The sequence below is a fragment of the Microcaecilia unicolor genome, chromosome 10, assembly GCF_901765095.1.
Source record: "Microcaecilia unicolor chromosome 10, aMicUni1.1, whole genome shotgun sequence".
Lineage (NCBI taxonomy): Eukaryota > Metazoa > Chordata > Amphibia > Gymnophiona > Siphonopidae > Microcaecilia > Microcaecilia unicolor.
The window spans coordinates 127,662,170-127,806,348 of NC_044040.1; the positions used below are offsets into that span (position 1 = coordinate 127,662,170).

Sequence of the window (144,179 nt, forward strand, 5' to 3'; positions counted from 1 at the left end):
AGTGTCAAAGGGGGTGTATGTCTGTAGGCTTCAATTAGTCGCTCTAAAAAGGCCCCAGGGGATTCAGTTGCCCCTTGGAGAATTCAGAGACCTTTGCCAGATTAATGGGCCTCTTTATGCCTTTCCTCATACCTTCCAGCAAGTCCCGGCAATAGCCAGACAACAGTTCATAGTGCTGCCCATTATTTGGATCCCAAGCTGGAGCTGCGCGAGGGAACCGAGTTCTAACCCATTCCTCTAGGTCCTGTATCCCCTCGGGAACACGCGCTCGCGTGATGGCCTCGGCATTTTGTAAAATCTTCCGCCTCTCCTCAGTTGTGAAGAGGGTCAGGAGAAGTTGTTGACAATCAGTCCAGGTTGGGTTATGGGTGGCCATAATGCTAGCCACTAGGTCCACCACTGCCTGAGGCTTTTCAGTATAAGAGGAGTAATGCGTCTTCCAATTCAGGAGATCGGTGGTTGTGAAGGGTACATACTGGTAGGCCTGTGCCTGTATAACCTGACCCTGATTATTAGGATCCGGTCGAGTGGTGGTTACCTGACGCAGGGGCAGAACTCTCGAGGAGGTGGGAATGGAACCTGAGGTAGAGCTAGGAGCTACCCTCCTATCATGCTCAAAGGTGATTGCAACAGGTCTAACCATTCAGGGGAGGTGTGTTGAACCCCTGAGGGATGGGGAGGGGTACTCATAGACTGAGAGGTGATCACAGGAGATTCAGTCCATTGAAAGGGATGATGAGCCCATGATGAGTGGGAGGGGTTACTAGAGGGAGAGGCTGGGCTGTCGGGAGTTGAGGAGTCAGGGAGTGCAGCCCAAAGCGGGTCTTTGGAGGTAGCAGGGAATGGATGTGGCACAGAAGGGTAGAGGCTGGGTGAAAGTCCAACCTAGGATGTGGCGGGTTTTGCACAGAAGGGGAGGAACTATCCGGAGAAGCCTGTGCTGGAGAGGCTTGGGCTGGACGCCGTGGATCTCTGGGGGTAGCTTGGAACCCCAACAATGGACCATAAGGTGGTTGGCTCAAGATCGAGGGGTCATCAGAGAGTATGGGTTTCTCGGACAGGGTAGGGGCGGAAGCCACCGATTGGTTGGTAGGCTTCCTGGGCTCTTCCCTCTTCCAGTTTAGATTTTCTAATCTTTCTTTGAACCGCGGCCCAACATGAACTTTTACTGGGGATCCCATATAAGTTTTCAACCAAGAGGGAGGGTCAGTCACAAGGCTGTCCCAGGAATCTATATAAGGGAGTTGTTCAAGATATTCTGGTTCTCCTACAACTATGCTGTAGACCTTCCGGATTACTTCACTATCTAAGCTGCCACTAGGGGGCCACCCCACTCCCATAGATGGCCACTCAACTTCACACAAGGTTCTTAGAGTACTTAAGCTTAACGTCTGTCCATAATCATAATTAAAAATCCTTTCTTGAAATTCTTAAGCATACAATCTAGGGGAGTAGTAATTTGTCTAGATGATGTCCCTCCCATAATGCTTACAGTTACAAACACACAAAAAGGGAGGGAATGTTTGAAAAGTGTGGTAATGGGGTCCACACTCCCGAGACAAAAGTAAACAAACAACAATCGCTTCCTTCCGTCGCTGGCCAGTTGAACTCGCGTTAACTGGAAACGCAGCTATAAGAAGTCCGCACTCATTTAACTTTCATGCACACACATTTCTGCACAAAAATCCCCACCCAACAATTTCAGATTTCTCAGATACAGCTAAGCTCTGGCGGTTTCCCTACTAATCTCCACTAGACTAGAGGTACTAAGGCCTTCGCTGAGAGTTGATCAGAATCCCCTTCCCTCCATTTTTGAGGGGCTGGTTTTACAGTTTCCTAGCTAGGAGTACAATACAGAATACAGAATACAAAATACAATACCCCCGGCTAATGTTCCTCAGTCAGTGGGTGCCAGAAATTGATGCAGGTTCAGGATCCCACCGCTGCACCAAGAATTGTTGCAGGAATTACCACACTATTGTCAGCAGAATCTGTGGTACTTCAGAAGTCAAACAGCACACACCAGAATGAGGGAGAAACTTCTTTATTTGCCAGCAAACAAAGTAGGACATCAGCATTAAGTCTCTTCTTCTCTTTCTCGGCTCTCTGTGTCTTTGTGGCTTCTGTCTGTCCTCTTCAGTTCTCTTCTCCCTTCTCAGCTCCTTCTTCTGTCTGTACCAACGTAAGCTGCCTCTGCTCCCAGTTATATACAGTTTTAAACCTCCTCTCTAGCCCCCCCCTCTCACCCAGATGGCAAAGAATAGTATTAATTCCCCTGTCTGAACCAATCATCTCTATACATATATTCCAAAAATATCAGTTACATAGATTTAATATTTCCTAAACTGACCTATGACCTGGGGCCTCTCACGCTAGACAATATGGCACCAGAACTCTTGCATTTTATTATTATTCACATAATCAGTTTCCCAATCAACTCATTACTAACTTCATAACTTAGGTTCATTTATGGGCTAAGGGGCCAGTCTTGCTTAATGGCCTACATATCAGTTATTACTTTCAGGACCATTCTTACATTTACCTATAATAATCAAGACTTTTCTGACCTCTTTCATCTATTAGCTTCCTTCACAGAACTCGCTAGGACTGTGGATAATTCAAACCAGATGATGACCTTTTCAACTGCAGTCTTACTTGAAAGTAACACTGAATGAACAGATATTCTACATAGAAATATTAATTACACAGAATAAACATATTCTAAAATAAGCAGAAATCAAACTTCCTTATAAGACATATTTCTAAATACTTATAATGGTATCTATAATATCTAGAATATCTATATCTAACTGTTTCCTTCTAACCCAGCATTAAACTAATCTGTAAACCTACCAATATGTCTGCAACATGCCTTGTTCATAATGGTATTACAATATGTGGTAAAATACTATCTATGAACTAGCCTTAACCATTCCATCACTCACAAGGGGTCAAAGAAAGTTCTCTCTCTGACCTTTCTAACCTCCTAGCCCAGCAAAGTTAAACTCCTGAGCAATTAAAACCATCTGGCATTCCTCCATCTCTTGTAAGACTAAAAAGTTAAAATACCAAATTATTTCTATGCCCACGCTGTCTCACCTTCACATAACCTTTCTTGTGCTCCTGCTGGAGCCGAGTTTACTCATAACTTTGGTCATTTTCACACGCTTTCCCAAATCAACCAGGTTCTTTCTCCACACGTTTAATTCTTCGCACTGTACAGATCAAACTATGTGCCGGGTCCTCAGGGTCATAAGGAATATCTAGGAATTCCTCCTCTGAAGACCCACTCTCTTCACTTTCTGCTCATCAATGCAGGAAAAAATCTGAACTAACTTCCATAGCTTTCATCTTCCTTTCTCTGCTTAGGGTGCCCTTCCAGGCCCTTCCACCAGCTTTCTCCCCCCCCCCCCCCCACCCCGCACAAACTTCACTATCACCTCCCAGATGTTGCTGGAGCGTGGGGGGGTTACTGGGACTGGCTTCCACCCTTGGGCCTCCGCTCTCTGCGATCAAACAGGGACTCTCTCCCTCCTGTCAGAAGCTTGACCGGAAAAGAGAGCTGCTTCTCCCCTTTTTGCCCGCCTTCTGGTCCCTGGCCCCAGGAGGCCCCATGCCGTAGGCCTTTCCTGAGGACCGCTCCCCAGGGACCTCCACTCCTCAGGGAAGGAGCTAGGCCTCACTCCCTTCCCTGGAACCTGCAGAGCTTCCGGCTGCACCTCCTCCTCCTTCCAAGTCTGAACAGCAACTAACTGGAATGCCTCCCGCGGGAGGTGGTGGAGATGAAAACGGTAACGGGATTCAAACATGCGTGGGATGGTGCATAAAGGAATCCTGTGCAGTAGGAATGGATCCTCAGAAGCTTAGCCAAAATTGGGTGGCGGAGCAGGTGGGGAAGAGAGGTTGGTAGTTGGGAGGTGAGGATAGTGGAGGGCAGACTTATACGGTCTGCCAGAGCCGAAGATGGGAGGCGGGACCTGGTGCTTGGGAGGCGGGAAATACTGCTGGGCCGACTTGTACGGTCCTGTGCCCTGAAAAAGGCAGGTACAAATCAAGGTAAGGTATACACAAATGAGTTTATCTTGTTGGGCCGACTGGATGGACCATGCAGGTCTTTTTCTGCCTTCATCTACTACTACTACACAAGAAAACCGAAGCATGAATTAACACAATGCTACTCTCCCACCTTACGACTATTACTGTGACTTTACCATCTAAATTCATCTTATCACACATCACATTGTAATTGTTCACAGACGGAAACGGCAAAACACCTTCCGGTACTATCCTGCTTATTTTCGAAAGGAGAAAAACGCCCATATGTTGGGAGATGGGCGTCCGTTTCCCGTGGGCGGCCAAAATCGGTATAATCGAAGCTGATTGTTGGTCATCTTCAAACTGCACTCTCGTCGCGGGAATGAATTAAAGATGACGGGGGCATGTCGGAGGCGTGGTGAAGGCGGGATCTGGGGCGTGGTTATCGGCCGAACCGAGATGGGCGCGCTCGGACGATAATGAAAAAAAGAAAGGCGTTTGTTAGCGAGGAATTTAGGACACATTTTTTGGACCCCTTTTTTCACGAACAGGTCCCAAAAAGTGCTCTAAATGACCAGATGACCACCGGAGGGAATCGGGAATCACCTACCCTGACTCCCCCAGTGGTCACTAACCCCCTCCACAAAAAAAAACCCACTTCGCAAAACCTTATTTCCAAGCCTCTATGGCCACCCTCAAATTCTGTACCCACCTCCATGACAGCAGAATGTGTTCGATCCTCTCGCAGCCTTTCCCCTGGGTCAGATGTGGCTCTCGGGTGCACTGCAGGGTCACATCAGCATTGCATTGTGGGGGTTGTAGGGTATTGGGCTCGTGATTTCACTAGCTTGTGTTACAGTCTCACGATGTTGGTAGTTGGTAGGCTCTTCTCCCATGGTGCTTTTCCCTCTGTTTACTGGTAGAGTGTGCCCTGTTTTGTTTCCGGTAGTCCACGAGGTAGTGGCCATTTTGCAAGTTCGTTTTACATCCCCTTTCGTGTGTTAGCCACGTTACAGAACTTAGTTCTTACCTTGAATGTTGCTGAAAGAGGGCATTGTACACCCTTCTGCCAGCTCTGACCTACTGCTAATCTTAGTACCAGGGAGACTCATTGCCAGTGGGGCACAACCTCTGATCTGCAGTTAACTGTGCGTAACGCTGGTTATTGAAATAAAGGACGTTTTCAGCAAGATTAGTCTTACGGGTAAACTGCTGTGCCAAGGTTATACAGCAGCAACAAGTCCTGTCCCCGTGGAGTAGTTTAGTGGGTAATGCAGCTGCACTTCAGGCAGGTGGACCCAGGCCCCACCCCCCCCTACCTGTACCACTTGTGGTGTAAATGGGAGCCTCTAACCCCCCCCCCCCAAAAACCCACTGTACCCACATGTAGGTGTCCCCCTTCACCATTAAGTGCTATGGTAATGGTGTTTAGTTGTGGGGAGTGGGTTTTGGGGGGGGATTTGGGGGTCTCAGCACCCAAGGTAAAGGAGCTATGCACCTGGGAGGTAATTTAATGTTTTTTTTCTATTTTTTTAAACGTGCCCCCTAGGGTGCCCGGTTGGTGTCCTGGCATGTGAGGGGGACCAGTGCACTACGAATCCTGGCCCCTCCCCATGACCCAAAGCCTTGGATTGGTCGTTTTTGAGCTGGGACGCTTCAGTTTCGTTATCGCTGAAAAACGAAAACGCCTAGCTCAAACAAACACCCACATCCTCAAAAAACGCCTACATCCAATGCATTTGCCTGGCACAAACCGAATTTTCCAGACTAAAGATAAACGTCCATCTTTTTCGAAAATACGATTCGGCCCACCCCTTCACAACCCGTTCTCGGAGATGGACGTTCTTACACATGGGCGTTTGCGTTCGATTATGCCCTCCACGTAAGCCACAATTGAGCCTGCAAATAGGTGGGAAATGTGGGATACAAATATAACAAAAATAAATAAAAGGGATCAAGTGTTTTCTGGAAAGTGAGAGCTATGTTACATGGATTGTTGGTCACTACCCCATCCCCCTGTCGTATACTGGGAATAACCTAGAGGAACCCCTACCCCTCACGTCTCGCTAGAAGCTTCCATGATCTATTTACTTTCAAAAAATAGGTTGTGCTTGTGTACATAAGCAGTTTGTGGTTCATTTATGCAATATGCTATTCATGCTGCCCTAGTGGCCAACATTATCTCGTATAAAGCTAACTGATGTGAGCTAGGCATATTTTGCTGGAGCACACACAGTTTCTGCTCTAAATTCTACAATCCCTTGAGTAAGTCTTTTATTTTCGGGGCACTTATGTAAGCTATGATGTCCCCTCAAATGACCGCTTTAGCTGTCAGCCAAAATAATAGGGGGTCATCTTTATGTTTTTATTATCTTTGTACTATGTTTCCCATTTCATACAAAGATACTTTTAAAGTCATCTGAGTGAAAAAGATAGGATGGGAATCGCCAGTCCCTGTTGCTCTCTATATATGGTCTGGATCAATGTCTATCCAAACTGGGGCATGGTCTGAAATTTCCTCAGACCAATCCTCACCTGGACTATATGAGTGAAGAATGTCCTGTGTACTAAGATATAATCCAATCTGGACAGTGTGCAATGAGCCTGCAAAGTGTGGGTGTAATCTCTCTCTTCCGGGCTGCAGCGCCCGCCATACGTCAACCAATTGCAACATTGTACAAAAATGCTCCAAAACACCAGGAGGAGAGTGTCCCTCCACTGACAGAGGCCGAATGATCCATAAGGTGATCCAACAGCTGATTCATGTCTTCGGTCACTATCAGGGGGAGATCTGGGTAACGAGTGACACCTCTCCAACAAAGTAGAAAAAAAGGTCTTATCCCCATCTAATGGACCATAAACTGAAAGCACAATAAATTCCTTCCTTTGTACGTGCATGTGGTCCGCTAAATATCTCCCCTCTGAGTTGTGAAATAACAGCTTAGCGTGACAGTGGAGGGACTTCATCAATAAGATTGCTACTCCCCCTCTCTGACCTACTGAGGGGGAACAGAATACCTCCTCCAACCAGCGAGTACTCAACTTTAAATGCTCTGCCTGAGACACCCTTGTCTCTTGAAGACAGATATGTCTGCACGACTGGCGCTGAAGGGCCTGTAAAATTTTCGTATGCTTGATGGGGGACGAAATTCCCCCCACATTCCAATTAAAAGATGTATACTTTTATTGGGAGTCCATCCCGCATCAGGAGGCAAGAAATGGGCAGGACAAGTGTTGCTCCTGAAATCAAACCTCAGAGCGCCCAGCCTTCCGCCCCAAGGATTCATATATACACAAACAATTGCTAGAAAGGAGCACAACATTTGGTGTAAATTTCCCCTGCACATTCCTGCAGCAACATAGAGTAATCCTGAAAGATCTTAATCTGTGCCCCTGCATATTTCAAGATGTCTTTCTTTTGACGATATCCTCTCAGGATTTCCATTTTATGGATATAGTTATGGATCTTGATCACCACCATGCGGGCTTCTGTCTGCCATCTTGGATCCGGCCACTCTATGTGCTCGTTCTAGACAGAGGGAGCCTTGGCTATCTGAAAGCGCAAATTCCACGGACAGCCAGTGCTCAATTCTGTAGGCAACAGCTCTCCACCATGGTCTCTGGTATTCTAACTATGGCGTAGATTACTGCGATGTGATCTATTTTCCAGATCATCCAGATTGTTCCTGTAGCAGTTTCGTGAGTCGCTCTATGGTAGCTGTTGGCTGCGGGGGCTGAGACCTCCAGCATAGCTACCCGGTTCTCCAGTTCACCAGCCCGTCTCGTAGTTTGCAGCCAAAATCGCTAGCTGTAATTTAGGCTCGACACACCGCAGAAGTCATCTGGGAAAGCTGCTGCGTGGTGAATTCCGCGGCTGGCCTGCAGGCCATCCTCGATCTTGGCTTCCACCATTGTTTTCTGCCTCTCCCCCATCATTTCACCACCTACCAAGCGAATATATCTGTCCATACGAGTTTAGGTATCAGGTAAACGCAATTCAGTTGCTTTAATGTTGTCTGGAACACTGAAATTTTCTGTTAGGAGAAGCGGGGTCCCCAGAGAGGAAGAGAACGCGTCTTATTCCCCTCACTGCATCATGTGGATCCTCCCTCAGGATATATACTACAATAATCAAAATGCATACAAATCACAATTATATAAAATAGTATAAAATAAATAGACACATAGAATGTAAAGGAAACCAAAAAGTCCTGAAATGCCAATATATATGTGACCATGGATAAAAACGTCAAATCATAAAAACAAAACACAGACTGATCAGGTGTGTGTCGTTGCAGCTCTCAGTACAGTTTATTAGCTAGGTACATTACAGAGTGGTGTGAGCAATTTGCAGCACCCCAGTAGTCAGTACTAGCCCACAAAAAAGAAAAAGAAAAAAGTGTGCTCAAATACATTTATTTGGAGTCTATCTATAAGGAAAAGTAGCGTAAAAAGTCAAATATGCACCTACATTTTAGGCTTGAACACTTACACCTGCCATAGAGATGCTAGAAATGCACATGCCTAGAATGTAAAGTAATGTGCATAGATGTAGTATTTTGTATAGATTATAATATTTTATAATCTATCCCCTCGATATTCAAAAGCATTTAATGAGCCAGGATCAGCCCTGGCCGGTTAAATGCCCATAACTGGTTATTCGCAAATTTTCAGTGGGACATGGCTGGCCATAACCCCCTGAAAATTTATGGTTAGTGGCTATCCGCCAATTTTCAGTGCATTGCCAGCTAAATTGTGTGGTCATATTTGGCCACGTGGCATACCAGGCCTATCTTTGGCTGGTTCAAACTTAACCGGCCAGTGCCTGAATATTAGCTTGGCGGTTAAGTTTGAACCAGCAAAATAAAACGGACATTCATTGATGGGCACTGGAAATGCCCCAGCATTGAATATTTGGGCTCAGCGCCGACCGTGGGAGTTAGCTAACTCCCGTGATTTGAATATGGGGCCCTATGTGCATAACTGCACTCTGTTGATGTTGTTGCCAGGCTGCAAAGTACACCATCAACGTATTTACAGAACAGCACATAACCAGAAACTGCTCTTAGATGGAAATGTGTTCACATATGCAAGTAAATGACTAGAATACCAGCATTTATGTGTGTACTTGCTGCAGCTCCATGGCATAATTATCCCCCAGGAAGCATTTTCAGAAAGGCCCAGAAAGGTAAGTACTTTCTTTAATGCATGCACTTTATAGTTAATTTTCAAAGTGAAATTACCTTGGCAGTTGGTTGAAGTTAGGTAGTTCAATGATACAATGAAAATACCCATATATTTTTGCAACTTCTATTTTATTTTGGTGACTGGAGAAAGATACTCCAGCTTATTTTGAAAGAGAGATGCCCATATTTCGACCCAAATCGGGAGATGGGCGTCTTTCTTCTGTGGGCGAACAAATCGTATAATCGAAAGCCGATTTTGGTCATCTTCAACTGCACTCCGTTGCAGGAACGAACAAAGTGGATGGGGGTGTGTTGGAGGCGTGATGAAAGCGGGATTGGGGCGTGGTTATCGGCCGAGTAGAGGTGGGGAGTTTTAGCTGATAATCGAAACAAGAGGGCGTTTTTGACGAGAATTTGGTCCGCTTATTGTGGACCCTTTTTTTCAGGTCCAAGTCCCAAAAAAAGTGCCCCACTGACCAGATGACCACCGAGGGGGATCAGGGATCACCTCCCCTGACTCCCCAGTGGTCACTAACCCCCTCCCAACAAAAAAAACCCACTTTACAAACTTTTTTTCCCAGCCTGTATGCTAGCCTCAAATGCCGTACCCACCTCCATGACAGCAGAATGTGTTCTATCCTCTGACAGCCTTTCCCTGGTTCTGATGTGGGTCTCAGGTGAGTGTGACATCTTTTCTGTTATGCGCACTGCAGAGTCACATCAGTAATGCATTGTGGTGGGTGTAGGGTATTGGGCTCCGTGATTCAGTAGCTTGTGTTAAATGCTCACGTTGTTGGTAGTTGGTAGGCTCTACTCCCATGGTGCTTTTCCCTCTGCTTACTGGGTCAGAGTGTGCCCTGTTTTGTTTCCGGTAGTCCATGAGGTAGTGGCCATTTTTGTAAGCCAGTTTTAGCTCCCTTTCATGTGTTACCCACGTTACTGAAAGTGGGCATTGTACAGCATTCTGCCAGCTCTGACCTACTGCTAATCTCAGTACCAGGGAGACTCTTTGCCAGTGGGGCACAACCTCTGATCTGCAGTTAACTGTGAGTAAACGTGCTTATTCCAATAAAGGACATTTTCGGAGACATTAGTCTTCAGGTGTCAACTGGTTGTGCCAAGGTTCTACAGCAGCAACAAGGCCTGGAGCACTTTTAGTGGGTACCACAGTGCACTTCAGGCAGGCAGACCCAGGCCCATCCCCCCTACCTGTAACACTTGTGATGGTAAATGGGAGGCCTCCAAAACCCACTGTACCCACATGTAGGTGTCCCTTTCACCCCTAAGAGCTATGGGTAGTGTTGTACATTTGTGGGTAGTGGGTTTTGGGGGAGGGGGTTGGGGGCTCAGCCACCCGTGGTAAGGGAGCTATTGTAATATATGGTAACATATATTAAATGTTTTTTTTCCTGGGGCTCTGGGGGGGGGGGGGGGGGGCTGTTCCATGGTGTTGGTGGATGCTGCTGGCTGGAAAAGGTTTAAAGTTAGTTTGGAAATTATTAAGGGAGTTAGGTGAAGTGTGAGATGTTTCTTAAATATGGTTTTATTTTTCAAGGAATAAACCATGATTAAGTGGGGATTGTACTTTAAAATGTTCCTTTCTGTTTTGGGGTACAAGTCAGATTAAAATTCACTTTGAAATTCTCTGTGTAGGAAGTTTTGCAGTAACTTTTATGGGGGGAAGGGACAGCAAGATTCTAAACCATACATCTAAGAAAAAAACCAGTCTTTAGATGACAAGCTGATTGGTTGAGTGATGTCAGGTGTTCCTCTAGTGGGGTGAGTTGCCAGGGAGACTGCTGAGTGAACTGAAGACCAGAGCAGGGAATGACTGGGAGAGAAATGTATGTTGAGTGTGTGAAGTGTGGAAAATGAAGGTATATTTTATGAGTTTAAAGTGAAATAAGTGACATTGAAAAAGGGTACTTTGATATTGAAAGTGAGCTGAGGTGAGTGTGAATGTTCCAGTATAGCACTGAATTTCCAGAGATAAGTGATTTACCCATTTTAGGGTGAGAGAGGCTTTGATTTGTGGTGGGAATTGTACTTCATGAGAAAGCCTATAAGGGTGTCAGGAAAAAAAGTGGAAGGATTTTAAGTGTGACACAGGGGAAGGACTGAGAGGTGAATCTGTTTATTTGGAGAAAATTGCTAGCAGGCAGTGTCTCTGTGGAAGGTGTGTTTTGTGCATATGTTCTGAGTTAAGTACAAGGTTTGTCAGGTGGCAGATTAAGCCCTGCTTTTGGATGAGAGTGCTGTATTCTCCAGCTTGATCTGATAGCTGTACAGGGAAATGCTATGTTTTTATGTGAAGTCTGTGAGATGGAATGTTGAATCACCATTTGAATATGGAATGGGTTACTGTGTGAGATCTCTGAATGCAGTGTGAAGCCTGCTGGATTTTAGAACAGGGAATCAACAGAGAGAAATAGGTTTTGTAGTGAGAAAACCTTTAACTTGTTTTATTTCAATTACAGAGTGTGGCCACAGTATTGAGAACTGATTAATTGTCACCAGAGTGGAGTCAGTTCCTGGACAAGCAGGGAGTTTTAAGGGCTTTGCCTCCATTTATTTTCTGTATAAGTGAGGTTTTAGGAAGAAGAATTCTGGTAGATCATCCGCTGAAGGATTTCCAGATGAGCTTCAACGCAAGAAAGACATCATCTAAGTAAATTCAACTACAGCTAAGTGACATTGCCAAGGGTGTTGAACGGAATATATTATTTTTTTCACAAAATTTTAAGGGAAAACAAAGGAACAGACCATCAGATATTAAAAATCCATGAGATCCCTGCAAAAACACCAATAGTGCATACAAAGAGACCAATTTTTACATCAGGAAAGAGAATAACCACAAATATCTGATTTTGATAAAAGACAATTAAATACTTATCTGAAAAGGTTCTTTTTCTGCCTTTTTAGGTGAAACAGACAAAGTTAAGGGTATACACGTAGTTCTACATTTGAATGTTGAATATGTTATTGCAGTTCTATTAAGCCTCACACTAATTGTGAATTTGAGTTTATTTGAATGAAAATTTGCTTGCATTTGTATTCAATAAAGAAAAAGATAATTTGTAAATCTGAATGTGTGGTTCTTCCAGTTCAGGAACAAATCCTAAATTTAGCTTCTTTTCCTCCTTTATTCTTTGAGAGTAAAGGACGAGGTTAGTTTATTTGTTCCACTCCCTCGGCTGTGAGTGTGTGTTCCCTGGATATTTGCCACGACTACAACCATCAGGTATCTGGGAGCACATCACTACAGTCCAGCCGAGAGGGGTAGTAACAGATTTTGGCGTAGTCGGGCAGGATATTCCTGATTTGGGGGTACATGTTGGATAAATTTGGGGTTTTATTGAAGTGAACTTTAGTCCTGCAAGTCTGGTACAAGCTGCGGAAGATTTGGAAAGAATTCTGCCATTGGTAAAGTTGAAAAAAAATTTTTTTTTTGCAGTGGTTGTGTTATTATTTTGGGTACGTGTTCTGGGTTTTTGTTCTCCGGACATCTCTGTTTCTGAGGCAACCCCAGTCTTCATAGAAGAAAGAAGATGGAGGGCGAAGGAAGTTATGCTGTTCTCCAATTTTGACACATACAGTGGTTATCCCACAAGATCAAACAGTACCAGATTTCTATGGGTTTCCCACGAGGTCCTGAGATTTAAAAGTTGAAGACTGGATAGACAAAATGAAGTCTAGGTTGAGGATTTTACACATCCCTGTAGAAGACCAAGTGGAAGTGATCAGGGATCATTTACGAGGAATTGCCCTGGATACGGTCAAATACTCTCTCCCAAGAGATTGTTCAGTGGAAGATATCTATGACTTGCTGAGACAAGTATACAGAGACAAAGTGGCATTGGGTATCAGGATTCAGGAGTTTTATAACTATAGGCAAGGGGAGAAAGAGACCATTCGTGTTTTCGCCTATAAACTGCAAGAGAAATTGGAGGCAATTAAGAAGAGAGACCATAGAAGAGTGGGTAATTCTGAGGAAACGTTGAAAGAACAATTTATTATTGGTTTACGTGATGAGGTAGTTAAGAGAGAAGTGTCCAAGAGGAATGAAGATAATCCCGATGTTCATTTTCAGAGTTGATGCAGTCCGCAATCCGGTGGGCGGGCGAAGAAAGAGGACTTGCACCTTGGGAGTTCTCCCCCAAAAGAATTTTACAGAGAACCAGAGAGGAGACAGGGGGATTGTCCCCAGTCAGAGGAATCTGTTACAGTAGCAATGATGCAACAGATGACAAACATGTTTTCTAGAATGTGTGAAAGACAGAAAGAAGAGTGGAGTCAGCAAAGGAGAGAGAGAGAGAGAGAATATGAGATATTCTGGCTCCAGAGGTGGAGGTTCAGGAAACATCAAAACTGGAGGCCTTCCCGAACCAATTGAATTAATTTGCTTCAGGTGCCAAGAGCCAGGGCACATGGCATGCAATTGCTTAAATGAGATGATAAATTGGCCATATCCTGTGGTAAACAGGGCCAATGCAGAAGGTCCAAGTACCAGTGGAGCTTGTATGAAGAGTGGGAATGATAGAGGTGAAACGTCTGGACTTCAGAAGAGAAGTGATCCCAAATCTATTGTTCGTGTGCAGAAACACATTTGTAGTGAAGAGAAGAAAGAAGAGAAACTATTTGGAGAAAGGGCTATAGAATCCAGTCCATTGTTAAAAGTGAAAATTGATGGTATTGAAACACTCTGCACTGTGGATACAGGTTCTAGCGTGTCTACAATTTTGGCTAGCTTTTTCTATAAAAATTTCGCCAATACCGAGTGTTTGCAAGATGCAAGTAAACTGACTTTAGTGGCAGTAAATGGCACAGACCTTCCTGTCTTGGGATATATTGATGCAGATGTGCAGTGCCTGGGACAGCTAGTGCCTGAGAGATGTATTTTTGTGGTCAAAGATAACTTCTGTGACGGACAGGTGGAGAGTAACGCCATTCAAGGAATAGTCGGAATGAATGTGCTGCAACATCTGGAGGGGCTATTCAAGGATCTCTCCTGCTTCACCTTAGAACCCGGGAAGATTGCGGGGATTCTGTCCAATATATCTCAGAAGTGTTTCCACCAAGATTAAGGAATCTGATGAAGTGGTAAAGCTACAGGGAAACGTGGGTAAAATCATACCTGCAATATCGAAAAAATCCTGATTGGAAAGTGTCAACAAATACGGAAGAGTACAGGAGTGGTTCTGGTTTCTGCTTCTAGAAGAATGAACTTTCCCAATAAGATTGGGGTAGTTAATACCCTGGTTGCGCAGAAGCGGGGAGAAAAAACAAACAAACCAGAGAGTGGTAAACCCTCAAATGATAACTTTAGTGGGAAGAGTGAAGAAGAGGTGATGGCAGTTGTGCTGGAAATGAGTAAGAAGGAATGTTGCATTCTGGAAGCCACGAGAAGGAGGAGAAGCCAACAAGTAGCCCAGATACTGGATCTGGAGGGGAAGAGATGCAGAAAATGCTGTGTAATTCTGTGTCGATGGAAATAGTGAAACCTGTTGCACCCATCTGAGCAAGGTCCTTCTAACCTCATTGGCATGACCAAAGAAGTTGATGAGAACAAAGAAAACAAGACCTCTGAAGGTTCCCAGAGTGATATGGACTGCTGCAGCAGAATGAACTGGACCGTGAGAGGGATGAACAGGACCGGCAGCAGGCACTGGCACAGAGTCTCCGGGAACTTGAGGGGCAAGGTCTGAAAGAAGATGATGACCTTAAACGAGCTACAGAACCAAGTTTTCGAGACTTTAACTGTTCACTTCTAGATAGGACAGGTGATCTTCCCAATTCTGATAGCCTTGTCAGTGTGGTCAGACAGGGTCCAGCGTTTGAATCATCCCTAATCAAAGAGAAATTTAACCGGACTCTACACCAGATTGTACGTACCTTCCCCAAACACAAGAAAAAAGTTGGTCGATGTTCCTCCCTGAACTATATCAAATATCCGATAGCTCGACACATCATGTTACAGGTTTGACTGGAAACCTGGGAGATTGGATGAATTCACATCGGGAGAATTTGGAATGTGACAGAAGTTGGCCAGAGGAGACTGCAAGACTTCAAAATGAGAAATGAAACAGCAGTATGCTAAGAGATCCAGAGCTGAAGTTCTCCAAGAGGGGGATTGGGTGTTGCTCAGGAGACAGAGATTTACGGGGAGACACAAGATTGAGGACATTTGGGAAGCACAACCATATAAAGTCATTGCACTTGTGGGTGATGATTTGAATGTCATAAAGATACAAAATGAAAGTGGGGTACATTGTATTGCTTAAGAGGAGAGTTAAAACGAACAGAAGTGAAATTGAATGTAACAGATTTTTGATGATACTTGTTCAAAGTCTGAATCTTCTTAACTGTACACAATGTTATGAGGAATGGTTGATGAGAGAGTGGATGTAGTGGGACAATATTAATTTTAAGTATGGGCGAAATGTAATATATGGTAACATATATTAAATGTTTTTTCCTGGGGCTCTGGGGGGGCTGTTCCAGGGTGTTGGTGGATGCTGCTGGCTGGAAAAGGTTTAAAGTTAGTTTTGGAATTATTAAGGGAGTTAGGTGAAGTGTGAGATGTTTCTTAAATATGGTTTATTTTTCAAGGAATAAACCATGATTAAGTGGGGATTGTACTTTAAAATGTTCCTTTCTGTTTTGGGTACAAGTCAGGTTAAAATTCACTTTGAAATTCTCTGTGTAGGAAGTTTTGCTGTAACTTTTATGGGGGGAAGGGACAGCAAGATTCTAAACCATACATCTAAGAAAAAAAACAGTCTTTAGCTGACAAGCTGATTGGTTGAGTGATGTCAGGTGTTCCTCTAGTGGGGGTGAGTTGCCAGGGAGACTGCTGAGTGAACTGAAGACCCAGAGCAGGGAATGACTGGGAGAGAAACGTATGCTGAGTGTGTGAAGTGTGGGAAATGAAGGTATATTTTATGAGTTTAAGTGAAATAAGTGACATTGAAAAAGGGTACTTTGATATTGAAAGTGAGCTGAGGTGAGTATGAATGTTCCAGTATAGCACTGAATTTCCAGAGATAAGTGATTTACCATTTAGGGTGAGAGAGGCTTTGATTTGTGGTGGGAATTGTACTTCATGAGAAAGCCTATAAGGGTGTCAGGAAAAAGTGTGGAAGGATTTTAAGTGTGACACAGGGAAGGACTGAGAGGTGAATCTGTTATTTGGAGAAAATTGCTAGCAGGCAGTGTCTCTGTGGAAGGTGTGTTTTGTGCATATGTTCTGAGTTAAGTACAAGGTTTGTCAGGTGGCAGATTAAGCCCTGCTTTTGGATGAGAGTGCTGTATTCCTCCAGATTGATCTGATAGCTGTACAGGGAAATGCTATGTTTTTATGTGATGTCTGTGAGATGGAATGTTGAATCACCATTGGAATATGGAATGGGTTACTGTGTGAGATCTCTGAATGCAGTGTGAAGCCTGCTGGATTTTAGAACAAGGAATCAACAGTGAGAAATAGGTTTTGTAGTGAGAAAACCTTTAACTTATTTTATTTCAATTACAGAGTGTGGCCACAGTATTGAGAACTGATTAATTGTCACCAGAGTGGAGTCAGTTCCTGGACAAGCAGGCAGTTTAAGGGCTTTGCCTCCATTTATTTTCTTTATAAGTGAGGTTTAGGAAGAAGAATTCTGTAGATCATCCGCTGAAGGATTTCCAGATGAGCTCCAACGCAAGAAAGACATCATCTAAGTAAATTCAACTACAGCTAAGTGACATTGCCAAGGGTGTTGAACGGAATATATTATTTTTTTCACAACATTTTAAGGGAAAACAAAGGAACAGACCATCAGATATTAAAATCCATGAGATCCCTGCAAAAACACCAATAGTGCACACAAAGAGACTAATTTTTACATCAGGAAAGAGAATACCACAAATATCTGATTTTAATAAAAGACAATTTAAATACTTATCTGAAAAGGTCTTTTCTGCCTTTTTAGGTGAAACAGACAAAGTTAAGGGTATACATGTAGTTCTACATTTGAATGTTGAATATGTTATTGCAGTTCTATTAAGCCTCACACTAATTGTGAATTTGAGTTTATTTGAATGAAAATTTGCTGCATTTGTATTCAATAAAGAAAAAGATAATTTGTAAATCTGAATGTGCGGTTCTTCCAGTTCAGGAACAAATCCTAAATTTAGCTTCTTTTCCTCCTTTATTCTTTGAGAATAAAGGACGAGGTTAGTTTATTTGTTCCACTCCCTCGGCTGTGAGTGTGTGTTCCATGGATATTCGCCACGACTACAACCATCAGGTATCTGGGAGCACATCACTACAGTCCAGCCGAGAAGGGTGGTAACACTATGCATGGGGAGCTGTTTCTGAAGTCCACCGCACTGACCTCTAGGGTGCCCAGTTGGTGTCCTGACATGTCAGGGGGGCCAGTGTACTACGAATTGTGGCCCCTCCATGACCAAATGGTTCGGATTAGGACGTTTTTGAGCTGGCCGGTTTTTAGTTTCCATTATCGCTGAAAAAAAAATGCCCAGCTCAGAAACGAACAAATCCATGGCATTTCGTCCATACAAACCATATTTTCGAAACAAAACAAAGACGTCCATTTTTTTTCGAAAATACGGTCTGTCCCTCCTCTTTACGTACCCGTTTTTGGACATAGACGCCCATGGAGATAGGTATTCGCGTTTGATTATGCCCCTCTAAATAGCATACATTTGAAAATGGTATGCAAGCATTGCATTCCTTCTTCATTGTAACCATGCCCTAGGTCTGCCTCTTTTAAACCTAGCTAAAAGTATTTGTATTAGGAAGTCTTTGCAATTTGTAGCTGAACAGAGATGGACAATTTTCAATCAGACCAGTTTACCTGGATAAATCACTGTTTACTCAGGTGATGTTCTTTGAATATTGCCAACTAAAGGTTCGAAAGCATACTAATGTTGGAAGATGAGACAGCAGAAAGCTATTTTCAACCAGATAGAAAAGGGATAAGATCCATCTCTGGCCATAAACAGACCTTGTATAGGGAAAGATGAGACTAGAAGGGAAGGACTACTTAATAATGTGTTAAATCAGTGTATAGTATGTAGCATGTGTCTTGTAATAGGAGTTTCTTGCTAAGATTGCTTCCTGTGAACAACAATAATCTATCTCTCGTATCCCAAGTGAAAAGTATTCCTACAAACCTTTTATTGTTTTCATGGTAGACCCTAGTAAAGTTATGATTGCAACTTAGTAATGAAAACTCTCAAATTATTCTGTTATAAAGCATTGCAGATTTCCAATAGTTGCACACCATGCTGTGCTCACACTATGGCCATTTAGGGGCTGTTTTACTAAGCTGTGGTAAAAGGGCCCTGTGCTAGCGGCAGTGGCCATTTTTGCCGTGCGCTGAGGCCCTTTTTACTGCAGCAGGTAAAAAGGCTGAAAAAAATAAATGGACATGTGGTAAGATTGTACTTACTGCGTGGCCATGAGGGTGGGAGCACTTACCGCTACCCACTGAGGTAACCCCCTGCGGAAATATTTTTCAAATATTTCCGCTAGCACCGGAAATGCTGCGTGCTGGGGGTGGAACTACTGCTGGTGCCTGCGTTGGGGCCAATGTTAGTTCTGGATTGGCGCACGGTAAGCCTGTGTTGGGCTTACCGCCGCCTTAGTATACTCCTTGAATAATGGGTATGTATTAAGACCTTAGCATGTACACTAAATTGGGATTGGAGGAAGTGAAAGGTACAGTAAGCATGGGAGACTGATCCATCAAACTAGCCTTTGCAGTCACTAAGCTAAAACTTACTTTAGCCTTTTACCTGTGACTAATTCTGGCCATTTACTGACACTTCTGTTAGGATTTTTTTTTTAATAAGGAGCTTTACTATTTTTAAGAAAAAAAATCCACTGCTTCCTCTTCTCAGAGCACTCCCTCCCTCTTACAGTGGGGAATAGCAGGATTCAATTATCCAACCTACATCACAACATATACCACACTTATTCTGGAAGGCATTTTCCTTCAAACACACTTTTAATGTAAACAGGGGTTAAGCCAGCCTTTGCCAACCAATCTTCAGGATTTAGAACTAGTGCAGTAGAAGAATGCTCACCCAAAAATACAATACTTGATTACACCAGTTTCTATTTGCAGTTCTGAACTGTTACTGCTTTTTGATATTTCTTCCCAGGTTTTAGGTTTGGGTATACCATGATCAAGACATCTCAAAGTAGTGCATCCCAAGTCTCTATCAAAGGTAATTCTTATCAAGGCCAGAACCCCTCCTCAGTCTAGACCCTCCGATCAAGGAAAGGCTAAGCTCTCAACTCTTTCCCTACCTGTACAGAATAAATTTTCACCATTCCAGAGGGTCCCAGTTTTACTGGTAGGAAGAAAGTGAGAGTTGTTCTACTGGTATCCCAGTCCTCATCAGCAGAAAGTATGTGAGAACCTCGTCCGCAGGAGCTCTCACATACTTTCTGCTGATGAGGACTGGGATGCTCCAGAATGGTAATGAATCATTCTGGAAGGTTGGGCTGGGAATTTTGGCTGATATCATTATCATGGAGGGAAATCTGGCTTTAATAGTGGGTGTCTTGCGAGAAGTTCTGGCTTTGATGAAATGGGGAGGGCCATTATTTGATAGGGGATTGCCTTTAATTGGGAGTTAGCTTAGTGGAGGAATATCTTGATTGGAGGGGGGGGAGGTCAAAGTTATAAAATTTCCTATGTTAACTCAGCTTTTCACTTTGGACCATTAGCATTGGGGATGCCAAAATCCAAGTGTGAATTCATAATAGGATGTTGCATAATAGAGCCATGGCCATGTTTTATGTGCACATGTAAAATTTTAATGCATACATTAAAACAAAAGTATGAGTTTTAGTATATAGGTCCTCAGAGCAGCTCTCAACTCTGTTTTAACCTCTGAAAATAGGTTAGATTGTTTGAAAATCAACCCCTTAGCAGTTATGTGCTCCTGTAATTCACTTGTTTCTCGGGAAATTGCCTGATGTACAAGAATTTACTGTACTGGACTTCTGGGGTGATTAAAGTTTGACACAGTTTTTTGGTTACTTCATCCAGTCCTGTTCTGAGGTTATAGCCAAGGATGGGGGACTATTCCAAATTGCATTGGTGCTAGTGACAAATCTTTAATTTGCTTTGGACCCCACCATGCTCCCACCTTCTAGGCATATTCTAGCCAGCTCTTCCCGTCTCTTACGTAGTTTGTTCACTTCTTGTTGCATCTGTTCCCTTCCAAGAGTTTGGTCAATCCTCTCCCAGAAAGTCCTATTGAAGTGAATATAGAGTGCCCAATCTAGTCTGTTCCAGTTCTTGATCTTCTCTATACTGTTTTTTGAAAGAGGAACCTTGGTCTTTTTATCTCTGCTATTGAGAGGAAAGGACACCACATCATCCAATTTCCAGCACAAAGCCTCCTTCAACAGAATCATAGATTCATCAAAGTACTCTGCCATCAATACAAGGTCAAATGTAGCCTCAATTACCACAATGTTTTGGTGAACACGTTTGGCTGAGAATTTGACATTGTTGTTTAAAACCGAAGTCAAAAGTCATTATGTTCTTAGCAAAATTACTATATTGTCAGATATTTTATAGTATTTTAAAGGCTGGTCAAGAAACTCATCAAGAGTTTTTAGCTCTGAGGAAGGCTGGAATTCCTTTGTAGTAATCAAATGAAGACTCCATGAGGTGAACTGGATTGCGTAGGATGGAGAAATAGAATGTATTACTGGGCATTACCTTCTGGATCTGTGTAAAGAGAATAATAACATATTCTATACTAGCAGAAACATGCAAAGTATTTCCAGTCAACTATTACCTTTGTTGCAGCAAACCTTTAAATACAAGCAGGTCAATACAAGCAATGACAACACATCAATGCTTTTTCTTACATGGAAATTTGGGCCACTTATAAGGATAAATTTAGCCATTCAGGACTAGATTCTATGTATCATGCCTAAAAATTGGCACTGAAATGAAATATGCCTAGGCGTATTCTATAAAGTACGCCTAAATTTAGGCGTACTTTATAGAATAAGCCTAATTTTCCACACGGTTTATAGAATATGCAGAGCGCCCATCCGTGCAACTAAATGTAGTCACAGGCAGTTATGCCAAGTAAAACTTGGTGTACATGCTGATGCCTAAATTATGCATGAACAGGGTGTATTCTATAACAACGTGCATAGATTTTTGACATGCCCACCCATTCCGGATTTAATTTGTGATGTGCTAATCTCTCACTGTTACCAATAACCTACCCTTCAATTATGGGCTGCTCATGTCTTTGTCAGTGGGCAAACTTACAAAATCAGCAAGGGATCAAATACTTATTTCCACCACTGTATATAAGATGCCTCCAGTGCTCTACTATGAAAGACTGATACATAAGTTGGGACATTGGGGAAAGTTTAGAAACATCATTTAGAAACATATATTGTGACAAGGCAAGCCCCAGAGACTCCCCAGTGAAGCAGTTGAGCCCAGAACTATGGGTCCCAGAAGTCCTTGCAAGGATGAGTGAGGAGAGTAGTCCTAAAAAGATGGAATGGATTCCCAGTCCCCAGCAGGGGGAGCAATGGCTCGAGGCAGGGTGAGCCTGTTACTCCCTTCCCCACTAGAGGGTGAGGGAAGGATGAAGCTCAGTTTCCTTGGCTTCACATCAGTATATAATTCCCCCAGCTGTGAGAAGCAGATTTCCTGGAGGCTGTCAGTCACCAGGAGGGATGGGAAACGAATGAAGAGAGAGATTCCATGGAGTATGTGGAGGAGGGAAGGAGCCTGCCACTAGAGCTGCCCAAGGGAGAGGAGCCAGCTACCATGGAGTGGGAGAATTCAAAGGTTGCCCTGCCCAGCACATGAAGGCAGTGGAGGAGGCGTGGTGCTGAGAGGTGGGAGAAACCAGTAGCTAGGTGGGGCGCAGGGGGAGCAGTTGCTCCCCCAAAACAGGTTTGTAGAAAAAATGGCGCCTATGCGCCTCTTGCCAATATTTTTTTCTGCCCTCTCCCAAGCGAGGCTCCAATATTTTCCTGCCTCTTCTGCCCGCTCTCCCCATCCGCGTGTCTGGTTACTTTACTGCCCCGAAGTGCCGTTCTCCCTCCAGCACTGGCGATTCCCATAGTCAGCCTTCTGACAGCGTGCGTCGTCGGGGCCTCTCCTCAGGTGCGTTCTGCCTCTGCGGAAAACAAGAAGTTGCAGAGTAGGTGGGACGCGCCTGAGGAGAGGCCCCGACGATGTACGCTGTCAGAAGGCTGACTATGGGAATCGCCGGTGCTGGAGGGAGAACGGCGCTTCGGGGCAGTAAAAGTAACCAGACCATGCGGATGGGGAGAGTGGGCAGAAGAGATGGAGAAAGATGCAAAGCTCAGGAGGGGATGGAGAAGGGAGAAAGCGCTGCCCAAGACCAGAGTGGAAGTGAACCTATCTAGTCCACTGTAGGCAAGGTAAGGAAGGAAGCCAATTTGTAATCTGTTTCCACTTTCCACCCCCTCCTCTCCCACTCAAAACAAAGCAAGCAAACTTAAGAGGTGCTGCATCCACCTTGTCATTCTTTAATGTTGCTCCATCTTAAAATGTGGAGGAGAAAAGAAATAACAATTGACTATCACTAAAACAGCTTCAAAAATTATTGTAGCTGGTAGAAACTGCAATTATAACTCTATAGTTTGTGCAGTGAGGCTATCCTGTTTCCTGATGGTTTCATCTTAACTATAGTTGTAATCTGCCTTCGGAAGCCTGGTGTTATAAAGGTGATAGAATATACTGAAATTAAATGGAAGTAGAATTAAACTCTCCTTTCATTGTGGCACATGGAATCACATCTTCATCTGTTTTGTAGATGTTTACCTTTTAGATACACAAAGGGATTATTCTGTTTTGAACGTGTTTCAGGGGCAAGTAGTTTTATAAATCAAAATCAAAATAAATATTTTGTTTCATGCAGATCGCTTTTGTTTTGTTTTTTTGATTTATGGAAGTGTTTATTGAGAATTGTTTAACCAGTACAATAGTCATGCAGCTCAGTACATAGCAATATATGACACTTATACCGAATCACATCCATAAGTCTGAACATAACTAGACACCAGCAAACAAAAATGCTTAAACCAAAACTATTTCAACTTCAAATTTTTTCCATTTTAGTGTATAATAAATCCCCCCCCAAGTACACTTCCCCTCACCTACTATCTCGTCCCTCTCTCTCCCACATCCCCCACCGCCCTCCGTCACTTGTACACACCTTTCATCTCAAATTTCCCTTTAAAAATGGTTCCCAAATCCTTGCCCATGTAGTCTTAGTTTTTCGCTTTTCTGCAGTTAATCTCTCCATCTCACATATAGTGCAGTTTTGTTATCCATCGCACCAATGAGGGGACTATCGGTGACTTCCAGTGCTGTGCTAGGTTTAACCGAGCTGCATGCAAAGAGTCCCTTATCAATAGCCACTGATCAGATGTACAGCCATCCGGTCTCTGTCCCAGTACGAAAACTAAGGGATTGCCACTGTACAGAACGTCCCAGCCACACCTGCAAGCGATTCTGTACTCCTCTCCAATATGCCTGTGCCTTGCGGCATGACCACCATATGTGACCCATAGTTCCCACTTCCCCACAATTCCTCCAACACTCCCTTGACACGTTGGCATACATGTGATGTAACCGTACCGGTGTCAAGTACCATCGGTAGAAAACCTTAATAGCATTCTCTTGCAGCGCCACCGGCTAATGAGGATCTCAAGATCCTCTTTTCCAGAAACTGCCATTTTGTGTCTGATAGGGTAAACTGTAGCTCCTGCTCCCATCTCCTCCTGTGTAAAACAGAAGGTTTAGCATTTGCTACCTGATATCTATAAAGGAAGGAGATCAGTCCACGCGTACCCTTCAAAGCTACACACGCCTCCTCTAGTGGGTGTACTTCGCGACGCATGCAAGCTATATACTTTGGCCCTTTCAGAAATGTGACAACTGTAAATAGGCAAAGCGATCACTGGGCCGGAGCCCAAAATCTTCCATCAAGGTGTCAAAGGGTATGAGATTCTCGCCTATATGCACCTGCCCCAGCATATCCAATCCAGCCTCTGCCCACCTGCAAAAAATGTTGTTACCAATACCCAGCTCAAACAAGGGATTATCCACTATTGGGGCCAAGCCAGATACTGGAGGCTGACGTTCTGGGAACAGAAGGTCCCAATAGTAAAATGTGGCCTGAACTGTTGATGGGAACCTGTCTACCGTCCTCTATATTTACTCGCCAGCCACATCAAGTGCCCTAAGGACCTAGAACCCGTCAGTTCTTGCTCAAGATTAACCCACAATTTGAAATCTTCTGTTCTAAACCAATCTACAGCCGCTCTAGCCTGCGCCGCACAATAGTACAATACAAGTTGGGCACTCCTAGCCCTCCCTCCCGTTTAGACCTGTACAGACAAAGCCCGGGGCAGCCTCGGTCGTTTCCGATTCCAGACAAATCTAATCAGCATGTCCTGCAATCCAGACAAGAAAGACCGAGGCAGCCGCAATGGGAGGACTTGAAATAGGTATAAAAAACGCGGCAGAATGTTCATTTTAATCGCGGCGATCCGCCTGAACCAGGATAGACCCATAGACTGCCATCTGTCCAAATCTCCTTGAACCTCTCTCTTAAGAACCGGGTAATTAACGGTAAACAGCTCCGACAAATCCCCTGGAATCTTCACCCCCAGGTAGCTTAAAGCACTGCTTGCCCACTTAAAGGTGAAGGTCGTCTGCAAGGAGTCCATCACATCCTGTGGTACATCTACAGCTAATCCCACTGACTTGCTAGCATTGAGTTTATAACCTGAGATCCTGGTATAGTCCTCAAGCTCCTTCATTAAGGAAGGGAAATCAAAGGATTTGTGAGGGACAAGAGCACATCGTCCGCAAACAAGGCGATTTTGTATTCATGAGTTCCCACCATCACTCCAGAGATGTCATCATTTTCCCTAATAGCTGCCGCCAAGGGCTCCATTGCCAGATCAAATAATAAAGGGGACAGTGGGCATCCCTGTCTAGTTCCTCGTCCAAGCATGAAGGAGCCGAGGTTCCACCGTTTACTCTCACACACGCCTGAGGCGAAGAGTACAGTGCTCGGATCCATGTTCTGAAAATCTGACCTATCCCCACCCTGTGTAGAACCTTATCCAAGTACCCCCAGTGTACCCGGTCAAATGCTTTTTCCGCGTCCAACCCAAGCAACACCAAGGGCCGGTGTTTTGTCTGAGCTGCATACACTAGGTCCATCGTACGGCGTACATTATCCGTTGCCTGCCTCTTTGCTACGAAGCCCACCTGATCCGGGTGAACTAAGCCGGGGAGCATATGCCCCAACCGGTTTGCCAATATCTTTGCCAATATTTTAACATCTGTATTGAGTATCGATATGGGTCTATAAGAGGCACAATCAGTATTATCCTTACCAGGCTTTGGTATGACCGCCACCCAGGCCTCCATCATAGTCTTGGGAAAGGGAGCCCCTTCTCTCACTGAGTTAATGATCATCGTCAAATAAGGCGCTAATTCAAACACATATGCCTTGTAAAACTCATTTGTAAACCCGTCTAAACCCGGCACCCTTACCCGTCGGTAATGCTTTGATAACCCTAATGTCCTCATCCACCCGCACAGGCGCTTCAAGTTCTCCCCGCTGTAAATCGGACAGAGTCGGCAAGTTCCTGTTCGCCAGATAGTCATCAATGTCCCCAATCTGTACAGCAGCATCCGCTTTATATAATAACTCATAATATTTGGCAAAACGGTCTCTGATCTGTGCTGATTTGTGTATCATGGCTCCTTTGGCATCCCTTACCCTCAAAATGTGTCGGTCAGATCTCATTTTTCTTAATTTGGAGGCCAGCAACCTTCCAGGTTTATTGGTACACTCGTAGTAAACCTGATTCAACCTTGCATGCACAAATTTCAGACTTGCCTCATGTAAGGCTGCAATTTCCAACCGCATCGCTTGTAGCTTTCGATAATCAGACACAGAGCCAGACGCCCTGTATCTAACCTCCAAAGCACCCACCTGCTCCATACATTGCTTCAAGCGTGTTCTGTGAGCTCGGGCGTTTATACTTGCATGTTTTATAAAATGCCCTCTCGAGACAGCTTTAAAGGCATCCCACACTATATCAACTGGCGGTCCAGAGTCCCAATTAAGTTCAAAATATTCTTTCAAGACTGGAAGAAAGCTGGCCCGAACCTCTGGGTCATGTAATAAGTTATTATTAAAAGTCCATCTCTTTTCTCTAGCCTCCTCCCTCAAAGAGGGGACAGTCGTCCAGACTGGAGCATGATCCGAGATAGTAATACACCCTATGGAGGAATCTCCCCCCCCTCTGACAATGATTTATCAAGGAAAATATAATCCAATCTGGAATACGTGAGATGTACCTGGGAGTAATAAGTATAATCTCTCCCTCTAGGGTTGCCCAACCTCCACACATCGTACAAACCCACCCCATCCACGAGATTTTTCAAAACCTGAGAAAGCTTATGATCTACCGGAGCAGGAGGAGATGACCGGTCCAAACCAGGTTGCATAGTGGCATTGAAATCTCCCGCCACCAGCACTCTACCCCTGACAAAGGTCTGCATCTCCCTTTGAAGTCGCAAGAAAAAACGCTCCTGCTTCTCATTGGGTGCATATACACAAACCAATGTAAATTCCTCCTGCTCCAGCATTACATGCAAAAGTAGAAATCTCCCTTCTTTGTCCCTTCTCTGGTGTAATATTTGCACATTAACATCTTTATGAAACAGGATAGCAACCCCTCTTTTTTTAGCTCCTGTTGTATCAGAAGCACAGGCCACCTTTGGGTATTGCTTTGAGACTATTAGCCCCTCATGCTTTCGTAAAAGATGGGTTTCTTGCAGAAAAAACACATGTGGTTTCGCCAGGCACAACTCACGCAGTAAAGCATGTCGTTTGTATGGAGAATTTAGCCCTTTTATATTGTAACTGAAAATTTATAATCTGCCATTTAGGATTCACATGCTAGGCCATATATTCGTAGAAAGGTACGTGACAAGTGTAGGGTCCCATCCCCCTTACCTAACTCCCCTCCTCCCCTTAGCCCACCCCCTCCCTCCTCTCTACCCCCACTCCCTCCCCCCTCTGGTTCTTCCACCAAGCAGCGCCCGTAAGCGCCACATGGGATACTAGAGAAAAGCAACCCCCAGAGCAAATACCACCCAGGCTTCTCCCCACCATATAAACACACACCTACCCCTTATTACTACACAATTACTAATCACCCCCACCCACCATTTAAACTATATTCTGCATAGAAGTTCTAAGCCATCAACACAACAGCACCATGCAATGAAAGAGAGGAACATGTAATTAAGCAACATAGTCTTGTTAATACAGTCACGTTATGGTTCTTGATGTTTTCGCTTTCTGCGGGACCCTCTTCCACTTCTGTAAGCGTGCCTTGGTCGTGGGAGCCACCCCCGTAGGCACCGTTTCCACCGCAGTCAGGCCCGCCTCGTATAGGCTCCTCCACGCATCTGCCACCTTCCGACTTCTACAATGCTTGCCCTTGATTTTCAAAGCAGATAGCAAATGGAAAGGCCCATTAGTAAGCAATTTTTTCCTTATCAGGATCTCAATCACTGGCTTCATAGCACGCCGCTGTGTCAACGTGAACAGTGAGAGATTCTGAAACACCGAGACCTGTGCGTCATTGAAGACCAGTGCTGGAAGCCGCCTTGCTTTCTGCCATATCATTTCCTTGTATGCCCTGCACTCTATGTGCTCGATCCATGGTCGCCTCAGCCGGATCCCAGGTCTCTCCCATTATCTTTTCACATAAGGCTCGCACCATGGTCTGGACATTTTCCACATTGCCATCCTCTGGGACCCCACGAAACCTCAAATTGTGCCTCCTTCCCCTGTTTTCCAGGTCGTCCAGCTTGTATTTAAAGTCCTCAGCTTGTTTCCTGCAGCTGAGTAATCTGCATTCCCCAGTGCGCCATGTTGTTCCTCTTGCTCATCCACGCGTTCTTCTAGGGTTTCAACTCGCCCTCCTAGCTCTTAAGGTCCAAACTTATGGCGTCCACATGCTCCAAAATTTCCACTTTGGAAGCTTTTATTTCCTCGCGGAGTGCATCCAAACAGCGAGCTAGTTCTTTCGACGGGCTGTTCTTCGACGCGGGACGGCGCAGCGCCACGTGGGAAGCAGCTGAATCAGAGTCTGACATCGTGCTGCGACCTCCAGGTAAGTTCTGAATCAAACTTCAGTCGGACTTAAGCTGCTCCAATCCCCCTAAGCTCACAGTCTCCACAAGTCTTACACAAGATGAGAAAGAACAGGACTGACACTCTGTCCCACTCTCTCCAGTAAACCTCTTTATTTGCAAACCTGTCTCCTTTTTTTTTTTTTTGTTAAGGTTGTTGTGCTGGAAAAGGAAAGCTCTATAGGAAACAGGGGAGAGGCGAAGGGAGAGGAAGAAGTAAATTTGCAGGGCACCAGAGACAAGGATCTATAGATCTACAGATATAACTGCAGACTCAAGTCACTCTCAAAGCTTAACTGAGGACCAGCTGACCAACTGGACCAGGAGCAAGTCACTCAGAGCCAGAGGCTGAAAGTGTGTCCATTCACCTGCTGGCGATAAATATTAAAGAGCTTGACTAGATGCTAAGAGAGATATGTCTCAGCTCATTTTCAGTTCTCTACCTCCACCTGCTGCTTGATGGACACAACTACCTCACAAGTTATGGAATAGTGGGAAGCTACATAATGGAATAGTATTTTTGATAGCAATTCTGACATACAGCAGAAACTAAAGTCCAATAAACTCTATGGAAAATGGTAGTAGGTAGAGTATATTGGACTTTAGTTTCTGCTGTAGGTGTAGGATAAAGGATTTTTTTAACAATAAAGAGTGACAACGTAGATGCAGCAGCTCATAGGTTTGCTTGCTTTGTTTTGAGAGTACAGCAGTGACAGCTGCGTGGGGAAGGGGAAAGTGAGATTGGCCTAATTGGTTTCAACATTTTGATGCCACTTGGCCTCCTGTCTATTAAACCTCCTTGGAGCTGCCAGAGGATGGACCATGGGAGCAGGCCAGGGAGATTTGTGGCCCCAAGGAGGATGGGGAGCACTGAAAGAGACGGGGAAGAAGGTTAACATGGGGAGAGAGAAGGGTAAATGCTGGAGCAGGGAGGGAAAAAGGACACAGGGTCAATACTGGACAGGGAGAGGAGAGGAACATTGGAACTCAAAGAGGCAGTGCTGGAAAATTAAGAAATGGGGACACAGGGGCACTACTGAAAAGAGGGGGGGGGGGATAGGGATACAGAGGGGCACCACTGGAAGGAGGAATGGAGATATGGGGACAATGGTGAAAAAGAGGTGAGATGTGGACAAAGAAGTAATGCTGGAAAAGGGAGAAGATGGTAACATAGGGGTAGTGCTGGAAAAAGGGGGAAGATGGGGACACAGGGCAATGCTAGAAAAGGGTGAGATGGGGACACCTGGATGGCAGATGCTAGAAAAGGGGGAGATGAGGAGACCAGGTAGGCTTGTGCTGAAAAAGGGGGGAGATGGGGAAACAGAAATGGCAGATGCTGAAGTTGAGGTAGGATAGGGACAAGGGACACAGAAGGGAGATGCTGGACAGGACAAATAGTGGTGCAGAGGAAAGAAGGTGGTGCACTTGGAGACAGAAGAAATCAGATGGGCAAAAGACCCTGTAATAGCAGAAGAAACAGAGGAAAAAACAGAAACGAGACAGCAGGACCAAAGCAAATGAGAAAATAAATGTTCAAACAACAGTAGAGGGATCCAAGTGCATTTTCTTAAGTCATTTTGGATGTACTGCAGCACAGATTTTGATGGATAGAATCAGGGACTGCAAATCCCATATGAATTTGGGATGTGAGTTCACACTAGCACTGGTTGAAGAATCTCTCTTCTGGAACTGGATCACGTGGCAGCTCTATACACAGCTATTGATAGTGGGGTCGTAAAATGCAAGTTCAGTGCCAAACAGATGTAGAGAAGAAAAGGAAGAAGAGAAGAGGTGAGAGAAGAAATGGAAAGGCCGGCCTGGAAAATAATTTGTAAGGCTGACTCATGGAATATGGAAAAAAGACTGGGACCAGCCAAATTCCCAGACAACAAAGGTAGAAAATTTTATTTAATACTTTGTAAGGACTGAGATGTACCTGCTTTGTAAAATGTACAAGAGGAAATGCATTTCTGTCTCTTTTCTACTAGCATTGCATTGTTTATAGTCTGGCTTCCTTAGACAGAGAGTGTGTGTGTGTGTGTGTGTGTGGGGGGGGGGGGGGGGGTCTCTATTTCAATTTTGTTGTTGGTGGGTTTTTTTTTGTGGCTCCCTATTCTGTATTAGATTGGTAGAGTGGAATATTGTCACAATTTGGGTTTCTGCTAGGTGCTTGTGACCTGGGTTGGCCACTGTTGGAACAGGATACTGGGATAGATGCTGAACCGGCACAACATGCTCTAGGTCCCTACTTCCCGCCCTCCTCTCCCCGACAGCCCTCTTCTCCATTCCTTCCTGCCTCCCCCCGCGCGTTTAAATCTTTTATTTTCAGCAGCAACGACAGTGAAGAGCAGAACAGCAAGCAGGCTTGCCTCCAGATTTTCCCTTCCCTCACAGTCAGTGTCCCGCCCTTGCAGAAACAGGAAATACATCATCAAGGAAGGCGGGATACTGTCTGTGAGGGAAGGGAAAGGCTGGAGGTGACGCGAGCCTGCTTGCTGTCTTCTCTCATCGCTGGAAGGGAAGGGGACAGAAATTGCTGGACATGGAGGGGAAGGCAGAGGAGTGAGGAGAATTGCTGGACAGATGGAATGGAGGGGGCAGGGGAGAGGACATTTGCTCTCATGGATGGAGGAGAGAGCAGGGGAGAATAGAGAGTTGCTGGACACTGATGGAGAGGAGGAATGTATATATGGTAACATATATTAAATGTTTTTTTCCTGGGGCTCTGGGGGTGGGGTGGGGGGGGGGGGGTTGTTCCAGGGTTTTGGTGGATGCTGCTGGCTGGAAAAGGTTTAAAGTTAGTTTGGGAATTTTTAATGGAGTTAGCTGAAGAAAGTGTGAGATGTTTCTTAAATATGGCTTTATTTTTCAAGAAATAAACCATGATTAAGTGGGGATTGTACTATAAAATGTTCCTTGCTCTTTTAGGTACAAGTCAGGTTAATATTCACTTTGAAACTCTCTATATAAGAAGTTTTGCAGTAACTTTTATGGGGGGAAGGGACAGCCAAGATTCTAAAACAGATCAGAGAAAAAAACCAGTCTTTAGCTGACAAGCTGATTGGTTGAGTGATGTCAGATGTTCCTCTAGGGGGGGTGAGTTGCCAGAGAGACTGCTGAGTGAACTGAAGACGAGAGCAGGGAATGACTGGGAGAGAAACGTATGCTGTGTGTGTGAAATGTAAGAAATAAAAGTATATTTATGAGTTTAAAGTAAAATGTGACATTGAAAAAGGGGTACTTTGATATTAAAAGTGAGCTGTGGTGAGTGTGAAGGGTGTTTCAGAGATAGAACTGGGTTCCAAGAGATAAAAAGTGAGTTATAATTTTGTGGAATGAGAGTCTGTATGCTAAGGTATTAAGTGGACACATGGCTGCCTACTCTTTTTTAGAATAGGGAAAAACACAGGAGTGTGGGAGACTGTGATTTCTGTTAGTAATTATACTAAGTGAGAGAAACTATAAGGGTGTCAGGGAAAGAAATGTGCTAGAATTTAAAGGGGGATTAAGGGGAAATTGAAGGTGAATCTGTTATTTGGAGAAAGAAGCTATTAGGCTGTGTCTGTGGGGAAAGGTGTGTTGTTTGTGAGTGCTCTGAGTTCAGTGCAAAGTTTGTCAGGTGGTAGATTAAGCACTGCTTTTGTATGAGTGTGCTGTATTCTCCAGATTGATCTGATAGCTGTGCAGGGAAATGTTATGTTTTTATGTGAAGTCTGTGAGATGGAATGTTGTATTACTATTTGAATATGGAATGGGTTACTGTGTGAGATCCCTGAATGCAGTGCAAAAGCCTTCTTCTGCAACAGTTTATAATAGGGAATTAACAGTGAGAAATAGGCTGTGAAGTGAGTACTCCTTTAACTTATTTTATTTCAATTAGAGAGTTTGGCCACAGTATTGAGAACTGATTAATTGTCACCAGAGTGGAGTCAGAGGTTTTGCTTCCCTGATTATTTTCTTTATAAGTGAGGTTTAGGGAGAAGAGATGGGTGAATTATCCTCTGAAGGGTTCCGGCTGAGCTCCAACGCAAGAAAGACCTCACTTAAATAAATTCAAGCACAGCTAAGTGACATTGCAAAAGGTGTTGAAGGACATGTGTAGGGGCATAATCGAACGCAAACGCCTATCTCCATGGGCGTTTATCTCCGAGAACGGGTCCGTGAAAGGGGCGGGCCAAACCGTATTTTCGAAAAAAATGTACATTTTTGAGCTGGGCGTTTTTTTTTTTAGCGATAATGGAAACTAAAAACGCCCAGCTCAAAAACTTCCTAATCCGAGCCATTTGGTCGTGGGACGGGCCACGATTCATAGTACACTGGCCCCCCTGATATGCCAGGACACTAACTGGGCACCCTAGGTCAGTGCGGTGGACTTCAGAAAAAGCTCCCACATGCATAGCTCCCTTACCACTGGTGCTGAGCTCCCAACCCCCTCCCCCAGAACCCACTACCCACAAATGTACAACACTACCATAGCTCTTAGGGGTGAAGGGGGCACCTACATGTGGGTACAGTGGGTTTTGAAGGCCTCCCATTTACCAGCACAAGTGTTGTAGGTGGGGGGGGGGGAATGGGCCTGGGTCCACCTGGCTGAAGTGCACTGCGGTACCCACTAAAAGTGCTCCAGGGACCTGCATACATGCAGGCCTCTAGGACTTGTTGCTGCTGTATAACATTGGCACACCAGTTGACACCTGAAGACTAATCTCTCCGAAAACGTCCTTTATTGAATAAGCACGTTTACTCACAGTTAACTGCAGAGGTTGTGCCCCACTGGCAACGAGTCTCCCTGGTACTGAGATTAGCAGTAGGTCAGAGGTGGCAGAATGCTGTACAATGCCCTCTTTCAGCCACATTCAAAGTAAGAACTAAGTTGTCTAACGTGGCTAACACAGGAAAGGGAACTAAAACTGGCTTACAAAAATGGCCACTACCGCATGGACTACAACAGAAAACACAACAGGGCACACTCTGACCCAGTAGGCAGGGGAAAAGCACCATGGGAGAAGAGCCTACCAACTACCAACATCGTGAGACTGCAACACAAGCTAATGAAATCACAGAGCCCAATACCCTACACTCACCAAAATGCAATGCTGATGTGACCCTGTAGTGCACCCGAGAGCCACATCTGACCCAGGGAAAGGCTGTGAGAGGATCGAACACATTCTGCTGTCATGGAGGTGGGTACGGCATTTGAGGCTGGCATACAGGCTGGGAAAAAAGTTTTTAAAGTGGGGTTTTTTTTTGGTGGGAGGGGGTTAGTGACAACTGGGAGAGTCCGGGGACGTCATCCCCGATTCCCTCCAATGGTCATCTGGGCAGTTGGGGCACTTTTTGGGACTTGTTCGTGAAAAAAAAGGGTCCAAAAAGTGACCCCAAAATCGCGGTAAAAACGCCTTTTTTTTCGATTATCAGCTACAGACGCCCATCTCTCCTCGGTTGATAACCACGCCCCAGTCCCGCCTCTGACACGCCTCCAACACGCCCCCATCAACTTTATTAGTTTCCGTGATGGAGTGCAGTTGGAAATGCCCAAATCGGCTTTCGATTATACCGATTTGGGCGCCTTTGCGAGAAAAACGCCCATCTCCCGATTTGGGTTGAAATATAGGCGTTTTCTCTTTCGATTATAAGCTGGATAGTGTTTTTTTTGGTTTACAACATTTTAAGGGAAAACTAAAGAACAGAACAACATCAAATATAAAAAAAATCCATGTTTTTCTGACTTGCCTAAGTGTTCTGGGTTCAAGTGAGATCCCTGCAGAAACATCCATAATACCCATAAAGACTCAAATTCTGACATCAATAGCAAGGAAAGAGTATTAAAACAAATATCTGATTTTGATTAAAAGACAATTTAAATATTTATCTGAAAAGGTTCTTTTCTGCCTTTTTAGGTGATTTTGTTGCAAAAAACAGAAAAAGTTAAGGGTATACATGTAAAAGTACAATTGAATGTTGAATATGTTATTGCAGTTCTATTAAGCCACACATTAATTGTGAATTAGAGTTTATTTGAATGAAAATTTGCTTGCATTTGTATTCAATAAAGCAGTGGCGTAGCCAGACAGCCAGTTTTGGGTTGGCCTGAGCCCAAGTGGGTGGGCACAAAATTTTCTCTGCTCCGCCCTCCACCATTTCTCCCTCCTCTCCACCCCTATTGCCTACCATTTCTCCCCCTCCCCACCTATCCCCTCTGTATGCAGCATGTGTTCCTCCCCTCCACCTCATACACAGCCAAGACTTCTCCCTTCCTCACCCCTCCACCCCTTTGCTGCATCTCCCTCACTCACCAACCAAGCCTCATCTTTCCATCTTACCTTCCCCCTGTGCAGCTGCTGTGTCCTCCCGTCTTCCCTCCCCCATGCAACATCTTCTCCCCCCCCCCCCCCCCCCCGTGCAGCTGCAGCATCTCACCCTCCTTGCAGGCCCGCCCAGCAGCAAAGCTCCTGATGGCGATTCCAGTCGCAGCGATTCCCACATGCCGGCTGCCGCTCAACAATCTCCTCGCGCTACTAAGCGCTAACCCGGAAGTCTCTCCTGCAGAGGAGAGACTTCCGGGTTAGCGCTTAGTAGCGCAAGGAGATTGAGCGGCAGCCAGCACTGGCAGGCAGCGTGTGGGAATCGCTGGCAACTGGAATCGCCGTCAGGAACTTTGCTGCTGGGCGGGCCTGACCTGAAATTGGGTGGGCCCAGGCCACCCGGGCCCGCCCGTGGCTACGCCCCTGCAATAAAGAAAAGAGAATTTGCAAATCTGAAGGTTGCGGTTATTCCAGTTCAGGACAAATCCTAAATTTAGCTTCTTTCCTCCTTTATTGTTTGAGAGGTAAAGGACGAGGTTAGTTTATTTGTTCCACTCCCTCGGCTGTGAGTGTGTGTTCCCTGGATGTTCGTCCTGACTACAAACATCAGGTATCTGGGAGCACATCACTACAGTCCAGCTGAGAGGGGTGGTAACAGGAACGAACTCAGGGACTGAAAAGGGGGAGCTGGGAAGGGGGAGCTGGGGAAGTCACTGGACATGGATGGGGGGAGGGTGGGGGTCAAAGGAGAATTATTGGACATAGGGGGAGGGCAGAGGAGAATCTCTGGACAGGGAGAGGAGGGGAGAGAAGAGAAATCGCTGGACATGGAGAGGAGGGGAGGGCAGGGGAGAGAGGATAATTGCTGGACATGGATGGATGGAGGAAAAAGGGCAGGGGAGAGAGGAGAGTTGCTGGACATGGATGGAGGGGAGGGAAGAGGAAGGAGATGTACATGGATGGAGGGGAGGGCAGGGGAGAGAAGAGAAATCGCTAGACATGGAGGAGAGGGCAGGGGAGAGAGGAGAATTGCTGGACATGGATGGATGGATGGATGGATGGATGGATGGATGGATGGATGGAGGGAGCAGGGGGAGAGAGAAAATTTGTTGTATATGGATGGATGGAGGAGAGGGCAGGGGAGTTGCGGGACATGGGTGGATGGAGGGGAGGAAGTCAGGAAGGAGATGCACATGGATGGAGGGGAGGGAAGAGAGGAGAAATGCTGGACATGGTTGGGGTAGAGGGCAGGGAAGAGAGGAGAAATGTTGGACAAGGATGGAGGGAAGGAAAGACAAAAGAGATGCACATGGATGGAGGGGAAGGGAGAGAGGAGAAATGCTGGACATGGATGGAGGGGAGGGGAGTGAGGAGAAATGCTGGATATGGATGGAGGAGAAACTGCTGAATTTAAGGGCTGGATCGGAACACTTTGAGGGTAGATACTGAAACTTGAGGAAGGATAGGGACAGGGCTACAGATGGTAGACAGGACACATAAGGACACAGGAGGATGGTGGACATGGTGAGAGAAAAAATATCAAATGGAAAAAAACACACTGCATAAAACAGAAGACACTGGGACCAAAGCGAATAGAAAAACTAAATGATCAGACAACAAAGGTAGAAAAAATATTTTATTCAGAATTTATTAATTGGAATATGTCGACTATTGGAAATGTGCATCTGTGATATTTTGCATGTAAGTTTCAATTTTTATAGTATTGTTGCATGCCGAGTCTAACTTCTTTCCAGTTCAGTATTTTGCCTTCATATTTTTTTTATTTCTAGTTCCTTGTGTCATATCTGTTGTGTCGTGTGTTTTCATGTGTGATCAAGGTGCAATATTTTGCTAGCTTGTAGTATTTGCAGCCTTTTTTGTTTTTTTCACTAGGTAGTGTACTGGTGTTTTAGAGCCCGGTGTAATTACAGTGGTGCCTTTCCACGCATAAGGTTGTTGCTCATTCTGTCCTTGGAATTAGTGTTGTTATGGTTTGGTAAGGTTATGAGTGTGTTTTTGCACAAGTTTGTGTATAGTGTTTTGCAGTGGAGAGAATGTGTGTTGGTCTTACTGAGGTGGCACCAAAACATCAGAAAGGGTTTTAGAGCCCAAATCATGACACACTACCTCTTGAAGGATCTACATATAGAGCTTACACATTTCTAAGGTCTACACTGGCATGGTATGGTATGGGAAAGGGGGTGGGGAAATACTAACAAGTCCCTTAACCCTCCATTGCCCCATGTAAGCCGTATTGAGCCTGCCATGAGTGGGAAAGCGCGGGGTACAAATGTAACAAAACAAAACTAACCTATAAATGTACTCACTCTGCTGCTCCCCAGTATCTCTCCACACTCATCCTTCCCTACACCCCTTCCCGTGCACTCCGTTCCATGGATAAATCCTTCTTATCTGTTCCCTTCTCTGCTACTGCCTACTCCAGACTTCGCTCCTTCTGTCGCTGCGCCCTATGCCTGGAATAGACTTCCTGAGCCCTTGCGTCTTGCCCCATCCTTGACCATCTTTAAATCTAGATTGAAAGCCCACCTCTTTAACATTGCTTTTGACTCGTAACCACTTGTATCCACTCGCCTCCACCTACCCTCCTCTCCTCTTTCCTCTACACATTAATTGATTTGTTTGCTTTATTTTTTGTCTACTAGATTGTAAGCTCTTTGAGCAGGGACTGTCTTTCTTCTATGTTTGTGCAGCGCTGTGTACGCTTTGTAGCGCTATAGAAATGATAAATAGTAGTAGTAGTAGAAGGAAAAGGGAGTGCTGGGTAAGGAGGAAAGAAGGAAGGAAGGAAGGAAGGATGGGAGAAAGAGCTGATCTTTTTGGGAATAACCATAATGTATATAAGTACATAAGTAATGCCATACTGGGAAAAGACCAAGGGTCCATTGAGCCCAGCATCCTATCCACGACAGCGGCCAATCCAGGCCAAGGGCACCTGGCAAGCTTCCCAAACGTACAAACATTCTATACATGTTATTCCTGGAATTGTGGATTTTTCCCAAGTCCATTTAGTAGCGGTTTATGGACTTGACCTTTAGGAAACCGTCTAACCCCTTTTTAAACTCTGCCAAGCTAACCGCCTTCACCACGTTCTCCGGCAACGAATTCCAGAGTTTAATTACGCGTTGGGTGAAGAAACCTTTTCTCCGATTTGTTTTAAATTTACTACACTGTAGTTTCATCGCATGCCCCCTAGTCCTAGTATTTTTGGAAAGCGTGAACAGACGCTTCACATCCACTGTTCCACTCCACTCATTATTTTATATACCTCTATCATGTCTCCCCTCAGCCGTCTCTTCTCCAAGCTGAAAAGCCCTAGCCTCCTTAGTCTTTCTTCATAGGGAAGTCGTCCCATCCCCGCTATCATTTTAGTCATCCTTCGCTGCACCTTTTCCAGTTCCACTATATCTTTCTTGAGATGCGGCGACTAGAATTGAACACAAGATGCGGCGACAAGAATTGAACACAATATGTATGAGATCGCATACATATTCATTATGGTTATTCCCAAAAAAGCCAGCTGTTTCTCCCTTCCTTCCTTCTTCCGTATTAGCATATTTATTTGCATATATATATACACAAATGAATATTCTAATATGCCCCACCCCATCTTTCCCCTCCACCCCCCCAAATGGAAAAGTTAACTACGCCCATGGCTAGATTGGCCATTGGTCTGACCCAGTACGGCTAATCTTATGTTTATATAGATGAGGGTCTGTCCATGTTCTGCATGTGTGACTGAGGTGAAGGATTCTGCTAGCATGTAGTGTCTGTGTAGGAATGTGTAACAGTGCAGTTTGTTCCAGTTTGCCAATAGTAGGTATATTGGTGCTCCCACAGTCCAGTGTAATATATATAGCACTCTCTTCTGATAGGTGGGTTAGGGCTGTTATGGTGTGGTAAGTTTTGTGTTCTAGGGCAGTCCTGGAGTACCCCCTTGCTAGTCACCACACAAACAAAAGTCCATCTGATTTAAACAAGGTGTTTAGCAGTGGAAGGAATGTGTGTGCTACTCCTGAATATTTTTACTTTGTAGTTAAGAAGACAGGTTGCCTGCTCTGGCCAGTCCAGGGACCTCTTCTGCGTCCTGCCTCCTGATGTAACTTACTGTTTCCTTGTAGGCAGGACGCAACAGAGACAGCCTGTATTAATCATTGCCCGCCATAGCACCTGAGTAACAACACAGACACTGCTGTCTAGCTGACACCAACCGGCGCCTATTTTATAAAAGTCTGCTCCCCCTGAGATCAGAACCTGGCTACGCCTCTGGGAGAAACTGCCAACCCTGCTCCTTACAGGGTTCCCTCTGTGCTGTGAAAAGGCAGGTGATTTGTGGTATTGGTTGATGTGCAAAGACTGTCCATGATGATTTGGTCTGAACTATTGTGCTATATTGGAAGTGTGCTGAACTCTTACTAAACCCGCCTGAAGGAGGGGGAAGGGAAAGCTAATGTCCTAATAGAAGACCTGAGGTCTTGAGGAGCTGAGCGTTTGCTGAGGGATTTTGGGACCTGGACTGTACCTTTTTCTTTTGAAGATTATCTAATGAGGACTGTACCTTTTTCTTTGAAGACTATATTAAGAGGGCTGTATCTTTTGTTTTGAAGAATATATTATGATTTTTGGTATGAAATTGCCTTGATAATAAATACTTTGGCCCTGAGTCCCAGTATCGGCAGTATTCTGTCCTGGAACCCCTGGGAGCCCCCGCAGGCTTGCCGGCTCCACCCAAGAGGAGGAAGAGGACCCCTTTACTATATATATATATATACATACATACATACAGTGCAATCCGCTTAAGTGCAAGGGTCTGGGACCAAAGAAATACATGCAGTTAACCGGAGCATGCACTTATCCGTTGTGACCCAAAGAAGCCTGACATCTGATAAACATATGTACAGTACTGTTTATTATACGTACAGTATAGAGTATCTGTTAACTGACGTTATACAGTCTCTGTTAACTGACGTTAGGCTTACTTGAAGTAATCAGTCATAGTCCTCTGTACACTATTATGTCTGTGAGTTCCATAGACTACGTCTGCCAGACGTTAACTGTCATAGCACTGACATCCAGTGGCCTCCAGATAGGCCCACACGGTGTTGAGACTTTCCAGTGCTCTTGCAAAAGTAACAGGAGGTTGTTGAATTTCGTCAGCATGTGCATTGCTGTGCATTTCATCATCAGCTGTTGCCTGCGTGTAGACGCATATCTCGACATCAGTGCTGTCGCCTGCTGTTTGTAGATCATAATCAACAGCTACGTAGTGATGAAACTCCTCTTCAGTAACACCGGCTGGGATGTCAATAGCCTGTTCATCTGATGCGTTTGCAACAGCTGTATCTGTCCTCCCCCCCCCCCACATCCTTAACAAAGCTTGCCCGCTTGTAGCAGTTCACAATGGTTGCCTGTGTAGCATGATTCCAGGCTTCTTTCTGCATATGTAGGGAATCCAACAGTGATAGATTACGATCCAGTTCAACAGCACGTTTATCCTTGCCAGTCTGGTCATCCATAACGCTCATCAGAGACGTAGCACAAGAGCCCGATAATGTTGTTTGAAATTGGCTATTATGCCCAAATCCATAAGTTGGATCAGAGAGGTAGTGTTTGGTGGCAGGAAGACCACCTTGACGTTAGACAGCCTGACATCATCACTGTGTACAGCACAATTATCACAAAACAACAAATCTGACACTTTTGTGCCTGCATTCTAGTGTCTAACTTCTTTAGCCACTGCTTCCAAATTTCACCAGCCATCCATGAATTTGCATTAGGCTCGTATGACACAGGAAGTCACTTAACATTCTTGAAGCAATGGAGCTGTTTGCTCTTTCCAATGACAAGGGGTTCCAATTTCTCACTCCCAACCATATTGCAGCAAAGGAGGATCGTCAGTTGGTCCTTCGCCGTTTTACTTCCTGTAGTTTTGGCTTGTTTGAATGCAAGTGTTCCATCAGGAATCGCTCGCCAGTAGAGACCGTTTTCGTCAGTATTGAAAATGTCATGAGGTGCAAACTCGTTCAAGATGGTAGGAAGAACCAAAACAACCCAATTTTCAGCACCAAAATCATCAGCATCTTGTTTTTAACCATGCTGTTTCTTGAATTTTATGTTGTTTCTCTCCTTCCATCTTTCTAACCATCCAACAGTGGCTTTGAATTCAGTTAGTCCAAGACTTTCAGCTAGCTGATTAGCTTTCTCCATAAGCAGTGGACCACTGACAGGAAACTGTCTGCTCCTGACTTGAGAAAACCACCGAAGAAGAGCATCTTCTACATCCTCAGCTTTTCTCGCCCATTTACGTTTCCTATGTGGATTTTGCCAGTCTTCCAGAAGCTGATCTTTCTGCTTCAAGATACGTGAAATTTGACTGGGATTGACACCATATTCTTTAGCAATAGATGCTTGACTTTGTTTTCTAATTTTTTAAGAACTTCTATTCGTTCAGCCAGTGTTAAAGTCTTACAGTTGCGTGATGACGACTCCGACTCCAGTGTACACTCTAACAACTTTCTTTCGCTTATTCTGCCTGTGGCAGTTAACCAATGAGATTTCAAATTTATTGCCCCTTTGTCACGTGCCAATTGGCTTCCATATTCCATGCATGCGCTTATGCGGAACCTTTCCTGCAGAGGAGTGGTCTTAAACCATGCATATATGCGAATCTTGCATTAATCAGTGGTGCGCTAAACCGAAGTTTGTCCCCATAGAAATTGATGGTGCCAAAAATGGGACCGACGTACAGCATGCAGTTAAACAGAGCATGTGCTTATCCAACGTGCACTTAAATGGAGTGCACTGTATATATATATATATATATAATATATATATATATATATATATATATATATATATATTGAAGACAACCGTTTCTTATTGAATCTAAAACAAACTTTATTGTCTCAAAAATTTTTTATATTTATATATCACAAATCCAATAAAATGAATCACTTGCACACTCAATCTTTCATTCATCCACATCAATTTGATATACTTCTCTAATAAATCATTAAAACATCTTATTATTACACATATAGATCATCACACATCAGCTGGACCTTCTTATATAACTATCTTGACATGTCTTATCGTATTTATTGACCCATATTGATCTTAAATAGTGTCGATATTGTCCATCATTGCTGATTTTCCACCAGATGTCATGTGGATTATCTTTCACTATATTGGGACACCAGAAACCCTTCTGACTTCGTCAAACTTGTTATAGGTCCAGTGGAAGTGTCCATAAAGTTTTCTTTGATCTGAAACTTTTCCAGGCTATAGAATGAAGCATAAAACCCAACACAATTGTGTTTCGCCAACAGTGGCATCTTCAAGGGTTATTCATTCGTCCGGCTTCTGATAGCAGCTGGGAACACACCTCCGCTAGCAGCATGGAAGGCACTAAAAAAATGCCCGCACATGCCTTAGTGCCTTCCATGCTGCTAGCGGAGGTGTGTTCCCAGCTGCTATCAGAAGCCGGACGAATGAATAACCCTTGAAGACGCCACTGTTGGCGAAACACAATTGTGTCGGGTTTTATGCTTCATTCTATAGCCTGGAAAAGTTTCAGATCAAAGAAAACTTTATGGACACTTCCACTGGACCTATAACAAGATTTGACGAAGTCAGAAGGGTTCTGGTGTCCCAATATAGTGAAAGATAATACACATGACATCTGGTGGAAAATCAGCAATGATGGACAATATCGACACTATTTAAGATTAATATGGGACAATAAATACGATATACGATAAGACATGTCAAGATAGTTATATAAGAAGGTCCAGCTGATGTGTGATGATCTATATGTGTAATAATAAGATGTTTTAATGATTTATTAGAGAAGTATATCAAATTGATGTGGATGAATGAAAGATTGAGTGTGCAAGTGATTCATTTTATTGGATTTGTGATATATAAATATAAAAAATTTTTGAGACAAAGTTTGTTTTAGATTCAATAAGAAAACGGTTTGTCTTCAATATTTATGTATTTGTAATGCAACCAATTTAAGATTTAAACCTATAAGTTAATATTGTGTATATATATATATATATATATATATATATATATATATATTCTCACTAAAAGCAAGCTTGGCTGATTCATATATAGCCTATATTGAATCATCTCCTATACTTTCCTTGCTTTCAAATTTAGCTGCTTCTTACCATTTGATATTTAGTACTATAAATGGTGACATAACAAACCCCAAGTTGCCCATAGCCACACCTTGTACTCTACTCAGCCTCTCACTACCTATACCCAAATGAGCTTGAACTCCTCCCTGTTATTGCTATCCATATGCCCTCTCATTGTCACAACACTAGCTTCCATACGCATGGCTAGATAATTTTTCCCCCTACCCTCCTACCTCTCATTCGTTTTCCTGTCCATCTTTGTAGTTCTTTTCCTTTCTCACCCTGATTTTATAATTTTGGTTGTTAACTACTTTGATTGTCTGTGAAAGGCAGTGTATCAAGTACTCAATAAGCATAAACAAACACAGAACCATGCTTTCCAAACCCCTCCATCTGTTCCTTTCTAGGAATGTACTTATGTAATTTTCTGTCATTTCAATCATTTTGTTTGCCAAATTATTTCATTTCCAGTGTGGCATATAAAGAAACAACATGTGCCACGCTATGTTTTTCATACATTTGTTTTCCAATTTAGGGGGTCTTTTACTAAAGCTTAGCTTGAGTTATCTGCAGCAGGCCCACTTTATTCCTATGGGCCCTGCTGCAGATAACTCGAGCTAAGCTTTAGTAACAGACCCCTTAATAAACAAAGGTGAACAGGAAAGGGGGGGGGGGGGGGGGGGAGAGGGCAACAATTCTTCCAGTGCTTAATTCAAACACTAGGGTTGTCCATCCAAATTACATGAAATTTGCAGGCAGGCATCAGCAGCAGATGAAACAGTACCCTAGAAGCATGAGTGAGATATAATAGTATGGAGAATGGCATGAACATCCTGTCAGGGTCAAAGTGGCTAAACAGTGGCAGGAATAATCCATGGCACAAGAGGGAAAAGTCAGCACAAAAAGTTGTATGAACACCCCAGGCACTGTGAACAGCCTTTACAGTGGCAACACCAATGATGGCATGAAGACCCAAGGTACATTAGGAAAGGCAAAACATTACAGCAATAGCAGAAAAACCACAGGGCACTGAGCGAATGGCAAACAGCACCATTAATGGCAGCAAGACCAGAAGCCACCACGAGAGGCAAAGAAGCACTAATGTTAAGTAGTAATGTTAAGTAGTAGTAATTGCAAGAAAACCATAGGTACCAAAAATTGTGGCAAAGCAGTACCCTAAAGTGGTACAAAGTCCACAATACATCAAGAAAGGGGCAGGGCTTCAGGAGCAGTGGCATGTACTACCATGCTGTTTGATTCACTCTCTCCAAGGTTCTGTTTTGTATACTCTATGAAAAGAAGCGACTGGGTGGAGGAAAAATGACATACAGAAAACTGCCTTATCAGTGCCATTCATGGCAGGGGCTCAAACCATTTAGACTGAAGTTCATACATTGTCTCACTGAGATCAGGACTTCTCATAGATAAGTTGTGGGGAAAAACATCCTAAAATAGGTGGAATAATCCATTGAAGGCTAACTGTTGGACAAGACTAATAGCTGTTAATTACCACAATGGAGGGATTAAAGCAGAAGACAAGAAGAGGTGGAAGAAAGCAATAGGAATACTAACATAAACAACTTAATGCACCATGAGAGGAGTGGAGGAAGATTTTTTTTCTTCTTTTGTGGAAGTGGGGGGCAAAACACCCCAGTGGCACAAAGAATAGTAGAGCATATGTGCATAAGTACATAAGCACCGCCATACTGGGAAAAGACCAAGGGTCCATCAAGCCCAGCATCCTGTCTCCGACAGTGGCCAATCCAGACTTCAAGAACCCGGCAACCCCCCCTCCAAAAAAAAAATTAATAATGTTAAATGGACCTTTCCCTCAGGAATCTGTCCAAACCCCCTTTAAATTCCGTAAGGCCAGCTGCTGTCACTACATTCTCCGGCAACGAGTTCCAGAGTCTAACTACACGCTGAGTAAAGAAAAACTTTCTCCTATTTGTTTTAAATCTACCATATTCTAGCTTCATCTTGTGTCCCCTGGTTTTGTTGTTGTTTGAAAGTGTAAACAAACGCTTTACATCTGTCCACTCTACTCCGCTCATTATCTTTTAGACTTCTATCATATCACCCCTCAGCCGCCTTTTCTCCAAGCTGAAGAGCCCTAACCTTCTCAGGACTTTCCTCATAGGGAAGTTGTTCCATTCCCTTTATCATTTTCGTCACCCTTCTCTGCACCTTTTCTAATTCCTTTTTTGAGATGCGGCGACCAGAATTGGACACAATACTCAAGGTGCGGTCGCACCATGGAGCGATACAACGGCATATAACATCTTCATGTTTGTTTTCCATCCCTTTCCTAATAATACTCAACTTCTGTGTGCTTTCTTAGCTGCGGCAGCACACTGGGGCAGACGTTTTTTAACATCTTATCAACGATGACTCCCAGTCTCCCCATTGTCCACATGTTTGTTCACCCCCTCAAAAATGCAGTAGATTGGTGAGGCAAGACTTCCCTTCACTAAATCCGTGCTGACTTTGTCTCATCAGCCCATGTTTTTGTACGTGCTCTGTAATTTTATTCTTGATAATAGCCTCTACCATTTTGCCCGGTACCGACGTCAGACTCACTGGTCTATAATTTCCCAGATCTCCTCTGGAACCCTTTTTAAAAATCGGCGTAACATTGGCTACCCTCCAGTCTTCGGTACCACACTCGATTTTAGGGATAGATTGCATATTACTAACAGTAGGTCTACAAGTTAATTTTTCAGTTCTATTAATACTCTGGATGAATACCATCAGGTCCTGGCGATTTACTACTCTTCAGTTTGCAGAACTGACCCATTACATCTTCAAGTTTACAGAGAATTCGTTTAGTTTCTCCGACTCGCCGGCTTCAAATATGTTTTCTGGCACCGGTGTCCCTCCCAAATTCTCCTCGGTGAAGACCGAAGCAAAGAATTCATTTAATTTCTCCGCAACGGTTTGGTCTTCCCTGATTGCCCCTTTAACACAATTTTCGTCCAGCGGCCCAACCGATTCTTTAGCCGGCTTCTTGCTTTTAATGTATCTAAAAAAAATTTTTACTATGTATTTTCGCTTCTAACGCTAACTTTTTTTCAAAGTCCTTTTTTGCCCTCCTTATCTCCGCTTTGCATTTGGCTTGGCATTCCTTATGTTTTATCTTATTACTTTCAGTTGGTTCTCTTCTCCACTTTCTGAATGATTGGTTTTTGGTTCTAATGACTTCCTTTACCTTACTGTTTAGCCACGCCGGCTGACGTTTGGTCTTTTTCCCCTTTTTCTAATACACGGAATATATTTGTCCTGTACCTCCAGAATGGTGTTTTTAAACAGCATTCACGCCTGATGCAAGTTTTTTTACCCTGCGAGCTGCACCTTTCAGTCTTTTTTTCACTGTTTTCCTCATTTTGTCGTAATCACCTTTTCTAAAGTTAAACACTAGTGTATTTGATTTCCTAAGTTCACTTACTTCAATGCCAATATCAAAACTGATCATATTATGATCACTGTTATCAAGCGGCCCTCGCACCGTTACCCCCCGCACAAGATCATGAGCTCCAGTAATGACTAAGTCTAATATTTTTCCTTCTCTTGTGGGCTCCTGAACCAGTTGTTCCATGAAGCCGTCCTTGATTTCATCAAGAAATTTCACCTCCCTAGCGTGTACCGATGTTACATTAACCCAGTCTATGTTAATAATAATAATAATAATATGTGGATCACCCATTAATATTACATTGCCCAATTTATTCGCTTCCCTAATTTCCTTTGACATTGCTGCGTCCATCCGTTCGTCCTGGCCAGGCGGATGGTAGTACACTCCTATCACTGTCCTTTTCCCCTTTTCATGTGGAATTTCAATCCACAAAGATTCCAATAGGAGTTTTGTCTCCTGCAATATTTGCAGCCTATCCGAGTCAAGGTTCTCATTTACATACAGTGCTACCCCTCCTCCTATCCTATCCACCCTATCGCTACGATATAATTTGTAGCCCGGTATGACTGTGTCCCATTGGTTATCTTCCTTCCACCAGGTCTCAGAAATGCCAATAATATCCAATTTTTCATTGTGTGCAATGTACTCAGCTCTCCCATCTTATGTCTCAGGCTCCTGCCATTTGCGTATAGGCATTTCAATGCATGCTTGTTGTTCCGTTTTATATTACGTTTAATACATGGCATTATTAATGTGTTACCTTCTTTCTGGTCATTATTAATTTTATTTAAGGCCATCTGATCTACTACGATTTCTTTGACACCCTTACTTACAAATAACCTTTTCTTCCCTGTCTGGGTGATATCCTCAAAAGATAAATTATCCTGAACCATGCGCTTTTGAGCGACTGTCGGCCTTCCCCCCGTTTGTAGTTAAAAGCTGCTCTATTTCTTTTTTTAAAAGTTGACGCCAGCAGCCTTGTCCCACCGTGGTGGGATTTACCCATTCACTGGGTAAATCTCTCTTATCTACACCCTTCTCCTCCACTGCTGACTCCAGACTCCGTTCCTTTTATCTTGCTGCACCATATGCCTGGAATAGACTTCCTGAGCCGGTACGTCAAGCTCCATCTCTGGCCGTCTTCAAATCTAAGCTAAAAGCCCACCTTTTTGATGCTGCTTTTAACTCCTAACCCTTATTCACTTTTTTTCAGAACCCTTATTTTATCATCCTCACTTTAATATTCCCTTATCTCTTGTTTGTTCTGTTTGTCCTAATTAGATTGTAAGCTCTGTCGAGCAGGGACGGTCTCTTCATGTTCAAGTGTACAGCACTGCGTACGTCTAGTAGTGCTTTAGAAATGATAGTAGTAGTAGTAGTAGGTTAAGGTGAAGCCCATCAGATCGGAATAGGCTCTCCTTTCCCCAGAATGCTGACCCGTTCCTGACAAATCTAAAACCCTCTTCCCCACACCATCGTCTCATCCACGCGTTGAGACTCCGGATCTCTGCCTGTCGCTTGGGCCCTGCGCGTAGAACAGGTAGTATTTCAGAGAATAGCAACAGGAAGAGGTCAGGCAGCAAGAACAAGAGTGGCACTAGCAACAACACTACAGGGTACTAACCAGCTTATTTTCGAAAGAGAAAGACGCCCATATTTCGACCCCAAATCGGGAGATGGGTGCCTTTCTCTCATGGGCGCCCAAATCGGTATAATCGAAAGCTAATTTTGGGCGCCTCCAACTGCAGTCTGTCTCGGGAACGAACAAAGTTGACAGGGGCATGTCGGAGGCGTAGTGAAGGTGGGACTGGGGCGTGTTTATCGGCCGAGGAGAGATGGGCGCGTTCGGCCTATAATCGAAAAAAGAAGGGCTGGCAGTAGCGAGAATTTGGGCCGCTTTTTTGGACCCTTTTTTTCACAAACAAGTCCCCAAAAAGTGCCCCGACTGCCCAGATGACCACTGGAGGGAATCGGGGATCACCTCCCCTGACTCCCCCAGTGGTCCACTAACCCCCTCCCACCAAAAAAAAAGAACTTTAAAAACTTTTTTTTTCCAGCCTGTATGCCAGCCTCAAATGTCATACCCAGCTCCATCACAGCAGTATGCAGGTCCCTGGAGCAGTTGTTAGTGGGTGCAGTGGACTTCAGGCAGGTGGACCCAGGCCCATCCCCCCTACCTGTTATACTTGTGCTGGTAAATGGGAGCCCTCCAACCGCCCCCAAACCCACTGTACCCACATCTAGGTGCCCCCTTCACCCATAAGTGCTATGGTAATGGTGTAGAGTTGTGTGGAGTGGGCTTTGGGGGGATTTGGGGGGCTCAGCACCCAAGGTAAGGGAGCTATGGACTTGGGAGGTATTTTAATTTTTTTTTTACTTTTTACTAGTGTCCCCTAGGGTGCCCGGTTGGTGTCCTGGCATGTGAGGGGGACCAGTGCACTACGAATTCTGGCCCCTCCCACGACCCAAATGCCTTGGAGTTGTTCGTTTTTGAGCTGGGCGGCTTCGGTTCCATTATCGCTATAAACCGATACCGCCCAAGCTCAAATCCGCCCAAATCCGATTATCGAAACAAAAGATGGACGCCCATCTTTTTCGAAAATACGGTCTGTCCTTGCCCCTTCGCGGACCCGTCCTCAGAGATAGTCGCCCGTGAGATGGGCGTCCGCGTTCGATTATGCCTCTCTGCGTCAACAGATTGTCAAGGATCAAAGCAACCAGGCAGCAGCAACTTGAGAAGGATGGGCAGCAGTAGCTGCAAAAACAGCTAGAGTAGTGACAAGATTTCAAGGCATCTAGAGAAGGGCGGGGAAGCAGATTTTCTCTTCAGTTTTATTGGTTTCTTTTTTTTTTTTTTTTGTATTTTAGGCTAAAATACCTCTGGAAAACCAATAGAACAGGCCAGAGAGCAGCAGTAGCAGTAGAAACAGAAGGGGTCAGCAACACTGAAGAGCACTGAGGGCATTGATGGAACTTGGGTCCTCTTGCCTCTCACATACAAAGTCAAGCAAACTCAGCAGCGGGAGGTTTACCCTTAATGAAGATCAACTTTTTCCAACAATTCCAATTCCAGCAAGTCTCTAGGCACAATGGTTCATGGGCAGGAAAGGAAATGCTAGGTGACCTTGGTGAGCTATAGCCCTACTACATTCTTTTGTGCCCAGTATATCAAGGGATTTGTGGCTGTTACCTTAATGGGATCTGCATGGTACTACATGAATACATTTATGCAGGGTCTCCTTTGGAGGAGAGAATGCAGGCCTCTGCTACCAACTGCTGAAGGGTATGGTTCTTATCTCATTATAGCCCATTCTGCAGTGCCTATGGAAAGGGGGTGGGGTGGGGTGGAAGATAATAGAGGGGAAGGAAATGCTAGTTGTTAGGGTTGCTGCTGATGCAGACAGTACTGCATGGACAGCCCAATATTTCCACTATCCAGCTTATAATCGAAAGAGAAAAACGCCTATATTTCGACCCAAATCGGGAGATGGGCGTTTTTCTCACAAAGGCGCCCAAATCGGTATAATCGAAAGCCGATTTTGGGGCGTTTCCAACTGCACTCCGTCACGGAAAATGAATAAAGTTGACGGGGTGTGTCGGAGGCGGGACTGGGGCGTGGTTATCAGCCGAGGAGAGATGGGCGTCTGTAGCTGATAATCGAAAAAAAAAAGGCGTTTTTTTACCCGCGATTTTGGGTCACTTTTTTTTTTTACCCTTTTTTTTCACGAACAAGTCCCCAAAAAGTGCCCCAATTGCCCAGATGACCACTGGAGGGAATCGGGGATGACGTCCCCGGACTCCCCCAGTGGTCACTAACCCCCTCTACACCAAAAAAAAACCCCACTTTAAAAACTTTTTTTCCAGCCTGTATGCCAGCCTCAAATGCCGTACCCACCTCCATGACAGCAGAATGTGTTCGATCCTCTCACAGCCTTTCCCTGGGTCAGATGTGGCTCTCGGGTGCACTACAGGGTCACATCAGCATTGCATTGTGGTGGGTGTAGGGTATTGGGCTCTGTGATTTCATTAGCTTGTGTTACAGTCTCACAATGTTGGTAGTTGGTAGGCTCTTCTCCCATGGTGCTTTTTCCCCCTGCCTACTGGGTCAGAGTGTGCCCTGTTGTGCTTCCTGTTGTAGTCTATGCCGTAGTGGCCATTTTTGTAAGCCAGTTTTAGTTCCCTTTCCTGTGTTAGCCACGTTAGCCAACTTAGTTCTTCCCTTGAATGTGGCTGAAAGAGGGCATTGTACAGCATTCTGCCAAGCTCTGACCTACTGCTAATCTCAGTACCAGGGAGACTCGTTGCCAGTGGGGCACAACCTCTGCAGTTAACTGTGAGTAAACGTGCTTATTCCAATAAAGGACGTTTTTGGAGAGATTAGTCTTCATGTGTCAACTGGTGTGCCAATGTTATACAGCAGCAACAAGTCCTAGAGGTCTGGAGCACTTTTAGTGGGTACCGCAGTGCACTTCAGCCAGGTGGACCCAGGCCCATCCCCCCCCCCCCCCCCCCCCACCTGCAACACTTGTGCTGGTAAATGGGAGGCCTCCAAAAATCCACTGTACCCATATGTAGATGCCCCCTTCACCCCTAAGAGCTATGGTAGTGTTGTACATTTGTGGGTAGTGGGTTTTGGGGGAGGGGGTTGGGAGCCTCAGCACCCGTGGTAAGGGAGCTATGCATGTGGAGCTTTTCTGAAGTCCACCACACGGACCTAGGGTGCCCAGTTGGTGTCCTGGCATATCAGGGGGGCCAGTGTACTACCAATCCTGGCCCCTCCCATGACCAAATGGCTCGGATTAGGACGTTTTTGAGCTGGGCGTTTTTTAGTTTCCATTATCGCTAAAAAAAACAAACGCCCAGCTCAAAACGTCCATTTTTTCAAAAATATGGTTCGGCCCGCACCCCTTCACGGACTCGTTCTCGGAGATAAACGCCCATGGAGATAGGCGTTTGCGTTCGATTATGCCCCTCCACGTCTCTTGTGCTCATATTCCTGAACTATAGACAATAACACTTCTTTATAATAAGTCAGACCATTGATTAGACTGAAGGAAAATACTCTCTTTCACCTGTGGATTACACAGGGCATCCAGCATGTAAGAATCTAATTGGATAAGGGGCTTCAGCCAATTTTGTAGTTGCAATTACAAGAATTTCAAAGGCTCCAACATTTCTGGTACAAATCTCTACTCTGCAGGAAACCATCTATCCTCTTCTCCACCACTGCTGCTCCTTGTGGTCTTGTGTAAGTCACTTAACCCGTTATTGCCTCAGGTACAAAAATTAGATTGTGAGCCCTCCAGGACAGGGAAATACCCAGTGTACCTGAATGTAACTCACCTTGAGCTACTACTGAAAAAGGTATGAACAAAATACAAATAAATAAATATGGGGATAGCCTCACTCAAGGTGGTTGTGGCAGCACTCAGGGCCTCCATGGCATCTTCAAAGGGCTTCAGGATGTTTGCCATCTGTACTATGTGTAACCAATACTTATGCCCCAGGAATGTGATCCAAACTGATCTAGCCTGTAGCCTTCTCCCTTGACAATTCAGACAATGGTCAGAACAAAAGAGGAATGCTGTGTTGTACTGGCTACTGCCCTTGTGCCTCTCACCCCTACTGCTGATGCCCTCCAGATGGCTGCTTTTTCAGCCAACCTTTAATGATGATCTGCGTTTTCCCCTTCTTAAAACAAGTATAGAAGTGTGTAGAGCATAACTCATGGATCTCTTCCAATTTTCCTATATATGTGTGTGGTTGTGTACTATTAATATTTCTACAGTGCTGTATACATTATATGCAGGTGCTTTCTCTGTCCCTAGTGGGCTTATAGTCCAAGGTGTTTTTGTACCTGGAACAATGGAGGGTTAAGTAACTTGTCCAGGGTAACAAGGAGCTGCAGTGGGACTTGAACCCAGTTCCCCTGGATTCCGCTCATTGCACTAGCTATTAGGCTGCTCCTCCACTCCATTGTTTGTGAATATATATATATGTGTGTGGTGTGTGTGTATAGGGGATGGAGACAGTTCTGTCAATGACCATTGTTTAGTTCTTCCAAACCCAAAACAAGCACAATTAGAATCCAAGTGTCATCGCTTTTCTATTTCCAGGTACCATTCCACTGGCATTCTCTCCACTGTATATCCACTCCGAAAACTTAAGGTAGCCTTAAAAACCTAGGTATCGAACAAGCTTTGATTTAAGTCTGAAGGGTGAAGGTGTGTTGCATCATTTTCACGATTGACTTCTTTTCCCTGTATTTCTTTATCTCCCTTACCCTCCTGGTCTATCATGTTATCTTCTGTTGTGTGCCTGACTCTGTCCTATTTGATAAATTGAAGTCCCTTTCAACTTTCAGTTCTTTTTATTGCTATTTTAGACTGTAAGCTGCCCTGGTCTGCAAGTCAGTTTGGGTGTGTAGTAAGTTTTAAATAAATGAAATTAAATTAAAATGTGGGGTAGTTTTGGGGGTATAGGGGCAATTGGGGTGGGGTTAGATTTGGAGGCAGGGGAGTTTGGGGGTGGTGGGCAGTTATGTGGGTAGTTTAGAGGATGGTACAGTTGCAGCGGTAGGGGTTGTGGGATGGGTCAGATGCAAAATTATTTTAGGAACTGTGGGGGCAGTTCAGGGGGGAGGTGAGGCAGTTGGGGCAGCAGTGTTGGGGTTGGTGTAGTTGTAGGGGATTAGTTTAGGAGGATGAGGCCACTTTGGGAGTAGTTTTTGGGTGTGGGCAGTGTGGTGGTGTAAGACAGTTGCAAGGGCAATTGAGGGGATAGTTTTAGGGGTTGGGAAAGTTGTGGGCTGTACGGTAGTTGAAGGAATTGTTTTAGGGGTGAAGGCAGTGTGCACAGAGATGAAGCAGGAGAGGAGGCACTATATATATGGTGAGGTAGTTGTGAAGGATAGTATTTGGAAGTGGAGGCAGTTTGCAGTATGGTAGGCAGGGACTTAGCCAGACTTTGAAGTGGGCCAGAGCCCAAAGTGAGGGGCAAATTTTGGTCCCTCCACCTACCCACCCACCACCACTGTTGCTACGCATACCTTGGCTGGCGGGGATCCCCAACCCCCGCCAGCTGATGTACCACCACCGCCGCTGCTGCACATGCCTTGGCTTGTGGGGGTCCCCAACCCCCGCCTGCTGAAGCGTGTTTTCCTTCGCTTGTCTCCAGCACCGCCGCATTTCCTGCCCTGCTCTCTCTTCCCCTTATGTCATGTCCTGTATGCTCATTTTAATGAAATTGCGCATGCATGCATGTTCAGTGTCACTAAAACACACATGATGGATGTGAGGGGAGAGAGAGCAGGGCAGGAAATGTGGCGGCGCTGGAGACCAGTGCTGGAAAAAAACACTTCAGTCTAATCAATGGTCTGACTTACTACAAAGAGGTGCCATTGTCTATAGTTCAGGAATATGAGCACAAGAGACATAGTGATAGTAAGAACAAAATAGAGGAAATATTGGGCTGTCCATGTAGTACTGTCTGCATCAGCAGCAACCCTGACAACTAGCATTCCCTCCCCCTCTATTATTCTCCACCCCACCCCCTTCCCACAGGCACTGCAGGATGGGCTACCATGACATAAGAACCATACTTTCAGCAGTTGGTAGCAGAGGCCTGCATTCTCTCCTCCAAAGGGGACCCTGCATAAATTTTATTCATGTAGTACCAAGCAGATCCCATTAAGGTCACAGCCACAAATCCCTTGATATACTTTGTATATTGGTGAGGCAGTTGTGAAGGATAGTATTTGGAAGTGGGGCAGTTTGCAGTGTGGTAGGCAGGGGCGTAGCCAGACTTTGAGGTGGGCCAGAGCCCAAAGTGAGGGGGCACATTTGGTCCCCCCTCCCCGCCCCACACCCACCACCACTGTTGCTACGCATACCTTGACTGGCAGGGATCCGCAACCCCTGCCAGCTGAAGCACCGCCACCGCCGCACATACCTTGGCTGGTGGGGGTCCCCAACCCCCACCAGCTGAAGCGTGTTTTCCATTGCTTGTCTCCGGCACCGCCAAATTTCCTGCCCTGCTCTCTCTTACCCTTATGTCATGTTCGGCATGCTTGTTTAATGAAATTGCGCATGTACAGTTTCACTAAAACGTGCGTGCTAGATATGAGGGGAAGAGAGAGCAGGGCAGGATTTGTGGCAGCGGCGGAGACCAGTGCTGGAAAAAATGCTTCAGTTGGCGGGTTGTTGTGGATCTCCGCCAGGCAATCCAGGGGCCCGGGCCCCCGTGGCCCCCGTAGCTACACCACTGGTGGCAGGGTAGTTGCGGGGATAGATTTTGGGGGTGGAGGCAGCTTAGGTACTAGGCTTTGAGGGTGAGGTGAGTTTGTGGGATCGTAGGGCAATTGCAGAAGGTAGTTGTTTAGGGGTGAGGCAGTTTGGATGGTGGTGGGGCAGTTATGAGGGGATAGATTTGGGGGTGAGGGTAGTAGGGCAGTTGCAGGGTATAGTTTCTTAGAGTGGAGCAGTTGCAGGGTAATTTTGGGGTAGAAGGAGTTGAGGGGGGGAAGTTTTTGGGAGTGAAGGCAGTTTGCAAGCTGGTGGGGCAGTTGCATGGGGTAGTTTTTGAAACTGGGGCAATTTAGAGGTGGCAAGCAGTTGTGAGGGCGTAGTTTTGGGTTCAGAGTAGAAATTAGGAAAAGAAGTTTGAAAGGAAAAAAAAAATCCCTAAACTGGTACTATATATTTCACCAGAACTCCTTCTCCCATAGAAATACATTGGATTTTTTTTTGGAGGGGGGGGACTTATTTCTCTGGAAACCCTGTCCAATATGCACAGTTATAGACTTACTCTCTTTATGTTAGTTTAGAATCTTTTATATTTTACAAGAAAATACTACAGGTTTGAAAAGTATTTCTCCTCTTCTCTGCAGTATGTTTCCCCATATCTCTCTCATAAGTTCACCTCCCATCTTTCTTGTTCTCTTATACCATTCTCTTTTCCCCTAATGTTTACTCACCTCTGACTGCAGGAACCTCATGTGGTGGCACATAATGTTGAATTCAGTTATGTTGTAAGGCGAGAAACCCTCTACGAAAAGTGCGTTGAAATATTTTGAATAGCCCAATTGAGCAGAATCCATTGTATGGCAAGGCAAATGTCAGGTTTTGGGTGTCACCAAAACGGAAGAGAATGTTCATGACTGTGCTGCTGGCACTCTTGTGCATTTTGAGAAAGAAAATATGAGTTTGGGGTTTGCAGCTGGATTGGTGGGGAAACTGGAGAGGAATGACTGGTTTTGAGCAACTTTGGGCTCAGCTAGACTTGTGCCAGATTTTGGAGAAGTGAGTTTTCCTGTAACAACTTTCCATACATCTGTAATTGCGCATTGGTAATCTTTAAATTATCTTTGTTGTTTTGTCTCCACACGTTCTACCTTGATGATCTTTGGATTAAGAAGGTATTCTTACTTGCAGGATTCATGAAAGAGCTGTTTCATTCTGTTGAGAGAGAAAAATAAGCCATAGCTCAAATTGATTTTGACTTTTAATTTTTTTCTAATGCTGCAGTCTCAATAAACTTGCCTATGTTCATCATGCCTACTGTTACTGAAGCCCTATTTAAAGGATTTGTATGAATGGATGCAAAACTATTGACTCTACTGACAAAGGTGCTCCCATCACAGTCACATTTTTAGTTCCAGATTTCATGTTGAAGTTTAGAAAGCATGGGGTCGATATTTAACCAGCAAGAAATGGCTCCTGGCCAGTTAAATCGCTGGTACATAACAGATTCATGCCACTGAATATCACCACAGACCACTAAAATGAAAGTCAGCTATTTTGTGGATGGTCTGAGGGTGGATCAGCACTTATGAGGTTAAATGCCGGATATTTAGCACTTAACCACCTAAGTTTAGTGATGTTGCTTAAGCGGTTACAGGCTAAATATCACACTTAACTGCATGAGCAATAGCCAACCTCATAAACTTTGATATTCAGTGCCAGTGGCCGGACCTGGCCCGGCATTGAATATCCGGGAATAATGCCAGTGGCGGCTAAAAAAAATACTCAGCACCACCAGCTGAATATCTACTCCTCTGGTTTTACATCATTGTCTAACTGAAGAACCATACTATTTGCAGTCTTCCTAAGAACCCCTTTATTGTTGATTCTTTACTGAATTCCTTCAGCTATATGATGTCATCAATAGAACAGAATCCACCAAGGACTTCTTATGTTTGCTTTGTTGAGTGTTATCATGCAAGGATTCTAAAGATAGGTCCTTCTGAAAATGGTTAGAAAGCTGAACGCTAGAGATGTATTACAGGACACATAGAACAAATTAAAAGAAAAACCAATACAAAACTAAAGTCAAATCAATGTACATACAAATTCTAGTTTATACAATAAAATCATATAAATAATAAGACAATAAAACTATTTTAAAAATCCTAGGTTATGCAAATAATCAAATCATATGAAGTCATAAGATAAAAGTATATACATACACAATGTGATCAATCATATAAATGAATAAAATGAATGAGCTATGTAGCAGTGCAGCTATTGTGTGGTGTAATCTATTGAGAAATTACTAACTGAACTACTGTTAATTCTTATTATAAAGTACAGTGGAACATGCACGGAAGTAAGAATACTCATGCATATTTGAGTGGTTTCTCAATTGCATGAGAAGGTGAAAAAGTTGGCTAAGAAGGGCACATATCTACAGGGGATTCTAAACATACCTTCTTCCTCTTGTAGCATAAATCAATCTACATACCTAAAATGATGAGGCTGTTTTTTTTTTTTGAACGACATGATACTTAAGAGATTCAATGCAAAAGGCTTAAAAAGAATGGTTCAAAAATAAAACTACTCACAGTTGCTGGACTCTGATTCCAGAGCAGCACTACGCCTCCACAAGCCAGTGAGAAATCAACCATGCTGTTTAAACAAGCTTATATGCATTGCACAAGGAGGTCATAAGTAACAGTTTAAAATCCTATTCATTAAAATGAACAAAACCAGTCTAAACCACAAATAAAAGTAAAAGAAACTTTAAAAAGGCAAAAACAAAGCACTTTGGTGCACTAGATATTAAAAAAATGCTAGTTTTGCGCTGTTTATGTTAAAAGACATTGTTTTGAAAAATTTTAGAAAAGTAAAACCAATAGTGGATATTAAGCGAAAAACACAGCAAAGAAAATGTTCCATTCAATGTGGATACTCAAAAGAGTAAACCTTTCTTCCCAAGGGAAAACCTTCCGCTGCCTGATACAATCATTGGTACTAAGCCCACCTAGATTACTGCAATGCACTCTATGCCGGATGCAAAGAACAAATCATTAAGAAACTCCAAACTGCTCAAAACACAGCAGCCAGACTCGTTTTTGGAAAAACAAAGTACGAAAGCACTAAACCCGTAAGAGAAACTACACTGGCTCCCACTTAAAGAACCGTATTACGTTCAAAATCTGCACCCTGATACACAAAATTATTCACAGCGAAGCTCCCAGTCTACCTGACGGACCTCATAGACTTACCAACCAGGAACACAAAAGGTCAGCCGAACATTCCTGAACCTCCATTGCCCCAGCTGCAAGGGACTAAAATATAAATGAATGTATTCATCCAACTTCTCATACATGGGCACGCAATTGTGGAATGCACTCCCGAAAGCTTTAAAATCAATGCATGAAGTAATAAAATTCCAAAAATTACTAAAGGCCAACTTGTTCAAAAGGGCATACCTCAACTGATCTATCCCAAATACCAGACAAGGAAACCGGCACCAGACATAGACAAAATAAACTTTTCTATACTTGACTACTTCACCTAAACTGTCAACTACTGAACTTTAACACTTTACCACTTGATTTCTTCCCCGGAAAAAACTTTTACACTTGATTACTTAACGTACTTTATCTAGTTTGAACTTTAATAACATTATGTATTTCTTGATCCGGAACTGGCGATCACCATTACGTTACAATGTAAGCCACATTGAGCCTGCAAATAGGTGGGATAATGTGGGATACAAATGCAATCAAACATATAAATGGCAAGAGGCGTACTCACTCGCAAATGCGCAGTAGAGACCCTCTCTGTCCCGCCCCCGCGTCAATATGTGATGACGGGGGCGTTACAGAGAGGGAACCTGTGCACCTCGAGTTAGGGAACTGCCGTCGCCACTGCTCCCCCCCCCCCCAGGGTTGCCGCTACCGCTCCCCCCACCCACCCGGAGTCGCCGCTGCACCCACCCTCCACCCGGCCCTGGTACCTGGCTTCACTATTCAAAACCGCCGGAACGCAGCACACAGCTCATCTGAGCTGCCGTTGGCCTTCCTTACACCTGCCTGTGTTCCGCCCTCCGCCGACGTTACATTACACGAGGGTGGAACACACACAGAGAAGAAGGAAGGCCGATGGCAGCTCAGATGAGCTGTGTGCTGCATTCCTGCGGTTTGAATAGTGAAGCCAGGTACCCGGCCCGGGTGGAGGGGTTGCGGAGGGGACTCCGGGGGGGGGGGGGGGGCGGCGGCGACCTCGGGGGGAGGGGGCGGCGGCGACCTATCCGGGGGGGGCCTTTCAAACCCCCCCTTCCTTTACTAGCCTGTTTTTACGGGCTCAACGGCTATAATAAATAATAGAGCAGTGTTTGCCAACCTGGAATCGCTAAAATCGCTGGGAAAACGCTAAAAAAGGTAAAATAATCTTATGCATTCCAGCAGACATTTTGTATGCATTCCACTTCAAATTCATGTTAAAACACTGAAAAAACTTGAAATATGTAAAAACAAAAATATGAAGGATGGCCACGCATATGACACATATATGATGTTTTTACATGATATTCCATACTTCATTTTAAATCTTGTGTAGATCGGTGAGCCTGACATTGGTGCCCAGGCAAAATGATAGAGATTATTATAAAGAACAACTCCCATGATATTCAGCCGATGGTGGTCACCGGATAAATTAGCTCCTGATATTCAGCACCAGGCCATTTCCCAGCATTTGACACTGAATGTCGGGGGCTAATGTCAGGTGGCCTGGCCGCCCAAAGCTTATGTGGGCCAGGCCAATATTCAGCTGGGACCCGCATATGAAGTACCACTAGCAGCCCTGAGAGCTTGCGTCAGCTATTTTGGAAGGGTGCCACAAGTGGCAGGAGCAAGAGGGCTGCTTTCCTGCCCCCAATAACCACTGCTGGACAACCAATGATACAGGTAGGCCTGAGGGGGCCCACCTGGATGTCTGAGAACTTAGGGGCTTAGGGCCAGACCTCAGAAACAGAATTCTGCAGGGAGAAAAAGTCACCAAAATGGACATAGCTTGGATAAGCCAAAGGCTACCACTCATACAGTATACAGACTAAGTGAATCTGCAACTAAAGTTAACCACTTAGTTTATAATAGGCCAGAATAAGGTTGCTGTGTGGGGCTTAGGTCAAACTTTCCTGGAGATATGTGTTGTAAATCTTTGAATGACCAGAAAAAAAAGTATGCACAAAATAAAACCAATAGAGCTCTATATTTCTGTAGTCAAAAACATTAATTCAAAACAAACAACTCTACATGTTTCACCGACAGCCTGCTTCAGGGGTTATTATAGTATAAATCTGCTAAGAGCAAAGGCACTATGCAGTTAGTATATAAACCTGAAGTCCCTGGTGATCCAATGGGGAATCAGGGGCAGAAGTGAAGCCCACTCCATACTGCCCCTAGCAGCTGTGACTCCTAAATTGCTGCTGTGACCTCTGGACCACCAGGGACTTCAGGTAGGCCCAGGTGGTAGGGTGGTCAGAAGGAGGGATTTAGCACTGTGAGATTGGAGGGGTCTTTTCCTGCTGTCTTACCTTTGCTGGTCAGAGGCCTGGTACGCTTGAATCATCGTTTGCTGAACTAGTATGGATTCTCCGAGGACAAGCAGGCTGCTTGTTCTCACTGATGGGTGACGTCCACGGCAGCCCCTCCAATCGGAACACTTTCTAGCAAAGTCCTTTGCTAGTCCTTGCACGCCGATGCGCACCGCGCATGCGCGGCCGTCTTCCCGCCCGAACCGGCTCGTGCCAGCCAGTTTTCTTTTGTCCGCGCTCGGTACTGTCGTGTTTCGCCGTTCGCGCCCCGAAAGTTGACCTCGCGCGTCGTTTGACTTCGCTTCAAAAAAAAAAAAAAAAAGAAAAGGTGTTCGGAAGGAGACCTTTTCGGTCTGTTCCCCTTCCGGTATCTCTAGTTTTGCCCCGGTAATTTTTCTTTCGTCGTCGGGGTAGGCCCTATTTAGGCCTCGGTTCGCAGTTTTTTCTTCCCCCTGTTTTGTGGTGCCATTTTCGCCATTTCGAGTTTTGATCTCGCCGGCGCGATTTTTCCGCCCATGACATCGAAGTCTCCCAGCGGCTTCAAGAAGTGCACCCAGTGCGCCCGGGTAATCTCGCTCACTGACAGGCACGCGTCGTGTCTTCAGTGTCTGGGGGCTAGGCACCGCCCGCAGGCCTGTAGTCTGTGTTCTCTTTTGCAAAAGCGGACTCAGGTAGCGAGATTGGCCCAGTGGAACGTTTTGTTCTCGGGCTCTTCGTCGGCATCGACATCGGGAGTATCGACTGCTTCGACGTCGTTGGCGCCGGGACCTTCATCCTCGCCCCCGATTGCATCGAGTGCATCGAGGCATCGTCCCTCTGCATCGGGGCCGAGACATCGGAGGGCTGCGTCGGCGTCGGTGGTACCGAGACCTCCTTGTCTGCTGATGTCGTCGGACGGTGGTGCTTCGTCTGGAGTGCAGGTGAGGGCTGTCCTTCCCCTGCTGGTGGCGGTGAGCCTTCGGGTGGGTCTCCCCCTACCCTGAGGGCTCCTGCGGTACAGCCCCCCCAAGACCGACCTCCTTCGGCCTCGGCCCCGAGGAAGCGACGGCTGGATTCTACGTCCTCCTCGTCGGTGCCGGGAAGCTCCGTGACATGCTTCGTCCCAAGAAGTCGAAGAAGCATCGTCCACCGGTCCCCTTCCCGTGTCGGCACCGAGAGCTCTGGGTAGCCGAGGGAGTTGGCACCCAGTAGGCATCGCACCGAGAGGACCGCTCGCCCTCTGTTCAAGAGGTGTCGATGCGCTCCCCTTTGGACAGCCCGGAACAGCCTCCACGCCCGGAACAGACTCTGACATTGACGCCTGCATCGGCTTCCATGCCTTTTTCCACAGCCGCTCTGAACGAGAGTCTCCGGGCCGTTCTCCCAGAGATCCTGGGAGAGCTGTTGCGCCCTACCCCTCCAGTACCGGGGGTGCTTGCGCCACCGGTACCGTCGAGCGAGGCGCCGGCTGGCCCATTGCCCGGGGTGAGGTCTCCGACATCGGTGCTGCGTGCGGTACCGACTGCGGTAGCCTCCCAGGAAGGCTCCCCGACTACGTCGGCGGAGGGAGCTTCGCCGGTGCGGGCGAGGGAGTCTACCTCTCGACGCTCCCACCGTGGTCGTGGGTCCACGGAGTCGAGCCGGGCACGGCTGCAGACACAGGTCCGTGAACTTGTGTCTGACACCGATGGTGAGGCCTCGTGGGAAGAGGAAGAAGACATCAGATATTTCTCTGACGAGGAGTCTGAGGGTCTTCCTTCTGATCCCACTCCCTCTCCTGAAAGGCAGCTTTCTCCTCCCGAGAGCCTGTCTTTCGCTTCCTTTGTCCGGGAGATGTCTACGGCCATCCCCTTCCTGGGTGGTTGGGAGGACGAGCCCAGGGCTGAAAATGTTTGAGCTCCTGGACTATCCTTCTCCACCTAAGGAAGCGTCCACAGTACCCATGCACCATGTCCTAAAAAAGACATTGCTGGCGAACTGGACCAAGCCTCTAAACTAATTCCCCACATTCCCAAGAAGATGGAGTCCCAGTACCGGATCCCATGGGGACCCAGAGCTGATGCACACTCAGTTGCCTCACGACTCTGGAGGTTGTGGATTTGGCCCTAAAGAAGGCCAAGAGTTCTAGGGAGCATGCTTCGGCGCCCCCGGGCAAGGACTCTAGAACCTTGGACTCCTTTGGGAGGAAGGCCCTACCATTCTTCTATGCTCGTGTGGCCAAAATTCAGTCCTACCAGCTCTACACGAGCATACACATGCGGAACAATGTGCGGCAGTTGGCGGACTTGGGTGGACAAGCTCCCCCCTGAGCAAGCCAGCCCATTTCAGGAGGGTGGTCAGGCAGCTGAAGGGGTGTGCAGAAAATTCCTGGCCAGGGGTGTATGACACCTTTGATGTTGCGTCCAGTGCCGCTGCTCAAGGTGTGGTTATGCGCAGACTCTCATGGTTGCATCCCTCCGACCTGGAGAATAGAATCCAGCAGCGGATGGCGGACCTCGCCTTGCCGTGCGGATAATATTTTTGGAGAGAAGAAGCCGAGCAGGTGGTAGAGCAGCTCCACCAGCGGGATACCGCTTTCGACAAGTTCTCCCGCCGGCAGCCTTCAGCTCTACCTCTACAGGTAGAAGATTTTTGGGGAAGGAAGACTGTTCCCTACTCTTCTGGCAAGCGTAGGTACAATCCTCCTTCTCAACAGCCTGCGGCCCAGGCTAAGCCCCAGCGCGCTCGCTCTCGTCAGCAGCGTGCGCCTCAGCAAGGCCCCTCGGCTCCCCAGCAAAGCAAGGGACGAGCTTTAGACTGGCTCCAGCAGAGCATAGCCAACATCCAAGTGTCAGTGCCGGGCGACCTGCCAGTCGGAGGGAGGTTGAAAGCTTTTCACCTAAAGTGGCCTCTCATAACCTCCGATCAGTGGGTTCTTCAAATAGTCCGGCAAGTATACACCCTCAATTTGGCCTCAAAACCTCCAAATTGTCCACCGGGAGCTCAGTCGTACAGCTTCCAGCACAAGCAGGTACTTGCAGAGGAACTCTCCGCCCTTCTCAGTGCAATGCGGTCGAGCCCGTGCCATCCGGGCAAGAAGGGCTGGGATTCTATTCCAGGTACTTCCTTGTGGAAAGAAAAACAGGGGGATGCGTCCCATCCTAGACCTAAGGGCCCTGAACAAGTATCTGGTCAAAGAAAAGTTCAGGATGCTTTCCCTGGGCACCCTTCTCCCCATGATTCAGGAAAACGATTGGCTATGCTCTCTGGACTTGAAGGACGCCTACACACACATCCCGATACTGCCAGCTCACAGACAGTATCTTGCGATTTCAGTTGGGCACACGTCACTTCCAGTACTGTGTGCTACCCTTGGGGCCGCCTCTGTGTCCAGAGTGTTCACGAAGTGCCTGGCTGTAGTAGCAGCGGCACTTCGCAGACTGGGAGTACACGTGTTCCCATATCTCGACGATTGGCTGGTGAAGAACACTATCCGAGGCAGGAGCTCTGCAGTCCATGCAGATGACTATTCGCCTCCTGGAGCTACTGGGGTTTGTGATAAATAATCCAAAGTCCCATCTTCTCCCAGTGCAGAAACTCGAATTCATAGGAGCTCTGCTGGATTCCTGGACGGCTCGCGCCTATCTCCCAGAGACGAGAGCCAACAACTTGTTGTCCCTCGTCTCACGGGTGCGAGCGTCCCAGCAGATCACAGCTCGGCAGATGTTGAGATTGCTGGGCCACATGGCCTCCACAGTTCATGTGACTCCCATGGCCCGCCTTCACATGAGATCTGCCCAATGGACCCTAGCTTCCCAGTGGTTTCAGGCTGCTGGGGATCTAGAAGACGTGATCCACCTGTCCACGAGTTTTCTCAATCCCTGCATTGGTGGACGATTTGGTCCAATTTGACTCTGGGACGTCCTTTCCAAATTCCTCAGCCACAAAAAGTGCTGACTACGGATGCGTCTCTCCTGGGGTGGGGGGCTCATGTCGATGGGCTTCACACCCAAGGAAGCTGGTCCCTCCAGAATGCGATCTGCAGATCAATCTTCTGGAGTTTACGAGCGGTCTGGAACGCTCTGAAGGCTTTCAGAGATCGGCTGTCCCACCAAATTATCCAAATTCAGACAGACAACCAGGTTGCCATGTATTACATCAACAAGCAGTGGGGCACCGGATCTCGCCCCCTGTGTCAGGAAGCCGTCAGCATGTGGCTCTGGGCTCGCCGTCACGGCATGGTGCTCCAAGCCACATATCTGGCAGGCGTAAACAACAGTCTGGCCGACAGGTTGAGCAGGATTATGCAACCTCACGAGTGGTCGCGTCAATTCCCGTGTAGTGCGACAGATCTTCCAGGTGTGGGGCACCCCCTTGGTAGATCTCTTCACATCTCGAGCCAACCACAAAGTCCCTCAGTTCTGTTCCAGGCTTCAGGCCCACGGCAGACTGGCATCGGATGCCTTCCTCCTGGACTGGGGGGAGGGTCTGCTGTATGCTTATCCTCCCATACCTCTGGTGGGGAAGACTTTGTTGAAACTCAAGCAAGACCGAGGCACCATGATTCTGATTGCTCCTTTTGGCCGCATCAGATCTGGTTCCCTCTTCTTCTGGAGTTGTCCCTCCGAAGACCGTGGAGATTGGAGTGTTTTCCGACCCTCATCACACAGGACGAAGGGGTGCTTCTGCATCCCAACCTCCGGTCCCTGGCTCTCACGGCCTGGATGTGAGAGCGTAGACTTGTCCTCTTTGGGTCTGTCAGAGGGTGTCCTCCCGAATCTTGTTTGCTTCCAGGAAAGATTCCACTAAGAGGAGTTACTTCTTTCTATGGAGGGAGGTTTGCCGTCTGGTGTGGACAGCAAGGCCCTAGATCCTCACTCTTGTCCTACACAGACCCTGCTTGAATACCTTCTGCACTTGTCTGAGTCTGGTCTCAAGACCAACTCTGTAAGGGTTCACCTTAGTGCAATCAGTGCATATCATTACTGTGTGGAAGGTAAGCCGATCTCAGGACAGCCTTTAGTTGTTCGCTTCATGAGAGGTTTGCTTTTGTTAAAGCCCCCTGTCAAGCCTCCTACAGTGTCATGGGATCTCAATGTTGTTCTCACCCAGTTGATGAAACCTCCTTTTGAGCCACTGAATTCCTTCCATCTGAAGTACTTGACCTGGAAAGTCATTTTCTTGGTGGCAGTTACTTCAGCTCGTAGAATCAGTGAGCTTCAGGCCCTGGTAGCCCAGGCCCCTTACACCAAATTTCATCATAACAGAGTAGTCCTCCGCACTCACCCTAAGTTCTTGCCAAAGGTTGTGTCGGAGTTCCATCTGAACCAGTCAATTGTCTTGCCAACATTTCTTTCCCCGTCCTCAATTCCTGCCCTGCTGAACGTCAGCTGCACACATTGGACTGCAAAGAGCATTGGCCTTCTATCTGGAGCGGACACAGCCCAACAGACAGTCCGCCCAATTGTTTGTTTCTTTTGATCCCAACGAGGGGAGTGGCTGTGGGAAAACGCACCATATCCAATTGGCTAGCAGATTGCATTTCCTTCACTTACGCCCAGGCTGGGCTGGCTCTTGAGGGTCATGTCACGGCTCATAATGTTAGAGCCATGGCAGCGTCGGTAGCCCACTTGAAGTCAGCCACTATTGAAGAGATTTGCAAAGCTGCGACGTGGTCATCTGTCCACACATTCACATCTCATTACTGCCTGCAGCAGGATACCCGACGCGACAGTCGGTTCGGGCAGTCAGTGCTTCAGAATCTGTTCGGGGTTTAGAATCCAACTCCACCCCCCTAGGCCCATGTTTGTTCTGTTCCAGGCTGCACTCTCAGTTAGTTGGTAATTTTTTTAGGTCAATCTCAGTTATGTCCTCGCCGTTGCGAGGCCCAATTGACCATGGTTGTTGTTTTGAGTGAGCCTGGGGCTAGGGATACCCCATCAGTGAGAACAAGCAGCCTGCTTGTCCTCGGAGAAAGCGAATGCTACATACCTGTAGAAGGTATTCTCCGAGGACAGCAGGCTAATGTTCTCACAAACCCGCCCGCCTCCCCTTTGGAGTTGTGTCTTCCCTTCTCTTTGTCTTGCTACATATGAGACTGGCCGGCACGAGCCGGTTCGGGCGAGAAGACTGCCGCGCATGCGCGGTGCGCATCGGCGCGCGAGGACTAGCAAAGGACTTTGCTAGAAAGTGTTCCGATTGGAGGGGCTGCCGTGGACGTCACCCATCAGTGAGAACAATCAGCCTGCTGTCCTCGGAGAATACCTTCTACAGGTATGTAGCATTCGCTTTATACAGCCTGTGGCCTGAATACATCTGAAAATCAGCTTTCTACACAGGAAAACTACTGCTTGGCATAACTGTGATAACTTCATCCAAACTGCAAACTAACCTCCAGTTATCTCCTGGGAAAGTGAGGAAACGTACCTCACAGAGACAGAGTCTCTGGGAGCATCTGTGAAACAAGAGGGAGTTTGCTACCATCAGACTTGTGACTTATAACAGATTCTTTGCTAATCACAAGGCCATAGGCGGTGAGTGGCCCAACTGTTTGGGGAGGCTAAAGGGGGCGGGGTTAGGAGTGGGGCCAGGGGTGGAGCTTAAATCCATAATTGTCTGATAACACACAGAAAAAATAAATAAAAATAAAAGTCACAATTAATACCTTTTATTAAATTTAGATATTAGATATGTATCATATGTCAAAGAATAAAGTGGTTGCTCAAAGCATATACTAACCACAATCGCTCAACTGCAAAACACTATGCACAACTTTGTGCAAAAACACACTCAGAACCTTACTGTACCATAAATATTACACTGGGCAGAACCTAATACACCAATATACCACCCATACGGAAAATGCAGACCATCAACAATATGAAACAAGGGATCATACTATCACAATTCTCATGTACAGCCACAAAACACCCTAATTCATGTTTAATGTGGGATAAAATGACATAAATAAGTAAATATAAACTTTTAATGTTGAGCACCTGATTCTCAAAGTGGACATATTCCAAACACTATAATGAAAATAAAATGATCTTTTCTACCTTTGTTGTCTGGTGACTTTGTTTTTCTGATCATGCTGGCCCAGTATCCAATTCTGCTGCTATCTGTCCTCTTAACTCCATTTCCAGGGCTTCCTTTCCATTTATTTCTTTACTTTGCGCTTTTCTTCTTCATTTCTTGTCCTACATCCGTAAGTAAAAGCTGGGTCCTCCGCAGACTTGACTGTCCAATGGATCCAGCTTCTGCCTATTTTCTCAATCCATGTGCAGTTTTTCTCCTCTTTTCCTTTTCCCTCATTTCATCTCCTTCCTCTCTCTTCCCTCCCCTCCCCTCTATGTCCAGCAATTTCTCCTCTCTCCCTGGGCCCAGTCCTCCCATCCATGTCCATCCATGCTCTGCTCTCCCCTGCCCCCTCCATTCATCCATATCCAGCAATTCCCCTCTCTCCCTGAGCCCTGCCCTGTCCTCCCATCCATGTTCATCCATGCTCCTCTCTCCCCTGCCCCCTCCATTCACCCATATCCAGCAATTCCCCTCTCTCCCTGAGCCCTGCCCTCCCATCCATGCTCCTCTCTCCCCTGCCCCATCCATTCACCCATATCCAGCAATTCCTCTCTTTCCCTGAGCCGTGCCATCCCATCCATCTCCCTCTCTCCCCTGCCCCAACTGCCCACCCTCTTCTCCCCCCCAAGATCCCTTTCCTTTTTTTTTCTTTTAAATTTACCTCTGAGTCTGGCAGCACAGCGTCAGTGAAAGCGCTCCCAGTGAAAGCGCTTCTCTTCGCTCAGTGTCCCGCCTTCTTCTGACATCATGATATCAGAAGAAGGCGGGACATTGAGCGAAGGGAAGTGCTTTTACTGGGAGCGCTTTCATTGACGCTGCTCGCTGCACTGCCGGACTGGAGGTAAATTTAAAAGAAAAAAAGGAAAGGGATCTTGGGGAGAGAAGAGGGCGGGCAGTTGGGACGAGCGGCGAGCCCCGGGTGGGCGGAACTGAGTCGTGTGGGCATCGTCATCAGGATCCGATCTTAGCCTCCCCAAGCCTCTGATACCGGGCGCCTATGCACAAGGCCTCTCATTGTCATGACCGTGAATTCTGCTGGACAGAAGTACACAGTTTTTGATTGGTCCATAGTGTCACCTGGATGGAGAGGAATGCCAATGTTGGACAGAAGAGAAAGAAAGAAGAGAGAGAGAAGAAGATTTGCCTGGTGTATACATCTCTCTCAGATGAGCTAGAGAGACTGATCTGCCAAACACCTGTGAACTGAATTCTGTGCTGAGCACTGCACAACACAGTTCAAAAGCAGCTCTTTGACTTTCCATAACCTGAGTAACCGGCCTGAGAGCAGGGACTTTGGACTATTCCTGATCTATCAGAGCCAGCAAGTAATCTGCTGGAGCCTACAAGAGAAGCTGATTCATCACCTCCTTGGACTCTGAATCTATGGGACCTCAAAGGGTGAGCTTGCAGGATTTTTCTTTCTATAGCAGGGTATAGTTAGTCTGGGTTTTCCCTGTGAAAGACAGGTTTGTCCCAGGATCTGTGGTCATTAGTCTGTCTGTCTATCTATCTATCTATCTATCTATGTAATAATCAATATTTTGTAGTGCACAAGTATATTTTTGTAACTTGCTTTGCATTTTGTCATATTGTTATTTATAATAAATAATATATTTCCATTTTTGGCATTATTCCTTTCATTGGTCCAGCCTGTTAGCACAGCTTAGCGCCAAATAAGAGGTATGGTCATATTTCTAGTAAACGAGTTCAGAATAATTGCTATTTAGTAATTTTCTGCCCACCTAAGTACTTCTACAGGGTGCTATCCTTGTGGGGTGGTCAGAGTCAGGAGTGCTACTCTCGTGAGGGGGGTAGGTGCGTGGGAAGCTCTTGTTTTTGCAGGCTGTTTCCCTTGCTGAGCACTGCTTTTCCCACTGTGTGCTGGCCTACTGCAAATGTGGCCTTAGTACATAAGTACATAAGTACATAAGTAGTGCCATACTGGGAAAGACCAAAGGTCCATCTAGCCCAGCATCCTGTCACCGACAGTGGCCAATCCAGGTCAAGGGCACCTGGCACGCTCCCCAAACGTAAAAACATTCCAGACAAGTTATACCTAAAAATGCGGAATTTTTCCAGTCCATTTAATAGCGGTCTATGGACTTGTCCTTTAGGAATCTATCTAACCCCTTTTTAAACTCTGTCAAGCTAACCGCCCGTACCACGTTCTCCGGCAATGAATTCCAGAGTCTAATTACACGTTGGGTGAAGAAAAATTTTCTCCGATTCGTTTTAAATTTACCACACTGTAGCTTCAACTCATGCCCTCTAGTCCTAGTATTTTTGGATAGCGTGAACAGTCGCTTCACATCCACCCGATCCATTCCACTCATTATTTTATACACTTCTATCATATCTCCCCTCAGCCGTCTCTTCTCCAAGCTGAAAAGCCCTAGCCTTCTCAGCCTCTCTTCATAGGAAAGTCGTCCCATCCCCACTATCATTTTCGTCGCCCTTCGCTGTACCTTTTCCAATTCTACTATATCTTTTTTGAGATACGGAGACCAGTACTGAACACAATACTCCAGGTGCGGTCGCACCATGGAGCGATACAACGGCATTATAACATCCGCACACCTGGACTCCATACCCTTCTTAGCTCCACCCATTTTTCTGCCCAGGCGTTGATGTCATCTGAATGAGCCTTAAGTTAAAACAAACTTCTATCTCTGGTGCCTTGCAAGAGGAAGAAGTAAAAATAAGAAGCATTTCATACTCTTTAGTGCACTCCTTTGTGTGTCTTCCATTCTTTTTGTTTGGCCATTTGTTCTCTGCAGTTTTTTTTTTTAATGTAATAAATTTTTATTTATACTTTACAAGTTATACAATTTCACTGCAAGTTGCAATATAGAGAGATTAAATTAAATAAGTACAATTGTATACAGGAGATTATACATCTCTTCCTTAGACCAAAATAAAAAAGGGGATATAAGGGGAGCATGTTAAGAGTAAAGAGTACCAAATAGGAAAATCAAATATATCTAGAAATTGGCCTGACCCATGTTCTCTCAAAATATCGTGATCTCGATTTTCTCAAACCTTGGGTCCAGTGGGTGCTCTTTTTAATTCCAAAAACGATCGCAATTGTTCTGGTTCCCAAAAAACATACTTATTTTGCAGAAATTTTATTATACATTTACACGGATAGGCTAGTAAAAATTTTGCACCTATCAGTCTTGTTTCTTCTCTAAGCACTAGGAACTTCCGTCTTCTGTCTTGTGTGGATTTTGTCACATCAGGGTAAATCCAAACTCTGTGCCCACAAAAAGGTTTTTAAAGAATTCTTAAAGTACATCTTTAAAACAGAATTTAGGTCCTGCTCAAACACCTCAAAGTTATTTCTGTCAAAGATTCCTCTAACAAGGCTGAAATATCCTGTAAACCTTGTTCCGTTCCATACTTTTGGATCTCATTCCCTAGGCCTTCTTGCTCTACTCAATTTTGATTAGATACTGGTAGGTATAAAGTTTTATTTAAAGGAGGAATAGCTTCTGCAGGAAAATGTAAAACCTCTAGCAAGTATTTTCTTTGCAGTTTGAGTTCATTATCTGCCTCCTGCCTTCAGGAAATGCACCTGTTTGAACACATACCCTCTCATTGGGATCACAGACCACTGCAACCTTCACTCTACTCTCACAAGCCTCATGGCTTGTTGCTGTTCTTTCTCTCTTTCCTTCTGCCCCTGATATGAATCACCTTAAAACTGATTGTCTGACTGTTCAGTCTTTATGCAGTAAGTAACACCTGGTTAGGAACTTCATGCTTTCCTCTTCCCTTGATGTTTTCTGTTTGACTGAGACCTGGCTCACAGCTTACCTCAACTATTCCTGCTCCCCCAACTACTACTTTCACTTCTTCCACAGAGTGGGTAGGAAAGGTTGGGGGCTAGCTGTCATTTGTTCTGAGCACCTACGGATCTTTGTTCTTCACTCTCAACACCATTCCTGTTTTGAACTTCTTACTCTCAGAATATTAGGGGGCTATCCCTTAGATACCACTACTCAGGTCTTGTCTCCCAAGTATTTTATCCTCATTGGTGATTTGAATATACCTCATGATGACCCTACAAATCCTATAAGTCATGATTGTACTATCCTTTTCTCTGACCTTGGCTTCTCTCAGCTTATTTCTTTCCCTACCCATCAAACGAGATATACTCTTGATGTGTTGATTTTGCCTTCAGCTCACTTTTCTACTATTAGTAATCTCTCTTCTCTTTCTCTCCCCTGGTATGATCACTTTTCAATTATGCTTCATTGGCACTCTGGCTGTCTTACCTCAGCTTCTTCAGTTCCTCATCCAATTATCTTTAGGAGTCTCAAGTCCCTCTCCCACGATCATTTCACTACCTATGCTGCTGGCTTTCTAGATAATTTTCCTTCCCTTTCCCTTGATGACCAAGTTTCCTGTTGGATAAGATAGTATGTATAGGAACAATCATTCCCTCCGTTTCAAAAAAGAAATCACAACCTTGGCATCACCCTGGCCTTACTCTTTTGAAACGTCAACTCAGTAGAGCTGAACACCAATGGCACACTTGATGTTCACCATCCTCCCGCATGAAATACAACAAGCTCTCACTTTTCTATAAATGTGAAATTAGACTGGTCAAAAAGAAGTATTATTCTTCTCTTTTCCAACAGGATACTCATCCCTCTTTTCTTTATAGACTTTTAGGAGACTTTATAATCCCATTACTATTATACCACACACACCCTCTCTTTCCCTTGACAAATTTGCAAGCAGCTTTTTTGATAAAGTTCAGACTGTTTGCACTAGTTTTTCCCAACCTGTATAATCTACTGTCCCTGCTCTGCCTACTGCCTTAGACCCTCCCCCACCCCAGCTAAACCTAGCTTATTTGAAGCTGCAGTGTGGTAAATTTAAAACGAATCTTAGGAAATTTTTCTTCACTCAATGCATAGTTAAACTCTGGAATCCGCTGCCTGAAAAGGTGGTTAAGGTGGTTAACTTAGCAGACTTCAAAAAAGGGTTGGACGGCTTCCTGGAGGAAAAAGCCATAAAATGTTATTGAATGGACGAGGGAATAATACAGTATTTCTAGGATGGGTGGGACAAATTGCTTGTTCTTTTGGCCACAGTCAGTGACAGGGTGCTGGGCTTGATGGACCCTTGGAGGCATATTTTCAAAGCACTTTGGGAGGCTAAGTTCCATAGGTTTCTATGGAACTTTGGGAGGCTAAGTGCTTTGAAAATGAGCTTGTTGGTCTGTCCCAGCATGGCGATGCTTATGTACTTATGATTTGATCTTCCACCCACCACTCAGATTGTCAAGATAGTCAAATGCTTGAATTCTTCATCTCCTTTTACTTATCCAGTGCTTGGCTGAACTCTTAAACACTATATGGACCCCCTTTTTCCTTCCATGTTTTTCATGATTACCACTAGTTTCTCTTAAGACATTTTCCTGATTCCTAGAAACAGACTATTGTTCGCCCATGATGCAAAGATCCTAAAGGCAACCCATCATCTGTCTCCAATTTTTGGCCTATCTCGAACTTTCCTTTTCTATCCAAGGTAGTTGAGAAAATTGTAGCAGAACAATTGGTTGACTTTCTTGATAAGACCAACGCATTGCATCCCAGATAGATTGCCTATTGTAGCTATCATTTTACTGAATGCTCTCTTTTAGGACTTACCAACAGCTTAAAATTAATGTTGAACAATGGTCATGATGCTCTCCTCGTATCTCTGGACCTTTCTGCGGCCTTTCTCTCACTTCTCCATCAATGGCTGGCAGATCTCAGTATTTATATCATATCATTGTTTTAGTTTCAATCCTATCTCACTAATTGATCATTTCTGGTTAGTTTCTCTTCTGGTGTTTCTGCAGTTAGACCACTTATTTCTGGTGTTCCCCAAGATTCCTTGGCCCCATTATTTAAAAAGTTTCTCCTCACCACTTACTCTCTTGATACAGTCTCTAGGCTTCACTTTTTAAAAACATTTACGCTGATGATATTCAGCTTTTGGTCCCACTTGACTCCTTTTCATCTGATGTTATGGCTACAGTCTCTTTGTATCTCACTAAAATTGCTAATTGGCTTAGTATACATCATATGAAATGGAATTCCTCCAAATCTGAGGCTATTATTTTTTCCATTCAGTCCCCAGCTCTGTCGTATCTCTCTTAGACTATTAATGGTGTTAGCACCCATTTCAAGGACTCTGTTATAGTCCTTGGAGTTACTTTGGACACGGTTTTATCCTTTTCTGTTCAAATCTCTAATGTAGAGAAGAAGTGCTTTTTCACTCTGTGACAAATCCGTGCCATAAGAGCAATTCTTGAAGTGTCTTCCCTACGGATTTTGCGTTTGTCTCTGGTTATATCAAGAACTGATTACTGTAATTCCCTTTATCGTGGTCTACCATCTACCTGATTCAGGAGACTTCAATTAATTCAGAATACCACTGTCAAGTTACTCTTTAAGAAGAAAAAGTTCGACCATGTCACCTCCCTCCTAATCTCTGAGCACTGGCTTCCCTTGTCCTCCTACATTGCCTTTAAATCTCTAATCATTGTACATCAAGTCATGTACACTGGCTCACTTTCCTTTCTCTTTAGTCTTCTTATCCTGTTTGTTCTTTCTCGTACTTTTCACTCCTCCAGTCAGCATCTCCTTTCAGTGCCTTCATTTTGCCATATCTGGCTCAACACTGTTTATCACTCCTGCTTTAGAATTGTTGCCCTGTCCCTTTGGAACTCACTCCCAGCCACCATCAGGGCTGAATTATCCTACCAGAACTTAAAACTGCCCTTGACTCACCTCTTTAAACAAGAATTTCCCATAACCCGATTTATTCTTTTCTCTTTTCAAAATTTCCATACTTGCATGTACACATTTATGTGTTTGCCAACACCCACCTTCATGGCTCGGTAATTGAGTTTAATTCTTATTCCTATTATGTGTTCCAATTGTTTTTATATTGTTTTCCCTGTCTGTCCTGTTTTGTATTTTGTTATTTCTGTTTTTAATATTTTGTTAACCACTTAGATATATATTTATATGATTTGTGGTAAATCAAAAATAAACTGAAATTTGAAACTTGAAGAGCGCAGGGCACTTTTTTAAAGTGCAGGCCCCAGCCAATATTCAGCCAGAGACCACGTGGAGGGGCATAATCGAACATGGCCGGCCATCTCTCAGGCCGCCCTAGGGAAGTGGCGGAACACACCGTATTATCAAAAAAGATAGCCGGCCATCTTTTGTTTCAATAATACGGTTGGGGTCGGCCAAATGTCAAAGATGGCCGGGTTTGAGATGGCCGGCATCGGTTTTCGCTGATAATGGAAACTGATGCCGGCCATCTCAAACCCGGTCAAATCCAAGGCATTTGGTCGTGGGAGGGGCCAGCATTTGTAGTGCACTGGCCCCCTTGATATGCCAGGACACCAACTGGGCACCCTAGGAGGCACTGCAGTGGACTTCAGAAATTGCTCCCAGGTACATAGCTCCCTTCCTTTGGGTGGTGAGCCCCTCAAATCCCCCCCCCCCAAACCTATTACCCATAACTGTACACCACTACCATAGCCCTTATGGGTGAAGAGGGGCACCTACATATGGGTACAGTGGGTTTGGGGTGGGCTTTGGAAGGCTCCCATTTACCACCACAAGTGTAACAGGTAGGGGGGATGGGCCTGGGTCCGCCTGTCTGAAGTGCACTGCAGTACCCCCTAAAATAGCTCCAGGGACCTGCATACTGCTGTGATGGAGCTGGGTATGACATTTGAGGCTGGCATAGAGGCTGCCAAAAAATGATTTTTTTTTTAGGGTGGGAGGGGGTTGGTGACCACTGGGGGAGTACAGGGAGGCCATCCCCAATTCCTTCCGGTGGGGCACCTTTTTGAGGCTTGGTCCTAAAAATAAATGGACCAAGTAAAACTGGCCAAATGCTCGTCAAGGCCGGCCTTCTTTTTTCCATTATCGGGCGAAGGCGGCCATCTCTTAACCATGCCCCCGTCCCGCCTTCGGTACACTGCCGACACGCCCCCTTGAACTTTGGCCAGCGCCGCAACTGACTGCAGTTGAGGCCGGCCAAAATTGGCTTTCGATTATGCCGATTTGGCCGGACTTGAGAGATGGCCGGCCATCTCCCGATTTGTGTCGGAAGATGGCCGGCCTTCTCTTTCGAAAATAAGTAGGATAGGTAACTGGTCACATTTGGGACAGCTTTTAAGCTGTCCTAAGTTTGCCCAGGGGTCCTTTTACTAAGGTGCACCAAAAAGTGGTCTGCGCTGGTATACACATGTGTATTGGACATGCGCAGGTCCATTTTTCAGCGCACCTGAAAAAAGGGCCTCTTTTTCTTGGCTGAAAATGGATGTGCTGCAAAATAAAAATTGTTACGTGTCCATTTTGGGCCTGAGACCTTACTGCCACCCATTGACCTAGCGGTAAGGTCTCACATGTTAACTGGGCGGTAATGGCCTACGCACGAACAATGTCGGTTACCATCTGGTTAGTACTGCATGCTGGAAAATTTCTGGCATGCTTAGTTGACTCGTGTAAAAAATGAAATTACTGCTCGGGCCATGTGGTAGCTGGCCGGTAGTTCAAAATTGATGCACGTAGGCACCTACACGGCTTAGTAAAAGGACCCCCAGTTAACTATGTAGGTGCCAGCACTAAATACAGCCAGCACCTGTATAACTGCCACCTCCTCCCCAACCTCGCCTCTTGTACTGCCCTGACCTGCTCATATTTGTAATGGCCGGTCAGAGCCAATACTCAGTGGCACTGCCTGGTTAAGTACCGCTGAATATGAGGCAGTATGATTCTATTGACTGATACGTGAAAGAAAGGAAAAATGCAAATATTAAAAAAAAAAGAAATTGAACAGAAGAGAACAGCTTTAAAAGGCAATTTTTTGGATTATGACAAGTTTATAACATAGTAAATGACGGCAGATGAAACCTGTATTGTCCATCCAGTCTGCCCAACCTTAATTGCACTCACAAAAAAGTTTGTGAGTGAAATTAAGGTAACTTTGGATGAGTTCAGAAAAAGTATAAAATAATAAATTTGACATAATTAGAAGAAATTAAGTTGAATATAAAATATTTGATTTACCCTTGGTCAGAGAGGGGTGTCTTCCATATAGGAAAATATCCTTTAAGAACTGTCAGAGTAAGAGATCTGAAGAGGGTATTAAGAAAGAGGTTAGAAAAGGAAAGAATTCAAAGCAGAATCACAAGGAGGCAGCAGTTTACAGATGCTCAAGCAGCAAACACAGCAGACAAGCAGATTGCAAGAGAAAGGGATTGATTAAAACCAAACCTGATGAGGCCACATGTCGCCTTAGACAGGCTGTGTCACAGGCAAACTGTCAATCTGGACACATAATAAAATTAAAAACAAACCAATAAATAATTCACATACAAACTTATCCACATAAATGCATAAGTAATAAAATGATAGTGAAATCAAAAGATCACATGCAAAAATCTCATTCACATATATAAACCAGAATTCAAAGAGACGTAAAAAAGGTGCAAGAAGTCTGTGATGTAGTCAAGATCACATCCAATTTCACTGGCTTACATATACAAAATTCATGTGATGTGACGGATCAAGCTCATACCTTTCAGGAGTCATACACAATCCACAAATATACCAGTAGAAAAACACAAACTGTACTAAAGAGGGAATATACCTACAGAAAATTAAATACACTTATTTCCCCTATTAGTTTTATCGGACTATTTCCGATCTGACGAAGAAGGGCAACCTTCGAAAGCTAATCAAGAAATGTATTAAGTTATGTCCAATAAAAAAGGTATCATCTTATTTTCTTTTCCATGTTTTATTTTGTTTGATTTCTATTGATAACCCTATTAGTTTAAAATGCAGACAGACCTAAAAAGCAGCAAAAATGTTTTATAAGCAAAGTGCAAGCATGAGCTAACTGAGGCAAAACTTAAAAAATGAACTGAAACACAATTACTCACAATTGTAGCACTCTTTCTTTGGAGCAGCACCCCTGTCCTTCTGAGCAGTTGAGAAACCAACCATGTTTAATGTGTTTCAAGTTTATTTACATTGCACTGGTCTAAAATTGACATTTTTTAAAAATGATTAGAGCCAAAATAATTTTAAAATGCTCATGTATTAAACCTGAAAGATCATAATGGGATAGTCTAAAAGGCTCAAAGTTTACAAAACAACAAGTTTAGCAGTCGTTTTAATTTAAAACAGACCATTAAAAAAAAACTTGTTTAGCCCCCCTCCCCAAAAAATGATACTAATCAGTAATGTCTGCCAATCCGGAATCGCTAATTTTTAAGCAAAAATGCTAAAAATATCTCTAAATGTATATGTTCAGGCAGCCATGTTTTATGCATTCAAATGATGCAAATAATGTCATTAAAATTGGGAAACACGAAACACTTTGCACAATGGATAGATACATAGAATAGCTTAAAAAGAATTACTGAGGAACTAACCCATCACCTATGTCCACACCCCATTTTATATATACTATCCACTCACTCTATATCTAGACTAGGTTATCGCATACCATGTCTGTCTTGATTAGATCATAAGCTCTGTCGAGCAGGGACTGTCTCTTACATCAGTGTGTAGCGCTGTGTATGTCTGGTAGCGCTATAGAAATGTTAAGTGGTATTTCCATAGCGTCCCACAGATCAATCCAGAGACGAGTGGGTTGTGTCCCTCTACCAGCAGGTGGAGATAGAGAGAACTTCAGAGTTTACTATATATAGACACGTGCAGCCATCTTACTCTCAGTATTCTCTCTATCTCAGCAGGTGGATGGACACATCCTGTGCAGCTCTCTGGATTGAATTTGCTCCGAGCCTGTTCCCTCAGGTTTAGTTGAGCGCTTTGAAATTTGCTCCTCGCCTGTTCCCTCAGGTTTTGTTGAGCGCTTTGAAATCTGCTCCTCGCCTGTTCCCTCAGGTTTTGTTGAGCTAGGGGTTTGTGGCCAGATTGGACCAGTAAGGGGTACACCTGGTGGGTCAGGTTCCTCCCCTACCCCTGTGCTGCTTCCATGCTGTGGTGATAACTTGTCTCTGAGTTATGGCTTCCCTGGCACTCCTGTCTTAAAAAAACACACACACACACACACACACAAAAACGGGATGCACAGCCGAATGAAGTAGCAGAGATGGTGATAGCTCTGTGGGGATACAGCAATGGTTGGTATTTCCTCCCTTGGGCTCATTTTCTCCTTTCTGTGAGGTAAGAGTGTTTTTTACTTCTTTTATTGCGGAGTACTGTGCTCGGAGCTTGGGCCTCGCGTGGTTCTGGGGGAGATTGCGAGTTTCCAGGGACCTTTCAGGTTTTAACAAGCGGGGGTGATGCTCTCCGCTAGAATTTTTAGTCCGCGGTATTGGTTTTGGCGGGCTTTTCGCCGTAGCGGACACCATCTTGTGCAGGTCTTTTGGCCTTCGCGCTTTTCAGACGGTTCTGTTTCCCGGACGTTATTGGAGTCACAGCGGGGAAGTGCTCCGATTGGTAGGATTTGGGTCCTGCCCGGAATTTGGTCCTCGACCGCCTGGGGAGAAGGGAGCATGTGTGGTAAACCGCTCGCTTCTCTGTTTGGTTTTTCTGACGTGGAGTTCTTCAGTGTTTAGCGGGGACAGCCTGGGGGCGGCTCCTCGTTTCTTTGGTGCGTTTTCCCAGGTCTCGGTTTTCGAGATTGCGGCAGCAGGAGAGAGTTATATGCTTCCTGCTATTGTCGATGAAGGTTTTTGCCTTATCTATGATTTCTTGGTTTCCTTGGGGCTGTACATGTTGCTGGCCCTTCTTGCGGGGGCCTGGGGCCCTTTTGTCTCTAATTTATGCTGAGTGGCCTCTGGGTCTTTCTAGGGGTTTATTTTTCGTGTGCCTAGCTGCTTTATTTTTTCTGTTTCCATGCTGCTGGAAGGCCTGTTCTTTTTTTCACTGCAGTTCTTTATTTTCTGCAGGTTTCCATGGTAATGGTGCCTTTAGAGGCAGAGTGTCTGTTTTCCTCAGCTTTGCTGTCTGGACCTGTTCAGCACAGCCTCAGTAGACTTTATAATTTTACATGTGTTTCCTGGCTTCCTTCAGCACAGGCTCTGGGTGTTTGAGAATGAGTCTTAGATTTTCTAGTCCTTGGTTAATTCCCTTCTGGCTATGTGGGCTCTTCTGTTTCAGGCGGATGGATTTTTCCGCAAGATACATTCTAGGTCTCTGGTGCGTGCTAGCTTCCTTCATCACCATCCTTAGGGGTGGGTTGAAAGGCTGCACAAGGGACCTGTCGGTCTGTGTGTCATTGTGTCTATATTCATTGGCTAACAAGTGGCTTTGGTTTCTTCCCATTCTGAGGTATTGGGTCTTATCCTATTTGGAGGACTCAGGAGCTGCTCCTGTCTACTGTAGTCTCCCTTGTTGACGGACAGCGCGTTTGGTTGGCGACTTCAGGGGATGCTAGTGGTGCAGGAGAGCGGATAGATTTGATCCATCTGGGCCTTGTTGCAGCGGAAATTGTCGGTTTCCAGTGGAAGCCGTAGGGCCTTTTTTCAGCGGAGACTGTCGGGTGTTGTGCCGGCTGAGGCCACCGGGTCTTTGTCAGTCTGAGGCTGTTGAGGATTCTTCAGGCTGAGGCTGTCGGGCCTTGCTCCAGATGTGGATGGAGGGCCTTGCTCAGGCTGCTGGGCCTTACCCCAGCTGAGGGCGTTGGGCCTGGCTCCGGCTGAGGCCGTCGGGCCTGGCTCTGAATGAGGCGTCGTGCCTGGCAGCGGCTGAGGCCTAGCTCCATCTGAGGCCGTTGGGCTTTGTTCCGGCTGAGGCCGTTGGGCCTGGTTCCGGCTGAGGCCGTCGGGCCTTGCTCTGGCTGAGGCCGTCGGGCCTTGCTCCTGCTGCGGCAGTAGCTTTTTGCTTCAGCTTTGCTACGGCTCAGGCTGTTAAGCTTTACTCTGGCGCAGATCATCAACCATTGATCAGGCTCAGGCTGTCAAGCCTCTATTGGGGTCAGGTCATCGAGCCTCTCCTTTGATCTAACTGTTGAGCCTTGCTCCGGCTCAGTTTTTCAGATGAGGGAACTTATTTTCAGGGAAAACTGAACACAGTACATGGTTTAGACCGTGGCTCGTTGCTCTGGCTCCGGCTCCGGCCGTTGGGCTTTGTTCCAGCTCAGGCCATCGAGCTTTGCTCTGGCTCAGGCCGTAGAGCTTTCTTGGCCTTGCTCAGGCTCTTGAGCTTTGTTCTGGGTATGGCCGTCGAGCTTTGCTGCAACTCAGGCCGTCAACCTGGCTCTGGCTCAGGCCGTCGAGCTTTGCTCTGGCTCAGGCTGTAGAGCTTTGCTCTGGCTCAGGCCATCGAGCTTTGCTCCGGCTCAGGCCATCGAGCTTCTCTCTGGTTTAGGCCATTGAATCTGGCCTTAGCTCCGGACGTCGAGCCTGAGTTCGGCTTAGGCCGCTGAGTTTTGTTTCGGATTGGGCTGTCGAGCCTTGCTTCGGCTGAAGCAATTCATATTATCCCGGCTCAGGCCAGCGACCTTGCTTCGGCTGAATCAATTCATATTATCCCGGCTCAGGCCGGCGTCCTTGCTCTGGCTTCGACCGGTGAACGGGCTCAGGCTGTTAAGATTTCTTCGGCCCAGGGCCTGGCTACAACTCAGGCTGTCAGGTCGGCCTACGGATCTCAACGTCGAGCTTTGCTCGGATCGGAACGTCGAGCCTTGCTCGGATCAGACCGGTGAGCCTTGCTTCAGCTAACACAGTTGCTCTGGCTCAGGTCGTCCAGCTTGGTCTGCTTGAGGTAAAATAGTCTAAGGGAGCGCTTGCGAAGTTTCTTTCATTTTCGCTTCCGGCGTCTAATTCTGGTCTTGAGTCATTCTGGGATCGGTACCTTTGCGATTTGGAGGTCTTGTCCTGTCAGTTTGAACTGAAGAGGTCTCTCGCTGGCTGCGTGTAGGCTGCAGGCTCGGTCTATGTTTCTTGACTCACAGTCTTTTACGGCTGCTGGGCAGTTCCCTTTCAGGAGTCGGGTCTTTGGTGCTCCTGGCATTTGCTGGTGAAGCCCCTGCTATTTGTTTCTTTTTTTTTTTAACAGTATTTTTCTCCTTGACATAGGGAGGTTCTGATTTGCTTGGCTTCTCTCCATTAGCTGGTTTTAGTCACTTTCCTTTTAGAGGCCGGCTTCATTTTGTGTTTTGGCCTGGCAAGTTGTTTCTTCCTTTCTGCCTTGTGGCTGTGTGTTGGTTCCTTTAATTTGAGGAGGTTAGTTCAGTGTTACTTTCATATTCCTCTGGAGCTTGGGATAAACGCCAAGTCTCACCTGGCAGTGCCTTTATGGCTGTTTTCCGGATCTCCATCTGTGTTCTTTGTTCTATGTTGAGCACAGCACAGCTTCCTTGTGGCATGTTGAGCTTGGCTCTTTTCATGCAGGTTGAGCACAGCTTCGTTCCTACATGTTGAGCATAGCTTTGTTGGTGCATGTTGAGTTCATCACCGTTGCGGCATCTTGAGCACGGTTGCTTTGGGGCATGTTGAGCAGTTTCTCTATGTTCTTTGCTGTAAGTTGTACGCAGTTCCTTGGCCACATGTTGGGCACCGTTCTATTGATACAGGTTGGGATCAACTCTATTGTTCTCTGTGGAGCACGGCTCCATTGCGTCATTTAGATTTCGGCGCCAGCGTGTTCCGTTGAACACATCTCCATTTCTGTAGGTTGGGCGCAGATCCTGTGCTGGATGTTTAGCGAGACTTCATTCTGGGAAGCGGAGCGTGGCTCCATCCCTGTACATGACTTCTTTGCGGTAGATTGATCGCAGCCCCATCGCTGCATTTGTGCGCTGTTCCATCGCTGCTTTTCAGTGCAGTTTTTTGCGGCATGTTGAATGCTGCTCTATCGCTGCAAGTTTAGCGCAGCTTTCTTCTCCTGGACAATCGCACTGTCCCTCAGGCGGCTTGGCTTCTGGATTCCTTTCTGGGCACAGGTATACAGTTTTACGTTGAATTGCGCTGCTTCGCTGTGTGTTCAGACTTGCAGATGTTTATGTAGGTTCGGCGTGGATAAATTCTCTCTTCTTGTTGCATACCGCCTTTCCTCAGATTTTGGATGTCCAGCTTTCGCTGTTTTTGGAACCTGGTACCATGCTCTGCTCTAGCGTTGGTGGTTTCTGGTTCCACGTTCTGGGGCATATCATGATTAGCATCTGATGTTCGTGAGCCCTCTTGGGGGTTGGGGTATGCCCGTTCTCCACCTTGAGGGTTCGGTTAAGTTTTACTGGGAGTCTTTACCGGTTTGGGGAACCCACCCTACTTTGGGGACTGCTTTTGTACATCCCACTCATCTCTGGATTGATCTGTGGGACGCTATGGAAGGTAAAATTATGTCTTACCTGATAATTTTCTTTCCATTAGTCCCAACAGATCAATCCAGAGGCCCGCCCTTTATTGTGTGTGTGGTGGCTTAAGGTACATAGTCACCAGAGGGGTGTTTGTTCCTGTTTTGTTCCACTAGGTTCTCTCTTTCTTAAGGGATCGTTGGATACTGATGGACAACTACGAAGCATAGATTACTCTCATGTTGACAATTTGACACTTAGGTGTTTTCTCTCCCACTGGTGCGGTGGAGGAAGAGCCTGCAAAGGTGTTCTTGAGACAGGAGTGAACTGTGATGGTGGATTGCTTGGCTTTTCACTTGCTTTGGTATTGACAATACTGAGAGTAAGATGGCTGCACGTGTCTATATATAGTAAACTCTGAAGTTCTCTCTATCTCCACCTGCTGGTAGAGGGACACAACCCACTCGTCTCTGGATTGATCTGTTGGGACTAATGGAAAGAAAATTATCAGGTAAGACATAATTTTACCATAAGAACAGCCATACTGGGTCAGACCAATGGTCCATCTAGTCCAGTATCCTGTTTCCAACAGTGGCCAAGCCAGGCCACAAGTACGTGGCAGAAACCCAAATCATAGCAACAATCTATGCTACTAATCCCAGGGCAGTTGCTTCTCCATGTCTGTCTCAATAGCAGACTATGGACTTTTCCTCCAGGAACTTATCCAAACCGTTTTTTAAAGGGGGAAAAGGAATGGGACTTGATATACCGCCTTTCTGTGGTTTTTGCAACTACATTCAAAGCAGTTTACATATTATATACAGGTACATATTGTACCTGGGGCAATAAAGGGTTAAGTGACTTGCACAGAGTCACAAGGAGCTACAGTGGGAATTAAACCCAGTTTCCCAGAATGAAAGCCCGCTGCACTAACAACTACCCTACTCCTCTACTCAGACATGCTAACTGTTACTACATCCTCTGACAAAGAGTTCCAGAGCTTAACTATTCTTTGAGTGAAAAAATATTTCCTCCTAATTGTTTTAAAAGTATTTCCATGTAACTTTTTTAATTGTCCCCTACTCTTTGTGCTTTTGGAAAAAGTAAAATATCGATTTGCTTCTCCTTGTTCTACACCACTCAGACTTTTGTAGACCTCAATCATATCTCCCCTCATCCCTCTCCTTTCCAAAGTGAAGAGCCCTAACCTCTTTACCCTTTCCTCATATGAGAGGTGTTCCATCCCCTTTATCATTTTCGTCACTCTTCTTTGAACCTTTTCTAATTCTACTATCAGGCTTATTTTCGAAAGAGAAGGGCGCCCATCTTTCGACACAAATCGGGAGATGGGCGTCCTTCTCTCAGGGTTGCCCAAATTGGCATAATCGAAAGCCGATTTTGGGCGTCCCCAACTGCTTTCCGTCGCGGGGACGACCAAAGTTCCCGGGGGCGTGTCGGAGGCGTAGCGAAGGCGGGACTGGGGCATGCCTAACACATAGGCGTCCTCGAGCAATAATGGAAAAAAGAAGGGCGTCCCTGACGAGCACTTGGCCGACTTTATTTGGTCATTTTTTTCTTACGACCAGGCCTCAATAAGGTGCCCGAACTGACCAGATGACCACCGGAGGGAATCGGTAATGACCTCCCCTGACTCCCCCAGTGGTGACTAACCCCCTCCCACCTTGAAAAAAAACAACTTTAAAAACTTTTTTTGCCAGCCTCAAATATCATACTCAGGTCCATCGCAGCAGTATGCAGATCCCTGGGAGGGGAGGTGTGTGTGTGTCAGCGGAGGCATAGCGAAGGCATGGACGTCCTTCTTTCAAACATTTTGGACATCCTGAACTGCCCCCCCCCCTCACAGGGACGGACAAATTTCAAGGGATTGAGTGAAGTGGAGGAGTAGCCTAGTGGTTAGAGCACTGGTTTTGCAATCCAGAAGTGGCTGGTTCAAATCCCACTGCTGCTACCTGTGATCCAAAATCCAAATAAATAAGGGGGTGTCAGAGGCATAGCAAAGGCATGGACATCTTTCTCACAGAAACATCCACATTTTGGACATCCTCAACTGCCAGTCGCAGGGACAGAGGCATAGCGAAAGCACCTAATACTTGGACATCCTTCACCCATACTAAAAAAAAAAAAAGATGTCCTTGATGAGCACTTGGACATTCTCACCTGGACTTGCATTTTTTTTAAGGTTGTAGACGGCTATTATACACACAGCTTGTCTGTATTTATGAAGCCGTCTTTGCAGCGGCGTACCAAGGGCGGGGCGGTGGGGGCGGTCCGCCCCGGGTGCACGCTGCTGGGGGGGGGGGGGGTGCAGAGAGCAGCCGTGCACCTGTCGGCTTCGCTGGTTCCCTGCTCCCTCTGTCCTGGAACAGGTTACTTCTTGTTCCGGGGCAGAGGGAGCAAGGAGCCAGCGGAGCTGAGAGCCGCACGGCTGCTCCCAGCAGCTAAAAATGCACCCGGGGGGGGGGGGGGGGTTTGATGCACCAGGGGGGTGTCATTGTGTTGGGGGGGGGGGGGTGCGCATCGGTGATCCGCCCCGGGTGGCAGCCAACTTAGGATTGTCACTGCGTCTTTGGCATGCGCAGAGCAGCCACGCATAACACTTGGCTGCTCTGCACTGGCTTCCCTTCCTTAGGAAGGAAATCATGTGCAAGTGAGCTAACAGCAAGCAGATCATTTGCATGCGATTTCCTTCATGCATGCCCATTCCTTTCCAAATCACTAAGGGATCGGTAAGGGAAGGCCTTTTTCTGTTCAGTTAGTGCATCTGTTAGTCCAGGGGGACCAGTGCACTACGAATGCTGGCTCCTTCCAGGACCAAATGAGTTGGATTTGGTTGTTTTTGAGATGGGTGTCCTCGGTTTCCATTATGGCCGAAAACCGGGGACGACCATCTCTAAGGTCGACTATCTCAACATTTAGGTTGACCATCTCTAAGGTCGGCCTAAATATTGAGATTTGGGAGTCCCCGACTGTATTATCGAAATGAAAGATGGCTGCCCATCTTGTTTCAATAATACGGGTTTCCCCGCCCCTTCACGGGGATGTCCTGTGAGGACACCCTCAGGAAAACTTGGGCGCCCCATTCGATTTATGCCCCTCCACATCTTTTTGAGATACAGTGACCAGAACTGAATGCAGTACTCAAGGTGAGGTCACATCATGGAGCGATAACGAGGCATTAAAGTATTTTCTTCATAACTTATTCAAATGTACGTATAATTTGTCTTCAATTTAGCTGTCCATTTATTTATCCCAATGACTCTGTCCTACCCAGTTTGTCCATCTATATGTTTCAACTGCACTTGCCCTCCTCAGCTGTTTATTAAGATGTTTCATTGTATTATACTATAGTAACTCAAACTGGGTGTGGAATTACAAAAACAATAAGCAAAAAACAAAATGCAATCCACGAAATATCAACATATGGAACACATATATATCAAAAGCAAACTCCTTAAAGAGAAACAGACTATAATGAAAAAGGAAAGAAAAGCCTCAAAGTACTGTTCTTTGAAGTATGTGATTGTGAGTTGGTGTTGTCTGTCTTTTGCACTATGGAACTCTCAAAATAATTCTTCCGTTTCTTTTTAGAACTGCTCTGCCATCTGGGACCCTGAAGCAGCTTAGCGAAATGCTGGCCATAGTTAAATTTTAGGAGGCTTTTGCTGATGATGAAGTAGAGATCTATTTGATCATTATAGCTCTATAAATCGTTTTGATTTTGAGTTACTTTGAGGCTTTTCCTTCCTTTTTCATTATAGCCTGTTTCATTTTAAGGAGTTTGCTTTTGACATATTTGTCCATATGTTGATATTTCATGGATTACTTTTTGTTTTTTGCTTATTGCTTTTGTAATTCCACACCCAGTTTGAGTTAGTATAGTTGATTCTAATTTATTGTGTTCTTTTTGGCAATGAATCCACAATCACAGCCTTGGAGGACTAGACACAATTTTTCTGTTGAAAATGTCTCTGATACTCTGAAGGGTACTTCCAGTGGTGTGCTGGAGCCGGCTCGCACCGGCTCGCAAGAGCCGCTTGTTAAATTTTGACAGCTCTTGCGAGCCGGTTGTTGTTGGGGGCGAGCCGGCTCCATTGCGGGAGGTAAGCGTGGCAGGAGGGCACCATCACAGGCCATGCTTACCTCCCCTGCCGCTCCAAAGCATATCCAACCATGTCCTTCGCTCCCACCCTTCCCTCCCCTCCCGCTCCCCTCCGTCTTTTTTTAATTACCTCCGTCGAAGCGCGCGCCATTTAAAGCTCTGCTGCATGCTGGTCGTCTCCAGGCTTCCCCTGCTTGCTTCGGATGATGTTCGTGCCTTAGTCCCGTCTTCATTCTGACGTCATTTCCTTTTTTCGCAAAGGCGGGACTAAGGCACGAACATCATCCGAAGCAAGCAGGGGAAGCCTGGAGACAGCCAGCATGCAGCAGGGCTTTAAAAGGTGCGCGCTTAGACGGAGGTAATTAAAAAAAGACAGAGGGGAGGGTGGGGGCGAAGGACATCTTTGGACATGCTTCGGAGCGGCAGGGGAGGGAGGAGAATCGCTGGATGGGTAGAGGGGGGCAGGGGAGAGACCTGCTGGGCATGGGTGGGTAGAGGGGGGCAGGGGAGAGACCTGCTGGGCATGGGTGGGTAGAGGGGGGCAGGGGAGAGGCTTGCTGGGCATGGGTGGGTAGAGGGGGGCAGGGGAGAGACTTGCTGGGCATGGGTGCGTAGAGGGGGGCAGGGGAGAGACCTGCTGGGCATGGGTGGGTAGAGGGGGGCAGGGGAGAGACTTGCTGGGCATGAGTGGGTAGAGGGGGGCAGGGGAGAGAAGAGAATTGCTGGGTATGGATGGATAGAGAGGGCCAGGGGAGAGAGGAGAGTTTCAGGACATGGATGGAGGGGAGAGCAAGAGAAATTCTGGACATGGATGGAGGGAAGGGAAGGGAGAGAGAAGAAATGCTGGACATGAAGGGAAGATAGAGGAAGGAGATTAGATGAGGGAAAGGAAGTGAGGAGAGAAACTGCACATGGATGGAGAAAATAGGCAGAAGCTGGATCCACTGTACAGTCAAGTATGCGGAGGACCAGAAATGAAGAAGAAAGGAGGAAAGAAAAGAAATAAATGGAAAGGAAGCCCTGGAAACAGAGTCAAGGGAACAGATAGAGAGCAGCAGAATCAGATACTGGACCAGCATGATCAGAGAAACAAAGTCACCAGACAACAAAGGTAGAAAAAAAATAATTTTATTTTCATTATAGTGTTTGGAATATGTCCACTTTGATAATCAGGTGCTGAACGTTAAAAGTTTATATTTATTTACTTATTTATGGCATTTTATCCCATATTAAACGAATTAGATTGGAACCTGGGATAATTTAATTTTTTTTTCCTGGAGAGAGTAATGTGTTGGCGCCCCCCCCCCCCCCCGGGGTATAGCCAGCTCTGCAATTTTTTTGCAGGGGAGCAGAGGTAGGTGGGGGGCGCAGTGGGGGGCGCAGTGGTGGACGGGGGAGGGTGCCGAGGTGGATGGGGGGCGCCGAGGTGGACCAGGGAGAGAGCCTGTTGTTAAACATTTACCAGCACATCACTGGGTACTTCCCTCTTGCAACTTGATTCTACTTTGGGATCTATAATTTCTTGGAGTGCTTTATTTAATACTATGAAAAGGCTTGTCAAATTGGAGTTACATGGAATTACCCTGATTGAATACAGTAAAAAGAGTTAATACCATGTGAACTTTGGATTTCGAAAGAACCCAAATTATTTCTCGATGTCCAGGATTTTCTACAGAAATGGGCAAGGATCTTAAATAAATGCTCATTGGATTTAATGGTTCTCATCATTGACAAGACCACTGAACTTTCCACTAACATCGAAACAGAAATTTATAAGATTCTAGATGGATTAAAACTGAAGAAACCTTTATATGCATTTCAATGACAGCATGATGATTTTAAATATAGGATAGATCAATTTCATTCAGATCTTCAGAAATTAAAGATTAAGAAGGTCCAGCATGATGAACAGAATTAAGAGGTCAAGATGATTTACCCCTGGTTGGAAGCTCATAAAAAGACAGTGATTCTTCCCTTCGAAGAAATTGAGTGTAGCTCCTCAGACGATGGTTCTTCTGGATCCAAGATATCTTTTTTAGGCAGAAGTCAGGATGGCGTGGACAAAATCATGGAAGGATACAATAGAGAGGGAGAAGTGGTGGAGACTATCAGAGCCCCTTACAACAACAACTTCCGCAACCATATCATGCACATCCCAACACACGTTCTCAACAACAATAGATGACTTTGTGATAGTGAACATCTCCAGTTATCCTTTGTCTGTGTTGGAATGTCAATTATTATCCAAGGGATTAGCTTTTGTCCATGCTCGTGGGCTAAACTCATCCCAATTGAGGGTTGAGCTTGAGAAGTTCCTCAGACTCCTGGAGTTGAAGATATTTTTTTCTGATAAAGAAAGTCCGGTCTCTGACTTGTCTGTGATGAGAAAGAAATCCCGTTGGACTCCACTGGGACTATTAGATCCTATTCTTGCTTCCTTTCGCCATTTGGTTTTGATGGAATTCCAGCATGTTGAACATGTTTGTATGTTTGGGAAGCTTGCCAGGTGCCCTTGGCCTGGATTGGCCGCTGTCGTGGACAGGATGCTGGGCTCGATGGACCCTTGGTCTTTTCCCAGTATGGCATTACTTATGTACTTATGTACTTATATAGCTTTTAAGAAATTACTTTCAACCTCACAAGAGAAGAAAAGCATAAGCTTGAATCACTAAAGGCCAACTCTAAGATTGTGATTAGAAGGCCGAGAAGGGGGGAGCGATTATAGTCCAGGACTGTGAGTCTTATATTGCTGAAGTTCATAGACAACTTTGTGTGCAGTCTGATTATCAAGAGCTATCCTGTGACCCTACCCCTGAAATACAGAAAATGATTTTTCAGATCACAAGTGACAGATACACTAGTGGGATCCTTATGCAGAGGAAGTTCCACTTTTTCGACACTTTGCATCCTAAGATCCTGTTCTTTACACTCTGCCAAAAATTCACAAAACATTGCAGAATCCCCCTGGAAGACCTATAATCTTGAGTAGAGGGTCTTTATTAGAGCCCTTATCAATGTTTGTGGACTGTTTTCTGTAACCGCTAGTGATGGCCAGCAAATCCTATTTTGAAAGACTCTACTCATTTACTGAGAATCTTGTCTGCCCAAGGGTTGTTGGCTAACACCTCGAATACCTTACTTATGGTTACTTTAGATATTACATCTCTTTACACCATGATTCCACAAGATGAAGCTCTGGAAGTTTTGCATCTTGTTTTAGATGATAGAGCTCCAAGCAGGGTTCCCACTTCTTTCATTTTGCAACTGGCTGGTTTGGCCATGAAAAGGAATTTTCTGCAGTTTGGAACCACTCTGCATCAACAAGTCTCAGGAGTCGTGATGGGGGCCACGATGGCCCCCTCGGTGGCTAACTTATACATGACAGTCTTTGAGCAGAAATATGTGTATACTGTAGTTTTTTTCAGCAAGGTCCTTCTTTAGGTTTGATATATTGATGACGTTTTTTTGTTATGGGATGGCTGTGTTGATCTTTTGCATCAAGCACATCTTTTAATCATGTACTGACTTTAGCTAACTCCTTGTTTCCCTCAGCCCTTGACCAACTATATTTCAATCATGTACTGACTTTAGCATAACCCTACTCTATAAGCCACATTGAGCCTGCAAAAAGGTGGGATAATGTGGGGTACAAATGCAATAAATAATAATAATAATAATAATTTGTGTTGTATCTTAATGGATGTCACCCACAGATCAAGTTTGTTCTGCACTATGACAGTTTTGAGATGTTGTTTTTTTTGATGTTCTTGTTAAAAAAAAAACTGACGCAGGATTCAGCACCATAGTGTTCCATAAGAGCACTGATCAAACACATTTTTGTATTACAATAGCAGTCATCCTGCTTCTTTGCAGAGCAGCCTACCCTTTTCGTAGTTTATTAGATACCAAAGGATTTGTTCCTTTGACAAATTCAAGCAGCAATCACTAGATTTATCAGTTAAGCTGCAGGCACATGGTTATCCCAGAAGTGCAGTCTGGAAAGCTTTTTGTCGAGCTAAGTTCAACAACCGGGATTTTCTGTTGATACCAAAGCCCACTACGACCACTGAAGAGGAGGACATTTTAACATATGTAATGCAGTTTAATCCTTTTTCTGCCCAGATTGCTGCAATGGTCAGAAAACATTGGGAACTTGTGTGGACTATTCCAATTTTCAATGAGTCCTCTTTACATTTTTCTTTTTGCTGTACTAAGAATTAAAAGGAGCACTTGAGCCCTGTGGTCCTGTCCTTCCCCCCGACTGGCCTTTCTTCCGACACTGGGGTGGTTGGTCATTTCAAATGTAGTGGCTATGTCATGCGTGCAGTTATGCTTGAAACAATGATGTTCATCAATCCAGTGGATCACAAGATTTATCATGTGAAAACCAAAACCTCCTGCAGATCTGATTATGTGATCTACTGTTTGATTTGTCCATGTGACAAGGTCCATGTTGGTCAAATCTCTAGTAAATTATCTACACATTTTATGGAACATAAGAGTTCAATATATATCAATAAGCCTGGTCTCCCTTTGGTGGCTCATTGTGTCCAGCATTTGCCATTTGTTCCAGGACCTGAGATGCTTGGTTCTGCAATATGTGCCCCCACTTTCTAAAGGAGGTGACCACCAGCGCATCCTACTTCAGCTTGAGCAGAAATGGATTTACAGATTACAATCACTTGAATCGAAGGGGCTAAACTTGTATCTTGATTGGTGCCATTTTTTCTGATTGATTATAATATTTTTTTATTTATTTTCATTCAGTATTATTTTTATTTATATATATTTTGATTTGTTATTAGCTCTGGTTTTCCTTTTTTTCGTATGCATCATGTTTAATCTTTTCAGTTTTCTTTAATTTTTTGTTTTGATTGGTTGCCCCATTGTTGGCATCTGATGGCAGTATTTTTTCAAATAGGAACCATTTTGGAAGTAGCTGTGGGAATGTGATGGTCGTCATGGCTCTGGAGTGCTGTTCTTTGAAGTATGTGAATGTGAGTGGATGTTGTCTGTCTTTTGCACTATGGAACTCTCATATTAAGTCTTCCATTTCTTTTTAGAACTGCTCTGCCATCTGGGACCCTGAAGCAGCTTAGTGAAATGCTGGCCATCGTTAAATTTTAGAAGGTGTTTGCCGATGATGAAGTAGAGATCTATTTAATTGTTATAGCTCTATAAATCTTTTCAATTTTGAGCTACTTTAAGGCTTTTCCTTCCTTTTTCATTACAGCCTGTTTCTCTTTAAGGAGTTTGCTTTTGACATATTTGTGTTCCATATGTTGATATTTCGTGGATTACTTTTTGTTTTTTGCTCATTGTATCATACTGACAATATAAACATTATATCTGTTATTTTCTAATCTAATCTACAGAATTTGTACATTACACAAATCCCAGCAGGAGGTTCAAGGTGGTTAACATCATAAGAAGCCCAAACAATATAGGGATTTACATGGACATAAAATAAAAGGAGACAATAAACAAATCAGCACTTTAAAATTTATTCAACAAGAAGTTTTTCAACTTCCTTCAAGAATCTCATATAATTTAATTCTAATCTGATATTTAAAGGAAGTGTATTCCAGATAGCAACAGTCTGGAAGAAAAACATGGAAACCAGTTGACGCCTACAACATAGACCTTTTAAAACTGAGAATTTTAGTAGATGGCTATCATAAATACGAGTAGAGAAATATTCTAATTTGTGCCTATTAAGGTGTTTCATCTGTATGGTACTGATATCATGTTTATCACTTAATTTGCAGTATTGTATAGTTACAAAGTAAAAGTTACTAGTTAGTGTGCATAAATAAAAGTTTTGAAAGGTTTTATCACTTTTACTTGTAAAGAAGTACAGGAAGCATTTGTTACTTTTAATTTTTACCAAAGTAATAATTTCACCAGTTTAACTACTTAGTTACATATGATGCTTGCAGTTAAAAGTAAAAGTGGAAGTGGAAGCAAGACGTAAATGATGCCTTGTTAAACCAAATGAAGCATGGAAAACTGGAACAGGATTTTGCTAATGCAAAATAGGTCACAGAAACAACAATGGATTGCCCCTTTTACCCCTGGATGACCGAGGGGTAAAAGGGGCGATCAAGGAAGACAAAGGTGTAGCGGAGAGACTGAATGAATTCTTTGCTTCGGTCTTCATCGAGGAAGATTTGGGTGGGATACCGGTGTCGGAAATGGTATTTCAAGCGGATGAGTCGGAGAAACTTACTGACTTCATGGTAAACCTGGAGGACGTAATGGGGCAGTTCGGCAAACTGAAGAGTAGCAAATCTCCTGGACCGGATGGTATTCATCCTAGAGTACTGATAGAACTGAAAAATGAGCTTGCGGAGCTACTGCTAGTGATATGCAACTTATCCTTAAAATCGAGCGTGGTACCGGAAGATTGGAGGGTAGCCAATGTAAAGCCCATTTTTTAAAAAGGCTCCAGGGGAGATCCGGGAAATTATAGACCGGTGAGTCTGACGTCGGTGCCGGGGAAAATGGTAGAGGCTATTATTAAAAACAAAATTACAAGTCACGTGGTGCGATGCAGGAGTGAGGACTCGTGTATGCTGAGCTCCTGCTAGTCCCCCGCATCTTTATTAATTACCTGACTTCATAGGGGATCTGAAGGATTCAACCCTAAAGGGTTTACAAAGTTGATCCGGGTGAAGCGCTTTAGCCGGCGGTAGCGATTGGAGAAAGCGGGATGGCGGCGAAACCTCAAAAAAAAGAAAAAAGCAGGGCCGCGGAACCTAAGATGGCGGCCGCTCCACAATCGCCGGGGTCCAGCGTCTGCTCGGCATGGACAGCCGAAATCACGGCAGAAGTAACGGCTGCAGTTGAAGCAGCCCTGGACAAAAAATTGCAAGCCATATATGACAGGGCTGACTCGGCCCACGAACGCCTGGACGGGTTTCCATCTGGATTTGGATCATGTTCAACAAAGGGTTAGCAACATCGAGGACCGCATGGTGTCTGAAGTGCAACCGGTGGAAGCCTTGCAGAAGCGGATAGTAGACCTGGAAAATAAAATTGACGATTTAGAGAACCGATCCAGGCGAAATAATCTGCGTTTGATCGGTTTGTCAGAACAGATTCCTGAGTCAGAGTTGAGAAGTTTCCTTGAGACATGGCTTCCAACCACGCTGAAAATGAATAATATGCCAGGCCCCTTGAGGATCGAGAGAGCACACCGACTGGGACCAAAGAAACAAGGAGCAGCGCGGCCTAGAGCGGTGATCTTGAAAATCCTCAACTATGGGCACAAACAGGCTATTCTGCAAGAAGTACGAGCAGGAGGAGAACTTACACATGAGGGTCAACGAATCCTCTGCTTTCAGGACTACTCCTCGAGAGTGGCAACAGCGAGGAAGGAGTTTGCACCAGTGTGTACACAACTTTATGAGAAGAAGATCAGGTTTGCCTTGATATACCCTGCAAAGCTGAGAATACATCATGGAGGTACAGTAAAATTTTTTGAAAGCGTGTCGGCAGCTTCTGTCTTTATCCAAAGCCTGACACAGGGAGAAACTGATTGAAAGGTATCCTGGAGAGATGGGAATCAGGCAAAAGATACTTGGGATCTGAAGTTGGAATGCCTGATTAAAGAAGACTCTACTTCTCAGAGTTTCTGATGGAGCCAGCCATGATTTTGATATGTCAAAGTAGCTAACAGTCTGCTCAGATCAACTGTAATCTGTAATTATAGTAAGCTGTTAACAAAAATATTACTTAATGTTTGGTTATGGGAAGGGGAAAAACAGATTTGAAAACCTAAAGGAGGGATCCCCCCTAAAATGAGGGAACGGTATTATTTTGAGTAGGGGCTAGTGCACCTATACGTGATGACTTCCATGGAGAACTCGAGGGAGTGGGGGAGGGAACAGAGGCGGGATAGAGGGTTAGGGTGGGGGGGAGGGGGGGAAGTTTGCCTGAGTGAACAAGGTGTACTAAGTGACAAAGGGCCCTGGGGGAATGCTGAAGGGGAAGTCAAGAATGAGGGGAGGTGGAGGCTGGGACACCTTCTCTCTTACACTACAAATAACTGCATTATTAGCATACTTTTACCAGAAAATGGTTAAGATGGTTTCTTGGAATGTGGGAGGCGTGACCTCCCCGATAAAGAGAAGTAAGATTTTGCAAACCTTGAACAGACAAAAAACTGATATAGCAATGTTACAGGAGACACACTTAACGGGACAGGAACACAAAAAACTATGTAGATGGTGGGTGGGAGATCATGTGGACAGTCCAACGACCAACAGAAAAGCAGGAGTTATTGTACTTTTCCGCAAGGGGCTCCCTGTGATTAAGAAGAGGGTGGTTATAGACCCAAAAGGCAGATATGTTATGGCAGAGGTTCAATTATACAATCAACCCCTGTTGCTGGTGAATGTGTATGCGCCAAATCAGTATGATAGAAAGTTCTACCAAACTATAGTGAACCAGGTAAACTCTTTTGATCAGATGCCCATAATTATGGGAGGTGACTTTAACTCGGTGTTTGACCCGCTATTGGACAGTACGGCGTCTTCTAGAGTTGGTCCAGTGAATATGAGAAAAGGAGTCCCAAAGCTTTGTTCTTTGCTGGATATGGTAGATGCGTGGCGCTTGTTTCACCCGGGGGAGAGGGACTACACCCACCTATCGAGAGCCCATGATACGCTTTCGCGTATTGACTATATCTTGGTTTCATCTTGTACAGTCACATCACTGAAACAAGTGGAGATAGGTCCGACCCAGGTGTCGGATCATGCATTTGTATGGGTTTCCTTCTCTTGCGGGAAGGAGAATACACAAAGAACTCGATGGCGATTTCCTAGGGAACTTTATTATGATGGCCAATTCTCTCCCTTTCTACAAGCTCAGTGGCGTGAGTACACAGAGTTTAATAAAGTCACCTACCAAAGGGACCCGGTATTGTTTTGGGAGGCAGCCAAAGCCGTGCTGAGAGGCGCCATTATTTCCTATTACTCCTATAAGAAAAAAGCTAGGGAGGCGGAGATTCTCAAATTGGGGAAGATAGTGGGGAAGGCACGACAGAGGTTTGGAGCACAGCCCTCGAGCATACATAAATCACAGTTATTAGAAGCTCAGTCTGCTTTAAATCAATTAATACACGCGAAAACCAAAAAATCTATCCAATACTTCCGATACCAATTATATAAGCACGCTAATAGACAAGGGAAGCTGCTGGCTCGGTTAGTGCAACAGGTGGGAGGGTCACGTTTTGTTTCTCAGATAAGGGATGCAAAAGGAGGATTGCAGCATACGTCAGCAGGAATAAATGAAGTCTTTAAACAATTTTACGAGACGTTGTATTCGGCGCCAAAGGAACAGGGACTCCAGGCGGAATGGTATATAGCAGGACAATCACTTCCTAAAATTACGGAGCTTCACCAAGAAAACCTCAAGGGGGATATAACAGAAGATGAGGTGAGCTGGGGTATCCGAAAGAGCCCTCTGTTTAAGGCGCCTGGGGGAGATGGGCTGTCTGCTGAATTTTACAAAATTCTTGCGGATGGAATAACATCATGCCTTACGGTGGTGTTTAATCGTTTTTTACAGATAGGCGCCCTACCAGATTCATTGAGGAGGGCCCAAATAGTGGTTTTGTTAAAGCCAGGCCGAGATCCTTTGAGTGCAGGTTCATATAGGCCTATTTCTCTGTTACCTTTTGAGACAAAGTTGTTTGCAAAAATTCTGGCAAACAGATTGGCAAAGATTTTGCCTCAGGTGGTGGAGGAGTCACAGGTGGGCTTTGTCCGGGGTAGAACAGTAGTGCGTAATATGAGACAGGTTTTGGGGGCTCTAGAGAAAATACATCATCAGGAAACCCCAGCTTTAATAGTTAGCTTTGATGCCGAAAAGGCTTTTGATCATGTCAAATGGGATTTTCGATCTATCCGCCGCTTTTGACACTGTCAATCATGATCTACTCCTTGCCACACTGTCCTCATTCGGGTTCCAGGGCTCTGTCCTCTCCTGGTTCTCCTCCTATCTCTCCCACCGCACCTTCAGAGTTCACTCCCATGGATCCTCCTCCACCCCCATCCCGCTATCTGTTGGTGTTCCCCAGGGATCTGTCCTTGGACCCCTTCTCTTCTCAATCTACACCTCTTCCCTGGGTTCCCTCATCTCATCTCATGGCTTCCAGTACCATCTCTATGCAGACGACACCCAGCTGTATCTCTCCACACCAGACATCACTGCGGAGACCCAGGCAAAGGTATCGGCCTGCTTAACCGACATTGCCACATGGATGTCCAACCGCCACCTGAAACTGAACATGTCCAAGACTGAGCTCATCGTCTTTCCACCAAAACCCACTTCTCCTCTTCCTCCACTTTCTATCTCGGTGGATGGCACCCTCATCCTCCCCGTCTCGTCTGCCCGCAGCCTCGGAGTCATCTTCGACTCCTCCCTCTCCTTCTTGGCACACATCCAGCAGATGGCCAGGACCTGTCGCTTCTTCCTCTTCAACATCGGCAGGGTTTGCCCTTTCCTCTCGGAACACACCACCCGAACTCTCGTCCACGCTCTCATTGCCTCCCGACTTGGCTACTGCGGCTTGCTCCTCACCGGACTCCCACTTGGCCGTCTGTCCCCCCTTCGGTCTGTTCGGAACTCTGCTGCGCGTCTTGTATTCCGCCAGAACCGATATACTCGTGTCACCCCTCTTCTCAGGTCACTTCACTGGCTTCCAATCCGTTACCGCATTCAGTTCAAGCTCCTCCTTCTTACCTACAGATGTACTCAATCTGCTGCCCCTCACTACCTCTCTACCCTCATCTCCCCTTATGTTCCCACCCGAAACCTCCGTTCACAGGACGGATCCCTCCTCTCGGTGCCCTTCTTCACCACTGCCAGCTCCAGGCTCCGCCCATTCTGCCTTGCCTCACCCTATGCCTGGAACAACCTTCCTGAGCCCCTACATCAAGCCCCCTCCCTGCCCATCTTCAAGTCTCTGCTTAAAACACACCTCTTCAATGCTGCCTTCGGCACCTAACTCTTACCTTCAGGATATCTGGACTGCCCCGAATTGACTGCCCCCATCGTATCGTCTACTCACTTGTCCTTTAGATTGTAAGCTCTTTGAGCAGGGCCTGTTAAATTGTACAGCGCTGCGTAACCCTAGCAGCGCTATAGAAATGTTAAGTAGTAGTAGTAGTAGTAGATTTTATGTTTGCTATCCTGCGGGCATATGGTTTAGAGGGGTTCTTCCATGATGCAATAAAAACATTATATCATGGAGCAACAGCTGAGGTTTGGGTGAATGGAAGGGCCTCGGCTCCGTTTGAGATAGCCCGCGGAACTAGGCAGGGCTGCCCCCTCTCACCACTTCTTTTTATATTGGTAATGGACCCCCTTATTAGGGACATCAAGCGGACGGGAGAGGTGAGAGGCGTACAGATAGGAGGAGACTCTTTTAAGATCTCGGCATTTGCGGATGATCTATTAGTGGTCCTGGAGGACCCCCAGGTTTCGCTGCCTTCCTTGATGGATCTTTTTGCGGAGTTTGGGGACTTTTCTGGGTTTCGGCTTAATCTAGAGAAATCAGAGGTTATGACCCTTAATATGAGAGAGGATCAGTGGGTGAGATTAAATTGTCCATTTAAAAGAGCGGGAACGGCCTTTAAATACTTAGGAATTCAACTTACTAAAGACCCTAGACAACTTGGGGAGGCAAACATTGCGCACTTGCTAACTAGTACCAGAGAGACTCTTAGGAGATGGGAAGGGTTACCATTGTCTTTGATGGGACGCATTGCATTGTTTAATATGGTACTGTTCCCAAAATGGTTATATTTTCTGCAAACAATACCGATTTACCTTAAACAAAAGGACGTAAGTGCATTACATAGTATGCTTTCTAAGTTTTTCTGGGCTAAGAAGAGACCTCAGATTAAGTTTGAGTATCTCATGGGACAAGGGAGAGATGGGGGGTTTGGAGTCCCTGATATTAAACTTTATAATATAGCTTGCTTAATACGTCATTTGGGGGATTGGTATCAGCAAACGGAGGCATATACTCCGGTAACAATGGAAAAGGAGTTGTGTAGACCAAGGCACAGCTTTTATATATTACATGCAAAGGGGAAAGACCTGGAGGCACATGTTAGATCTAGTGTTTTAATAGGACCATTGAGAGCACTGTGGAGGGACCTGGCGAAGATTTGGGCCTTTGATGGTGGGTGTAGTAGACTCCTCCCCCTGCAAGGAAATGACGCCTTCCGTCCAGGTACTGAAAATCTTGGATTGAGGGCATGGGGAGAGAAGGGGATAATATTTTTACATCAGGTACTGGAGCCTTCTGGAGCAATCAAAAAGATGGAAGATCTTGGTTTAAGTTCCTTAGATTGGAGCTCAAGATTTGCATATGAACAGGTACGACACTATGTAGCGTCTTTGCCCAAGATGACGCTAGGTGTTGATGTGGCCACCAAGCTGGAAGAACTTTTAGAGGTTCCATCAGGAGATCCTGTTTCCATCTCCCTGCTATATAAGCGTTTGATAGTTACACGACCACAGAGAGATTTAAGAAAAGTGGCTGCTAGGTGGGCAGAAGACACCCAGTCGGAGGTCTCAACCCGGGATTTGCTGCGGGGGCTGAGAGGGGTGGGGAAATGGACTAGAAGTATGGAACTTCGGGAATGTCAGGCTAGAGTTATTTACAGAGCATACACATCACAGCTACGTTTACACCAGATGGGATATTTAGAATCGGCTCAATGTAAGAGATGTGGGGCGTACCGAAGTGATTTTTACCATGCTTTTTGGCAGTGCCCTGCAATCGAGGCTTTGTGGAAAAGGATACTAAGGTTTTTGGAAAGAGTGGGAGGCTCCAGGATTAGGTGCTTGCCAAAATGCATTTTGCTGGGTTGCCAAAGTCCGGTGGAGGGGGGAACAGCTTACCAAAATGCACTTGTCCATAAGGCATCTGTGGTGGGTATGAAGTGCATCCTGGTGAATTGGACATTGGAGAAAGCCCCCTCTTTTTGGCAGTGGCGTAATCGGTTGCATACATTACTTTTGCTGGAGCTTCAGGATGCTCTGCTAAATTTTAACACACAAAAACACTTCTATCTAATTTGGACAGATTATATCAATGTGATGTCCCCCAAAGCACGAAGTTACATTCTTAATAAACTCAGTGCGTTACAGGGCCATAACTCAACAACTTGTGTCACTTAAGTATCAATGTGATCAAGAATTAGTGGGTTCACTGAACACTCAGGTAGAAGGGGATAGGGAGGGGGGAGGGGAATTATATTTAGTTTAATATAATGTACCAGGCTTGATCAGAGAGTACATTGGGATGGTGGGATGGGGGGTCATCAGAGTACAGGCTCCCCATCTGGAACCCCAGGAAGGGGGGCTAATCCAATCATCGGGGGTCTGCAGGCCCATTGCGGGCTTAAATAAATCAGGACTATTGCAGCAGCAGAAAGGGGATGGTCTCTTATATATTCCCGATAGGAAGACATCATTTAAAGGGTTGTTCTCTTTCATATGTATGATGCCAGTATGGGGGGAGGGAAGGAATGGGAGGGGGAGTTGGGAATGTTACTACACAATGTGAAAATTTGATGACAGATAATGTTGTATCGTTTATTTGTATCAGTTGTTCAGACTCTGAAGTGTCTCATAAGTTATGTCATTTATGGATGTCATCAATAAAAATGTTGAAACATAAAAACAAAATTACAGAGCACATCCGAGGACATGGATTACTGAGACCGAGTCAGCACGGCTTTTGTGTGGGGAAATCTTGCCTGATCAATTTACTTCAATTCTTTGAAGGAGTAAACAAACATGTGGACAAAGGGGAGCCGGTTGATATTGTGTATCTGGATTTTCAAAAGGCGTTTGACAAGGTACCTCATGAAAGGCTACAGAGGAAATTGGAGGGTCATGGGATAGGAGGAAATGTCCTATTGTGGATTAAAAACTGGTTGAAGGATAGGAAACAGAGAGTGGGGTTAAATGGGCAGTATTCACAATGGAGAAGGGTAGTTAGTGGGGTTCCTCAGGGGTCTGTGCTAGGACCGCTGCTTTTTAATATATTTATAAATGATTTAGAGATGGGAGTAACTAGCAAGGTAATTAAATTTGCTGATGACACAAAGTTATTCAAAGTCGTTAACTCGAGACAGGATTGTGAAAAATTACAAGAGGACCTTACGAGACTGGGAGACTGGGCAGCTAAATGGCAGATGACGTTTAATGTGAGCAAGTGCAAGGTGATGCATGTGGGAAAAAAGAACCCGAATTATAGCTACGTCATGCAAGGTTCCACGTTAGGAATTACGGACCAAGAAAGGGATCTGGGTGTCGTCGTCGATAACACGCTGAAACCTTCTGCTCAGTGTGCTGCTGCGGCTAGGAAAGCGAATAGAATGTTGGGTATTATTAGGAAAGGTATGGAAAACAGGTGTGCCACGTTAGGAATTACGGACCAAGAAAGGGATCTGGGTGTCGTCGTCGATAACATGCTGAAACCTTCTGCTCAGTGTGCTGCTGCGGCTAGGAAAGCGAATAGAATGTTGGGTATTATTAGGAAAGGTATGGAAAACAGGTGTGAGGATGTTATAATGCCGTTGTATCGCTCCATGGTGCGACCGCACCTTGAGTATTGTGTTCAATTCTGGTCGCCGCATCTCAAGAAAGATATAGTAGAATTGGAAAAGGTGCAGCGAAGGGCGACTAAAATGATAGCGGGGATGGGACGACTTCCCTATGAAGAAAGACTAAGGAGGCTAGGGCTATTCAGCTTGGAGAAGAGACGGCTGAGGGGAGACATGATAGAGGTATATAAAATAATGAGTGGAGTGGAGCAGGTGGATGTGAAGCGTCTGTTCACGCTTTCCAAAAATACTAGGACTAGGGGGCATGCGATGAAACTACAGTGTAGTAAATTTAAAACAAATCGGAGAAAAGGTTTCTTCACCCAACGTGTAATTAAACTCTGGAATTCATTGCCGGAAAATGTGGTGAAGGCGGTTAGCTTAGCAGAGTTTAAAAAGGGGTTGGATGGTTTCCTAAAGGACAAGTCCATAAACCGCTACTAAACGGACTTGGAAAAATCCCAAATCCCAGGAATAACATATATAGAATGTTTGTACGTTTGTGAAGCTTGCCAGGTGCCCTTGGCCTGGATTGGCCGCTGTTGTGGACAAGATGCTGGGCTCGATGGACCCTTGGTCTTTTCCCAGTATGGCATTACTTATGTACTTATCTTAAATTTTATTGTTCAGGGAATCTCTAACTAGTGTAGGAGAAAGCAAACCCAATGTAATATATATAAACCCAAATAGAGGAGTTTGACTCTTATATATACTGATAGTGTGGAGGTGTTCCTTTAAATTGGTGAAAAACAGATAGATTCACCCTTAAAGCTATTAAATCTTAACAAAACGAACCTCAAATCTCCCAGCAAAGAACTCTGCAAAAATATTGTCAATCCCCTGCATAAATGGGAGTGGAATACTATCATAGGTTCTGTTCAAGAGAGAATAGAGAAAAAACCCCCAACGTAAAAACTCATCAACTAGATGAGAAAACCGAAAGGGACATTGTTCAATCTGTTCTGTTACAGTTGAAAGCACAGAATTTAAGTCTACCAGTGGCAAGACATACAAATTAAAACATAGAACTTCATGTGAATCAAAGAATGTGGTTTACCTTTTTAGGTGTCCGTGTAATCTGCTCTATGTAGGACATACCACTCGCCAATTCAAAACTAGGGTCATTGAACATAGACATTGCATTACAAATTCTAAATTGGAAGCACCTATGACCCGCCATTGTGAACAAGCTCAACATCAGTTTAATCAGTTACAATGTATGATTATTGATCAAGTACATATGGGTAAGAGAGGGGGGGATTTAAAAACAATACTTTGGCGTAGGGAACAGCATTGGATTTACACACTTAAAACAGTCGCTCCTCAAGGGTTAAATAGGAACATTGAATGGAATGCTTACTATTAATGAGAATCCTCTAGGGAGGCGTGGTGTTCTTGGCTGTTTAGACATCAGGATAGGTTACGTTTTGGCGTCATGACGTTTTTACGTTATGACGTCATGACGTTCCGTTACGTTTTTTAAAATAAAAGCTGTATTTCACTCGGAGTTTTAGTTCCTGTGCCATCTTTGGGATTTACTTCACTGCTAGTTTAGTTCGTAGAGTGAATTGGGTTTTTCCAGATGGATTTTTAGCGCCCTTCCTGAGGCAGCCACGAGGGTGGCGAAACAAGGCGCTTTTGTCGAAGGGTTGGCGGTTTTTTGCCGCAGCGTTTACTCAGGGCTCCGGAGTTCCTACGTGGGGGGTCCTTTTGACTGAGGGTTTTCTTGAAGTTGTTTCATTCGATTCAAGCTAAGTATATTTTTTTGTATTAGTATTTTTTTGGCATTTGAAAGAGGGTTTTCCTCAATACTGCTGTAAATACTGTTTAAAATCATTATATATATTTAAAGCTGTATAACAATTCAACTTCTAGTTTTCCCCCCCCGTATGGGACTTAGGTAGGCAGTCCTTTACTGGCTGAAGTCAGTTATTTTGGGATAGTTTGGGTATACTGGTGTTCGTTTAAATATATTAGTTATTTACAAAGCTTAAGAGAGAAAGAGAGTTTTTTATCCCTTTCGGTTTTCTCATCTAGTTGATGAGTTTTTACGTTGGGGTTTTTTTCTCTATTCTCTCTTGAACAGAACCTATGATAGTATTCCACTCCCATTTATGCAGGGGATTGACAATATTTTTGCAGAGTTCTTTGCTGGGAGATTTGAGGTTCGTTTTGTTAAGATTTAATAGCTTTAAGGGTGAATCTATCTGTTTTTCACCAATTTAAAGGAACACCTCCACACTATCAGTATATATAAGAGTCAAACTCCTCTATTTGGGTTTATTGTTCAGGGAATGAAATCAGTGGAGTTGCCTGTGTCTTTTGAGCTGGTTATTGGACTCTAGCCAAAATAAAAAGTGAACAGTTGGGTCATTTTGAAGGGGAGATGACGCAGAATCTGGTTCCAATTATTGGTGAACATCTACCACAACAGGCTGCTGGCCATCCTATGGAAACTTTTACATTGGGGTGACTGGATTGATAGAGTCTTTAGAGAGGAAGTCTCCTTGTCTTGCCTTAAGAAATTGAAGGGTTCACACACATTTGACATTCTTGCATTGTCTGTTAGATTGTAAGCTCTTTGAGCAGGGACTGTCTTTCTTCTATGTTTGTGCAGTGCTGCATATGCCTTGTAGCGCTATAGAAATGCTAAATAGTAGTAGTAGTGGTTTGTGAGGAAATTCATACAGAATTTGCTATCAGACAAAAAATTGTTAGAAGAACAATGATTCTAAATTTGTGAAAGCCTTCTCTGTAATTGGACATGATGATGATGTTTATCTTTACTAAAACTTTCTTAATCACTTTTTTTAAACAAGTAAATCAAAGTGATGATAACAAAGAAGAAGGTGGGAGTGATGAATCAGACAACACTACTTCTAATGCAGATGATAATGACAATGATGATGATAAAACATTCTTTGTGTGAGGGAGTGGATAGTATAATGAAGAGTACTCTCTCATGGATGATGTAGTTCAGCCTCCTTGCAGCAGGGAGCACTAGTCTGCCAAGGTGGAGGCTGAAGCTGAGGCAGTTGCTGAGTCAGAGGGGCAGGGCTCAGATCAGGATGGAGCTAAAAGCCCTAAAGCTGATTAGGTCAGGAAGGCCAAGATATTGAGGCCTGAAGAAGAGAGAAGATGCCCTGTAGTGTAAGGGTTCCCCTGCTGATGTGCAGTGATCGTGACCTGGCTGAGGTAAACCATTTTTGCTATTTGACTGAGACTTGCAAGTTGCATTTTCAGGCTTTGTAAGCCACTTTTGCTAGGTGACTGAGACTTGCAAGTTGTGTTTTGAGGTCTGGCTAGGGACAGACCTAAGACTTGGAGAAGAACCAAGAACTTACAGACTGTGTTTGGGGCATGACAGCCCCACCAGCCACAGACTATGTTTGGGCCTGTCGGCTAGAGGCCTGCATGTGTCACATATTCAAAGCAGGAACTAGGTTTGTGAGCCCTTGGGCCACTGCCGTGGAGTGGCAGTGGCAGGCAAAACCACCCCACACCAGAGACAAGGCAGAACTCTGACAAACAGTTAGGCTTCACCTGCACATGGCCACCTTTCACCAGGAGTTGAGCTCCTGGCTGCAGGCGGCTGGTAGGACTTATAGGACAGGGCAGGAACAGGATCAGGATCCCAACTAGGCTGAACAGGGACTGAGGGTCAGAGGGGAAAGGAATATACAGAGGCAGCAAGGCAGGGAAAGGATAAGTGAAAGCACAGGACAGGAAGCTGCAAGCAGCCACTAGACACAAACAGACAAAGACTAAACACAAAACAATAACCCAAAGACAGGACTAGCAAACAGACAACAACCTAATCTAACTACCCACTGACTAACTAAAACAGACAAGAATTAAGGCAAGGAACCAGACTGAGCAGAAGTGCAAACAGCACCCCAACAAACCTCAGGGCCTTAGGCGATGCAAAGGCAAAACAGAAAGATTTCAGAATGGCTAATAAGCCCAGCAGCAGCTGAGGCTTAGCTGCAGCAATCACCAGGCAACTACAGGAGCTGTGCAGGTTTTAACAAAAAGAGCAAGTCTGGCAGTCTGGAAGTTCCGGACCGGACTGGGCTGAAATCTGAAACGGGTGACAATAACCAGACAGTTCATTGCAGCCACCAGGTCTGGCCACCAGGTGGCGAGAAGAAGGAGAGCACAAAACAGGGGCACAACCGTGACAGCATGAGACTGGGTTTATTGAATAGAAAAAGGTTTCCCAACTTATGTTCCTGGCCTTGTGAAGCAACAGCCACAGGAGTCAGATAAATAAATACTTATTTTTGCAGATATCTTGTTGCCAAGCTGAATTCATCCACTGGCCCACCCTCAACCCTCGCTCAGGGTATCACACTTTACTATAAGGATATTAAGTGTTTTAGGCAGAGATTCATCTTTGTTCAATAACTGCAGATTCAGTCAGAAGACTTCAGTAGTATTGTAGCCTGGTCTGATTTTGTGGAACTTTTTATTAGGATTGGACATTCATTTGAAACAATATATAAAATGTCAATGACATAGTCCATGTCATTGCATGTAATTATAAATCAAAAATGAGCAGAAAAAACATGAAAATTAATGTTTTATCATTTGCAGATAAAGTTATTTGCCTATAGCAGGTATTGTCCTTGCCAATTATTCTCACATCCATGGAGCCCAGTGCAGAAATGCTGCCCAGTGTAATGCTTCTTTAAGAGTTTGAGGCAATGCTGTCACCACCATGTGCAGATGCCTTTCTGCTCAACTCGCAAGCACGGGATTATTAGTACAATTATGTAGCTAAAAGGAGAAAACTCCAAGGGGAGGTGGGAGGGTATTTGAGAATAATTTATCTGCTGTCCTCAGAGAATACCTAATATAGGTAAGTAAATTTGCTTTCTCTGAAGACAAGCAGACCAGGTTATTCTCACATGTGGGAATCCCTAGCTAACAGGCTCACCAAAAACAACATCAGGACACTGCCATGGCTCTGACATTGTGAGCCTTGACATGACCCTCTAAAGTCAGTCCAGCCTGAGCATAAGTAAAGGGTGTGCAATCTGCCAGCTAATTGGAAATTGTGCATTTACCAATGAAAACCCCCCCATCCTGTTGGGATCAAAAGAAACAAAAAGCTGGATGGAATATCTATAGGACCTAGTCCACTCCAGAAAAAAGGCCAATTCTCACCTGCAGTCCAAGGTGTGCAGTGCACTCTCTCCTGGATGGGCATGAGTTTTGGCAAAGAATGTTGGGAAGACGATTGATTTAGATGGAACTCCAACAACACCTTAGGAAGGAATTTAGGGTGTGTGTGGAGAACTGCTCTGTTGTGATGAAACTTTGTGTAAGGTGGATCCACTACTAGAGCCTGAAGCTCACTGACCTTGCAAGCCAAAGCAACTGCCACCAAAAACAAGACCTTGCAGATCAAGTACTTCAGTAAACAGGAATCCAGTGGCTCGAAGGAAGCTTTCATCAGCTGGGTAAGGATGACGTTGATGTCCCATGACACAAGCAGAGGTTTGATAGGGGGCTTTGTGAAAAGCAAACCTTGTATGTATTGAACAACTAGAGGTCCATGGCTCACCCTCTACTCGGTGATGGTAACCATTAATTGCACTGAGGTGAACCCTTACGGAGTTGGTCTTAAGACCAGACTCAGAGAGGTGTAGAAGGTATTCAAGCAGGTTCTGTGTAGGGCAAGTAAGTGGATCTAGGACCTTGCCCTCACACCAGACAGCAAACCTCCTCCATTTGAATGAATAACATCTCTTAGTGGAATCTTTCCTGGAAGCCAGTAAAACCTTGGAGATGCTCTCTGGGAGATTCAAGGAAGCAAATTCTAATCTCTCAACATCCAGGCTGTAAAGGCCAGAGACTGGAAGTTGGGATGCAGAAGAGTTCTTTCGTTCTGTGCGATGAGGGTCGGAAAACAGTCCAGTCTCCACAGTTCTTCGGAGGATATTTTCAGAAGAAGAGGGAACCAGATCTGCCTGGCCAGTATGGGGCAGGATCATGGTTCCCCAGTCTTGTCTGAGTTTTAGCAAAATCTTCCCCATGAGAGGAATGGGAGGATATTGTTGCATCCCTACCTTGTTCTTCTGGCAACGGCCATATTGGCAGGATCACCTGAGCAGCAACCATTTTGGGAAGAGCATCTGAGGGGCAGCCATCTTGGAAGGATCATTTGAGGAGCAGCCATCTTAGGTAGCTCATCAAGGAGGCAGCCATCTTGAATGTCTTTTGGGCGTGCCCTATGAGATCTCTCGCCTCTCAGCTGAGACCAGGATCCTCTGATTGGAGGCCTATTTAAGAGCTGGCCTGGGACACCATCTTTGCATCGGCTTCTATCTTGTTAGAAATTTGGTGCTTGTATCATTTGCTTCACTACTACTCGTCTGCTTTACCTGCCTTGACCTTTGGACCATTCCTGACTACTCGCTGTTTTGCTGTCTGCTTTGACCTTTGGACCATTCCTGACTACCCGCTGTTTTGCTACCTGCCTTGACCTTTGGACCGGACCTGATTACCCGCTGTGTTGCTGCCTGCCTCGACCTTTGGAATGGACCTGATTACCCGCTGTGTTGCTGCCTGCCTTGACCCTTGGACCATACCTGATTACCCATTGTAGTGCTGCCTGCCTTGATCTCTGGACTGTACCTGCCTACCAGCCAAGTTACGCCCGCTCTTACCACTAGCCAGGTCAGTGGCTGCCCAACCCCATCCGGATCCCGAAGTCCTGGTGGCTCAACTCCTGGGGAATGGTGGTCGCTTCCCAGGTGAAGCTAGGGGTTGTCCAGCTGCCTGACTGAGTGCGGTGCTGCTCTTCATCCACCGTGCTCAGTCATGGCACAAGGGCTCACTACCCAGTCCTAACAGATATGCATATAGATGACCTGTCCCCCAATGCAGGAGAAAGGCATCTGATGCTAGTCTGTCGTGTAGTTTGAGCCTAGAACAGTACTGAAGGACTCTGTGATTGTAAGGAGTGGCAAAGAGATCCACAGAGGGAGTGCCCCATTCTCAGAAAATCTGTCGGGCAATGCCCATGCTGAGTGACCACTCATACTGTTGCATGACCCTACTCAGTCTGTCGGCCAGGCTGTTGGACTTTCCCACCAGGTAAGTGGTTCTGAGAACCATCCCATTCTGGACAGCCCAGTGCCATATCTGGACAGCCTCCTGACACAGGGGGTAATATCCTGTATCCCCCCCCCCCCCCCCAATGCTTGTTGGTGTAATATATTGCAATCTGATAGTCTGTTTGAATGAGAACAATTTGGTTGAACAGCTGATCTCTGAAAGCCTTTAGAGCATTCCAGATTGCTTTGAGATCTAGAAGGTTGATGTGGAGATCTGCTCCTGAGCTGACCAAGCATCTTGAGTATGAATACCATCTAAATGAGCCCCCCACCCTAAGTGGGATATATTTGTCATCAGCACCCTCTGGGATTGAGGAATTTGGAATGGAGGTCCCATGGTCAAATTGGGTCGAATTGTCTACCAGTGCAGAGATTGAACCAACTCTGGAATGACTCTGATGACATCTGCTAGGCTTCCTGAGTCTTGAGCCCACTGGGAAGCTAGGGTCCACCGGGCAGTTCATATGTAGACTAGTAAAAAAGCCCCGTTTCTGATGCAAATGAAACGGGGACTAGGAATGGTTTCTTCTGTGTGCATGTGGGAGTGTGTGTGTCCCTGCCCTCTCTCCCCTCCCCCCTCTGAGTCCTTCACTGTTACAGAGCCAGCGATTTGATTTCGTGCTCTGCTGTTTTCCTTCACTGACTGTGTTACAGAGAGGGCGGGGCAGACACTCATAGGGAAACTGGATATCTCGCCCCCTTCACACTTCCGGCTGGAGGCTTCATAGAACGTTGGTGTTGCTTTTTATATAGAGAGATGTGCCAAGGGGTGACATGCACAGAGGAGGCCATGTGGCCTAGCAACCTCAACATTTGCCAATCCATGACCTGCTGGCTGGTATGAAACTGAGTGGCAAGAGTGACGAGCAATGGCGTAGCCAGACCTGACATTTTGGGTGGGCCCAGAGCTAACATGGGTGGGCACTATGTATATAAGCATGAGTAGTGTTTCTTGGCATACTACAAAATAATGCCTTAGAATGCACTTGATGATGGATTTCTCTGTCCAACTGCTGCCCTGCATCAACATAAACCCCAAACATATTTAATGGAAAAAACAATATTTTTAAATATAGTTATGTTATGCCATATCAAACTTGACCAGACATAAGTCCATCCTTAGCTAGCATCAGCCTTTCCCTTCTGTACCTTACCCTCTCCTCCCCAACCATCCCCATAGCCCAGTATCAGCCCATCCCCACCATCCATCCCATAGCTAGTCATCAGCCCTACCTTACCCCTTCTCTCACTCCTCCCTGTAGCCTAGTGTCAGCCCTGTCCTACCCCCTAGCCATCCCCCATGGTCTGTCATCTCCTCCCCCTCCCCCAAAAGGCCACCAGCACTAATTATAATTTTTTTTAATGTCCTGGGCCCTGCAGAGCTCACCTCCACCCAGAGACCTGCCTACATTAAATTTAGAACATTTTTTTTTAATCTGGACAATGCAGAGACCAACCTCACCCAAAAACCCACCAACATTTACAACCTTTTTAAAATTTTAACCTGGTCACTACTAAAATTTATTGTTGGTGGGTTTCTGGGTGGGGGGTGGGCTCTTCACTGTCTAGGGCAAAATAAAGGTATATTTTGGACTCTTCACTGCCTAGGAAAAAAAAGGTATACTAATGATTACACACCTTTTTTTTGCCCTAGGCAGTGAACAGCCTACCCCCACCAGGAAGCCACCACCAGCCAACATTACACTGTACACATTAAAATTAAAACATTTTATTTATTTTACCTGGAGGACAGCTGGCCTGCATGTGGTGGCAGGCAGTGCAGACTCGAGCACCGTGCTCAGTTCTGTGTGTGCTGGCTCCTATGCCTGTTCTGGCCTGGGGCTGCAGGGCAGTGCTGAGGGGGGAGGGGGAGGGTCAAGAAAAGGCTGATATTGCTCTAGCGAGGGCACAGTAAAGGAGCCGCAGCAACACTAATTTAAGTACCACGTCGCTTTGCAAATGAAAGAAGCAACATAGAAGTGCCTCTGAAAGAATAAAGAGAAAGCGGAGGCAGAAATTAAGGCAGTTTTCAAAGGAATTTTCCTGATTTACTAAGCAGTTACCTAAGCAAATTCTGTGGGTAGAAAATTGCTCTGTGCTGAAAGGATGAGTACAGGTTTCACAGCTTCCCGGGTCTGCAGTGCACTGTGGCGCCAGCGTGCACATGGGGGGGGGGGGGGGGGGAGAGCAAGGCAAAGCAGCAGAGTCCAGAGTGAAGATAAGAGTCAGACCTCATAGTGAGCAAGGGAGTAGTGTCATGGGAGTGCAGTGCTAGACTGGCCAGGTCTAGATCAGGAAAGGGGACCCGAATTAAGAAAAAAAAATGTTAAGTCTAGTAGGAGCGGGAGTAACTGGAGCGCTGCCGGCTACCAAAACGCTGCACGTCGTGGAGGCTCAACTGAGCCGTGGCAGAAAGGCGCCAAAGCGCACATCCTATCAGGACAACTGGGTGGGCCTGAGTATAGTTTGGGCGGGCCTGGGCCCACCCAGGCCCACCCGTAGCTACGCCCCTGATGACGAGTATCTGCTCAGGTCACAGGGAGAAAAGCTTGCACCTACATTGTATCTAGCAGGGCTCCTATGAACTCCAGTTGTTGAACTGGGAACAGATGGGTAGTTTAAAATGAATCCTAGTAGTGTAGCATGATATGATATGTAGCATGATATGAGGTTAATTGTCAGAGTTATTGATTTTGCTGGATCAGATACATATATATGAATAAAATATGCAGCTGCAAAGACTTTACTTTCCCCTTCCCCCTGGAAAACTACTGAGAACAAGAACTAGCTGGGTGGTTACCTAAGCCCATTAACTCATATCCAAAGAATCAATCACAGAGACTACACTTAACAAAAGACATGGAAACTCAGACTGAAAAGCCCATCTATCTGACAAAAGAAGCCCACCTGCTTCACAGACACAGACTCTTGTAATCCTGTCAGATGCCTTATGGATGTGTATCTGCCACAGCAGAGTCCAGACAGGAAGTCTTATGATGTCATTAAACATGGGACCAGTTACCATGCCCCATCTCAAAACTAGATGAAACCAGTTTTTAGCTATCCCTGAGTTTTCATTGGATCGAATAAACCCCTCCTGACTTCAGCCTAGGGTCCAGCAAGAAAATATAAAATGCCCAGCTCTCTTGAGAGCGCTCTCTCTTCTTTGGACCTGCCTCTCTGCTGGACTTTACAGATATCCTGACAAGATTTTCTCCTGGCTCCAGAAAACAACTTTAAAACAAAAGACTTATTTAGCAGAGAGGATTTCCTTTCATCACTTCAACCAGCTACCAGCAACTTCTATTAAAGTGAGTTACTATATACAGCATAATTTATAATTCAGACTTATTAACTTGAAAGCACATTTCCACTTGTGATAAGATTCTTAAAAACTGCCTCTCACCTGTAACATTATTACATTACCTGTATTGTAAATAAACCTTTTTTAAAAATTAAATATATGGTATTTTATGTTCTGAGCACATGTCCTTAACCCTTACAGTGCAGGTTAATGTAATTTAACAAATATAATATTTAATTCCCCTTTTTCTTACATATCCTTATCTTATTACCTTATAGGTAATTGGTGGAGAATAGAAAAAAAAAAAAAAAAAAAATATATATATATATATATATATATATATATATATATATATATAATTTCCTACAGTAGCTGTAGCACTTGAATAGTTCTCTGCATAGACTCCTGAGCACCCTCATTCAATGTGCTCATCACCAACCAATTGCCCAGATAAGAAAATACATGGACTCCCAGTCTATATAGCGATGCTGTGACTACTACTAGATTTTTGGTAAAAACCCTGGGAGCTAAATCCCTGCGAGGCCAAATGGCAGAACATGGTACTGGAAGTGATGTGATCCCACCCGAAATCTGAGATACTTCCTGTGGCCTGGAGGTATCGGGATATGTATATAGGCTTCCTTTAGAACCAGGGAGCATAGCCAATCTTGTTACTGAATCATTGGGAGAAGGGTGCCCAAGGTAACCATCCTGAACTTTTCTTTGACCATATATTTGTTCAGGGCCCTCAGATCTAGGATAAGATGCATCCCCCCTGTTTTCTTTGGTACAAGGAAGTATCTGGAATAGAATCCCTGCCCTTATTCCCCAGGTGGAACAGGCTCGACTGCATAGACCTTTAGAAGGGTGAAGAGTTCCTCTACAAGTACTTCCCTGTGATGAGAGTTGAAGAAGTTGCTCTCGGGGGGCAATTTGGTAGTCCCGTTCACCGATGAAGAGCATAACTGTGAAAGACAATTTGTAGAACTGACAAATTGGAGGTTACAAGGGGCCCCCTTTCCTGGAAAAATCTCAGCCTCCCTCCTACCTGTAGGTTGTCCGGTGCAGTCACAGTGATTGTGGCTATGCTCCACTGGATCCAGTCAAAATCTCATCCTCTGCTTTGACTGTGGAGTTGTCTGGGGTTCTTGGTATGCTTTTGATGTGAATGAGTGTGCTGGGGTTAAACTGGCTGAGTAGGGCAAGAAGAAGGAGTGTACCTATGCCTTTGAGAGTAGTAGGGACCTCACTTCAAATTGCTTAAAAACCACCTAGAAGAGGAGGGTGCAGAAGGCGCCCATTGGGAGAGTGTCGATGGTATCAGTATATTTTCTGATTAGGTCCATGGCCTCTTAAACCTTCTGTCCAAAAAGATTATCTCCATGGCAAGTGGCATCCACCAATCTCTGCTGGACTGCTGGGTTCAAGTCACAGACACGCAGCCATGAGATTCTGTGCATTGCTGTACTTTGTGCAGAGATCCTAGACAATATATCAAAAGTGTCAAATGCACCCCTGACAAGGAATTTATGACAGGCCTTCTGCTTTTTGGCCAACTGGTAAAGGGACTCGGCCTGTTCTGAAGGGAGAGTGTCCACCAAATCAGTAATACTGCGCATCAAGGATCACAAGTATAGGCTCATGTAAAGCTGGAATGATTAAATGTGGGAGATGAGCATTGAGGCCTGATACATCTTATGGCCCATAAGAGTCCAATGTTTGAGCTTGTTTGCCTGGGGCGCTGAAGCCTCTTGAACTTCTGGCTCATTTGAGCACAGATTCAACTACCTAGGCATGATGAGGCAATTGCAGCCAATCAAAACCAGGTGCTTTCTGAATCTGGTACATGATGTCTATCTTTTTGGGGAGTACTGGGACAGACAGAGGGGATTCCCAATTCTTCACCTGAACATCACGCAAGATCTTGTGAAGAGGAACAGTCACAGCCCTAAGATCTTGTGAAGGGGAACAGTCATAGCCTATCTAGGAGGAAAGTCAGAATCCAGAACTTTTTTTTTTTCTGTTCAATCATTTTTATTAATTTGGATATAACAATAAAAAAGGAAATTAAGTACCATTGACTTAATAACAGTTAAACAAGTTAGAACATGTACACTGACTTATAGAAAAATTATGGACAGTGTTTACATCATCTCTAGAATCCCTGATGCTGTTACATTACAGGTAATTATAACTATAGGAGTAAACATATTATTAAATGTTAGAGGTGGAGATAAGAAATTATACATATATATGTAATTAGTACCCATTTATATTTGCATAGATTATAATAATTAATATTAACTGGATGAGTAATTGAGTATAGGAGACCAGGTTTTATTAAATGCTACAAGGGAACCGCATTTCTCAGCAGCAGCTTTTTCATATTTAGCGTATAGACATACTGTATTCCACCACATATCATAAGATAACTTCGTAAAGTCCTTCCAGTTTTGACATATCAGTTTTAAAGCAACTTGAATCAATATACGAAGTAATTTGGCTATGTGTGGTTGTAGTATCGTGTCTAAACCAAATTCTCCCGTGATTATGATTTTGTATGTTAATGAGATCTTAAAATCTAGAATTTGAGAAATAGTTTCCTCTATATGAGACCAATACTCATCCAGTATATGGCAATGGTAAATTAAATGGTCTAATGTGCCTACATGGTTGTTACAAGACCAACATCTATTTGAAATTTCTTTAGATATTTTGAAAAGTTTGTAAGGTGTCCACATAGCTCTATGCAAGATGTAGAATGATGATTGGGTAAGAGCAGATGATTTTGAAGATTTATATAATAATGTCCAGATTTTTTCCCATTGTTCTTCAGTAATTTAGAACTTTGAATATCTGGGTTTGTCCAACATCTTTAACTTAATGGGGAGGGCAGCTGCCATCTTCTTTACAAAAGCATGGAAGGATAGACTCTCAGGGGAGATTATGCCTCTCCTTTGGTGGGGAGGGGTCTGATTGTATTCCATAGGATTCCTCCTCCGAGAAGTACCATGGATCTTCACCAGACACCCATGAATGGTTTGAATCGGAATCAGCAAAGAACTCTGTATGGGAGGGCTGAGACTGTGCTTGCCTCAGATGTGAGGAACCATGTAAATGCCTGGAATGGTGCTGAGATGCATGCTCCCCTGTAGACTCTGGTGAAGCTTCCTCCACCAACGTTGAGGGAGTACACACATGGGCTGTTGTTGACACTGATACCCCATGCGGCACCAGTGTTGGTGAGTGAACCACAGACTGGGAGCCTTGCAGGGCAGACTGTGTTAGAGTCATGGTTAGTGCAAGCACTCTCTGTCTGATGAACTCTGCACTTCTGGAGAACTGCAAGGAGGCACCTCCACAATAGAGGGGGAGCACCTCTCCCAGCACTGATGCTTATGTGGTACCAACTGCATCGATGCCCCGGAGCTCCCGGCACCACATGATGAGGGGGACTGATACTTGTGCTTCTTGGTCTTCACCCGGTCGAGCATCGAAACTCCTCGATGCCGACAAGGACAACATCAAATCCATATACCGTCTTGGTGTTGAGTCCAATGATGACCAGTCCTGGGAGCCTTGCTCAGGAGCCAGGGTTGAGACAAGTGGAGACCCACTCAATGCTTGACCACTCCCAGTGTCGGATACAGGTCTGGTAGCCATAGGGACCGATGTTCCCGATGCCAGTGTAGATGCTGAGGTCAATACCAATGCTGACTTTGACGATTCAGACCTGGCTCTAAAAATCTTCTCTTTTTGAGCCTCTCTGGATTTCTGTGTTCTTTTCTGAATACACAAAGAATACAGCTTAGCTAGTTATAGTCTGGCCCCAAACGCTGTATATACCAGGAATGGGTGTCAGACCTAGAGATGGTCCACTTGCACCGAGCACAGTGCTTAAAGCCATTTGGAAACCTTCGATGACATGGAAGGAAAAACAGCCGTGGCTAAATCAAACGATTCAATGGTGATTGAGAAAAGGGGAAATATTACCTCAACCCCCCTCCCCCCCCCCAAAAAAAACGGGGAGTACTTGGCTGATGCTCAGGCCTAAGAAGGCCGAATGAGCTGAAAATAAAAGAAGAAAAGACAAAAGTAACTAAGACAATAAGGGGTTACAACTCAAAATATGGGATGAGATCCCAAAGGAAAATTATTAAATTACCCTGCGAGGGAAGGCACCACAAGAAGTGGCAAAAATATCGCTGAGAGGAGCAGCTTCAAATGCGGATGAAAAAAGACTAATGGACTCACGCTCATGAGTTGTGGGAAGGCACCCATGCATGCATGGTAGGAGCGCTGCCCCAAGCTCTTAAAAAACATTACGCTGGGCAGCGTTTCCACACCAGGCTCTGTGGATGATGTCACCTCATGTGAGAATAAACTGGCCTGCTTGTCCTCGGAGAATAGTGTGCACTCTATTTGCAAAGACAGCATCCATTGTGCAAGCATAGATTATTGTGCATTTGCAAACTGTTGCACATGTGTGCATAGTGTGCACTTTTTCAGAAAGAGTGTGTCCTCTTTGCACATAGAGGCACAATCAATTACTTTGCGCTTGTGACAAAAAAAAAGGCTAAATGAAAACAAATAGAATGAGCATTCCCAAAAATGACACAGGAAACAATACTGTATAAAATGAACATTTTTGCCTGCCTATCCCTACTTTATATCAGATTGAGCACTCCACTTCCTGCTAGTGCAGTTATTGAACATCTTTTTAGCTATACTGGTTTAATAATGACCCACAAGCACACCTGCATGAGTGACAGTCATTTTCCCAATTTTGTTTTACTAAACGCAAAGTGGATTTAATCTAAGAGCAATAACATTGGAATAAAAATGTTAACAGTTATTGCATTCATTGTAGTTGTGATACTTTTACTCAAAAGTATTATATTAGGCAATAACTTTGTTTACTTGAGTAAACTGTTTTACATATTTTTCACTGTACTTAAAAACATGCATCTATTTTTACTTTTACGTAAGTACTTTGACTTCGAACTTTGGGAATCTGAATGTTCTTTCCATTCTATCTGTTATGGTATGGTACTCTGCTGGCATTTATCATACAGTATTTCTATTGTATGATTGCTCTCCTATGCTGTTTAATTTGTATATTTCTGATACTATGTCATTTTATTTTACTTCTAGGATACAAGCAGGGCCGTGCCTAGGGTCTCTGGCGCCCCCCTGCAGACTATCAGTTGGCGCCCCCCCCCCCCCTCCACCTGCCTGACTCCAAGGCACTGTGGAAGAGTGTGAACAGTGTACATTATATTGCTTTTGTCATAGCCATGTTGATTTAAGCTACTTGCACAGGTTACTTTTATTTATCTTTCTCCATTGAGCACTGCTTGTGTAATGTGGCAGAAGTCATTTGTGATTTACTACTTACTGAGAGAACTGTTAACTATTTAAAGGCTGACAGAGGCATTTTCTATGTGTGTTAGTTTTGAAAAGCTGTTCTTTTCATAACATCTGCTCTGAAGCTTTCACAGTGTCCTTGCTGTTTGTTTTAAATTGGATTCTGAGTTTCTGCTGATAAGAACAAAAGTACTAACGAGCTTTCTTTAAAGCTGATCTAAGTTGGGCAGCTGAGTGGATACCATAACAGTTTTACAGCCACTCTGATTTGTTTACAGAAACATGGTAGACAGCGTTTTGGATCAATATACTTGGGTCTTAGCCTTGCAGAACTACGCTTTAGCATTTAATGTGTGTGTGAAATTCATACATAAAATACTTGTTTTCGGCGTGCAAGATTTTCAATTGTGTTGCGGGTTTGCAGTTGACATAACTGGTTCCGCTTTTTAAAGCATTTTTTTTTTTGTGAAAGAAAAATATTGCTTGAAATGTTCAGCCATATAAAATTAACGCTACAAAATGTATATGAATATAGTTTAAAGATTACGCTCATTTTTTTAATACTGTAGGTAAATAAAAATCTTCATGCCACAATATCAGATGAATTTGGCTTTTTCCCTGCTGTCTCTTGAGGAGGGAAGGAAGGAACCCACGTTCAACCCTTGCTTAAGTCTTACCACTAAAATGAAAAGGTTTCCCCACTATTTACTGATTTTGAGAACACGGGGAACTTCATTAGATTTAAAAAGTAACCAAATGTACAAATGCTGATTTCAGAAGCTCCGTCAACTACTACTACTACTATTTAGCATTTCTATAGCACTACAAGGCGTACGCAGCGCTGCAAGTCAAGAACACGAAACAAAAAGATGTGGGGAAGATCCTGGATAGAAAGTAAATAGAGATTTTCAGCAGTTTTCCTTACCTGCGCTCTTGGTTTTGGAGAGTAAAGGACATCCTGCCATGGTTTTCACAGACAAGAGCTAAGGTGGCTGAACTACCTTTAAAAAAACATTTTGTGAAGCCGAGTTGCAGGCAGTGCCTCGCGTCTGTCCTGCTTGTAAAACAAGTAAATCTATTCTCCTCATCGTCGTCGTCATCGGGCCTCACTGTGTCCCGCCCTCGCAGAAATAGGAAGTTACCTCAGAGGAGAGCGGGACACAGTGAGGCCCGACGATGAGGGGGAGAACAGATTTACTTGTTTTACAAGCAGCCGAGCAGACGCGAGGCACTGCCTTCAACTCTACCTGCTGTACACTACCTTGGGTGAATCTCTTCATAAAGGCAGTTAATAAATTCCAATAAATAAATACATAAATACATAAACAAAAGGGTCCAAGCTGCAGTAAAAGGGGGCCTGTGCTAGCGTCAGCTTATATTTTTGATGCACACTGAGGCCTCCATTTACCGCAGCAGGTAAAAAGCTGTCTTTTTTGCTGGAAAAGAAATGACTATGTGGTAAGTGAACCACTTTCGACGTGCCATTTCTGGGTGGGAGCACTTAGCTCCACCCACTGAGGTGGCAGTAAGGGCTCCCATGCTAACCTTGTGGTAACCGGGCTAGAAAAATAGAAATATTTTTGTAGCACTGGAAATGGCACGTGCTGCGGGTGGGAACTACCACTGGCTCTTGCGGTAGCCCACCGGTAGTTCTGGATAGGCGCACGGCACTGTTGCCACACGCCAACCCTTTAGTAAAAGGTCTCCAAAGTAAACAGGTGAAAGAGTTGGACCTTGAGGTACTAAAGTGGAGAGTGATAGAGTGACGGGAAAGATTGTGTTAGAAGGGGTGGATTTCGCAATAGGCAGAGTAGGCAACTGCCAAAGAGCAGCTGCCCTGCTTCTGAAAGTACATAAGGATGGTTAGCTGCAGGGGCGTAGCCAGGCAACAGATTTTGGATGGGCCTAGGCATGAAGTGGGTGGGCACCAAGTGTTCTCCCCCCCCCCCCCCCCCCCCCACTACCACCACCAAAAAATTATCTCAGCTGGCAGAAGAATGCTTCTTTCCAGCTTGGCAGTCTGCAGCAGGCATGCGCTGAAAACTGAGCATGCGCAGGTGCCGGTATCGTGGAGAGTAGCGTTTTTGATAGTATCACGGGGAAGTCTTCAGCTGGTACAGCTTGGGATCCCCACCAGCTATCACTAAACGTGTGCTACTGTTGGGTGGGCCTGTGCCCTAAGTGGGTGGGCCCTAGCCCACCTGTGGCTACGCCAATGGTTAGCTGATATGGCTTTAGAAGGGGATGGCTGATTCTCCAAATGCCTAAAGGTAGCTGGGAGCTTAAAACCACCATGCTGTATGTGTATGTGTATGTGTGTGTGTGTGTGTGTGTGAGAGAGAGAGACAGAGAGGGAGTCTGGGGAGAGGGGAGGTTTGCACATTTACCCCCTCAAATAATCCTTGTCCATGTGACTTGGGGAAAGGGGAGAAAAAGTACCCTACCTTTGTCCACTTGGACACCAATCTGAGTAAGGAGAAAGAGTTTGTGTGCTTCCCAAACCTTGCTGATCATCATCAATCTTACTCATTTGGAGGTGTGTGTAATGTATCCCTCCATTCTTCTTAATCCACACCTATCTTGGGTTGATCAGAATGAAAGCGTTCCCAGGAATGTGTGTTTGTTGAACGTGTACTGATCCTACCTGCTGTGCTTGAGAATTTCTGTGATATGTAATGTGAAACAGAAGATGCCAAAAACAGTGAGGCAGATCCAGATCAGTCCCCACTCATTCCTGAGTACCTGCAGCAAGTTCCTGTAGGAAGAGAGAAACAATTTTTAAGAGTTCTTTTCCTTCTCTTCCTTGATGTTTTCTTTTGGGGATCTGACCCCCGTGCTACCTATATCTATATACGTTTTGTAGGGAGGCTGGCCAGGGAGACACAAACATATATGCTTAGTTACCAAAGAAAGGCTGAGCCTATTATTTATAATAACATTATAATGTAGGGTTAAAACCCTGCTTAAGGGACTACAATTGAGCACTAGCCTACATAATGAACCTGACTTTTACAGACTTGGCCACTGTCTGCCCTAATGCAGAGGCTTGATACTATGTAAGGCCTCAGAGTTATTCAGTCTGACAAAAGCAAAACAATTTGGACAATAACAACTTCTGTTGATGTATTGTTATCAGCGTTGATGTCATAAAAGGGACATCAGGTCATCATGTTCCAGTACACCTGGCACCAAGATTTGGGGAGAAAGGTATAAAGACCCCATCCTTGAAGGCATTATCGGCAAGTGAGCTGTTATCATCTGGAACCTATATAGCGACCATCAGCTGGCTGTGAGCCTGCCACCAGAATGAAGGCTCGTTAATCTGCAGCATCACCTGCCTGCATAGATTCTTACCCAGCTGGGAAGAGTCCATCTGCTGAGTTCCTGAGGCCTGATCCATCATCATCATCAATTCCTGACCTGCTTCTGGATCCAATGTTTCTAAGTGGTATCATCTGTCAGGTTGTAATGTTATCTCTTTAGTGTTTGTAAGTGCCTCGGGGTGTTAGGCATCCTAATAATTCAGGATTAGGGTGAGTGTGCACTATCCTAGTTTTCCTGACAGGTACTTGTGACCAATTACCATCATTCTGAGAGATTTGGCATGATTCATTGTCTCTGATTACATTTACTACTATTTACTATATAATAAACAGCTTTACCTTTTTATAATAACATCTGAGCCTTGTGTCTATTACTCTCAGTATAGGTACAAGAGTACATGAGTATTTGGACTGTGAATTAGGATTGCAGATGAGAGGTGAGTTTTGGTTTTGTTTATAATTTTTGTAAGGTGTGCTAAAAGATAAATTATACCTCTCACTCATTGCCAACCCTGTTATGGTTTGGTAATATGTGCTTTGTCCCCACATAATTTGGAGGTTCCATTAAGATGTAGTGTGTTTCACACCATATTCTAATTTACATTTTATACTCCAAGCACATAATTGGAGTTGTGTACCTCAATACAAGGTCTTAGACCATTGGGTGTGAGTTTAAGAACACTGTTGCTTAACATTAAGTGCATAAGTACATAAGAATTGCCATACTGGGACAGACTGAAGGTCCATTAAGCCCAGCATCCTGTTTCCAACAGTGGCCAATCCAGGTCACAAGTACCCGGCAAGATCCCTAAACAGTACAGCACATTTTATGCTGCTTATCCTAGAAATAAGCAGTGGATTTTCCTCATTTTAATAATGGTCTATGAAATTTTCCTTTAGGAAGCCATCCAAACCTTTTTTAAGCCCTGCTAAGCTAACTGCGTTTACTACATTCTCTGGCAATGAATTCCAGAGTTTAATTACACGTTGAGTGAAGAAGTAGTTTCTCCGATTCATTTTAAATTTATTGCTTTGTAGTTTCATTGCGTTCCCCTTAGTCCTAGTATTTTTGGAAAGAGTGAACAAGTGATTCACATCTACCCATTCCACTCCATTCATTATTTTATAGACTTCTATCATATCTCCCCTCAGCTGTCTTTTCTCCTAGCTGAAGAGCCTAGCTGCTTTAGCCTTTCCTCATAGAAAAGTCATCCCATCCCCTTTATCACTTTTGTTGCCCTTCTCTGTACCTTTTCTAATTCCATTATATCTTTTCTTGAGATGCAGTAACCAGAATTTCACACAATATTTGAGGTGCGGTCGCATCATGGAGCAATACAAAGACATTATAACATCCTCATTTTTATTTTGCATTCCTTAATAATACCTTCTATTTGCTTTCTTAGCTGAGCAGAGAGTTTCAATGTATCATCAACGATAACGTCTAGATCCCTTTCCTAGTCGGTGACTCCTAATGTGGAACCTTGCATTATGTAGTTATAATTCAGGTTCCTCTTTCCCACATGCATCACTTTGCACTTGCTCACATTAAACATCATCTGCCATTTAGATACCCAGTCTCGCAAGGTCCTTGTGTAATTTTTCACAATCCTCTTGCGATTTAACAACTTTGTGTTGTCAGCAAATTTAATTACCTCACTAGTTACTCCTATCTGTAGATCATTTATAAATATGTTAAAAAGCAGCGGTCCTAGCACAGACCCCTGGGGAACCCCACTATCTACCCTCCTCCATTGAGAATACTGACCATTTAATCCTTATCACTGTTTCTATCTTTTAACCAGTTTTTAATCCACAATAGAACACTACCTCCTATCCCTTAACTCTCCAATTTCCTCTGGAGTCTTTCATGAAGTACCTTGTCAAATGCCTTTTGAAAATCCAGATACACAATATCAACTGGCTCATCTCTATCCACATATTTGTTCACCCCTTCAAAGAAATGTAATAGATTGATGAGGCAAGATTTCCCTTCACTAAATCCATGTTGGCTTTGTCTCATTAATCCATGCCTTTGAATATGCTCTGTAATTTTGTTCTTTATAATAGTCTCTACCGTTTTGCCTGGCACCAACGCCAGACTCACTAGTCTAAAATTTCCCGGATCTCCACTTGAACCTTTTTAAAAAATCTGTGTTACATTGGCCACCCTCCAATCTTCCGGTACCACGCTCGATTTTAAGGATAAATTACATATTACTAACAATAGTTCCGCAATTTCATTTTTCAGTTCTATCAGTACTCTGGGATGAATACCATCTGGTCCAGGAGATTTGCTACTCTTCAATTTGTAGAACTGCCCCATGGTTTATAGAGATTTTATTCAGTGCTCTGTGTTTGGCCATTCTGCTTTCAGCAGTGTCATGTGCCTTTCTGCTATGGCCACTGTTGGAAACAGGATGCTGGGCTTGATGAACCTTTGATCTGTCCCAGTATGGCAATACTTATGTAGTTATGAAGGTGGATGAATGGGATTGGTGAGAGGGAGATTTTGGGGTGAGGGGGATACTTTAGTGAGGGTAGGGGACGTGCTTGTTGGGGTGGATGGGGAGGTGGTAGGTGGTAGTGGAGTGGTCAGTGTTGGCATGCAGGGTTGATGGTGGGACTAGCACTGAGGCAATGGGAAATGGGAAAGCCTTATGGGATACTGTTTCTACACAAGCCTGACTTGCTCAGTAATGGAAAATATACTGTCATAGAAAAAAGGGTAAAAGGGAAAGAAGGAGGAGAGAAGATGGCCGCTGAGTAGATGGTCGCAGGAGCACCCAGCTCCGCTGACCCCCAGCGATCCAGCCCACGATCGGCTACAAACCGGCCTGGTATCACTGGAGATTATAGCGGAAGAAGCCGCGAAACCGAGGATTACGCTCACTACCTTTTTCAGCCAAGAGCACCAAAGAGAACCCGGTGAAACATCCTGCACGCGACAGTCCCAGGACCACGTGTGGCTCGGCCCCAACCTCAGTATCGGCCCGGCTGCAACTGCATTCAACGCCTTCGGAAGATCGCCCAGACACAACTACCCTGCTCCGCCGAACACCAGCTAACGACGAGTACTGCCTGTGCCTGATACAATCGCGTTGCAGCAGTATTTATGGCTGCCACGCTGTGAGCTCCGCCGCACCTCGCACAAAGCCCAGATCCCGACAGCAGTGGATCCTCTCCGTAGGAACAATCTAATGTTGGAGAGCGGCGGTAGCAGGGAGACAGCCCCGGGCGATTCCCACTGAAGCCTGTAAAAGCACGTGAACTGCCAAACGCTCCGTACCTGGACCCTGACCCAAGATGGCGGCCTAAGGAGGAAAGCGGCATCAGATTGGGACACACACCGAATGGTGAGCAGTGGAGCCAGAAAGTGCACGAGTGGTACGAACCCGCAGCAGAGACCAAGAAGCAGGAAGAGTGGGAAGAGCGATTGGTGGCGGGAACAACCGTGAACAGCTCCGTACCAGGTAGGACCCTGCAATCAGCAGTCAGGCCCGGCGACCACGAGGACAGCCACGCAATCCCCCTGGTGAGCCCGAGTCGCAGGTTGGCACTGAGTTCGCCGATCCAAGAGCTCACCCTCGGCCGTCGCGCTCCCCGGCAGGAACTGCCCGGGACCGTGTCGGTTGGGAGTCAGAGGGAGCTCGCCTTCCCGCTGCGTAGCGCAGTCTGCCCGCACCGCGAGTCTTCCAGACTGGGCTGTCGGGGTGGTGCGTGGCAGTCTTCCACAGGCGCCCTGGTCGCTCTGCTGCTTGAGAGCAGCCCAGTTCGATTGCTCTGAGAGCAGCCCAGCTGCTCTAGCTCTCCCTGAGCCACTCTGCTTGCTTGCTCCAGTCTGACGGTTCCAGCTTGTTCCAGTCCGCTGATCCAGCTTCCCCCCCTGCTTGTTCCAGTTCATCTGCTCCGGCCTGCTTGCTCCAGTCCAGCTGCCCTAGCGTGTTGCAGTCTGCCTAATCCCAGCTTGTTCCGGTCCACCTGATCCCAGTTTGATCCGGTCCGCCTGTTCCCAGCTTGTTCCAGTCTGCCTGTTCCCAGCTTGTTCCAGTCCGCCTGATTCCAGCTTGTTTCAGTCCACCTGAGCCCATCTTGTTCCAGTCCGCCGATCCAGCTTCCCCCTTGTTTGTTCCAGTCCATCTGTTCCAGCCTGCTTGTTCCAGTCCAAATGCTCTAGTGTGTTCCAGTCCGCCTGCTCCAAGCTTGTTCCAGTCTGCATGTCTGCATGATCCCATCTTGTTCCGGTCCGCCAATCCAGCTTCCCCTGCTTGCTCCAGTGTTCCAGCCAGGCTTCTCCCTACTGGTTCCAGCCCATCTGCTCCAGCCTACTTGCTCCGGCACACCTGTTCCAGCCTGCCTACCCCAGTACATCTGCTCCAGCGTGTTCCAGTCCGCCTGAACCAGCTTCTCCCTGCTTGTTCCAGTACACCTGCTCCAGTCTGCCTGAACCAGCTTCTCCCTGCTTGTTCCAGTACACCTGCTCCAGCCTGCCCGCTCCAGCACATCCGCTCCAGCGTGTTCCAATCCGCCTGAACCTGCTTCTCCCTGCTTGCTTCAGTCCATCTGCTCCAGCCTGCTTGATCCAGCTTCTCCCTGCTCGTTTCCTGTTCATCTGCACCAGCTTGTTCCAGCCCACCTGCTAGCCTGTCAGCCATTGACTTACTTGCCTGCCTACTAGCCTGCTAACTCATCAGCCATTGACTTACCTGCTAGCTTGTCAGCCATTGACTTATCTGCCTGCCTGCCAACTTGTCAGCCCAACACTTACCTCCTCTCCAGCATCTCCCTGCTCGTTTCTGTCCATCAGCTCCATCATGCCCCAAACCGCCTGCTAGCTTATCACCCACTTATTTACCTGCCAACTTGACAGCCATTGTCTTATCTGCTCCACCCCGCCTGCAAGCTTGGCAGCCACTGCCTGACTTGCCTGCCTGCTAACCTGCCAGCCACTGACTTAACCAATCTCCAGTTCATCAATCCCTCCAATTCCAAACTCCCGGCTCTTCGCTCTATCTACCTGCTTCTCACCTCAGTCGCTACACTTACACCTGTCACATCGCAATCACTACCTATGGCCCCTGTCCACATCCTCTTCCTTGCCCTGTCCCTTCCTAATCTTTTTCGCCTCCCCTTACCCCTGTCTACCGCTGGAACTCATTGCCCACCTGTGTACCCTACTCACCCCCATCCCTCACCACCTCTTCATCTCTCTTGTCCCCCTCCTCCTTCCTAGCCCTTAATCTCCAACACCTCCTTCCTGCCATTAACCCTTCACCATTCCTCCTAAGGGCACCCCGTCTCCGTCGCCTTCGTCGCCTGACCTCCCCCACCCTCCTCCGCACTCTCTTACTCCTTCTCCTGCTCTCCGCAGGAGACATTAATCCTAATCTTGGCCCCCCTCACCTGTCCTCCTATCCATGCAAACGATTCCGTGACATCTCCAACCTCGTCTCTATTCCCCTCCTCCCCCCCTCTTCCTTCCCCTTCTCATGCGCCTTGTGGAATGCCCACTCGATCTGCAACAAACTGCCCTTCACCCACCATCTCTCGTTCCCTCCAACTGCTCGCCCTAACCGAAACCTGGCTCTCCCCTGACGACTCTGCCTCAGTCGTGGCCCTTTGTCATGGAGGTTATCTCTTCTCCCACACTCCCCGCCCAGATGGCCATGGCGGAGGCGTCGGGTTACTTCTCTCGCCCTCCTGTAGCTTCCAACCCCTCCTCCTACCGCAATCTCACTGCTTCTCGTCCTTTGAAGCTCACTCCATCCGGCTATTCTACCCACTACCACTCAGAGTTGCAGTCATCTACCGCCCCCCTGATAAGCCCCTCTCTTCATTCCTTACTGACTTCGACGCTTGGCTCACCATCTTTCTTGATCCCGCATCTCCATCCCTCATTCTTGGCGATTTTAACATCCACGTTGACAACCCATCCAACTCCTACGCTTCTAAATTCCTTACTCTGATATCCGCCTTTAATCTCCAACTATGCTCTACCTCCCCTACTCACTGTGATGGCCATTGTCTCAACCTCGTTCTCTTCTCTTCCTGCTCACCTTCCAATTTCTGCACCTCAGTCCTTCCTATCTCAGATCATCACCTAATCACCCTCACACTTCATCACCCTCCCCCTCAACCTCGCCCAACTATAACCACTGCCTTCAGGAATCTCCAAGCTGTCGACCCCCCTACCCTATCCTCTCACATCTGCACTCTCTTCCCTTCCATCTCGTCTTCTGAATCTGTCGACACGGCTGTCTCTACCTACAATGAAATTCTCTCCACTGCTCTGGATACCCTAGCACCATCTGTCTCTCGCCCCACAAAGTGCATTAATCCTCAGCCCTGGTTAACCCCTTGCATCCGTTACCTCCGCTCCTGCACCCGATCTGCTGAACGACTCTGGAGAAAATCTCGCACCCTGTCAGACTTCACCCATTACAAATTCATGCTATCCTCTTTCCAGTCCTCCCTATTCCTTGCCAAACAGGAATATTATTCTCAATTAACCAATTCTCTTGGCTCCAACCCTCGTCGCCTCTTCGCCACCCTCAACTCCCTACTTAAAGTACCCTCCGCTCCCACCCCCCCCCCTCACTCTCCCCTCAAACACTAGCTGACTACTTCCGCGATAAAGTACAGAAGATAAACCTTGAATTCACTTCCAAGCCTTCTCCTCCCGGTGGCTTCTTAACCCACTCCCTCAACCAACCCAACCTGGCCTCCTTCTCCTCCTTCCCTCAGATCACCGAAGAGGAAACTGCTCGCCTTCTTTCTTCCTCTAAGTGCACCACCTGTTCCTCTGATCCCATTCCCACCAACCTGCTCACCAACATCTCTCCTACAGTTAACCCCTCAATCTGTCACATCCTCAACCTCTCTCTCTCCACTGCTACGTTCCCTGACACCTTCAAGCACGCTGTAATCACACCACTTCTCAAAAAAGCATCGCTTGACCCCACCTGTCCCTCCAACTACCGCCCCATCTCTCTTCTACCCTTCCTCTCCAAATTACTTGAACGTGCTGTCCACAGCCGCTGCCTTGAATTCTTCTCCTCTCAGGCCGTCCTCGACCCGCTTCAATCCGGCTTTTGCCCACTGCACTCAACAGAAACAGCACTCTCTAAAGTCTGCAATGATCTGTTCCTTGCCAAATCCAAAGGTCACTATTCCATACTCATCCTCCTCGACCTATCTGCCGCCTTTGACACCGTCAATCATAAGTTACTTCTTGACACACTGTCCTCATTTGGATTCCAGGGCTCCGTCCTTTCCTGGTTCTCCTTGTATCTTTCCCATCGCACCTTCAGAGTATTTTGGCTCTTCTTCCACCCCCTTCCCGCTCTCTGTTGGGGTCCCTCAAGGATCTGTCCTTGGACCGCTTCTTTTCTCGATATACACCTCTTCCCTGGGCTCCGTGATCTCATCACATGGATTCCAGTACCATCTCTATGCTGATGACACCCAGCTTTACCTCTCCACTCCCGACATCACAGTCGAAACCCAGGCCAAAGTTTCGGCCTGCCTCTCCGACATCGCTGCCTGGATGTCCAACCGGCATCTGAAACTGAACATGGCTAAGACTGAGCTCCTTGTCTTCCCACCCAAACCCTCTTCTCCTCTTCCCCCACTCTCCGTCTCTGTTGACAATGCCCTCATCCTCCCCGTCTCCTCAGCCCGCAATCTCGGAGTCATTTTCGATTCCTCCCTCTCTTTCTCTGCCCATATCCAGCAGACAGCTAAGACCTGTCGCTTCTTCCTCTATAATATTAGCAAAATTCGCCCATTCCTTTCTGAACAGACCACCCGAACTCTCGTCCACTCACTCGTTACCTCTCGTCTTGACTATTGCAACCTTCTCCTCGCTGGCCTCCCACTTAGCCACCTATCCCCCCTTCAATCTGTCCAAAACTCCGCCGCACGTCTTATCTACCGCGTGAACCGATACTCTCATATCACCCCTCTCCTCAAGTCGCTTCACTGGCTCCCGATCCACTACCGTATACAATTCAAGCTTCTCCTATTGACCTTCAAGTGCACTCAATCTGCAGCCCCCCATTACCTCTCTACCCTCCTCTCCCCATATGTTCCCACCCGTAACCTCCGCTCTCAGGACAAATTACTCCTATCTGTACCCTTCTCCACCACCGCTAACTCCAGACTCCGCCCCTTCTGCCTCGCCTCACCTTATACCTGGAACAGACTTCCTGAGCCCATACGACGTGCGCCCTCCCTGCCCATTTTCAAGTCCCTACTCAAGGCCCATCTCTTCTCTCTTGCTTTTGGCGCCTAACCACCTTCCCCATTCCCGATACATACACTGACTACATAGCTTATTACCTTTAGATTGTAAGCTCTCTTGAGCAGGGACTGTCCTTCCCCTTGCCTAAACTTGTACAGCGCTGCGTAACCCTGGCAGCGCTATAGAAATGCTAAGTAGTAGTAGTAGTAGAAATGATTGGTGTACAAGTTAATTCCTTATTGCAATGCTATGCTGGTTTTGGATGTGCATTCTCCTGTGTTGTGAATGCCTGTTCCTCTTTCTTCTCCTCTGTGTCCCTATCCTGTGGCTTGAGTCCCTCAGGGAGTGGTATTTTGTGCTGTAGTGTCAGGTTGTGCAGGATACAGCAAGTCATGAATATAATGCAGATCTTTTCTGGTTTGGCACCTGAATCATGTGTCTGAGCAGTTCAAAGGTACCTTCAGTGATGGCCCTGGTTTGCAAGTGTGCTCCTCGGCCTCATTACTGGGTCTTGCAGATAGGTGTCATTAGCCATTTCCTATGTGGGTAGCCCTGATCATCGGTATGAGATGGGAAGAGTAAAATAATGGACTTGGGGTAAGTGGGAGAGCTGGGACATGTGGTGGGGTACTACTACCACAGGTGCCTGCACACTGGTGATGTGAGTTAGGCTTTGGCACAAGGATGTTTTGGATTGTGGTAGTGTTATTCTGTAGCTCCTTACCTTTGAGCCAGCAACCAATTATCTTCTCGCCATTGAAGCAGTCGTGTATCCCAGAGTGTGCATGGATGTATGAGTTGTGGCAGGAATCAAGGAATGTAGGAAGGCATTGGTGATCTCTCTCGGTGCGTTGCACACTACTTGCATATGGAGAGAGTGTAATGCCTTTTTGTTGGAGTAGGTGGAGGGGTCTGAGGGCCACATTGGTGCAGTCAATGATACCAAGAATAGAGAAGAAACAGGCTACATCATAGAATCGGGTCATGGTGTGTTGTCTCTTCTACTGGATCTGGAGGAATGCTGTGTAGTTAGTGGTGTGTGTGAGAAGGGCCGTGAGGAACTGTGTGATGCACTGGGAGATGCCTGACTGGGTGAGGCACATAGTGGCTGCCAGAACATTCTGGAAACTGCCAGTGGTGAGAAAGGTTGCTGTAGAGGTGACTTTGAGATAGACAGAAAACAGTTTTCTCCTGTGAGTGGTGGAGCTGACGAAGGGCTCCAACTGTTGACAGAAATGGTGAATGACTGCCTTGTCAAAGTAGAAGCGCCCCATGCACTGCTTTTCAGTGAGGTCTAGGAATTGTGTCCTGGGCCTATATGTCCTGTGGTAAGGATATGGCCTATTGGCACACACACACAGACAGACAGACTGCATGTAGGTGAACTTCACACTTATGGTGTTTATACCTCCCTAATCAGGTTGAGTTACGGGGTTTAAAATCCTTTTGCAGAATGATGGAAAATTATTGTGCACCTGTTGCATCCTAAAGAAATTACTGCTTAAATAGGCCATTACTACTACTACTACTATTTAGCATTTCTATAGCGCTACAAGGCATACGCAGTGCTGCACAAACATAGTAGAAAGACAGTCCCTGCTCAAAGAGCTTACAATCTAATAGACAAAAAATAAAGTAAGCAAATCAAATCAATTAATGTGAACGGGAAGGAAGAGAGGAGGGTAGGTGGAGGCGAGTGGTTACAAGTGGTTACGAGTCAAAAGCAATGTTAAAGAGGTGGGCTTTCAATCTAGATTTAAAGGTGGCCAAGGATGGGGCAAGACGTAAAATGATTTCTATTGTGTTTTTAAAAATGGAGAGTCTACTCAGTTGTCATCATAAATCAGTCCATAAGCCGTTCCCACCAGACAGTACTTTCATTTCTGTAGTACTTCAGGTTTATGCAGGTGCATAAGGACCACAGTTCCTTATAACCAGATTTCCTTAGTGTCCTTACCAGACTGGTCCAGAACTTGATGGCTGTTCCTGCCAACAGAAGTGGAGACCTTCTATTCTGGGCTCTACTCTCTAAGGGCACCATACATCCTCAGGTGTTCAGTATTTCACTGTCTCCGGCAAATAGTGACTAGAGATTTGTACAATTCCTGGACAGCTGCTGAAAAGAATCTCCTGGGCCAGTTGGAGAACTGGTATCCAGTTGAAAAGGAGGGGAAAAATCCATTTTATACATTTTTTTTTGAATGATATCTTGGATGAGTAAAAATTTCTCTTGCCCAGCCCATTACATTGTAAATAGTATACTGTGACACTTTCTTTGAATATTTTTACTGCTGTAATTGTCTATTGCTTGTTTGTTTTATTGTTGTACACCATCTTGAGTGAATTCCTTCAAAGGCAGTAAATAAATCTACTACTGCTACTATTTAGCATTTCTATAGCGCTACAAGGCATACGCAGCGCTGCACAAACATAGAAGAAAGACAGTCCCTGCTCAAAGAGCTTACAATTTAATAGACAAAAAATAAAGTAAGCAAATCAAATCAATTAATGTGAATGGGAAGGAAGAGAGGAGGGTAGGTGGAGGCGAGTGGTTACAAGTGGTTACGAGTCAAAAGCAATGTTAAAGAGGTGGGCTTTCAGTCTAGATTTAAAGGTGGCCAAGGATGGGGCAAGACGTAGGGGCAAGTACCTGGCAGAAACCCAAATAGTAGCAACATTCCATGTAGAACCCCAAAGAGTAGCAAGATTCTAGAATTCTAAAGAATAACAAGATTCCATGCAGAATTTCAAAGTGTAGCAACATTCTATATAGAATCCCAAAGACTAGCAAGATTCCATTCAGAATCCTAAGTACATAAGTATTGCCATACTGGGACAGACCGAAGGTCCATCAAGCCCAGCATCCTGTTTCCAACAGTGGCCAATCCAGGTCACAAGTACTACTACTACTACTATTTAGCATTTCTATAGCGCTACAAGGCGTACGCAGCGCTGCACAAACATAGAAGAAAGACAGTCCCTGCTCAAAGAGCTTACAATCTAATAGACAAAAAATAAATAAAGTAAGCAAATCAAATCAATTAATGTGAACGGGAAGGAAGAGAGGGAGGGTAGGTGGAGGCGAGTGGTTACAAGTGGTTACGAGTCAAAAGCAATGTTAAAGAGGTGGGCTTTCAGTCTAGATTTAAAGGTGGCCAAGGATGGGGCAAGACGTAGGGGCTCAGGAAGTTTATTCCAGGCGTAGGGTGCAGCGAGACAGAAGGCGCGAAGTCTGGAGTTCGCAGTAGTGGAGAAGGGAACAGATAAGAAGGATTTATCCATGGAGCGGAGTGCACTTGCCTTAGGTGATTTTCAGTTTTAAAAAAAACACAATCTGTGTCGGCTATCTCGGCTCCATGTTTTAAGGCAAGAGAAGTTTGATTGCTATGAAAACCTGAATTAAGCTTAGCTTTTCTTGTGTGTCAGAGTCCTTCCCTCCTACAAAGCCATTCCAAGGTGAACCAGGATTTTCTGTTCATAGCAGACGTTTGAGGTAGGCTACAGCTGTGGTATCAATTTGTTTTTGTCTTGATGGTACCCAGAATAAATTTGGGCAGAGCTCCCATGGAGGTTCCTACAGAATGTGCCAAGCACTGTCCTCAGTACGAGAGACTGCTCTACTTGGACTCCTTTATTGGACTATAATACCAGCTCAGCTTCTCAAAGAACATTTCTGGTAAGAGTAGAGATTGACACCTGCTCCTGTCTACCTGCATTTTTCAGGTTGAATCCATGGGGAAAGGTAGTCTTAGCTGACAAAGGGGGACCTTGTCTGGTCCATAGGGAACCTTGAAACACAAATATACTTTAGCACTTTAGAACATTACTACTACTACTACTCATTTCTATAGCGCTACTAGACGTACGGAGCGCTGTACACCTGAACATGAAGAGACAGTTCCTGCTCGTCAGAGCTTACAATCTAATTAGGACAGACTAAGAGGACAAACAAGAGATAAGGGAATATTAGAGGATGATGAAATAAGGGTTCTGAACAAGTGAATAAAGGTTAGGAGTTAAAAGCAGCATCAAAAAGGTGGGCTTTTAGCTTAGATTTGAAGACGGCCAGAGATAGAGCTTGACGTACCGGCTCAGGAAGTCTATTCCAGGCATATGGTGCAGCAAGATAAAAGGAATGGAGTCTGGAGTTAGTGGAGGAGAAGGGTGCAGATAAGAGAGATTTACCCAGTGAACGGAGTTCCTGGGGAGGAATTTAGGGAGAGATGAGTGGAGAGGTACTCAGGAGCTGTAGAGTGAATGCACTTATAGGTCAATAAGAGGAGTTTGAACTGTATACGGAAACGGATAGGAAGCCAGTGAAGTGACTTGAGGAGAGGGCTAATATGAGCATAACGACCCTGGTGGAATATTAGTCGTGCAGCAGAATTTTGAACAGATTGAAGAGGAGAGAGATGGCTAAGTGGGAGACCTGTAAGAAGCAAGTTGCAATAGTCTAAGCGAGAGGTGATAAGAGTGTGGATGAGGGTTCTGGTAGTGTGCTCAGAAAGGAAAGGGTGAATTTTGCTGATATTATAGAGAAATGACCGGTTTTATCAGTCTGTTGAATATGTGCAGAGGGAGGAGTCGAAGATGACCCCAAGGTTACGAGCTGATGAGACAGGAAGGATGAGTGTTATCCACAGAAATAAAGAATGGGGGAGGAGGAGAGGTTGGTTTAGGGGGAAAGATAAGAAGCTCTGTCTTGGTCATATTTAGTTTCAGATGGTGCTGAGACATCCAGGCAGCAATGTCGGACAGGCAAGCTGATACTTTGACTTAGGTTCAAGGTTTTGAACCGTGAAACCATTCCAAGCAGATATTGTACTTCAGGAGAGAATTTCACAGCCTGCTGAAGTCTGTAAATCTTGCTTCCTATACCTCTCAGAGCAGGCTTTTAATCAGAGTATGCCGTTGTCTCCTGAATTTACTTCACAAAGCTTTATTAATATGCTCTCAAAAGACTTGGTTCCAGAGCACTTTACAGTAGTCCCCAGGGACTGTGTGGACTCGTCTGCACCAAAGCGTAGATGTTTACAAGCTTTAGAGGATTGGCAATTGGGATCAATTGTGTCTGCTGTTGGCGTCAAACTGTGCAGAGTATCTTTACTGCCTGAGGAGAGAGAAGTTGGACTATTCCAGTAGAGAGGTTCTAAAGGATCTGCAGGATCGAAAGACCATTCTTAAGCTATTGGTCTCAGCCCTGAGACTTAAAAGCATGCACTGCTTATGTTTCAAGAGTAGGACAAGGATGTTCTTTGCTAGACCAGAGGATACCTCGGCAGATTTCCTCCAGCTTACATAGAAGCCTCATCTATACAGCAAATACTGACTTAGAGCTTCTGATTTCCTTTCAAAGACTCCTGTGTCTTCAGAATTGATCTACAGAGGGATAGCTGCTGCTTGGGCAGAGTCACGGGCAGTAGCACCTATGGATATTTATAAAGCAACTACCTGGTCTTTTCTCCACACTTTTGAAGAGCATTAGAGTTGACATGATGCCATGAACAGAAACTTCACTTGGTTCTGAGGTTCCCAGGAGTATTTTCAGTTTTCTATCCTTAAGAATTGCTTTGCTACATCCAATTTTTGGATTAGTTTGATAACGCTAAGGAAGGAGACATTCTTACCATTTTCTTTCCTTTAGTCCTACCATGCCAGTCCAGAAGCCCATCTGACTATTCCATATATTTGTCAAGTCAAAAAGTGATAACTATAGATTCTTGGCTTGTTTCAGAATGCTTGTCTTTGCTTTTGGAATATTAATAATTTTCTGACATTTTTCCCCCTCCTCTAAATCTGTGGGCTAGGCTTCTCCATAAGCTAGTGGTAGTCAAGGACTGCAAAACGGGTCATTTTCAGGATATCCCTATGAGTGTGCATGTTCATTATGGATAGTTTGAAAACCTATCCATTTACAGCTCCACTGGAAGTGAAGACCACTGCAGAAGCAAAGTCCTCTGCTTAGACGGGAAAAATATGCTATCCAGAGGAGTTAATTGCTTTTAGCATGCCTATGTTTTGAATTTTGAAGGGGGGTGTATTAAGTGCAGGGGAAGGTGATTCCAGTCTTCATGCCATAAGTATTTACTTCAACATGCGTGGGATAGGCATAAAGGAATCCTTTGCAGAAGGAATGGATCCACAGAAGCTTAGCTGAAATTGGGTGGCGGGGGGAAGAGGGGTTGGTGGTTGAGAGGCTAGGATAGGGGAGGGCAGACTTATACGGGGTCTGTGCCAGAGCCGGTGATGGGAGGCGGGACTGGTGGTTGGGAGGCGGGAAATACTGTTGGACAGACTTATACGGTCTGTGCCCTGAAAAAGACAGGTACAAATCAAGGTAAGGTATACACATATGAGTTTATCGTGGGCAGACTAGATGGACCATGCAGGTCTTTTTCTGCCGTCATCCACTATGTTACTATGACTAGGGAGTGAGAAGTGGTTGAGCAGATGCAGACAGAGAGGTACTTGTTTGGAGCAGAGTCAGGGATGGATGTAGAGGAGGCACATAAGTGGGAATGGGAAAAGGTATCGGGAGAGGTTTGTGTGGGCAGGCAGGACAGATGGGTGAGAGCTGGACTCCAGAGGGTTTGTGTCATAGGTGGGACCAATGGGGGATGCAGACAGACAGACCTGGATGAACAGAGACAGCAGTCAGGCTCACAGATTTTCGCATTGACTCTTTTCCTCTCAGCACCTATACAAGCAGTCACAAAAACATACTGAGGTGGCCCTTATTCACCTTTTATAGGTGATGTAAGTCATGATGTTTTCTTGTGCTCCCTAATAAAGATAGGACTGCTATTCATGAGGTCTTATTTGCCTGTTATGCCTGGTAGGTTAAGTTCCTAATATTGACTTTATTTTTGGTGTTAACTGGGCATGTTCAGCTGCGATAATCGGTTAAATGCTGCAGAAAATAAAAAGTTATCTGCTGAGTCATGAGTTAACTGGTTGACGGCTGTTCCCATCCAGTTAACTCTCACTGAATATTGACCAGTATGTTTTCACCACCTTCACATTTTGTTCTGACCTGTTCTGAGCTTGCATTTTAAACGTTTAGGGGGTTTGGATTGTGATGTGCTGGGATACCCATGTTTCAAGCATGAGTAGCGCTTCTAAAATGACCGCCTATATTTCCCATTTTACAATGTGAATACACATATAATCAAAAGGATTTCCCTGTTAGCTTTTGCACCTGCTCCAAAATGTATGCAGCTATTGTAAAAGTGCTTATTTCTGCAAGGGTTTAACAGGAGTTATTGAGGATGTTAATGCCCTTTATCCCCCATGTTTTATTTTAGACTTCTGAAATTAAAAAAAAAAGTATTTAGCAGCTTTATTGCTTTATTAGCCCCACGTATACAGGTCAGTATTCAAAAGCATTTATCCAGACAGGTACTGCAGTATCCCGATAGTGCCTTTAGATATCCTTACAGACGTCCTCGGCACTATTTGCATAGTGCTGGTACAGAAATTGGGTAGAGCAAGGACATTCTCAGAATTTATCAGGATAGTATTTATATTTAGTCTGCTATCCAGATAGTTTAGGACAGAAAAGGCTGCCCTAAGTTATCTGGTAAGTTATCCAGGTAGAGGATGGACTATAAATGCAATCCAGATATGTTCTGGTGCTGACCGCATTATCCAGATTTTCAGCACCACCCACTATCTGGATAGTGGCACAGAATTCCTAGACAATTTTTGACTGCCACAGCCAGAATTACAAACAACAACAAACTACAAAACACTGACTACAGCAGCTGAATATGCACAGTGCCCAGAAAAAAACCCTTACATAGTTCAAAATACTTTGCAATTGTTTAACCATTTAGTATGACCTTTGAACATATATTAGTCCATCCTTTATTAGGAAACTCCCTTAGGAAACATTTTGCACCATATATCTTATTTTGTAACAAAAATGTAATTGCAACTTTATCTTCTTCACTAAACCCCCTTTTACTAAAATGGATCTTAGTGGTCACTTCCTAAATGATACCATTTTGAAAATAGGGATTATACAGTTTTTATAGCATTTTGCAGTAACACCTGTCAAAAATAGTAATAATTTTTTAACAATAGTACATTTGTTTTGGAGTTATTTGGAAAACTTTTTTCGGGATACCATGTAGAACTGATAGTTTTCTTAAATGGAAGAACTATGAATAGAATTAGCAGCGTTTATATGTGAAGTTGTGAAATTAATAATAAAACTTTATTTATAACCCACTATATCTATAAAAGTCTGTACTTGTATGTGGAAGCTGCTGAGTGATGCCACTATTTTTTTCTCTATTTTTGCACAATTGATGCTCCCTTGCACATTCCAACAATTACACATGGATTTGCAGGCATCAAGCATATTTTACAAACCTCCACATTCAGCAGTCTTTTGTAAAATACTAGGGGAACCATGGGTTATTCCAACCTAGTCATCCTAATTTCTACTTCAAGGTGCTGTTCAAAATGAAACTGACTTTCTAGCAGTCAGTTATTTGTTGGTGTAAGCTTGCAGCTTACTACAGATGATCCTGGGTTAAAAAAATGATTTATATAATTTAGTTATTTTTGTCTGGCTTGTTGTTTTACAAGAGTGAAATGTTATTTAATTTTTCTTATTGTTCTTGTAGTGCCTTTTCTGGGTATTCATGTTTGATTAGGAGCTCATTTACTCATAGTTCCAGGCCACAATCCCATAGACTATTTGCAAGACCTGACATGGATTCTCCAACAGGCAGGGGCAGACTGACTGTTGGAACAATAGGACAGTGGCTGAAGGCCCACACTAGTAGGGGGGCCCACTCTCCTCTAGCTTCCATCTAATTTAATCACTTTTGATAGGTGGTTAGAGGCCCACAGCCCTTATTTCCCAAGGGCCAAGAACACTGTCAGTCTGCCCATGCCAACAGGAAAAGAGATTCAGCACCTCAGGGTACAAGAAATTCCAAAATAAAAGTCTTTACTGATTAAATTTTCTTTGGATTAAACAGTCAGTGGCAGCAGGTTCCAATGCAGCTTTATACAAGTACACAATGCATAAAGCAATTAGATCCTTTCTTGCAAACACTTCTGGCTCACACCTCTTCCCTTCTTTTGGACTTGGAGCGGAGGAGTAGCCTAGTGGTTAGTGCAGTGGACTTTGATCCTGTGGAACTGAGTTCAATTCCCACTGCAGCTCTTTGTGACTCTGGGCAAGTCACTTAACCCTCCATTGCCCCTGGTACAAAATAAGCACCTGAATGTAAGTAAACTGCTTTGAATGTAGTTGCGAAAAGCAGTATATCAAGTCCCATTTCCCTTTTGATGTTCACTGATTTTCTTGACTCCCCATGGGTGATCTAGAACTCCTTCAGCTTGCATCTTTCCTCTGTCAGTCCTTTTGGATTCCTATGGACTCTTGGGCTAGGCACCAATCCTGAGATGTGCGTGCAAATTACTTGATTAACGAGTCAAATAATGGCAATAATTGGATGCTAACAATCAATTATTGATGTTAATTGGCACCATTTAGGATTTGCATGCATATCTGACTGCGTACTATTCTATAAGGCAGTGCATCTAACTCCCATAATGCATATCTCGAAAGGGGAAGTGGTCATGGAAGAAACATGGGCGTGTTAGGGGCATTCCAAAAATTTGTGCACATACTTAAAGAATATGAGGCCAGGCGCCTAACTTGGGCACCAACATGTACACCAGGTTTTAGCAAGCATAAGTCAGGCATCCATATTTATGAGATCTGTGCTTAAGCACTATTCTATTAAGGGTGTCATTTATAGAATTTGGCCCAAATGGGCAGCTCTCATTCGGTCCTTCCAAAACTTTACACAGATTGTACCTTCTTTGGAACACTAAAATCACTATATACCAAAAGCATCATTAGATATAGAAAGGAGGCTTTCTCTTTCTTTCTTTCTTTCTTTCTTTCTTTCTTTCTTTCTTTCTTTCTTTCTTTCTTTCTTTCTTTCTTTCTTTCTTCTTTCTTTCTTTCTTTCTTTCTCTCTCTCTCTCTCCAGCTCCCTGTTATGATTCTGGTAGAGTTCTGCTAGTCAGACAGTGGAATGCTTGGAACCGCTCCTGATTGGTCCATCAGGGGCTGAGCTGATGTCAGACTGATCTACTTAAGCTTACATTTCCCTACAACACCTGCTTTGGCGTTACTCCAATTCTTCTGAAGCCTTACCTTTGCTCTGTCTGAGCTATTAGCTCTGTGCTTGTGTGGAATTGTTACTCAATCCCTTGCTTGCAGTTTCTGTTGCTCTGTCTCTGTCTGCTGGCTCCTGCCTTTGTGTGTTTAATTACCTCTCTCACTGCACCTGGGTTTCTCTGTTTGGCTGTGTGGTGAGTTCCTACCTCGTTCTGTTCCAGTTTGTTTGTTTTGCTTCCCCTTCCTTCAGAGTTCCCTTTGTGCCGTGTTTGTTTTCTGCTTGGCAGGTCCTGCCCTTGTGGACCCTTTGTTTCTCTCCGTGGGGGTTGTTTGTTCTTTCTGTGTACTCCCCAATTAATTAACCTGTTGTCTACAGGGTGCCCTGCCTCTGGTTGCTGTGTGTGTGCTGAGCTTGGTTTAACCCTTTGTTTGCAGAGATCCTCTGCTTCTGGCAGTTGTCTGTTTACTGCAGTCTTCCCTTTGTGACTGTTTCAGTCCTTTCTTTGCTGTACTACCTCCTGTATTACAGAGCACTGTCCCTTTCTGTGCTGGGTGTGTGTGTTAGGCTCTGCACTCCGTTTTGCGGACTTTTCCCTTCCCTGTCTGCTGAGGGTCTCTGCCTACAGTATCTTATATTACAGTCCCTCACTTTCTTTGTATGTGCTGGGCTTTGGCTTGACGTGTTTCTGTGTTGGCTTCCCTTCCTCCTTGATTACCAGCATCGAGGGTGTTGCTGCTGCTCCGGTCCCCATAGGGGACCCCTCGTTTAGTCTCTTTCTCCCCTCCTTAAGCACAAGTCGGTTACAGTTAGGCCGTGAGGCCCGCATGCTTGAATTCTGAATGAATCGGTTCCCGTTAGGCCGTGAGGCCTGCCAGATTGCCCTATCTTCCCTTTTCTGGAGGTGCAAGTTGGTTGCTGTGTGTATATACAGGGCTTGGTAGCTGGGGTAGTGTGTAGTGCTGGCTCGGCCCACCCTCGGCCTTGGCCTAACCCCTATACTAGGCTTTGGCCAGGACCCAAGGGCTCACAACCAGACTAAGACTCCCAAAGACAATCAGGAACTTCACTGGATTTAGCCCTACTCGGCCATTACCTGGCTGAAATGTCCAAATGGCTGTTAGCTAATTACCTTTATTTGAATGAAAAAAACAAAACAAAAACAAAAAACCAAACAAACAAACAAATGAAAAAACCAATACCAAACCAAAACAAACAAATCTGTTGTATGGGTAAAGGGATTGGTGACAACCTTTATTGCTAGCACATACTCTGGGAGGACTGCAGTTTCCACTGCCAAAATTCCTTAAAATTTTAGGAGTTCTACTTGACTCTGAACTTAAATTTGAAGAACAGATTACCACAGTTATGAAGTCAGGTTTTTTCAACCTTCACTGTATTAGATCTATTTTGATTTTTCTGGACAAAGAAGCATTGCCCACCCTTGTCCACACTCCTATTATAAATAGGGTTTATTATAGCAATTTACTTTATAATGGACTGTCTTTATCGTCACTTAAGCATAGAAGCTGGCTCTGTGGGTGCTGTGGGTGCTTGAGCACCCCCAATATTGAGAAAATTCCTTGTATATGTCCAGGGAGGGGTTATTTCCACTGGGCTTAGCACTCCCAATAATTTTGAAAAGTTGGCTCCCATGCACAAGTGACTACAACCTATACAAAACACTGCAGTTAAGACTCATCCATTATGCAAGGAAAACAGACTGTGTTACTCTATTGTTGATTGCTAATGTAATATATGGTAACATATATTAAATGTTTTTTTCCTGGGGCTCTGGGGGTGCTGTTCCAGGGTTTTGGTGAATGTTGCTGGCTGGAAAAGGTTTAAAGTTTAGTTTAGAAATTGTTAATAGAGTTACCTGAAGAAAGTGTGAGATGCTTCTTAAATATGGTTTTATTTTTCAAGAAATAAACCATGATTAAGTGGGGATTGTACTATAAAAGTTTTCTTGCTGTTTTGGGTACACGTCAGGTTAAAATTAACTTTGAAATTCTCTGTGTAGTAAGTTTTGCAGTAACTTCTATGGGGGAGGGAGACTCTAAACAGATTAGAGAAAAAAAACTGTCTTTCTCTGACAAGCTGATTGGTTGAGTGATGTCAGATCCTCTAGGGGGGGTGAGTTGCCAGGGAGACTGGGTGAGCAGAAGAAAGAAAAAATGTATGTTGTGAGTCTGTATAATGTAAGAGGAATAAAACTACTACTACTACTAGTACTATTTAGCATTTCTATAGCGCTACAAGGCATACGCAGCGCTGCACAAACATAGAAGAAAGACAGTCCCTGCTCAAAGAGCTTACAATCTAATAGACAAAAAATAAAGTAAGCAAATCAAATCAATTAATGTGTACAGGAAGGAGGAGAGGAGGGTAGGTGGAGGCGAGTGGTTACAAGTGGTTACGAGTCAAAAGCAATGTTAAAGAGGTGGGCTTTCAGTCTAGATTTAAAGGTGGCCAAGGATGGGGCAAGACATAGGGGCTCAGGAAGTTTATTCCAGGCGTAGGGTGCAGCGAGACAGAAGGCGTGAAGTCTGGAGTTGGCAGTAGTGGAGAAGGGAACAGATAAGAAGGATTTATCCATGGAGCGGAATGCACAGGAAGGGGTGTAGGGAAGGACGAGTGTGAAGAGATACTGGGGAGCAGCAGAGTGAGTACATTTATAGGTTAGTAGAAGAAGTTTGAACAGGATACGAACACGGATAGGGAGCCAGTGAAGCGACTTGAGGAGAGGGGTAGTATGAGTAAAGCGACCCTGGCGGAAGACGAGACGGGCAGCAGAGTTTTGAACCGATTGGAGAGGGGAGAGGTGACTAAGTGGGAGGCCAGCAAGAAGCAGATTGCAGCAGTCTAAACGAGAGGTGACAAGGGTGTGGATGAGGGTTTTGGTAGAGTGCTTGGAAAGAAAGGGGCGGATTTTACGGATGTTGTAAAGAAAGAAACGACAGGTCTTGGCGACCTGCTGGATATGATCAGAGAAGGAGAGAGAAGAGTCAAAGTTGACCCCAAGGTTTCGAGCTGAGGAGACAGGGAGAATGAGAGAGCCATCAACAGAAATAGAAAACGGGGGGAGTGGGGAGGTGGGTTTGGGGGGGAAATGAGAAGCTCGGTTTTGGTCATGTTTAATTTCAGTTGGCGTTGAGACATCCAGACAGCAATGTCAGACAAGCACGCTGAAACTTTTATTTGGATGCAAGGTGAGATATCAGGGGTAGAAAGGTAGATTTGGGAGTCATCAGCATAGAGATGGTAGGAAAAGCCATGGGATGAGATTAATGAATCAAGGGAAGAAGTGTAGATAGAAAAGAGAAGGGGACCAAGAACAGAAGTGTATAAAATAATGAGTGGAATGGATCGGGTGGATGTGAAGCGACTGTTCACGCTATCCAAAAATACTAGGACTAGAGGGCATGAGTTGAAGCTACAGTGTGGTAAATTTAAAACGAATCGGAGAAAATTTTTCTTCACCCAACGTGTAATTAGACTCTGGAATTCGTTGCCGGAGAACGTGGTACGGGCGGTTAGCTTGACGGAGTTTAAAAAGGGGTTAGATAGATTCCTAAAGGACAAGTCCATAGACCGCTATTAAATGGACTTGGAAAAATTCCGCATTTTTAGGTATAACTTGTCTGGAATGTTTTTACGTTTGGGGAGCGTGCCAGGTGCCCTTGACCTGGATTGGCCACTGTCGGTGACAGGATGCTGGGCTAGATGGACCTTTGGTCTTTCCCAGTATGGCACTACTTATGTACTTATGTACTTAACCCTGAGGTACGCCGACAGGCAGAGTGATAGAAGTAGAAGAGGATCCACCAGAGTGAACACTGAAGGTGCAGAGGGAGAGGTAGGAAGAGAACCTGGAAAGGACAGAGCCCTGGAATCCAAGTGAGGACAGGGTATCGAGGAGTATGCTGTGATCGACAGTGTCAAAAGCAGCGGAAAGCTCAAGAAGAATGAGGATGGAATAGAGACCTCTGGATTTAGCCAGTAATAGGTCATTGGAGACTTTAGTAAGCGCAGTTTCGGTTGAGTGGAGAGGGCGAAAACCAGATTGTAGTGGGTCAAGAATAGCATGTGAGGACAGAAAATCAAGGCAGTGGCGGTGAACAGCACACTCAAGTAATTTGGAGAAAAAGGGAAGGAGGGAGATGGGTCGGTAATTAGAGGGACAAGTAGGGTCGAGTGAAGGCTTCTTAAGGAGAGGTGTGACCACAGCATGTTTAAAGGCAGCAGGGACAGTCGCAGTGGAAAGTGAGAGGTTGAGAATGTGACAGATAAAAGGAATAAGAGTAGGAGAGATGGCATTAAGAAGGTGGGTGGGAATGGGATCAGAGGAACAGGTGGTACATTTTGAGGAAGAAAGGAGAAGTGTAGTTTCCTCAATAGTAACTTCAGGAAAGGAGGAAAGGGAATGAGGGGAAAGAGAGAGAGGGGAACAGACTAGTGGAGGGAGAGATGGGGAGGTAGAGAATGCAAGGTTTATCTTTTGAACCTTGTCGTGAAAGAATTCAGCAAGGGTCTGAGGAGATAATGAAGGGGGAGTTGGGGGAGGGGGCACCTTGAGGAGAGAGTTCAATGTGGTGAAGAGAAGTCGAGGGTTAGAGCCAAGAGAGTTGGTCAGTTGGATATAATAATCCTGTTTGGTGCGTAAAAGAGCAGATTGGAAGGAGGTCAGCATGAACTTAAAGTGTAAGAAATCAGCAAGGGCTCGAGATTTCCGCCAGAGGCGTTCGGCGGAGTGGGTACAGGAACGTAGGTAGTGGATATTAGAAGTCAGCCAAGGCTGGGGTTTTGTACGCCTTATAGGGCAGGTCATCAAAGGTGCAAGAGTGTCTAAGGCAGAGGATAGAATATTGTAGGAAGAAACAGCCTCGTTGACAGACGTGGATGGTGCCACAGTAGAGAGGAGGTTTGAAACATGGGAGGATAGAGATGAAGGGTCAATATCGTGAAGATTCCTAGATAAATTAGATAAGATAGGACGGGACTGGGAGGGAGGAGATTTAAGTGTGAAAGTTATAAGATGGTGATCAGAGAGGGGAAGATCAGAGGCAAGGAAACTAGAGGGTGAACAGTTGGAGGAGAAGATGAGATCAAGACAGTGACCATTTTGATGAGTGGGGGAGGTGGAGCATAGTTGGAGATTAAAGGAGGATGTTAAAGTGAGTAACTTGGAAATATAAGAGTTGGAAGGATCATTAGCAGGAATATTAAAGTCACCAAGGATGAGAGAGGGGGAGGAAGGATCATGGAAGAAGGCAAGACAGGCATCAAAGTCACTGAGAAAGGATGAAAGGGACTTATCAGGGGGACGATAAATGACCGCTATTCGAAGAGGCAGAGGAGAGAAAAGGCGGATAGAGTGGACTTCAAAGGAGGAAAAAC

General features: G+C 45.1%; 1 pseudogene; it reads right to left on the reverse strand.

Annotated features, from left to right (window-relative positions):
• Window positions 1-18,818: 18,818 nt before the first annotated feature.
• On the reverse strand, window positions 18,819-81,591 carry LOC115478330 (annotated as a pseudogene).
• Window positions 81,592-144,179: the final 62,588 nt, after the last annotated feature.